This window comes from Podarcis pityusensis (genome assembly GCF_964106645.2).
Source record: "Podarcis pityusensis genome assembly, chromosome: 7".
NCBI lineage: Eukaryota > Metazoa > Chordata > Lepidosauria > Squamata > Lacertidae > Podarcis > Podarcis pityusensis.
The window spans coordinates 78364011-78507812 of NC_138031.1; the positions used below are offsets into that span (position 1 = coordinate 78364011).

Here is a 143802-nt window from a genome sequence, read left to right on the forward strand (position 1 = left end):
AATGACAAACCTAGACAGCATCTTAAAAAGCAGAAACATCACCTTGCCAACAAAGGTCCGTATAGTGAAAGCTATGGTTTTCCCAGTAGTGATGTATGGAAGTGAGAGCTGGACCATAAAGAAGGCTGATTGCTGAAGAATTGATGCTTTTGAATTATGGTGCTGGAGGAGACTCTTGAGAGTCCCATGGACTGCAAGAAGATCAAACCTATCCATTCTTTTGGAAACCAGCCCTGAGTGCTCACTAGAAGGACAGATCCTGAAGCTGAGGCTCCAATACTTTGGCCACCTCATTAGAAGAGAAGACTCCCTAGAAAAGACCCTGATGTTGGGAAAGATTGAGGGGACAAGGAGAAGGGGACGACAGAGGATGAGATGGTTGGACAGTGTTCTCGAAGCTACCAACGTGAGTTTGACCAAACTGAGGGAAGCAGTGGAAGACAGGAGTACCTGGCATGCTCTTGTCCATGGGGCCATGAAGAGTCGGACACGACTAAATGACTAAACAACAAAAACAGCACTATTCACATTGAGAGGGAAGCCTTCATTTGAACAGAAAAGGACTGTGTATGCATGTTACTTTTCAGTGACCACAGCATAGCAGAAAAGGAATAAACTCTCCCTCATGCCCCGGGTTCCCTCTGCAGCTTTTATTTACCTTTTTAAAAACATGCATGTTAATTGAATTCATACAGTTAACATTTCCTCTGGTTTGGCTCAGTGTGGTTTTTAAACCAGAGTACTGAAGCAGGTTCACAGGGTGCTGACAAGTATGATTTGTTTAATCATTTGAAGTTTTTGACCTGCCATATCAGGAGTGCCCAAGTTCTTCAGTTCAGTCTCATGGTCTGAATTTCCTGGTTTCTGTTTATAAAGCTCTGCTGAAGTCTGGCTGAAGCAATTGCTGCAGCTCCTTCTGTTGCATACCATAAAACTAGGAAATGCTCGCCTGGTCTTTGTTAAGTGAGTTCAAACCAACAAGTCAACAACAACAACAAAACACAGCCAAAGCCGTCAGACATAAATCATGCAAAATATGCATTTTGGCCTGTATTTAATATTGATTTACTTATTTCTGATTAGTTTAGCTTTAGTCTTTTTCCTGAGTTCATACATGTTCATACATTCATCAAACAGAGAATGGCATCGTTTCATATTAACTACAGGAGATAAATCTTATTCCTACCACAGTGGTACCTCGGTTACATACGCTTCAGGTTACATACTCTTCAGGTTACAGACTCCGCTAACCCAGAAATAGTAACTCGGGTTAAGAACTTTGCTTCAGGATAAGAACAGAAATCGTGCTCCGGCAGCGCGGTGGCAGCAGGAGGCCCCATTAGCTAAAGTGGTGCTTCAGGTTAAGAACAGTTTCAGGTTAAGAACGGACCTCTGGAACGAATTAAGTATTTAACCCAAAGTACCACTGTACTAACATTTCACAGATTTAAATTGTACCCATACAATTTATTTTTAACTAGGGATGTAAGAAGACCCCAAATTTCATTCCAACTTGCATTAATCACAATCAGCACTGTTTCCATTTTGCTGCTGTTCAGCTTCTGCCGAGTGCATATATTCCTTTCAGTGTAAAGGAAATATCTGTGCAATATAAAAAGTAGTTAATTATATAACATTTGCAGACATAACAACAGCAGCATTAACAACAATATGAACAACCAGCGAGCATACTAGCATGACTGGTTTCTGTTCCTGACCACAAAAGAACACATGAACTGCAGCAATTTACACTTCCCCTTATGTCAGACTTATGTAGCATCCTTCTATGTAACACTCTCTGTTTTCAAAATCATTGCTAGGGCATACCTCCTTCTATGTTATGATTGCTGCGAAGCAAGCCAATCTAACAAGGTTATTGGGGAATATTCACTTGTACAAGCTGGTGGTGTGATGTCAAAAACCCATGGTCTTGCTGGAACAGTTTTTCAACACTTAAAAACATGCTTATGGTGTGTGTCTGCTGCTTTTATTTTTAAGATAAAAGATGAATGGATAAACTGGAAAACATATATACAGCACTTCCAACGTATTTTTCGAAAATGTCAGCAGCACCCTGAAGAATGGTTGTGGGAAGAGAATTGCTGCCCACTGAGCAAGCATTCGGTTCGCTGATTTGCACATTTGTCATACAAATTGTGAAGCTAGATTCACACCATGGGTGAAGAACCCACAATGATGTCTCTTCATATTTCACCTGCCTTCACCCCTGGGATTCATAAATATACATGTGCTTTAGAAATGAGATGCAACCACCCCTCACTTAGAAATTTAGCAACTAGAGAGATCAGTGACAGGGCTGAAATTTCAAGAATTCCAACTCTAGTTCATGTTAACAACACACTGTCTGGCCAGAGTGGTGTATACTCTGGTTATCTCCTGCTTGGACTACTGCAATGCGCTCTACGTGGGACTACCTTTGAAGGTGACCTGAAAACTACAACTAATCCAGAATGCGGCAGCCAGACTGGTGCCTGGGGGCGGCCACCGAGACCATATAACACCGGTCCTGAAAGACCTACATTGGCTCCCAGTATGTTTCCCAGCACAATTCAAAGTGTTGCTGCTGACCTTTAAAGCCCTAAATGGCTTTGGCCCAGTATACTTGAAGGAGCATCTCCACCCCCATCATTCAGGCCGGACACTGAGGTCCAGCTCTGAGGGGCTTCTGGCGGTTCCCTCCCTGTGAGAAGCGAGGTTACAGGGATCCAGGCAGAGGGCCTTCTCGGTAGTGGCGCCTACCCTGTGGAACACCCTCCCAGCAGATGTCAAGGAAATAACCAACTGTCTGACTTTGAGAAGACATCTGAAGGCAGCCCTGTTTAGGAAAGTTTTTAATGTTTGCTGTTTTATCGCTTTATTATTATTATTAATATTCTGTTGGAAGCCAGAAATAATAATAATAATAATAATAATAATAATAATAATAATATAATGGCAGCCCCAAATGACTTGGAAAAGTCCAGCGTGGACAAGAGTTTACCAGGGACATAAAGGTAAAGATAAAGGGACTTCTGACCATTAAGTCCAGTCGTGACTGACTCTGGGGTTGCGGTGCTCATCTCGCTTTATTGGCCAAGGGAGCCGGCGTACAGCTTCCGGGTCATGTGGCCAGCATGACTAAGCCGCTTCTGGTGAACCAGAGCAGTGCACGGAAACACCGTTTACCTTCCCGCCGGAGCTGTACCTATTTATCTACTTGCACTTTGACGTGCTTTCAAACTGCTAGGTTGGCAGGAGCAGGGACCGAGCAATGGGAGCTCACGCCATCACGGGGATTCGAACCGCTGACCTTCTGATCGGCAAGTCCTAGGCTCTGTGGTTTAACTCACAGCGCCACCCGCGTCCCATACCAGGGACATATAGTAGATATAAAAACTAGGAACAACAGTTATATACATAGGTGCCAACTCCTTGGGGCCAAGGCAGTTTTGCCACCCAAAATATTTTCTTTGAAGGTTCTGGGCCTCCTCAATGTTCAGAGGATGTTGCATGACATTGCACATGTGACGTCAAGACATCACACAATGTTGCGTCGGCCTCTAGATCCTCTGGAGAAGCTGGCACCTCTGGTTATATATGTCCTCCCCATTAGCAAAAACACAACACCATGTTAACTATTTAACAAAGGCAACTACAGTGGTACCTCTGGTTACGTACTTAATTCGTTCTGGAGGTCTGTTCTTGACCTGAAACTGTTCTTAACCTGAAGCACCACTTTAGCTAATGGGGCCTCCCACTGCTGCCATGCCGCTGCCGTGCGATTTCTGTTCTCATCCTGAAGCAAAGTTTTTAACCCGAGTGTGGTGATCACACAGGGTCCCCAGACGTTTGACGGTCTATTGATCCCTGTGCCACCACTATGATCACTTCCCCGCTGCCACCAACCCATTTCTCTCGGGTACACACTGAGTCCAGACAGTTGTTAACATTAAAACAAATAAACAAGTTTATTTTATAAGCATGAACAAGTTTATGGTTTCAGTTAATTTTTCTTGTCAGTTTCTTATCCTTAGTTTCTATACCGGCCTATACCTTCCTAATAACTGCTAACTGATTATCCCAACTGTCTATCTGACTCCTCCTAACAGTTTCACTCACTCCCTCACATCAAAACTAGACCAACCCACAGACATCCTCCCTCTTCCTTCTCCAACTCCCAACTGACTTTTCAACAACTCCAACTCTAACTCTAACTCCTCCCCTTGGGTTCCCACTGGCCAATCACTTCACACTCATTTAACCCTTTCCTTATGACCCACCTAGGAAGGCAAATGCCACACCGAGGTACTATTTCTGGGTCAGCGGAGTCTGTAACCCGAGGTACCACTGTATTCTAGTGCAAATGGGATATGTGGGATTCAGTTTTGAGTCCCATTCCAACGAGGCTTTTTTTGGTGTGGCCAATCACTGCAAACATCTGAATGTTCATTCGCATCACAGCATGCAGGAAATTAACAACGTAATGTCTGCTATTTTCTAATTTCTTCCTCCTCACTCTGCAAACGTATTTCCAGGTGCCTCATTCACTTTGCAAGCAGATGCGAAGGCTCATAAACTCAATTACAGCCCAAAGGAACGAGACATTCTGAGAACTTTCTGTTGCTAAGGTAACCCACCCTCCATTGGTCGATGTTTACACTGAGTCTCCGGGTCTCTCGCTTTGGCAGTCATGAAAATACATATGTAAGGAACAGAAGCAGAGAAACCATAAGGTATGGCAAACTTCTACAGCCACTAAGAGCTCCTAAGTTGGGAGCAGTAACTGCAGGACACAAATTCTGTTCATTGAAACTAGGAACCCATCTGCGCTATGCATTTAATGCCCTATGATACCACTTTAGACAGTCATGGCTTCCTCCAAAGTGTCTCCTGGGGACTGTTGTTTGTTACGAGTAGTAGTAGTAGTAGTAGTAGTAGTAATAATAATTTATTATTTATACTCCGCCCATCCGGCTGACTTTCCCCAGCCACTCTGGGCGGCTCCCAACAGAATATTAAAATACAATAGTCTATTAAACATTAAAAACTTCCCTAAACAGGGCTGCCTTCAGAAGGTTTATGTTTTATTTATGTTTTTATACTGCATTTTATGCTGCTTTTATAATTAAGTGTTTTAAATTTGTTGTTAGCCGCCCTGAGTCCTTTGAACCAAGAAGGGCAGGGTATAAATAATTTTTATTTTTATTTTTATTATTATTAGTCTGGTAGTTGTTTATCTCTTTGACATCTGGTGGGAGGGTGTTCCACAGGGTGGTCGCCACTACCGAAAAGGCCCTCTGCCTGGTTCCCTGTAACCTCGCTTCTCACAGGGAGGGAACTGCCAGAAGGCCCTCTGTTTCTGTTAACTGTTTCTGGCTTTACCAAGACTTAAAGCATATCCCCTTTGTGACGTCACACATGACATCAGAATAGCATGTTTGCATTCAACCTAGACTATCTCCAGACCAACAGCAATGGCCAGTAAACTTCTGCAGCCAAGAAACCATCAGCCTGGCTACCCAGTTGTTTCTATCTAGACTATTGGATGTTTATTTTTTGCTCTCATAATCAAAGCCTGAAAAAGAGCTGCATGTAATCTGAAAACCTGCTTCCATTGGTAAAGAAAACTAATTGTCAGGAACTGGGTAGAGGAGGAATGGTGGAGACCTCCTCCCCATCCTGACCCTTCCAGGGAGGAGGAAGAGGAAGACAGTATAGATTTACAACAGGGGTTTGCGGGAGGTAGCAACTCAGAGGCAGATGAGGGGTGAAATTGGGGAATAATGGGAGAGGAGGAGCAGGCAGAGCAGCAGCTGGCTGACACGTTGTCATTAGAAAGCATTCCAGACCCTCCATCTCCCAGAACCCGGCGATCCTTAAAAGTAGGAGAGCAAAGAGCTCAAAGACAGAGGGCACAGAGCAGCACCCGTAGAGGAGGTGATGAGAATGACGAATGAGGAAGTGGGAGAGACAGATGGTGGAGATTCACTCGGGACAACACAATTATCCAAGATGCTGGGTTCTATAGCCTCTCTCTGTAAAGTTTGAAATAAAAAAAGACTGTATGAAACTTTTACTTGTCTTTATACTATTCTGGGCAACCAGCCAGGAGCCACTGACAGCATCCTGACAGCAGAGAGCAATAGCCATTCAAACTACCTACCTTCCAAGTGGGAGAGATGGGGTTGGTGGAGATTCACTCGGGACAATCCCATTATCTGGGTTCTATAGCCTTTCTCTCCAAAGTCTGAAATAATAAAGGCACTGGCAGAGGAAGGTGGGTGTGGGGGGTGCGGTGCACAGTGGGTGTCAGCCGTGAGGGCGGGTGACATTGTCACGCCACCCACCCCCACTCGCTGCGAGGGCGGCGCTCCTGGGCGCTCGCTGCACGGGTGGTGGTCCGCTAGGGATGATGCTGCCACGGGCAGTTAAAGGCGCCCCCCGACGCTTGCCACACAGGCAGCAAACGGGTAGGGAAGTTCTCCGCGAGGGCGGCAAACGGCGCCCCCCATGCTCCCCACGCGGGCGGTGGTCAGCTAAGGACGCTTGCCATGCGGGCAGCTAGTCCTGCCCCCACACCGCTCCAGGTGCCGGGGCAGGTAGCTCCGCCCCTGAATAAAGGACTATAAGAAAATTTGCCTTTATACTTTCCTTGGCAACCAGCCAGGAGCTGTTGACAGCATCCTGACACCTACTGAGTTAACGGCAGAGGTGAATTTTGTTCAAACTGACCTAAAACATAAGGTCTGTTGGGATGAAATGGCTTACCCCTTGTAAGAAGGGGACTCTGTATCAGGCATATTTCAAGAATACGCAAACTCTTCAGCTGTTCTGGTTAAATAGGCTTCTGTTTGCTTCAGCAAACAGCAAATGGCACACAAATTCATGAAATCTCAAAAGCAAAGAAATTGTGTGCAAAAAAACCCAGTCACTAAATTAGTGGGTGAGTGATTTATAAGTACTAGACTTACAAGCACTCTTCTCATAATTAACCCTCTTAGAGGCGACACAGAGAACTCTAATGGCACCATGAGGCGTTCTCCTGTTATTGTTTTGATGCTAAATACACAGCAGATAATTCTGTGTACCTATTGCATCGTAAGTACCAACTTATTCCTATTTGCATCATTTCTGCCTTCAAATACAAACACACCTCTCATAAGCCCAGGTGTGGCCTGCACATGTGAGAGAATTAGGTGGGAATGGTATGGTAGAAGAATGGGTGGGAAGACTCAGTTTTGAAAGCTCCTCTGTGTTAGAGTAAGCTTCTTGAAATTGGGCAGCAAAATGTGGGCTCATCTAAAACCTTTCTCTGTGAACTACTGGGGTGGGGGGTTACCTGCAAGGAGGCTTTTCCCGTGCAGGAACATTAAAGCATAGCACCACTGTCTCTGCAACCTGAAATGGCACAGTCTACGCTGCCACGTCATGCTGCTGCATGTGAAGACTAGGTCATGAGTTTGTCATAACTGCAATCAAAATCTATGTCAGACCAGAAAAAAACAACAACTGTGTCCCCACAACATATTCTGAAGGAGAGTTTCCACCCCCATCGTTCAGCCCAGACACTGAGGTCCAGCTCTGAGGGCCTTCTGGCAGTTCCCTCACTGCAAGAAATGAGGTTAGAGGAACCAGGCAGAAGACCTTCTCAGTGGTGGCGCCTGCCCTGTAGAACGCTCTCCCATCAGATGCCAAGGAAATAAACAACGATCTGAAGGCAGCCCTGTTTAGGGAAGTTTTTAATATTTGATGTTTTATCGTGCTTTTAATATTCTGTTAGGGACCCGGGTGGCGCTGTGGGTAAAAGCCTCAGCGCCTAGGACTTGCCGATCGAAAGGTCGGCGGTTTGAATCCCCGCGGCGGGGTGCGCTCCCGTTGTTCGGTCCCAGCGCCTGCCAACCTAGTAGTTCGAAAGCACCCCCGGGTGCAAGTAGATAAATAGGGACTGCTTACTAGCGGGAAGGTAAACGGCGTTCTGTGTGCTGTGCTGGCTCGCCAGATGCAGCTTGTCACGCTGGCCACGTGACCCGGAAGTGTCCGCGGACAGCGCTGGCTCCCGGCCTCTAGAGTGAGATGAGCGCACAACCCTAGAGTCTGTCAAGACTGGCCCGTACAGGCAGGGGTACTTTTATCTTTACCTAATATTCTGTTGGGAGCCACCCATAGTGGCTGGGTAAACCCAGCCAGATGGACAGGGTATAAATAAATAAATAAAAATACTCTCTTCACTAAAGTTGGGGTTGTTGTTTTTTACTGAAGATATAGATGATGTGATGGAAACTGTCTTGCAAATCACAACCTGCAAACAACAGGTTTTGAAAGAAAAGTTTGAAACGCCGAAGCAAAATTCTGCCTTATTATTATTATTATTATTAAACGTTTTATTTAGGCGTACTTACAAACAAACAAAACAATAAGATACACACACTTAACCACAAAATAAACCGAAAAAGTAAGGACAAAAGGAACATAAAATACCACACCTGTGTGACTTCCTTCCACCAGCTCTCATCATCTTTAAATCATTTAAATTCTTATTTACATTGCATATCATTTATCACTGTAATTACTTCTTTTATGGTACTATTATAATATAACACCAGGTCATCCTTACAAGCTTAGTCTAAACATATCAGCATGTTATCTTTAGAGCAGTGTTTGTTCATGTAATATTCGAACCATAACCATTGTGCCCTTAATTTCTAGTGTGGTTGGTAATTCTGCCTTTTAATTTACCTTGACCAAAAAAAAAATATTCATCAAAAACCCATCTGGTCCGTAGGATTCCAGCTGCTTCTCTTTATGCTACCATATCCTTCTTTGAACAGTATTTAGACCTCTGCACAAGGGATCTCTGATCACAGATTTGCCACATTTTTCATAATCTGCAAGGTGCTACAGACCCATGATGCAATGTAGCTGTGACAGGACAATACGTCTGCAAGCTGAGCAGCACTGAAATCTTTCAATGTGCTCTTTCCTACCCCTAAATAGAGAATAGAAAATATTTTTGAAAGGTTAATGGAATGGAAAAGCATAGTGTAGTTAGTAGGAGAAGGAACGGCAGCAAAGTGACATTTAAATGAGGTTTTAATCTGTGCACCATGGAAGAATTAAAACTTGTATTGTTATGCTTTGCTTTAGATTTCTTTTTGTGCATTTAGTTATTATTTCAGGCAAGCCTCCTACTTCCTTATTGGCCACCCAGCTATAGAGAAATTACGATGAAAAAAACACCATATCCATGGTAGTTTGATTCTCATTTATCTGCAGTTTGCTTTTTATAACATGTCCTTTCTCCAAATGATTGTTTCTTATGCCTGCTGGCCATGAGGTTTATAAGGAAAGTGAACTTTATATTCATTTTGATTCTCCTAGTTTTCACCTTCCCTGTGGACAAAAAAATCCAACCTTAAAATGCCTTGGGGGAAAGAACAATTTCAAATTGTGTTGATATATTATCATCCAACGTTGACTTTTGCCTCAGATAAGGAATGATCAGTGTTGCCAGCTCTGTGACATTTCTCAAATCCATTCACAATTATGGAGCATGCATGCCCCAACACACACACACACACACACACACACACACACACTGCTTCCATATCTAAAACCAGGGTCTCTCCTTCCATTTAATGATTGATAAGCCAATTTTATATGTACTTAGCAAACTGATGGTTACTTGGCTGCAGAAGTTTACTGGCCATTGCTGTTGGCCTGGAGATAGTCTAGGAGGTTGAATACAAACATGCCATTCTGATGTCATGTATGATGTCACAAAGAGGATCTGCTTTAAGTCTTGGTAAAGCCAGAAACAGTTAACAGTCAGACTGCATCTCAGCCCTGTCAAGATGGAACTCCATAATAGGTGATGAATATTTGGGGGATATATTAACTTTTACTATTAGGGGAAAGTTTTAGATTGGTTTGCCAGCTTGTGCCCCATCAAGTTGAGGCCAATAGATATACACTCACAGCCCTGTACCCATCAAATAATCAACTATATGTGTGACTTTGGGACTGATTCATACAACCACATTTCCTTTATCCACTCTATAGCAGCTTTTTCTCTGTATTTGAAAAAATAACGAAGGAAAAGATAAGGAACCAGAAATAATATTTGGAGGAGTATGGTGAGGATCTAAGCTTTACAAGTGAGGGGGCTAGGAAGATAGATTTGTGGTCCAGCATAGGAATGATGGGTGCTTCATATTATTGAATTCCTGTTCCACAAAAAAGAAGTCTTCGAGCTCTTTGCTCTCCTATTTTTATGGCTCGCCGGGTTCTGGGAGATGGAGGGTCTGGAATGCTTTCTAATCTTCCTCTCCCATTATTCCCCAATTTCCCCTCTCATCTGCCTCTGAGCTGTGACCTCCCGCAACCCCCTGTTGTAAATCTATATTGTCTTCTTCTCCCTTCTCCCTGGAAGGGTCAGGATGGGGAGGAGGTCTCCACCATTCCTCCTTCTCTGCCCAGCCCCTGACAGTAGGTGACTTTAAGAATGCTATTATCTCTCTCACACACTCAAATCTACATTATTGGGATAAAAAAAATACTAAAAGGATTTGCTTTGAACACTCTCAAGTTATTCTCATTCTAAATAGTAGAATATTTCAAATATAACAATGCTAACAACTGGGAAAGAATGTTTGAGTTCAGGTGTGCCAACTTGAATAAAATATTGAGGGGGCTAGGTAAGCCCTGCCCCACATACTGTATTTTTTGCTCTATAAGACTCACTTTTTCCCTCCTAAAAGGTAAGGGGAAATGTATGTGCATCTTATGGAGCGATGGCAGGCTGCGCAGCTATCTCAGAAGCCAGAATATTTTTTTTCTTGCTTTCCTCCTCCAAAAACTAGGTGCGTCTTATGGTCTTGTGCGTCTTATAGAGCGAAAAATGTGATGATTGATCACATGATGCTGTGTACACACACCATTTGAATGGCAAAGTTCAACAACTTAGGGGACTCTCCCCCCCAAAAAAAAAATTTATTGGGGAGTCTGAAGACCCCCTCGGCCTCTGGGAGTTGGCTCCTATGTTTGAGTTGGTAACTGTTAGGTTAATTGATGTCTTTAGGTGGATTCCTTCAGAAAGATTAAGGATCTTGACTGCATATTTCTATTTCATATATATATATGTATATTTCTCTGTGTACTAGTTAATAAATCAGAATAATGTATTAGCATTGGTCTCAGCGGCTGCTCCCAGTCACCAGTCTGGCTGCAGCATTCTGGATTAGTTGTAGTTTCTGGGTCACCTTCAAAGGTAGCCCCACATAGAGCGCATTGCAGTAGTCCAAGCGGGAGATAACCAGAGCATGCACCACTCTGGTGAGACAGTTGGTGGGAAGGTAGGGTCTCAGCCTATGTACCAGATGGAGCTGGTAGACAGCTACCCTGGATACAGAATTGACCTGCGCCTCCATGGACAGCAGTTTTACCTGTTCTGTTTCTTACAGCATAAAGTCTCTGAGTCCTTAGTTCCTTTATTTCTTGACATGGGCTTCCACCTTCCTCGCATCCTCTCTTGAAAACGCTCAAGCATTCTGGACAATGACTCCCATATGGTGGCATTTTTAGGAGCCCCTAGGATACCAAAACAGAAGCACCACTCTGGACAGAATGGGACTTGAGTCAGACAGAATCTATAAGACCACCCACACTTTTGACTTTTGTATGATCTTTATCAGAAGCCATCAACTTGAAGAGCAGCATGTGTGTTTGAAGTAAGAAGTGCACAATAATTTCATCTGCAGGCCAAAGCACGGAGTGTTCTTAGGAAGACATTTGAAAATGTAAATGTCAGGAGATGAATAATTAGATGGAACATACTGAAGGCTTTTCCTGTGGATTAATGCTATAGTATTGCAGCTGATCTTGTTTCAAAATATAGCCAGTATTGTAAGTCCATCAAGCTGTAATTAAACAATGAACTAGAGAATACCAGTGTATTATTTAACTATTGTTCACTCTGCTCCATTAAAAAAGTCACTTGCTTAAAATCATGAGTCGTTGCAACATAAAACACAATCCCAGTAAAGAGAGATAAAATAATAGAAAGAATCCCAACCTGATACAGTCAAAAAGGAAAAACAAGAGCTCAAATCTAAATTTACATGGGGCAAATGGTCTGCAATCATGGCTGCCATATTTCCTTACATGATTTAAACTTGCTTTATAAATAGCAATTTTTCAGAAATAAATAACTATAGCTTAGAAAAAACTCCTGGTACAGAAATCCAAACCATGTGGTTTTTGCAGAAAGAGACTGTATTTAACTTTTTAAAAATCTAATTTGTCAGAGCAGCAAATGCATGTAACATTGCCTTATGTAATATTTGTTTGTCTTTGCTAGCTAACACTTGACATATTTTTCCCCAAATTAATTCCTAGGCATAATTCTGGACAGGATAATGGAAATAAGTCTTTCTCTTGGGGATTTATGTAATAGACAGGGCTATAAAAGCAATCTGCAACATCCTCCGCACACTGTCGAGCTCAGACACACAGACATTTCTTAAAAGAATGTTAAAAAATGCATTTTCCCTCCCAATAACGGGAAAGTAGAATTTGAAAGTGTCGAGCACTATGGGCATTCCTTGTAGCACAAAACGCTGAATCATTAAAATACGAATCTATACCATGACTAGGTTTTACGAACCCACACAACTCAACTGTCCCGAATTAAGCAGGACATCAAGTATTCACAAAAACTGCCCCAGTGTGATGGCCTGGGAATCTGATTCAGAGGCTGAACCTAAGGAATCCCAGCCTGCACAGGAGTCCCCGCCTCCAGGGCCTGCTAAGCCAGGGCAGGGGCTTGAACCTGAAGGGCCCACCCCTGTGCCGGATCCTCAGGAGCAAACACCAGCTGAATCCGCTGTGGCTCCAGAGGTGATCAAGGACCCATCACCTTCAGGTGCTCCTCTCCCAGCCCTGTCAGGGGAAGGTGAGGTTGCCTCTGGGTCCAGTAACCCTCCAGCCTCTCCTGAGCTGCAGAGGCTCGCGGCAGAGAGGCGGAGGGAACTAAGTTCCCGCAGAAGGAGTGCTCACCTCCAGGCCAGGAGAGGCGAGTCACCTGTGGACCAGGGCCGCCTTATGCCTCAGAGGAGATAAAGGCCAGCCCGCCCAGTCCCAGGTTGCGGGAACAACATTGTTGGTCACCTGTTCCTGCCGGCACCCTGTCCTGCTTTCTGCCAGAGTTCCTGACCACGCCCGACTCCCTGCCTTGGACCCCGCTTCAGCCTCGGACCGGACATGGACCACGCTGCACGGTAACCCCCCCCCCCCAGGACCAGCACACCTAGCTTCTGTTTGATGTCTGTGATGTCCTGCTTTCACCACCTCGCCTCTGCCTTCTCTAGGACAGCCAGGGTGGCTTCTGCCATAGGCTCTACCGCACACTTCTGGATACAGATATACCACTTTCAGCAGCTGTAGCAAGGCTGAGTAAGCTGTTAGAACAGGCCATGAGAAGGAAGAGTGGGCTGCTAGAAGCCCCAGGACTAGTTGCAGAGAGCCGGCCAAGGTAAGGCCACGGAGATGCAATGAGGTTGAGGGTATGTTCTTTCATATGTGGTGGACCTGTAGTTCAATTAAATATTTTAATTGAACTAGAATACAAAAAAGGAGGTGTGAGGAAGTCGAGGAAATAAGCAAATGAAAGATAAGGATATGAAAATATGTGGTTCTTTTGTATGTTTGTTTGTTCTTTTTGGGGTTTTTCTTTTCCTTTTTAATGCTTTTCTTTTCTTTTTTCTTTTTGTATTGTTGATGTTTTGTATTTCTGTATTTATTTTTGTTTTTGAGGTTTTGTCATTGTTTATTGCTCATATTTTTCTTTTGTTTGGTTTCTGTTTTTTCGCAATGTTTAAACTTTAATAAATATTTCATATGTGGTGGACCTGTAAAAGGGTAAAAGAGTATTGGGAAATAATGTATAATGAAATGAAAAAAATGTTTAAAAGCACTTTCCCAAAAACAACAACAACCCAGGGGATAATTCAGATGGTAATATCCAGGGGTCAAAAAGGGTTATTTATGTATGCCACTACGGTGGCCCGTGTTTTGTCAGACCAAAACTGGAAAACGAGCAAGGTCCCAACCAAAGAAGAATGGCAACTTAAGCTGACAGAATATGCGCAGCTTGCGGTTCTGACGTATAGAATAAGAGGACAATAAGAACATTAGTTTAAAGAAGATTGGAAAATGTTTATTGAATATATGGGGGGAAATCGTGTACACTTGAAAACATTGGCAGCATTCAGATAAATTCAACAGTATAGATAATTTTTGATGGAAGTAATAATGGAATACTGAATGGTTTAGTTTATATAAAATATGTAGGAATTTATGCTATGTAAAGTGAATCATGGAAAGAGAAGAAGGAAAGTCATTGATATTTTAAGGTTGTATAAATGAATATTCTAAATTGTAAAACAGAAAATTTAATAAAAATTTTACATACACACACATGAAAAGAGTCCATGGATTGGGGGGTAGGAAAAAACCCAAGCAGTTCAGTCAGGGCAGGCGAGAGAAAGAGTCCATGGATTGGGTGGGGGTGTTTGATGGCTAAACTACTGTTTTCAGGATTCTTGGGGTAGTAGGGAAATATGCTTTAAATGTGTGGTGTGTACAGTGGTACCTCTGGTTGCGAATGGGATCTGTTCCGGAGCCCCGTTTGCAGCATGAGCAGAACGCAACCCACGTCTGCGCATTTGCACATGTGCGGGTCGCAATTCACAGCTTCTGCACATGTGCATGATATCATTTTGAGCGTCTGCACATGTGCGAGCAGTGAAACCCAGACGTAACCCTTTCCGGGACTTCCGGGTCGCTGCGGGACGCAACCTGAAATGACGTAACCTCAACCGAACGTAACAAGAGGTATGACTGTACTCCATTTCAGTTGCCCTCAGGTTGTCAGGTGACCCCATCTGCTTGCCTACCACTGTTGTTTTGCACATGCAGTTACTGGTAGCTGTTACTGGTAACATTTGCTTCATTGGTTGCGGGTGGCGCTGTGGTCTAAAACACTGAGCCTCTTGGTCTTGCCGATTAGGAAGGCCTGCGGTTCGAATCCCCGTGACGGGGTGAGCTCCCGTTGCTCTGTCCCAGCTCCTGCCAACCTAGCAGTTTGAAAGCACACCAGTGCAAGTAGATAAATAGGTACCACTGCGGCGGGAAGGTAAACGGCATTTCTGTGTGCTCTGGTTTCCATCACGGTGTCCCTTTGCGCCAGAAGTGGTTTAGTCCTGCTGGCCACATGACCCGGAAAGCTGTCTGTGGACAAACGCCAACTCCCTCAGCCTGAAAGCGAGATGAGCGCAGCAACCCCATAGTCGCCTTTGACTGGACTTAACCGTCCAGGGGTCCTTTACCTTTTTACATCCTCACTATCCCAAATAACAGAGATTGGCTTGAAGTGCAGTTACCTTCCATTCACTCCTCCTGCTTTGCAGCTTTGGAAAGAAAGCTGACCTGAAGAACCTGATTTCACTCACTGTTTCATAAACATGGGGTCGTGATGGTAGGGTGTGAGATTGTAGCAAGATTTCATGTTCACCAGGAGGAAGAAATATTCCAAAATGTTGATGATGGAAGTAGAAAGCTATTGTTGTGATAGTCATCAACTATCTTGTATTTTATTCAGATGTTTTATCCTATGCTTCTTCCTTTGTCCTTAAAAAAAAAATCCTAACTGCTATTTTATTTATATGTTGTTGTTTTTTTATCTTGGTCTGTGACTGTAATAAAGTTCATTCATTCAGACACACATAAAAGTGGGCTCTCTAGCTTACCCTTAAATACAATCTCTCTGTTTTTCTCTGCTTGTCCTGGCTCTCAGCATGACCACTTCTACAACCTGCCACCACTTTCTTCAACTTTATTTATTTATTAAAAACAAACAAACATGAAATACAGATGTACGTAAAATGACTAGCTTGTGTTCCTTCTGAAGTTTAATTTGGATGGTTTATTTCCTGACAGAACCCCTATGTACATTTTATAGACGTGGTGGCAATTTATTCCGAGACTGTTTCCAAATAAATGGCAAAAGTTCATCTTGGAATGCCACCAAACCTTGGAGTAAGTTACATAACATGCCTCAGCTGATCATAAAGCATAAGATTTGTTAACTCCGTATACGTACACAATATATTTATCCTGCTAAACTGTCGGTCCTCAACACAGCAAGGCAATAATTATAGCTTTCATTAAATTATGCTAGGAATCGCACAATGAATTACACAGCAGGCTACGGGGTATAAAACATCTTGGTACCGCAGCAATGAACCAGGAACTAGAAGTCTTTTCATCCCGAGATCTGGCTTGCTATTGCTTTCATTTAAGGTCCTGACAATGACAGAGTCCATTAACTATCCAGTTGATTGTCAAGTCAAAGCAATATAATCCATTGGGTTGTTGTTGCTGTTGTTGTTTTTAAAATGTGGTGGTGGTTGCTATATTGTACAGGTTGCAGCCTCCAGATTCACACCGATGTTGCAAAACCTTGGATGCCCTGCGCATGCATGGGAATTTTAGGTTTCTGTACAGTGGTACCTCAGGTTACACACGCTTCAGGTTACAGACGCTTCAGGTTACAGACTCTGCTATCTCAGAAATATTACCTCGGGTTAAGAACTTTGCTTCAGGATGAGAACAGAAATCGTGCTCCAGTGGCGCGGCAGCAGCAGGAGGCCCCATTAGCTAAAGTGGTGCTTCAGGTTAAGAACAGTTTCAGGTTAAGAACAGACCTCCAGAATGAATTAAGTTCTTAACCCGAGGTACCACTGTACATGCGTTGGCCCTAATTGTGTGTGCGTGTGCCATTTCAGTCAGCATGTGATGTGCAGCGTAAATTAATAATGCGGAGTTTTTAAAGAATAAAAGCTTTACTTAGTTAAAATAAACTTCTTCATAAACAACATGGTTCCAAACAGTTCGATTGAGATTACATACTGACTCTGTTTACAGCTGAAACAGACTGACTCTAACTGACATCTTACAGAGAACACAAAGTGAAACTGGCTGCTAAGTCACGTGTCAGAGTGACTCAACAGTTAGCAGTTAGGCCTGAAAAACTTTACTAGGTCCAAATGATTGTGCAGTCCCAGCACTTCCCAGCCTGCTTTGCCGCTTCTGCTCTCATGTGCCTTTGTCACATGACAGCATGGCCAGCCCAACACATTTAGCTGCTTGAGCCAAAGGACAAGATGGCACCAAGCACCCTGATCCTATTGTACAAACAGATGCTGACAAGGCTGGCATTATAAGTCTTAGTTCAAGACTGGAGATGGGATGGAATCCTTCATGACACATGAGGGCAGCAGGCTAGCTTAGGGGGCACAGGTCAGGAGACACGGTCCTTTTCTTCAGTACCTTGCAGCAGCACCAGAGATTGTCAAATGAACAGAGCAGCACATGTGCTCAGAAAATGCGTGCTGAAGCTTATGGCCTAAGCTGGCTGCCTCTCTGACTGCTCCTTCCATCAGGGGCCTTGTGCAATGTGATGTGTTGGGAGGAGCCAACCAGGCAAGACAGCCACACAGTCCAGGCCAACAAGATGCAAAAATAGCTGCTGCTGCGGTATCAGATGTGGAGGAACACGTTTTACCATATGTGGTGAGAATGTAGAGAAGTTAAAGAAAATTGGGAAATGATATACAATGAATTGAAAAAAATTGTGCATTTGTAAAAAAAAAACACAGAGGCATTTTTGTTAGGAATTGTAGGACAAGACCTGCCAAGAAAAACAAAGAATCTATTTATGTATGCTACAACAGCGGCAAGAGTCTTGATAGCACAAGGATGGAAGAATGAGGAAATCCCAACGAAAGAAGGGGGGCAAGAAAAATTGATGAGCTATGCAGAACTGGCTAAATTGGCATCCAAATTGCGGGACAAGGACAACTGTGACTTTAAGGAAGAATGGGAACTTTCTACAAATTATCTAAAAAGACATCGAAATGAACTGGACTCCTTGGCAGGTTTTGAATAAACATGCACAAATTTATTGGTTGATAACATGATAGATAGACAATGCAAGGATATGTATAATTTTATAACATGCAGAGAATAATATGTGCAGTGAAATCAGAGAGAGAAGGTGAGGGAAGTCCCTGGTGCGGGGGAGGGAGGGATGTAAGGGAGGGGGGAAAAAAAGGGGAAAAATAATGTATGTGATTTGATAATTTGCTATGTTGAAATTCCTTAATAAAAATATTTTTTTAAAAGATGTGGAGGAACAAGCAGGGGGCTGTTGCCATGGTCTCTGCCATCTGCTTCCTGAAGCAGCTTTCTCACACTGCCACACTGCTGTCCTTCCTGTTCTCATGGAAAGAGTTGTAGGGGTGTCTGGAAGAGCACAATCTCACTACAAAAACCATTTCCAGTGTGCACTGGAACCTAGGAAAACCAGCTGGACTCTGGCTGTCCAACACTGGCCAACAAAAACAACCCGGTGGGTCTGAATTACTTGCAAAGTAGAAATGATGGAAGTTGTCTAACGCTCTGCACAGCTGAACGACATCTTACCAAAAATGCGAAAACTCATGGACTATGCAGAATTAGACAAATTAACAGGAAGGATTCGAAACCTGCGGGACCAGAGATTCTTAGAAGATTGGAGTAAATATTTGAATTATTTAAAAAGCAATTGTAATGAACAGATTACGCTAGTAGGACTGCAAGAAGTTCTGTAAGGAGGATTATGTGAAATATTGCACGGAAGACTATGAAAAGAACTATTAGTTAATGATAATTACAAGTAATAGAGAAATTAAGAAATGCAGAATACGTGATAAAGAACGGAAAATCTTCAGAGGTTGTTGACGGAAGTCTAAAATATTGTATAAGATAAGAATTTATGTTAAATGATTGTTGGAAATGATATGTTAAAAAATCAATAAAAATGTATATATAAAAAAGTGAAAACTCTTGGATGCATTCGAAACTCTTGGATGCCTTAAGCCTTATATGAGGTCTATATGGGCATCTAAAAAGGTATTGCGCAAGCCAATCATGCAAGGTAAGTATGGTCAGGCACCCAACATCTGAAGGAATATGATATGCCAAGGCGAGTTTGAGGCTTGCTGTAGTTTGTGCCATCATAATGCTTCCTTTTCTAACTCCAAATGAACTTGAAGAATCCCTGAAATGCAATTGTAGCTGTATAAATCATATCGATATCGTTATTGCAGGTTTATGCTGGTGGAGATCAGAGCAGAATTCACCTATAAAATCAGGATATAAACTTGTCCATACAGTAGAGCGGAAACCTCTCTATTAAAAAATAAATAAAATTGGATGCAGGAAAGAGAAGCTGTAGAAGGTTGCTGGGTCAAGGGATTTCGTTTCAGTCTGTCTGTGAGATGGCATTGCCCGTCTTCTGAAACACAATCCATTGTACCTTAGACTTCTGAAAGCTATAGCAATTAGATTGTAGCTGCCTCGATGCAGAGTGACTTGACAAGGAATCATTTGGACACTTGAAAGAATCAGCATTCCAGACAGACCATGACTGCCAACAGACCTTTTCTTACGCAATAAAGCTCCTTCGTGTGTTTTGAGCAATATCATCCGTCCTAAGAAGAGGGGTATACTAGATCAGCTTGGTCTTCAGCAATCATTCACTGCTCTTTCCGCATAAACTCTTAAGCAGAATGACCACTTTTTAAACTTGGGCTGCTAGTCAACTGTTGTTGTTGTTTAGTCGTTTAGTCGTGTCCGACTCTTCGTGACCCCATGGACCAGAGCATGCCAGGCACTCCTGTCTTCCACTGCCTCCCACAGTTTGGTCAGACTCATGTTTGTAGCTTCGAGAACACTGTCCAACCATCTCGTCCTCTGTCGTCCCCTTCTCCTTGTGCCCTCCATCTTTCCCAGCATCAGTGTCTTTTCAAGGGAGTCTTCTCTTCTCATGAGGTGGCCAAAGTACTGGAGCCTCAGAATGGAGAGGTTTGATCTTCTTGCAGTCCATGGGACTCTCAAGAGTCTCCTCCAGCACCATAATTCAAAAGCATCAATTCTTCGGCGATCAGCTAGTCAACTACTGCACTTTTTACCCAGAGGAAACCCATTGAAATTAATGGACCTAACTTCACCATGTCAATTGATGTCACTGGGCCCTTCATAGCTACAGACTTTTTTAAAAATGAAAGTTGACAGTCTAGGGCTTCTGTTGGCTGTGACACCCATTTCTATCCCCTTGGTGGCTCTGCCTATAGTTATGAGCATTGCAGAGCCCCCAAAGAGCATCAGACTTTCTTGGAACACAGTTTGAAAACCACTGCCCTGAATCTCTTTGGGTCATGCTTTATTTTTGTGAAATATTGTGTGAAATGATGTTCTCATTTCTTAATTAGTCATGGCAGATTGCTTTCCCCCGAATTTTGATTGATAATATTGCCAGTTCTAAGGCATTTTTTCCTGGTTGCCTGTTCAGTTTCTGCCAAGTATTAAAAAACCAGCAGCTATTTAACGATCCAGTGTTGATATTCAAGAAGAGGAAGCTTCATTATTAGCCACTGCAAACAGATTTGTGCCAGAGCCGGTATCATTGAAGCTCGCTGTTCTTGTTTTTTTGTTACTTCTTGTTTATGCAGAGTTGCCAATACATATCTTATGAGCAATTTACTGCCGAAACTGGAAATGTTGAGAAGCATAACTTCACTTTTTAAAAAGAATACTTTGAGTGAACCCATATTTACATATATCAATCCAGTCTTTGCAGATTTGTTATCCAGCTAGAGAATTGATTCCTTCAACCGATTAAAGGTGGATTAAAAGATTCCCTCCCCATAATGCCTTTTCACAGCTACATCTTGTTGCATAATGTTGCTCTGCCTATGTGTACCAGGTATTTGGTGTTAAAGTCAAAAGTTTAATGTGCATAAAATGTTTGTTTGCACTGAAGTTGAAACTTGTGTAAAGGTTTACGTTTGAAAAGCAGAGAAGTTTGCATTTAGCAAGAGGTTCTGTTGGGATACTGCCAGGGAGACAAAGGCCATCTCCATGCCCCACGCTGTCTCCGGATGATCCATCGATCTCTGGTAGAAACGCAGTATCAGTCAATTAGCAACACGAAGCCTCGGAAATAGCTTTCCACATTCCAGAGCTCGTGCATGCTCTATCAGCAGAGTTCGCACAACGGAAGATGCACTCAGGAGAGCATATTTACAAGTTTATTCAGCGTTGGTCAGAACACAGAAAAAACATGACTGCCTGCTTCGATGTCTCAGGCACAGAGAGTAAACGAAAGCATATACAAAAGAGAAACTTCCTGTGAACAGGAAATACGCAGACTCTGTGACTCACAAAGCCTGCTCCCTTTTAAGGTAGAATGGAAATATCCTAACAGGTTCCACCTCTGGGATCAATGAGAGAAGTTCCTAGACAGTGTCAAAGGACTGAAAGGACTGAACTGTATAGCCTGTTAGTTGAATCCACTGTGTTACTTTGTATTTAGACTCAGTAACATTTATATGTAACTAGTTTTAAGATTGTATTGCAGTACAGTAGCACCTTGGTTCTCAAATATAATCTGTTCCGGAAGTCCATTCCAAAACCAAAGCGTTCCAAAACCAAGGCGCATTTTCCCACAGAAAGTAATGCAAAATGATTAATCCGTTTTAAAAACAACCCCTAAAACAGCAATTTAACATGAATTTTACTATCAAACGAGACCACTGATCCATAAAATGAAAGCGATAAACAATGTACTGCAGTCACACAATCAATCAATCACTCACTCGGTAGCTGAACTGGGTTCCACACAACCCAAAAAAACAAAACAAAAAAGCCGCAAAAACAAAAATGCAAAATAAATAGCAAAAACAGACAGACCTCAGCGTATCACTCAAAATGGAAGTGTGGCTCTCAAATCAGAAGCGTAACACTCAAAACGGAGCATGTCTGGCTTCCTATAAATGGTTGCAAACCAGAGCACTTACTTCTGGGTTTGCAGTGTTTGGGTTCCAAGTTGTTTGAGTACCAAGGCGTTTGAGAACCAAGGTACCACTGTAAAGTTTAAAAACTCATTATTAGGGTGGAAAGCTCATTAATTTCTGCACAAGGTCCAGATCAGGGATTCCACTGAACAACTCTAACTATAGAAAACCAGCCAAGTGGAGGCAGCTTGTGCTTCTTCAGAAGAAGTCCCATCTCTCAGTTTCAAAAGTATTACCAGGAAAAAAAATGTTTCATCACATATTTTCTTCTATGACTTTGGCTTTCTGCAGTATAACTCCAAAAGGTAAAGGTTGCCTTTCATAATAGCGAAAGTGTCTGGATGATTTGCAAGAGCAAAGCTAGGCTCATAAACTGTAAACTCCAGTACTTTAAAGCGTGCCCTAAAACTAGCAGGTAAAAAAATTAATCAAGAAGATCATACTATTCCTGTCAAGCCAGAGGCAAAAAACAGTAACAACTAAAACGAAAAAATGCGACGGGCCAAAGATGTGGTCTAGCTTGTATTTTACTTCTGCATCAGGTTGGTAGCATTTTAAACACTGTGAAGGGAAGGGAAGAAACACTGTCAAGGCAAATGTTTTTAGGCAGTCACTAGGTAGCCTACAATATTTTTGATGGAGAGGATCCAAACTCCCCTTTTCACAGCCTAGCGCAGTGTTTGTCAAATTTTGTTATAGGGACCCTTGAGTTTCTCAGAAACTGATCAGTGGCTTGGGCATTTTATATTGTATGAATAACTCATCATTTGAGGGGCTTGTCTCTCCTTGTTTATTACCTATAAAACACAGATCTTCAAGGTGAAATGATGGTACAGTCCATAAAGTCATTCTGGGATGGGAATGATTGCCTCATATCTTCTGATCCCTTTTGGACTACTTTGCTTACGTTTCTGTACTTTGCTCATTTTGTTCAAATGTCATGAGGCATTCCAAGACCCCATTAACTTCTGATGTAAAAGAAAAAGAAAAAGAAAGGCTTTGCTGCCAAGTTTGTGTGTGTGTGTGTGTGTGTGTGTGTGTGTGTGTGTGTTTTAAGGCAAGCCAACTTGAGGCTCGTCTATATATATTGTACTGTGTTTCACCGATAACTGGAATCTTTATTCATAGAGGTCTAGCCTGGGATGTAGAGTATTTCTGCATCGTTTTCGCTTCCATGCTAAGTGATAAGTCAAAAGTGCAAAAGTCCGTCTGTGGAATTCTGCTTTCTCTGTACCTGCCAGAGTGCTTGCTCAGCAGGGACAACCTAGTCAGAATGTTTGTGAGACCTCAAGCTTTTTACACCAAACCTCAACTTAAACAAGTTATAGTGCGCCTTGCCAGATGCAAGGTGGTTCTTTAAAATGAAATTCAGAAGCAATAATAAATAAAAAAAACACAAGTGAGTGAGAAGATTAAAGATTTTATTCTAAATAGCAAGCAATATATACATACATACAGTGTTACCTCAGGTTAAGAACTTAATTTGTTCCGGAGGTCCGTTCTTAACCTGAAACTGTTCTTAACCTGAAGCACCACTTTAGCTAATGGGGCCTCCTGCTGCTGCCGCGCTGCCCGAGCACAATTTCTGTTCTCATCCTGAAGCAAAGTTCTTAACCTGAGGTACTATTTCTGGGTTAGTAGAGTCTGTAACCTGAAGCGTCTGTAACCTGAAGTGTCTGTAACCCAAGGTACCATTGTACCAAGCATGCACTTCAATTTGCCACTTGGAAGCCCTCAAGAAATGGTGAAGTGACTCCCCCAGGTAGCCTCAGGTTGCATGGCCCTGCGGTCGGATCAGTCCATGCATGAGCTTACCCAGAACTCTGCCCAAAACCATCCAATTTATAGATAGCTAGATAACTAGCTTGTGTGGCCTGGCTACGTGCAGATTAGTCATTAGCCACCCCCTCCCAATGCCTCACTTTCTCCAAACAATGTCCACCATCAAAGAAGGTCCTCATCACCATCTCTTCCTCCTAATTGATTAGGACATTATAGGCTGTCCTCATGCCATCAAAGAACTTAATAGACAAGAAGAAGGGGAAGGAACTGCGGCAGGAAGAGGGCAACCGAGTCAGATCACTAACTCCTCGAAATACAATTTATCTTCCAGATAGATTGCCCATACATGGTGCAAAGCTATAAACTGGATGATGAAACTATTATATTAGCCAGTGAAAGTTTGAACAAAATCAGCCAGTTCTCCAGTACCTTGTTTTGGGATATTTAAAGCATTCATGTCGTGATGTGCTTACCTTCCCACCTCCAAAACACTCCATTTGGGAGGGTGTTTTGCTAGCTGCTGGAGATCCAGTTAATGGCTCACCTGCCTGTCTGTTGAGTGGGAAGAAGTTCTGCACCAGTGGAAGTCCATATCAGTCATCAGAGCTGGATGGAAAGACATCTTGGCCCAATCTATCCCCACCAGCCTAGCATAGGGCTTTCGGAATTCCTCTGCCCATCATTTCTCAAAATTTAATTTCCCAGTTTGTTATTCTTGGGCTTCTTACTAGGCTGTACCTGTCCTGATTCCTTTCAGCTGTGCATAGTTGAGTCTGTCCTAGCCATTCCATTTCTTTTCTTCCCCTTTTGCCCCTCTTTACCTTTCCATTCGCTGTGAGTTAAACCACAGAGCCTAGGACTTGCTGATCAGAAGGTTGGTGGTTCGAATCCCCGCGATAGGGTGAGCTCCCGTTGCTCAGTCCCTGCTCCTGCCAATCTAGCAGTTCAAAAGCACGTCAAAGTGCAAGTAGATAAATAGGTAAACGGCGTTTCCGTGCGCTGCTCTGGTTTGCCAGAAGTGGCTTAGTCATGCTGACCACATGACCCGGAAGCTGTACGCCAGCTCCCTCGGCCAATAAAGCGAGATGAGCGCCGCAACCCCAGAGTTGGCCACGACTAGACCTAATGTTCAGGGGTCCCTTTACCTTTACTTTTACCTCTCCACTGCCTACGAAACAATCCTTATATTTGCTCGCACTCCAGGCATTGACTGCACTTAGCTGCTGATGCCACACCCCGAAATAATGCAAAAGGGGAGAAACTAGTTGTTCAAGGTGCAACTATTATGGCTTTCTTAATAGCTCAATATGTTTTGGAACTGAGGGTCCTACTTCAGGAGCAAGCTTCAACTTCATTGTGCCAGATAAGCAGCAGCATTTGTGCAAGCTGCTTCAGATATTCTGTAGAATTTTTTAAATCTGGGATTACTCTTGAAGAAGGAACCTCGGTTCTGAAATGATATGAGCCATAATAAACCTTAACAGCTGGCACTTTTGAGAACCAGTTTCTCCTCTTAGCTTTATGTCTTGTTTATGCGTCTCTCCCTTTTTGTAATGCCACATTAGGGATGGATGAATATGTCAACTTCCATTTCTCATATTTCCAGTCATCAGTTCACTTCTGCCTCAATTTGAAATGAAACCCCTTGTGAAAAATCATTGGCACTGTATTGTGCATTTCTGCTAATATACACATTTTTGGCCAGCATTTTTGTGTAATGCAATACGTGGGTTTTTTTGCATGCTATTTTCATGAATACCGTATTTTTTGCTCTATAAGAGTCACTTTTTCCCTCCTAAAAAGTAAGGGGAAATGTGTGTGCGTCTTATGGAGCGAATGCAGGCTGCACATCTATCCCAGAAGCCAGAATAGCAAGAGGGATTGCTGCTTTCACTGCGCAGCGATCCCTCTTGGTGTTCTGGCTTCTGAGATTCAGAATATTTTTTTTCTTGTTTTCCTCCTCCAAAAACTAAAAATGCTGGCAAAAAATGTTTCAGGAACTGCAAATTGGGGAGGTTCACATTGAAAGGTGAACTGAATTTCTCCCGCACTCCCTGCCACACACCAAAGGGGTGTGCCTAATTGTACAACTCTGCAGAGAATTTTTCTGCAGCAAACTCTATGTACAGCAGCTATCTGCATGCTGTTGCAAGGAACTGAAAAGTGACGACATGCCACTTCTGTCACCGTAATGCATACTGCTAGCACATTCAACAGTTACTGTTCCAGACATAGCTGTGTAATGTGCCTCTTATGTTTTTGCAGGCCTTTTGTCCTTTCGGTTTCATCTAATCTTGTATCTCCCCCTCCCCCTCCCCTTCTTACTGTGTCCAAGCATATGCCAAATAGACTGGAAACAACCTTATGTTTCCCTACAGGCTTGGTTCCTTCACCACCTTTATAAAGGTGAAGAACTCCTCAAGTGGTTAAAATATGCTATTTAGACTCCGCATATGCATGGCTCATTATGTCTCTCTTGACGACTTTTGTCAGCAAGCCGTTCCTGTCAATAATTTTCCGCTTCGCTGCGCTGTTCATTAAAATTCCATTATAGGGCATTTGAAGTTTGACAGATCTGGGAGCTGTCATCTAGTCAACTAGACACCACCAGTTTCCTTTCAAATCTGATATTGTCATCTTGATGGTGCTGAGTAATTTCCGTTCTTTTCTTGCTCTATAGCTTGTCCAGGGCAAAGAGCATTGCTCTCTCCTGTAAGCACAGTTGCTATTCAACGGTACCCAATAATGGCACTGAGGGCAGCAATTGGGTGCTGTTCTGAACTGTTCTGCCAATGGGGCTGCAAAGTAGCCAGAAAACTGGGCTCCCAGGTTTCTGGTTTTTCATTTTGAGCTAGCTGCAAGATGAGCAAAGGGCAAATAAATAATCATAATAATCATAATAATAATAATAATATATTTATACCCCGCCCATCTGGCTGGGCCTCCCCAGCCACTCTGGGCGGCCTCCAACTGAATATTAAAATACAATAATCTATTAAATATTAAAAGCTTCCATAAACAGGGCTGCCTTCAGATGTCTTCTAAAAGTCTGGTAGTTGTTTTCCTCATTGACATCTGGTGGGAGGGTGTTCCACAGGGCAGGTGCCACCACCGAGAAGGTCCTCTGCCTGGTTCGCTGTAACTTGGCTTCTCACAGTGAGGGAACCGCCAGAAGGCCCTCGGCACTGGACCTCAGTGTCCGGGCAGAATGATTGGGGTGGAGACGCCCCTTCAGGTATACTGGACCAAGGCCGTTTTTAAATGCTTTTAAAGCTGCACACCTTTGGTAAATAGACAGGACTTATGTTGGGCTCCATTCCTAGACCTTCCCTCATTTACCTCCAAAGCCAGTCCAAACTGTTACTTCCACCCCAGGCTCAGAACGTGTGATCACAAGAACAGGCAACTCTATTTGTCAAGCTTCTGATTAAATGCCTCCAAAATTAATGGTGGAAGTAGCTGGAATCACAGAGAGCTTAGAACCTTAGCTAGCAAGTGGCTTTACTGGAGAGCTGTGATGCTAAAGCATTCTATGATAGCATACTGCCAGGCCTCCAGATCCATGCAGATTGTTAGTGAGGGTTACGCTTAAACCACAGGTAAGCAATCCTGAATCACAACTTTCTGAAACCAAAGCCTGGTGGAATCTACACACATATTAAAAACGCTGTGAAAATGCTTTCAAAAAAAGTTTTGAAAAACACAATGAATTTTGCATAGCTCACTATCGCCATCTAGTGTCACATTTGTGCATTGCCCTTTACAACACAGTTAACACGTTTAATTTTCAGCTGTGTAGCTGAGTCCCCTGTATCATCTTTGTTTATCTCAGGGAGATGGTTATCTTCAAAACTGTATAGATAAAAAAGTGCACTACGGCTGGTAGAACTTACTGTATCGAACAAAACATCACCTGCAGGTCTGGCAATGTAATTCACATCAGAGAGTGCAAATTGCCACTGGATGCCATATTTAGTACTTGCGCAAAACAACAACTTGCCTAAGCACATGTCTGAGGAACCAGGAAACTGCAATCTTGATGGAGCAGGGGCATATGGAACTGGTTTCAAAGCATTTCAGTTCAGATAATCTCAGCATCTCTGTATTATGAATTATTGTAGAAGGGATAACAGCTAATCTCTTTATAGATGTGATACCTTAACCCCACATGGCCTTGACAATACCAGGCATCACTTGGTACTTCAAGTGCAATGTTTCTGAGTATTCCATCTTCCGTATACTATAACTGATACATTGGCTACAAGTACCCTTTGGTTCTTGGCGGCTAACAGATTGAAGTTGAATCCTGACAAGGCAGAAGTACAGTTTTGGGGGGACAGGAGGCGGGCAGGTGTGGAGGATTCACTGGTCCTGAATGGGGTAACTGTGCTCCTGAAGGACCAGGTGCACAGCCTGGGAGTCATATTGGACTCACAGCTGTCCATGGAGGCACAGGTCAAATCTGTGTCCAGGGCAGCTGTTTACCAGCTCCACCTGGTACGCAGGCTGAGACCCTATCTGCCTGCGGACTGCCTCGCCAGAGTGGTGCATGCTCTGGTTATCTCCCGCTTGGACTACTGCAATGCGCTCTACATGGGGCTACCTTTGAAGGTGACCTGGAAACTACAACTAATCCAGAACGCAGTAGCTAGACTGGTGACTGGGAGAGGCCGCAGAGACCACATAACACCGGTCTTGAAAGACCTACATTGGCTCCCAGTACGTTTCCGAGCACAATTCAAAGTGTTTGTGCTGACCTTTAAAGCCCTAAACGGCCTCAGTCCAGTATATCTGAAGAAGCGTCTCCACCCCCATCGTTCTACCCGGACACTGAGGTCCAGCACCAAGGGCCTTCTGGCGGTTCCCTCACTGCGAGAAGCCAAGTTACAGGGAACCAGGCAGAAGAGGGCCTTCTCGGTAGTGGCGCCTTCCCTGTTGAACGCCCTCTCACCAGATGTCAAAGAGAACAACAATTACCAGACTTTTAGAAGACATCTGAAGGCAGCCCTGTTTAGGGAAGCTTTTAATATTTGATGTATTATAGTATTTTAATATTTTTTTGGAAGCCACCCAGAGTGGCTGGGGAAGCCCAGCCAAATGGGCGGAGTATAAATAATAAATTATTATTATTATTATTATTATTATTATTATTCACAGCAGAGCATCTGAAGGAGGCAGAAGCCAAAATATTTTGCTTTAAGACTTTAATATCTCTGCTCTGACAGTCGCTGTAAAAAATATACAATCTTCGTGATTAACTGCATCCTCTGGGGATGCAAACTTGTCTGAAGTGCTGTTCGATGCTTGAAAAAGTGTGTGGGGTGGAGTGGGGGTTTGGCCGTATCTTTTAATTAGCACACAGTGTTGAAATATATTTCACATCATTTTTAATTTGTACGCCATCTTTCCACCTTCCTGCACTCAAGGCAATTTACGGCCTGCATGAATTGCAAAGTAAATGAAAACCAGTCATCCTAGAACAATTCAAAACGGATCTAAAAATAAACAATTAAGGCAGTTCAAGAATCTGTCCACATATCATATTTACCAGAGAAAAACAAAATATCGGCAAATGACAATAGAAGGAAATCCCCCCCCCCATCAATTACAATAGATGATTAAAATGTAAGCAACCAAGACAATATAAGCAAAAATACATGAAATGCAACTAACTATGGGGAAAGATCTATTTTGCAGCTAGGTCATCTTATGTGTGTTGTGTGTTGGAGAAGAGAAATTATGAACTGAGAGCTCTTGTATGGCAACCAAGAAGTGAGGTGGTTCTTGCCATGATGAGATAGCACCACCTAGCAGCCCAAGATTTTACTTTCTTGGGCTCCATGATCACTGCAGATGGTGGCAGCAGCCATGAAATTAAAAGACGCCTGCTTCTTGGGAGAAAAGCAATAACAAACCTAGACAGCATCTTAAAAAGCAGAGACATCACCTTGCCAACAAAGGTCCATATAGTAAAAGCTATGGTTTTCTCAGTAGTGATGTATGGAAGTGAGAGCTAGACCATAAAGAAGGCTAATCGCCGAAGAATTGATGCTTTTGAATTATGGTGCTGGAGGAGACTCTTGAGAGTCCCATGGACTGCAAGAAGATCAAACCTATCCATTCTGAAGGAAATCAGCCCTGAGTGCTCACTGGAAGGACAGATTGTGAAGCTGAGGCTCCAATACTTTGGCCACCTCATGAGAAGAGAAGACTCCCTGGAAAAGACCTTGATGTTGGGAAAGATGGAGGGCACAAGGAGAAGGGGACGACAGAGGACGAGATGGTTGGATAGTGTTCTCGAAGCTACCAGCATGAGTCTGACCAAACTGCGGGAGGTAGTGGAAGACAGAAGTGCCTGGCGTGCTCTGGTCCATGGGGTCATGAAGAGTTGGACACGACTAAACGACTAAACAACAATAACAAGCAGCCCCAGATAAGAACCAGGTCAGAGACAAGAGTCAAGGATTCATGGTGCATGCATTGCTCCTGTAAGGAAGCTAGCATGCCCACCTTGGACTGATAAGGTAATTGGCTCTTGTCCACTGATTGTTGTTAGCTATTCCGCAGGGGCTTCTGCCTTCCCCTCGCTGGTGGTCCTCCTACTACACACAAAGAGGACTCAGCTACATTAGTAGAGAAACAGCAATTTGAATGCACTATAAACATGCAACACCAGATGGCGGCAGAGAGCAGGAAATTTTAAAACACGGTTTTCCATAGTTATTTTTTCTTTCATTAACACGATCTAATTTCTGACTTAATTATAGCACTATTCCTGCATTTAGATCCACCCTGAGATACTGCTATCACCGCTAATTCAACTAAGAAAATGCTTTGGATAACCAGTTGTAGCAGGTCAGTAACTTAAGTGTTGATGAAGTGCGATGATTTCCCATGATGGCAGTCTGTGAACCATGACAAGCAATCCAGAAATGCAACTAATGATACATTTTAGGAAAATGTAATAGAAACTGCCAAGGCTTACATCCAGAAGCTTGCTTTTAAAATGATGCTTTACAATGTAGCAAAACCTTGCTTTTATCTTCTCCAATCCTCTGGCCACTGCTGAGTTTTCCAAAATTGCTGGCATATTGAGTGTAGCACCTTAACAGCATCATCTTTTAAAATTTTAAATAGTTCAGCTGGAATATCATCACTTCCACTGGCCTTGTTATTAGCAATGCTTTCTAAGGCCCATTTGACTTCACTCTCCAGGATGTCTGGCTCAAGGTCAGCAACCACACTACCTTGGGTATACGAGACATCCATTTCTTTCTGGTATAGTTCCTCTGTGTATTCTTGCCACCTCTTCTTGATGTCTTCTGCTTCTGTTAGGTCCTTTCCACTTTTGTCTTTTATTATGGTAATCTTTGTACGAAATGTTCCTTTCATATCTCCAATTTTCTTGAACAGATCTCTGGTTTTCCCCATTCTATTGTTTTCCTCTATTTCTTTGCATTGCTCGTTTAAGAAGGCCTTCTTGTCTCTCCTTGCTATTTTTTGGAAATCTGCATTCAATTTCCTGTATCGTTCACTATCTCCCTCGCATTTTGCTTGCCTTCTCTCCCCCGCTATTTGTAAGGCCTCGTTGGACAGCCACTTTGCTTTCTTGCATTTCCTTTTCATTGGGATGGTTTTAGTTGCTGCCTCTTGTATAATGTTAGGAGCCTCCATCCATAGTTCTTCAGGCACTCTGTCCACCAAATCTAAATCCTTAAACCTGTTCCTCACTTCCACTGTGTATTCATAAGGGATTTGACTTAGATTGTATCTTACCGGCCCAGTGGTTTTTCCTACTTTCTTCAGTTTAAGCTTGAATTTTGCTATAAGAAGTTGGTGATCTGAGCCACAGTCAGCTCCAGGTCTTGTTTTTGCTGACTGTATAGAGCTTCTCCATCTTTGGCTGCAGAGAATATAATCAATCTGATTTCGATGCTGCCCATCTGGTGATGTCCATGTGTAGAGTCGTCTCTTGTGTTGTTGGAAAAGAGTGTTTGTGATGACCAGCTTGTTCTCTTGGCAGAACTCTATTAGCCTTTGCCCTGCTTCGTTTTGAACTCCAAGGCCAAACTTTCCAGTTGTTCCTTTTATCTCTTGACTCCCTACTTTAGCATTCCAATCCCCTATAATGAGAAGAACATCCTTCTTTGGTGTCATTTCTATAAGGTGATGTAAGTCTTCATAGAATTGGTCAATTTCGGTTTCTTCAGCACCAGTGGTTGGTGCATACACTTGGATTACTGTGATGTTAAAAGGTCTGCCTTGGATTCGTATCAAGATCATTCTATCATTTTTGAGATTGCATCCCACTACAGCTTTTGCCACTCTTTTGTTGACTATGAGGGCTACTCCATTTCTTTTACGGGATTCTTGCCCACAGTAGTAGATGTGATGGTCATCCGAACTGAATTTGCCCATTCCTGTCCATTTTAGTTCACTGATGCCCAGGATGTCAATATTTATTCTTGCCATCTCATTTTTGACCACATCCAACTTACCAAGGTTCATGGTTCTTACATTCCAGGTTCCTATGCAATATTTTTCTTTACAGCATTGGACTTTCCTTTCACTTCCAGGCATATCCGCAACTGAGCATCCTTTCGGCTTTGGCCCAGCCGCTTCATCAGCTCTGAATCTACTTGTACTTGTCCTCCGCTCTTCCTCAGTAGCATGTTGGACGCCTTCCGACCTGAGGGGCTCATCTTCCAGCGTTATAACTTTTATATGCCTGTTGTCTTTGTCCATGGAGTTTTCTTGGCAGGGATACTGGAGTGGCTTGCCGGTTCCTGCTCCAGGTGGATCACGTTTGGTCAAAACTCTCCACTATGACCTGTCCATCTTGGGTGGCCCTGCACGGCATAGTTCATAGCTTCTCTGAGTTATTCAAGCCCCTTCGCCACGGCAAGGCAGTGATCCATGAAGGGGATACCATTACATGGATGGACCTTATGCATGAAGAGACTAGAGAATGATCTGATCCACTGGATCTTCTGCTTTGTTTGTTTGTTGAACTTAATGAGTTACTTCTGTTGAAATTTGATACAATGAATAGTATACCTTATTTATCTAAGAACACAGCCGGTTATGTCTCCTGTGGTTATTGAGCTTAGTTCCCTTCATACAATGGGACTTCCCCTTCTTGCCCTATACTTATGTGTTCCCAAAATCTGCTCGAGTAGTAACTAAATTAAATTAGAAATGGCTGTATGGGAGGAGCGGAATCACTTTTGGGTGTGGCCAGCGGGGAAAGGAAGCTAAGGAGTACCTGAGTTGTTTTGGTTTTGTATAGCTTTGTAGCAGCACACTGTTAAGCAAAGCTCATTCCTTCTAATCTAGTCTCTGCGGGTCATTTGAAACCTTGCAAATGCTGCAACTCAAGAGGTTCCCCCAATGCTCTGGATCATATTTTGAGGATGAACTTGGATGGGGCTGGGGGAGGGTGGGAGTTGGGGGACAGTGATCTGACGCTGAACAACAGTGTCAGATACAACTCCTTGTAACAACAGTTTTTTTTTATGGTGCTGGGAGTTTTTGTTGGCTATTTGCAGACTAGTTGCGCTGCAGAGAGCTTGCTGGGGAGACCACACATTACAAGGGAGGCAAAATAACTTTAGCTAGGTTTTAATAACAAAAACAATGCCTCCAGACGTCTCAAGTGTGCCGCCAAATCACCACCAGGCTGCGACTTTGTCTGGTACAGCTACTTGAAAAACGTCAGTGCAGACGCCGACTCTTTTCTAATATGTACTGCTGCAAGACTGTCCCACATTTCTTTGGCGGTTTTCTTATTCCTTATGTATACTACTTGCTGGTCGCTAACAGTCAAATTAATTATCGCCCTGGCTTTTGCATATCCTTTAGACCAAGCATTAGTCACAGGGTCAGGAGGGTCATCAGTTACATAGGTCCACACTTCCCGAGAGGTCAAAAGTGCCTCCACCCGAAATGACCATAAACTGTAGTTCTCATCTGTCAGCTGTGGGAAGGTCAGAGCTTTCTTGGCTTCTGGAACCCGGTCAACCATTCTGGAACTCTTCCAGACCCACAGAAACACACCAACAGGAGAAGGAGTTTTCAAACCTTTCTCAAAGTCCAAAAATGTGCAATCATCCACTTAGCAGCTGGGCCCATAACCAAAGATGTTGGCTATTTGGAGACTAGTTGCGCTGCAGAGAGCTCGCTGGGGAGACCACACATTACAAGGAACGCAACATAACTTTAGCTAGGTTTTAATAACAAAAACAAAAACTCCTTTTACGTTAATTATAATATATCAATAAGCATGACCCATCCACCAGGGTACTGAGAGAGCTAAGTGCTGCTCTTTATATACTATACCCAATTGCTGACACAGCTTAATTAACACAACTTAGCAGCACCTGCTATACTGTTTCACAGCTGTAAAACTAGGTCATGTTATTTGCTCTGGCCCTTAAAGACATACACATCTTGCGGAACAATAATGAACCTTCAAATTTAAAGAGACCATTCAACAGTTTTGTGATCTCATGGACATCCTCTGGCTCACTTGCTGTCAGGAGTCCAGGTCCCCAGCTTGATAACGCAGGAAGCATAGGTAATTAAAAAGGAGGATTTATTGCAAAAACAAACAGATAGCTCTGGACAGCTCTAATGCAGCCACTAGCATTATCACTCAAGATGACCCTTCTGAAGACTGCTTCCTGTGTCTAGAGAATATATTGAACTTCCGCACCTTACATCTTTTGTTTTGCTTCCTGTCTAGAAGCCCTTCCATTCACCGACTCCTAGGACTGACTGGATAATCTCCAGCCCCTTCCGTTTCCGATAAACTATCTGTTTGCCTGTTTGTGCCTATTTGAGTGTCCAGAGAGCTTTGGTTGTGTTCCAGCCTGCTGTTAGCCACTGCCTTCTCAGCTGGCTGGTCAAGGTCAGGAAGAGCCAAAGGTTGCAGCTGCCGACTCTCCCCTGTCTGACTAACTTCAAAGCAGCCTCCCTGTTCTTGGCTGCTTTTTTGCAGTTGGCTGCAAACCTTCGCTCGGAGCTGGCTCATTCCTGACACTTGCTTAATAAAGTGGCTCTTGTGAATGGTCCAAAAATATGCACAGTGTAACCTTAGACCTAGGGGACGCTGATGGCACTGTGGGTTAAACCACAAAGCCTAGGACTTGCCGATCAGAAGGTTGGCGGTTTGAATCCTTGCGACGGGGTGAGCTCCCGTTGCTTGGTCCCTGCTCCTGCCCACCTAGCAGTTCGAAAGCACGTCAAAGTGCAGGTAGATAAATAGGTACCGCTCCGGCGGGAAGGTAAACGGCATTTCCATGCGCTGCTCTGGTTTGCCAGAAGCAACTTAGTCATGCTGGCCACATGACCCGGAAGCTGTACGCCGGCTCCCTCAGCCAATAAAGCGAGATGAGTGCCGCAACCCCAGAGTCGGCCACGGCTGGACCTAATGGTCAGGAGTCCCTTTACTTTAACCTTAGACCTATAAACTCACCTCACCTCCGATTGCAACTTTTCCTCGGTGCATCATCATCATTTTATTATTTATACCCCACCCATCTTGCTGGGTTTCCTCAGCCACTCTAGAAAATTATGCTTGATTTTTCCAGTTCACAGAAGAAAAGCTGAACTCTCACTTGAGCTCCCATTTGAGCGGCGTTCACACACGACTAGAACACTCCCGTACAGAAACTTGTGGAAATTCAATGGTGTGAACTGATTTTCAGAAAGTGGTATCTTCTACGCAGTACTAATGGGCTGTCTAGCCCATTTGAAATTACCTGTGTACATGGAAAATCAGTGATGAATTTGAAATAGTACCCTAGAATTATGATAAGCTTCTTTGTGCTTTTTGTGCAACATTACCTAGATGAATTTAATTTGGGGCAGAAATGTCCTCCTTGTTAGAGACACACTGTAATAATAGCACCAACATAAATGACAGAATGAACTGTGATACCTGAGCGTATCGTTTCGCTTCTAGTTAGTGTGAGATTTTATAAAGCTTCATGTCTTTCCACTTTAAAAAATTAGGCAACGCTTCTCAAAATGACAAACTACATCAGCAATCCTGTTTTCTTCAGTAGGCTATATTTATTTTATTTCAGCACAGTGACAAAGGAACTGTCAAGTGAGAGGAAGCTTCCTTTGGATAGTTTTCCAAACCGCTTCAGGTTTCTTTGTTGAAAGAGGAGTATGCCGAAGAATGGGAGCTGTCATTATTCTGCATTGACAAATTTAGGTAGCTTGCTGTTTTAATCAGGACTGGCATTTGAAAAAGAGTTGCGCCTATTAAAATGGATCAATTCACTTTTATGAATTACTAATGACGGAAACTCATTTTTTATTGTAAACTCCACATTAATGATGCATTTAGAATGAGATCACTGCTTTCTTAAGGAAGTTTTAAACAGGTTTACATTGTGGATGGCAAATACAGGATGAAAGAGTGCAAACAGTACGTGAGGAAATTGATATGGCAAGGCCTGCCTTATTTTATTATTTATGGGACTTATTCATCATGTTATACCAAAGTTTCAAGGTGATTTGACAATGACAGACAGTGCAATAAATTACATATAAAAAAAAATAAAAACAACAACACAAGTGGTCACATAGTAATCAAACTCATTTCTCCCCAATAGCATTATGCATGCATGTCTTTATTATTATTATTATTATTATTTATTACTTTTACATAAAGGTTATACACCATAGAAATAACATTTTCACACGTATTTTTTAAAAAGGGTTCTTTCGAACCTTGAGACCTTCTTCCTTCTGTCCATGGGTTCCAATTCTAAATTTTATTCCTGCATCTTTTACTGTAATTTATCTGTTATATAATCATAGTATCCAAAATCCATATTACATTCCAAGTGTCATTGTATTCCTGCCAATGATTTCAACTGTTTACAGTGACCTCTCAAATATGTTAGAAAGTTATTCCAGTCTTTTTAAAAATACTTGGTCTTCCTGGTTTCTGATCTTTCCCATCAGTCTTGCCATTTCTGCATACAGTGGTACCTCGGGTTAAGTACTTAATTCATTCCGGAGGTCCGTTCTTAACCTGAAACTGTTCTCAACCTGAAGCACCACTTTAGCTAATGGGGCCTCCCGCTGCCGCCGTGCGCCAGAGCACGATTTCTGTTTTCATCCTGAAGCAAAGTTCTTAATCCGAGGTACTATTTCTGGGTTAGTGGAGTCTGTAACCTGAAACGTATGTAACCTGAAGCATATGTAACCCGAGGTACCACGGTATTCCATAAGCTTGGTCTGCCACTCTTCTCTGGTCAGTAATTATGCATGCATGTCTATGACTTCTGTAGATTCTGCTTTAAACCTGACCCCAAGTATTTTACTTTGGATATGAGTTTGTGTGTCAATGCAACACAGGATCCCGATAGCGTAGGTTGGAATCTTCAAGATTCAATGATGGTTGTTTGGCATCAGATCCTTCATCATGCATAAGGAACAGTAAGTAGTTGGCAGCATGTCGTCAAGTATCTTGATGGCCATGAATGGCCACGACAGCCTCACAAAAGCAACCATCGTATACATCATATGCCCAAGTGGCCACAAATTTGGTATTTTCTGCATTTTGTATCTTTACCCATGGGTTTTCTTATTGTTTTCTTCCTGCTGAAACTTTACTGCCTCATGAACTTTTGCTTTTGAGTTGATTCACGTTCCCCCCCACCAAACAATCTTCTCTGTCAATGTGTGCACATACCTTCCCATTATTTGCAGTCTCACATGATGCTGATCCCGGCTGGCATTTTACCTCAGATATTACTATTAATATTTATTAAATTTATACACCTCCCATCATCAAAAGACCCCAGGACAGTTCCCAGAATAAAATACAAGACAAAACATAAGTAAATAATGAAACCAAGACTACAAAACAATACCCCCTTCTCCTTCCCACAGACATATTTAAAAGGCTGTTGGATATTAATCAGCCAAAGGCCTGGTTGAAGAGGAACATTTTGGCCTGGTGCCTAAAAATATATAATGAAGGTGCCAGGCAAAAATCCCCGGGGAGAGCATGCCACAAACAGGGAGCCACTGCAGACAAGGCCCGTTCTCGTGTTTCCACCCTCCAAACCTCACATGGAAGTGATATACAAAGAATGGCCTCAGATGATGAATGTAGAGTTTGGGGAGGTTTATATGGGGAGAGCATTTATATGGGAGAGAGTTTATATGGGGAGGTTTATATGGGGACGCAGGTGGCGCTGTGGGTTAAACCACAGAGCCTAGGACTTGCTGATCAGAAGGTCGGCGGTTCGAATCCCCGCGACAGGGTGAGCTCACATTGCTCGGTCCCTGCTCCTGCCAACCTAACAGTTCGAAAGCACCTCAAAGTGCAAGTAGATAAATAGGTACCGCTCCGGCGGGAAGGTAAACGGCGTTTCCATGCGCTGCTCTGGTTTGCCAGAAGCGGCTTAGTCATGCTGGCCACATGACCCGGAAGCTGTATGCCGGCTCCCTCAGCCAAGAAAGCGAGATGAGCGCCGCAACCCCAGAGTCGGTCACGACTGGACCTAATGGTCAGGGGTCCCTTTACCTTTACCTTATATGGGGAGAGGCAGTCCCCATTATCTCTCATATGGGTGAATTGTTGCCATTCATCTCTATGCAGAAAGGTAAAGGCTTCAAATTTCTTCCCCAAAAGAGTACAGCTCCCATCAACCGTATCGAAATCAGCCAATGGTCAGGGATTATAGGAACTGGACATTCAAGGCTGAAGAACACTGCACTGTGAGACTTTGTTTAGTTAAGGACAAATCCTGCCCTGATACTGAGTAGCCTGGTGCTCCCTGACAAAGAACTTACAGAGAAACACACTGCATCCTTTTGGGGTTACACAAACCCTCCATTTACACATACGCCACTCTTTAATAACGACAGGAATTTTCTTATTACTATAACAGACAAGGTCATCACCCAAGAACGTCTCAATCAATGGCCACAAAACTGTCTTTCCTCCTCTTTATCCATATTAAAAAAAACGGAGGCACAAATAACTCCTGCACTTCCCATGGGGCTGCAATGAACTAGGAGGTGGTTTGCAGAAATTCGTTCGGAAAATCACTGGATGCTGATCAAAACACAGCTGGCTTCTGTGATTCCTTTCTGCAAACTGAAGGCAAATATCCAAGGTGTCACTGTGGCAACTGACACCTTCCAGATGGTGCAGATGCCTGTGGATTGGCAGGGTGCTGTTTAAGCACATTTACGCGCGGAACAGCAAGTGAAGAACAAGCGAGTTTTCTGCCACCATGGGATTTTGCTCCCAGCTTGAGGCTCTGTCTCTTGTTTCAGACAACATGGAGCAGATGTGGAAACTTCTGCTTTCCATGAAAGGCTCAGCCAATTGCAGAAGTTCAAACACCTAAGGCATGGGAAGAACCCTGGGTTGCTAGGTAGAACAAATGGGGAAGAATCTATTATCCCATATAGGTCAAGGTCAAGGTAAAGGACCCGCTGGATGGTTCAGTCAAAGGCAACTATGGGGTTGTGGTGCTCATCTCGCTTTCAAGCCGAGGGAGCTGGCATTTGACCACAGAGAGCTTTCTGGATCATGTGGCCAGCATGACTAAACCACTTCTGGCACAGTGGGACACTGTGATGGAAACCAGAGCGCACAGAAACACTGTTTACCTTTCCACTGCAGGGGTACCTATTTATCTACTTGCACTGGCGTGCTTTTGATCTGCTAGGTTGGCAGGAGCTCGGACAGAGTAACGGGAGTTCTTCCCATCACGGGGATTTGAAACATCAACCTTCCTAACCAGCAAGCCCAAGAGGCTCAGTGGTTTAGAGTACAGCGTCACCCACGTCTCTTTTGTCCCATATGGTTTCCATGGAAACACTGAAGAGCATCAGTTGAAAAACACACATACCACCACCAGCAGCAATAGCTAAGGCCTAAGGACACAGTCCATCATCGTCCCACCAGAGACTTGATCAGTCACCACTGCCTTTTAAAATAATATTATTATATATCAATTTTCACTTATTGCCAGCTGCCTTGAAGGCCTACTGTCAGGGAGCCAAGGCAGGATATAAATATTGTGAATGGATAAATCATAAAGAGGTATTTTATCCAAATTACAGATCTGAACAGTTTTACCTTTTGGAAAACACATTTACTTGTTTGGTAAGAGGGAGCTGTAACGTGAAGGTAAAGGAGCCCTGGATGGTTAAGTCCAGTCAAAGGCAACTATGGGGTAGCGGCGCTCATCTCATTTTCAGGCAGAGGAAGCCGGTGTTTGTCCACAAACAGCTTTCCGGGTCATGTGGCCAACATGACTAAACTGCTTCTGCCACAATGGGAAACCATGCCAGAAGCCAGAGCACACAGAAACACCGTTTACCTTCCTGCCGCAATGGTACCTATTTATCTACCTACACTGGCATGCTTTCAAACTGCTAGGTTGGCAGGAGCTGGGACAGAGCAATGGGAGCTCACCCCATTGCAGGGATTCGAACCGCTGACCTTCTGATCAGCAAGCCCAAGAGGCTCAGTGGTTTAGATCACAGTGCCACCCACATCCTTGCAAGAGGGAGCTGTGATTGATACTTGAAGCATTTCTCATGGTGGTTGTGTTTTTTTTGGCCTCAGTAAAACCAGAGGTGGCGGAAAATGAAAACATTTGTAATTTGCACCCCGGCTAATACACCACCACATTTGTATGAGTTATGATTGAAGGCAGGCACTTGCTTTTGCTACGAAAGTTACATAGACTGATGTATGTAAAACCAGGAGTCTATGTACCGGTAACTTTCATAGGAAAAGCAAGAGCCTGCCTTCAATCGTAACTCCAGAAATGATCCAGGCTTTGATATTATTGGGGATGATGATGGAAGAGAATTGTTTATTTACAAGTATATGCTGAGTTCTGTCTGAGGGGCATCTCAAAGACTAGTTTGAGAGATCTGAAACTTCTGCTAGGGAGGACAAGCCAAAACAGAAGCACATTCCTCTGACTAAAGGGAGACTGCTTATTCATTTCCCAGTATCTGAGGATACATGGACTGAACAGTGAATCTGTGGAGCCCTTAAGACATTGCACAGCAATTCTGTTGAAACTAACAAGAATGAATGAAATCAGCATGAACAGAATATTAAAAACTCATGAAATCTGCCCCATTAACTTCAAACCTCCTCAAGTTTATTCCAAGCACATTAAAGTCTCTCTAATGCAAAGCGGTAATTAGATTAATACATTTTTAGGTATGTGTGTTTCTGCTGGGGGGAAAAAACCCCAAACCTCAAGATTTATCATTCAGGTTTGTACATTCTGGACATCAGCAGGCCAAGTATAGCAATATATCCAGGCTGCTTGCAGATTTTAATGCAATGCTAATAGCTAATGTTACATTGAACCAAATCTGTCGTTCTTTCTTTAGGTGTGATTCACACTTTTATTTCATCCTGAGGATTTGGTAATTTCACTTATTCCTGCTAGGTGCTATCGTGGCAAAGACACGGACCTAGAAAACATATGAGGGTCAGAAAGCCCATCTGCAGACAAGGAAACAAAATACAGGAATACAGAAGATCCAGCAACCAGCAGGGATTTTTGAACCAGTAAGCTACACCATCCAATTGGTCAGTTGAAGCCCTCGAGAGACTATAGAGCGCTAGACCTCAAGCCAAAGGGCAACCTCTTTAAAAAATCTGTTCTTCACTAATGAGGTGAGGTTTGAGGCAGTCTCCAGGCCTCGCACAATATATATAGGGTTCAATTCTGATCTGGGGGGGCTGCTGGAACAAGCTGTCTTTCCAAGAGCTGTCCATAAATTGCCCATGCCTTGCTGCTAATAGTGTTCCTTTGCTAACCATTCATCCCTTTTATAATACAGTATTAATTTATTGGAGGATGGATGGCGGCTAACAGATTGAGGTTGAATCCTGACAAGACAGAAGTACTGTTTTTGGGGGACAGGGGTTGGGTGGGTGTGGGGGACTCCCTGGTCCTGAATGGGGTAACTGTGCCCCTGAAGGACCAGGTGCGCAGCCTGGGAGTCATTTTGGACTCACAGCTGTCTATGGAGGCGCAGGTTAATTCTGTGTCCAGGGCAGCTGTCTACCAGCTCCACCTGGTACGCAAGCTAAGACCCTACCTGCCCGCAGACTGTCTCACCAGAGTGGTGCATGCTCTAGTTATCGCCTGCTTGGACTACTGCAATGCGCTTTACATGGGGCTACCTTTGAAGGTGACCCGGAAACTGCAATTAATCCAGAATGCAGCAGCTAGACTGGTGACTGGGAGTGGCCGCCGGGACCACATAACACTGGTTCTGAGATATCTGCATTGGCTCCCAGTACGTTTCCGAGCACAATTCAAAGTGTTGGTGCTGACCTTTAAAGCCCTAAACAGCCTCGGTCCTGTATACCTGAAGGAGCCTCTCCGCCCCCATCGTTCAGCCCGGACACTGAGATCCAGCGCCGAGGGCCTTCTGGCGGTTCCCTCACTACGAGGTAGTGAGGTTACAGGGAACCAGACAGAAGGTCTTCTCGGTAGTGGTGCCCTCCCTGTGGAATGCCCTCCCAGCAGATGTGAAGGAAATAAGTAACTATCCTATCTTTAAAAGACATCTGAAGGCAGCCCTGTTCAGGGAAGTTTTTAACATTTAACGCTGTATTGTTTTTAATATATGATTGGGAGCCGCCCAGAGTGGCTGGGGAAACTCAGCCAGATGGGAGGGGGATAAATGATAAATTATTATTATTATTATTATTATTATTATTATTATTCCACAATGAACATCTTATTTCCCTCTTAAGGTGTCCTCTTGAAAACAGCAATCCAGACCAGACTTCTTGTTCACTGTGTACTTCCTCAGAAGTTTTCTTTCTGGTCCAGAGGGGGAAAGCATTCTGTTTCACATGGATAAATCCTTATGCCAATGGAGCCAGTGATTTATTGCTCCACTGAATACAGCCCATAGTCTATCCTGGTTTAAGGCAGTGTCTTACGTTCCTGTGTCCTGTGAGATTTTACAGTATTTGCAATTAAATGTGTCTGCAGTTAAACATGAACAGGAGCCAAAGTTCTTAGGTTGATGCTGCAAAGAGAACAATACAGACCCCCCACTCAATTCTTTGAGAAGCAACACATTTGTAATTTTCATCACATTACTTTTAATGAGCCGGGCTAGTTGTGAGCCAGAATCAGATTCGGTTTGTGGCCTACAGACCTGTGGTGACACAAATTATTTCATATACAATAGGCTCTATTATGAAGCTTAGAAAGTTGTTATTAATGAGAGCTGGCTAAGGGCTAGGATAGCTTTAACCATGCTGCCTGTAGCTGGGATCAGCTGATACTGAAACAGCTCCTGGGGGCTAATTCTAGTGAGCAAATGGAAGAGTCTGGAGATGAGCTGATCATATTTCCTTGGCTGATGTCCTGAACACCCAGAAGCCACCAGCATATATAGCAGAACAACTTGCCCTTGATGGTTGGGAGTCAAGCAGCTACTCTCTCCGGTAACCTCAATGCCAAAAGATTGCAGATTATTATTATTATTATTATTATTATTATTATTATATTATTTATACCCCACCCATCTGGCTGGGTTATCTGTAAATAAGCCCACTCTGTGCGGCTTCCAACAAAATTAATGATAATAATAATAAAGCGATAAAACATCAGACATTAAAAACTTCCCTAAACAGGGCTGCCTTTGGATGTCTTCTAAAAGCTAGATAGTTGTTCATTTCCTTGACATCTGATGGGAGGGCATTCCACAGGGTGGGTGCCACTACCGAGAAGGCCCAGTAACCTCATTTCTCTTAGTGAGGGAACAGCCAGAAGGCCCTTGGAGCTGGACCTCAGTGTCCGGGTTGAACGATGGGGGTGGAGATGCTCCTTCAGGTATACTGGGCAGAGGCTGTTTAGGGCTTTGAAGGTCCATGTTTTGTTAGCCGCAAAATGGAAAAGGAGCAAGGAATATTTGGCAATAAGATTGGCAACTTAAGTTGACAGAATATGCACAGCTTGCAGACTTAACATATAGAATAAGAGAACAAGAAGAACATACGTTTAGAGAAGATTGGAAAACGTTTATTGAATATAAGGGAAATAATTGTGTACAGCTGAAAAAGTTGGCAGCATTAAGATAAATTCAACAGTGTAAATAAGTTGTGATGGATGCAATAATGGTATACTGAGTGGTATAGTTTTTGTAAAATATGCAGGGATGTTAGATATGTAAAAGGAACCACGGAAAGAGAAGGGAAATCACTGATATCTTAAGGATATAAAATGAGTATTTTAAACTGTAAAACAGAAAATTAAATTATATATATATATATATATATATATATATATATATATACACATAACAGTCGACATAACAGCTAAGAGAGCTGGGCATGTTTAGCCTGGAGAAGAGGAGGTTAAGGGGTGATATGATAGCCATGTTCAAATATATAAAAGGATGTCACATAGAGGAGGGAGAAAGGTTGTTTTCTGCTGCTCCAGAGAAGCGGACACGGAGCAATGGATCCAAACTACAAGAAAGAAGATTCCACCTAAACATTAGGAAGAACTTCCTGACAGTAAGAGCTGTTTGACAGTGGAATTTGCTGCCAAGGAGTGTGGTGGAGTCTCCTTCTTTGGAGGTCTTTAAGCAGAGGCTTGACAACCATATGTCAGGAGTGCTCTGATGGTGTTTCCTGCTTGGCAGGGGGTTGGACTCGATGGCCCTTGTGGTCTCTTCCAACTCTATGATTCTATGATTCTATGATTCTATGACATATGATTTGTTAGTCTGGATTTATTCAGGTTTACCAGACTAACAAATCAGGTGTGACAGGGTTTGCCTAGCTCTACCCAGAGATCAGAATAAAACTCATTTGGGTCGCTGAGTTGTCACAGAACAAACCTCAACTGAAATTCACGTATGGGCAAGACCTTAGAAGAGGCCCCTAACAGAAAGTTTGACCATTGGTTTGAGAGACACAGTTTGGCATGGCTATGACTTACTAAGTACCTCCCATCTATATATTGGCAGTGAGTGATAAGGATGCTAGAGATGATATGAAGCAATCTGAAATTCTTTCACTATATATGGTTGGGTGTGGGAGGGAAGAGATGCTGAATGGCTACACAAGACTGATATTTCATTGCTTTGTTTTCGTGTAGGGACTGTATATTATTAATGTCACACAGATATTGGATGGGTGCTGCCAAATCTAATTGCATTATTCTTAGTGGGCAAATAAACCAGGAAGGATAGATAGAGCCTGACAGCTTTTTAGAAATCAGTGCTTGCAACTCTCTCTGTTCCAAGTTCCATGAGAATAGATTCTGGATGGTGTGCAAGGCTTGTTTATAGGCCTCGGGAGACGGTGTGGTTATGTATGAAGAGATCATTGCATAATTTCACATATATTGTATAATTTATGCTACGATGAATGCATTCTCTTTAATGTTCCCAAGATGTCTTGGATGATCCAAGGGTTATTTCTGTCCACCATGAAGATGCAAGGAGACTACTATGGCAGCTCCTCCTGTTTAGAGACGCCAAAGTTGTGGAGAACGCAACTGTTTTCTATTCTGCAGTGCAAAAAGAATAAAGAATCCCGCTATCTCTGAGAAAGGGAACTTCTGAATGTTCCTGAATCTTTCATGATAACGCTAGTGTGAAGAGGGATGTTTTTGGTGCGGGAGGTATCTCAACTCCCATTTCTCATGGAAATAAAACTGGAAATAACATCCACTTTTTAAAGGCAGCATGCTACTTTTGTTCAGCGACAATACGTATTCATGGCTGACAGTCTTCTTCTTTGGCGATCACTCGTAGCGAAGTAAGATTGTCTTCCATAAACAGGGTTATAACAGTGAGTCTGTAAGTGACTGTGAAGGCCAATTCTGGATCCACATGGGCTTCCACAGTGGGGACATAGGTTTCCGGGTGGGAGTTGATCATGGTGAGGGTTTGCCAAGGGTGCCTTCCTTTTAGCATGTTTCTCCTGAGTTTGAGAGTCTTCAAAGCCCATGACACCTTTGGTAAAGGCTGTTCTCCAATTGGACTGCTCGCAGCCCAGTGTTTCCCAGTTGTTGGTGTTTATACTACCTTTTTTAAGATTTGCCTTCAGAGAGTCTTTAAACCTCTTTTGTTGACCACCAGCATTACACTTTCCATTTTTAAGCTAGGAAAAGAGTAGTTTCATTGGAAGACGATAATCAGGCATCCGCACAACATGACCAGTCAAACAAAATTGATGTTGAAGAACCATCACTTCGATACTGGTGAGCTTTGCTTCTTCTAGTACACTGGCATTAGTTCGCCTGTCTTCCCAAGTGATGTGTAAAACTTTTCGGAGACACTGTTGATGGAATTTTTCAAGGAGTTGGAGATGGCATTTATAAGTGGTCCATGTTTCACAAGCATACAGTAAGGTTGGTAGTACAATAGCTTTGTAAACAAGCATTTTGGTTTCCCTGAGAATGTCCCGGTCCTCAAACACTCTGCACTTCAATCGGGAGAAAGCTTCACTCGCAGAGCTCAGGAGATGCTGGATTTTGGCATCTATGTCAGCCCTTGTGGAAATATAAGTGCTCAGGTAGGAGAAGTACCATTAGGCAGAGTGAGGTGTCTACCACATGTAAAAGATTTGGGGTCCCACTTCATCCATTTTTACCCTGGGGACACTTTCAAGTTTATTTTCTTCCTGAGGCACCATCATCTTTTGGGTGGGCAATCTAAAGAAGGCAGAGACGGGCGAAACTGTCAATTTTGGGTTCTCTTGGTTTAAACATTTTTCCAACCTTAAATTTGGTTCTCAGCACTTCCACATCAGTTTGTACATTTTCTTATTGAAAAAAAGTCCTCGTGAAAAATTAACCTAATATACACATGTTTGTACAGTGGTACCTTGGGTTACAGATGCTTCAGGTTACAGATGCTTCAGGTTACAGACGCCGCTAACCCAGAAATAATACTCTGGTTAAGAACTTTGCTTCAGGATGAGAACAGAAATCGTGCAGCAGTGGCGCGGCGGCAACGGGAGGCCCCATTAGCTAAAGTGGTACCTCAGGTTAAGAATGGACCTCCAGAACGAATCAAGTTCTTAACCCAAGGTACCACTGTAATGTGATTCTGCCTAATATGCATATCTTTGCACATCATTGCCCTGTGATATAATATACATAGAGGAAAGTCGGGGGGGGGGTTGAAGTCTTTCCTCTGGTCCACTCCTCAGGTCATGTCCCCAAGTTGGCTACAATCACAGTGGAACGCCAGCAGTCAGTATGGCCAGTGGAAGAGGAAGTGGCGTCCTCACTGCACCAAAACCGGATGTGTGCCAGAGCCCACACCAGGCCACAACCACCACCTGCCCAGAGCTGCAAGCAGGAGTGTCAGCTTGGCCCTGACTGTGGGTTCCTGGGGCATGAGTGCCATGCAGTGTGCATGGCCTGGCGCTGAAATTTGTCAATGCCCAGTCCTGTCGTGGGAAATTTTGTGGGTGCTCAGGTGCCCCAGGGAGCCAGCACCAATGGCTGCAAGCTAAGTGGCCATTCTCACCTTGTTTCTTTCTTCTTAAAAGGTAAAGAGACCCCTGACCATTAGGTCGTCATGACCGACTCTGGGGTTGCGGCGCTCATCTCGCTTTATTGGCCTAGGGAGCTGGTGTACATCTTCCGGGTCATGTGGCGAACCAGAGCAGTGCACAGAAACGCCATTTACCTTCCCACCGGAGCGGTACCTATTTATCTACTTGCACTTTGAGGTGCTTTCAAACTGCTAGGTTGGCAGGAGCAGGGACTGAGCAATGGGAGCTCACCCCGTCGCGGGGATTTGAACCGCCGACCTTCTGATCGGCAAGTCCTAGGCTCTGTGGTTTAGTAATACAAAATGCTGAAAACAAAAGAAAGAAAGGTAGCGTGGGAACCAACTTTGCCTTGTAGCACTACAGTGCGGATTAGATGATATCACAGTGGTGTGCTGATGGGGGAGCAATGCTTTTAAAAGGAAAGTTTGCGGTATAATATACGGCAAACAACAAGGCCCCCGTCCGCCGCCAGCAGAACTGTTTGAATACCTCTGCAATTTAACTATACAAAGTTGATAAGGAAACAGCAGCAACACTGAGGGTTTTTTTTTTTTTTTTGCACTTGCATGTTTCATGTTTGTTTGGAATCTTTTTAGAAATCCCCTTGCCTCTCGAAAGAGCAAAGGAAACCACGTGGCACTGGCCCCAGGCTGAGACTCTGAACTGCAAAGCATTCGCGGGGGAAGAGCTCAGCCGCTCCAATCTTTGATCTAACTACACACATCTATTGTAGAATGATAAAAAATCATTTCTGTCCTTAGGCAGGAGAACAATGTAGCCTTAGGAAGAGGCTCTGCCTTTTTCTTTCCCTCTTTCCCTGGGAGATGAAGCCTTGCATCTTTCAAGGTGAAAAAAGATTTCCCGTGCTTATCATGCATTATGAAAGCCACTGATGAAATACCCTTTTAAACTGTATTTGAAATTGGGTGTGGGGTTTGACAACGTAGATTGGATTTTTCTTCCTGATGCTATTTTTGTGCTCTGTAACAGCTGAAGGGTTTAACCAGCGGTTATCAATATCCAATCTATAGGGTCTAAGGGATGTATTATTTTTATGCTTACTCACAAATATTTTCCTACCAAATAAGGCTTCCTAGGACAACTCTTTGGAACATTTAAATTACAGGATTATAGTGGATTTAGTTGTCGTTGGCAAATTCCTTATCCCACACAGTTAAACTATAGAATTCAATTCCACAAGTTGTGATGGGGGAGAAATATGATTTGATGTGCATTTAAAAGGCAAGTCTACCAAATTTCTAACATGATGTAACAACCTAAACGCAGCCATCCTTTGAAAGTAACACAAATCCCAATTTTGCAATGCAGTTCTCCAATGAAACCAAGTTTGCCAAATTGCATACATCCCATAAAAGCGTGCATAAGAATTATATGCTAGTGAAAATAACATACAAATGTGCATATTTTAGATGAAACTGTTTGCAAAAACGTGCACATTAATCCAAATTACATACAGAAATGTGTTTATTAGGAGAAATTTGCACCAAAGTGCTGAAGAATTTTATTTATTCGTTTAGCCAGTTGCTTTAAAAATATGACCTGAATTTAAGATGATATTCAACTCCGAGTAGGCTTGCTAAGATGTATAAGATGAATCAGATAAGTGCTGGAGATGCAAAGAGGTCGAGGGAACGTGTGGTGGACTTGTAAAAGGGTAAAAGAGTATTGGGAAATAATCCATTATGAATTGGAATAAAAAGGTTAAAAGTACTTTTCCAAAAAAAAACCACAGTCCTTTTTGTTGGGGGTAATTCAGACTGAAATTCCCAGGTGTCAAAAAAAGAAAAGAAAAGGTTATTTATGTATGCTACTACTGCGGCCAATGTTTTGTTAGCCCCCAAATGGAAAATGAGTGAGGTCCCAACCCAAGAAGAATGGCAACTTAAGCTGACAGAATATGCACAGCTTGCAGACTTAACATATAGAATAAGAGGAACATACATTTAGAGAAGATTGGAAAATGTTTATTGAATATATGGGGGGAAATTGTGTACAGCTGAAAAAGTTGGCAGCATTAAGATAAATTCAACAGTGTAAACAAGTTTTGATGGATGCAATAATGGAATACTGAATGGTATAGTTTTTGTAAAATATGCAGGGATTTATGATATGCAAAATGAACCATGGAAAGAGAAGAAGGGAAGTTATCGATATCTTAAGGATTGTAAAATGAGTATTTGAAATTGTAAAACAGAAAATTTAATATACATAAGAAATATGTATATATGACCTGAATTTAGTATTGGTAAAATGAGGAACTGAGAGAACTGGCACGGTCAGATCCTTCTACCATACACAAGAGGTAGTGATGGCCATGGACTTGGGTGACTTTCAAAGAAGACTAGAGAAATTATTAGAGGATCTGGAGCGGCTCCATCAGCACAGGCTTGGCTTTGCCTGCCCCCAGGTGCGATAGCTGGAGGTCTCCACCTACCTCAGTCAGTTGTCCAATCCCATCTGGGGGAAGTGTTGCCAAGGAGACCAGGCCAGGTAGGGGAGGGACTACCTGCCCACACAATAGAGGGAGGTTCTTACCTGGGAATCCTCACTTGGCTCCAGAGCTTCTCCCACCCTACCCACCCTCAGTTAAGTCTTATTTTGCAGGTTAACTTTTCTTCACAGGTATGCGGGCGCTGCTATGTCAAGGTCGCTGTTGAAGGGCCAGAAAGGAATTCCCCTGCATTGGCAGGTTTTGCCTTTCCTGTAGCAAAACGTCACAACTTTGGCGGTATGAGGCCTTGGGTAGAATCCTTTAGTCTATCTTCCTCTTTGCAGCGGTGATACTAGGGTTCCCCATTAAAGGGGTTTCTGAGGGGAGGCTTTGACCATACGCCGAGAGGTCATCATTGCTCTCTCCCTGCGATGGCGGCATAACGGGGGCAGCTATCTCTGCTTGAACATATGTTCTCAAGAGCCGGCCCATCCCCCCCACACACTGGATAACCCTGATGTTCCCTAGGTCCCCCGCTGGGGACTGGGGAGGGATAACGCCCAATGCCTGAGCCAAGGTCTACCCACATCTGAAATGTAATAAAGTTGTGGCCAATTTAATCCCATAGCACGTTGTCTTGAGTCGTTATTCCACATGACGGGGTGGGGTGGGGCGCCGCCTGTCCACGCAAATCTATTTACTTCTTATGTACTCAGGTTTTAATAGCTTCACATAAGGGGGAGGGGGAGGACATGGAATCTAGAAAATACTTTCAAAGAAAATTTCTTGGGTCTTTTTATAGTCTCTTATTTTGAGAGAAAAGCCCTGTTATTGTCATTCAGAGGCTGTTCAGGAGGTCTGAAGACCTAATAGTTTTAGGGGTGTAAGATGGGAGTCTTATTCAGGAAGCAATAACAGAAGCAATGTAAAACCTGTTCCAGGACTCCAAACAGCCCTTAAAGCAATCATCATTTCAATGACTTATTGATTTCTGGGATAGTTAAAAGTGCAGGGCACATTCTCAGACTTGAGCAGCAAATCAACATAAAAGATGTCCCGTCTTTTGATTATGAACAAACACTAGATAGCCTAACAAGATAACTAATCTGCACTAAAGGCAATGGACTGAAACAAGTTTGAACATGGAAAAGGAGAGCTTTTTCTGGACATTTTTAGATTATTTCATAGGTTTTCCAAACACCACACAGTTGAAGTCCATGATGTGCCTTACGTACATAAAATGGGTTGTTGTCTGCATGTGTGTTCAAGCAGGATGGGCAGCAAATGCCCAGAGAACCCTGAGGGGAAAAAAATCTGTACCTGTTTGTGGACACTGAACTTCCCATTCAATTGCTTGCTTAGTGCTGGCTAAACGCTTAGGACAGCTTTCACTAACCAGATGTTTTAGTCTGTAACTTCCATCAGCTCCAGCCAGAGTAGCCATTTTCTGTAATGTACTGAATTTCGGGTATGTTGCCCTCAGGGATATAAAAAGTCACCTGGTGTCATTGTGATATCAGATGGCTGACAGGAGGGTGCCAAACCTGGCCAGATCCAGTTACCCACTCCTGTTTAATCAGACACTGCCAGTTCAAACCCCATGATGATTATAATAATAATAATAATAATAATAATAATAATAATAATTTATTTGTACCCCGCCCATCTGGTTGGGTTTCCCCAGCCACTCTGGGCGGCTCCCGCAAAGACAAAAAATACACTAAGATGTCACACATTAAAAACTTCCCTGAACAGGGCTGCCTTAAGATGTCTTCTGAATGTCAGGTAGTTGTTTATCTCTTTGACATCTGATGGGAGGGCGTTCCACAGGGCGGGCGCCACTCCCGAGAAGGCCCTCTGCCTGGTTCCCTGTAGTTTTGCTTCTCACAATGAGGGAACCGCCAGAAGGCCCTCGGCGCTGGACCTCAGTGTCCAGGCTGAATGATGGGGGTGGAGATGCTCCTTCAGATATACTGGGCCGAGGCTGTTTATCACTTTAAAGGTCAACACCAACACTTTGAATTGTGCCCGGAAACGTACTGGGAGCCAATGTAGGTCTTTCAAGACCGGTGTTATGTGGTCTCCGCGGCCGCCCCCCATGAGTGCATATGCGAAATTAAGGGATTTTATATGAATTTATATGTGGCCGATTTGCACATTAACAGCCATGAGCTGCCCTTGGTATTGGTCTTCCTAAACTTTTTGTCATTAAAATAACATTAAAATAAACAATTTTAATGTTTGGATCCCGTTTTTATCAGTAATAAATAAATAAGAGCCAATTTTTTATTGATAACAACAGGATCCAAACATGCATTCAAATTTAATTCCCCCCCCCCCCCCCGGAAGCAAATGAATAAATCATAGGTTTGCTTACTTAAATTTTAAGAAACCAGTGTGCAAAACCTTGATGTGCTCTTCAATCCACTTGTAGTCAGTCAAACTCAGAGGCAAACTTAGACCAGTCTAAGTAATGTTTGCTATCTAGGGAACTGTCTTCAGCTCCCAATAAAGATCCCCTGGGGACTCAGGGATCTTCTGTAGCCTGGGGGCCTTTGTGCTGCCTGTCTCCAAAGGCAATCTCTTTCATCTTCATTCATAACAGTATTCAGTAATTGATCACAGGAAAATTCATAGCAAACATGCTGATTGTTTTATATTCAAAGTCTGCCTGTCAGACTTCTCCAAGATATTCCCCCCTGCCCCCATATTCCCCAAGTCCAGGGGTGAGGAAGCTCAGGCCTGGAGGGGTCAAATACATCCCTCCAGCTCTATCTATTTGGACCCTGGGATTTCCTCAGGCCAAACCCCTCATCAGCTTCCTTGACTGTTTCCCTCACCTGCTTTAATGGGCTCTTGAATGCTGATAATCGTTCTTGTTTGCCTGGGTGAAGGATAGAGATGGTTGCAAAAAAGCAGTCTGTGTAAAAACTAGCCTACTGTACAAAGGGAAAAATAATTCCATTGTCCTGCCCGCTTTTTACCTCTGGACCTGCTTACCATGAGCATGTGGTCCCTGAAAGGTTGCCTGGAATGGAATCTGGCCCTTCATTTGTAAAAGGTTCGCCACTCCTGCCCTACTTAAAATCCTATTTCTAGTTTTGCTGTTCTATGATTCCCTAGTGCACAAAACCCAAGAGCGGGGCTGGGGGTAAATTCTTTTGAATGCCAGTGGGGTTAAATTTCTTAATTTGGCCAACCATTTCAGTGCCATCTCGTGTAAATAGGTCATTTGTTCTTTTTGACTGTTCTCCTTTTGGATCATTCTTGAACACAAGCAGTTAATCTCGAGGTAATATCCTGTACAGGACATTGATAGATTACTATTGCTTCTCAAAATGAGCATCTAAAACTGCGCTTGTGACTTGGACTCATGCTGTAAGTCAGCCAAGATCAGCAGATGTTTCTCATCTTGATATTTCTAGTGTAATGAATCGCTAGCCAGTCGTAACAAAAGTTTGAGCTCCCCAAACATCTTCAGTCTGTAATCCTCAGATAATCATGGGGATCAGATTTGAAGGGAGCTCGCCCAATGGGTGAAGGTTCTGACGCAGTTGAGGTTGGAATGAAAATGGCACTTGAAGCATCAAAGAACGTGGAGCTTGTCGAGAAATTGATAAGTGAGGAAAGGGATCGACTGAAAATCCAGCATTTGGATCAGTGCTGAGGATCAGCTAGTATGTGTTAGTTTGGAATAACGTCTATGACATTTCCCTTGTATTGCCATTTCAACCCTCCCAATGCCCCATAGGCATATTTGCTGCCACTAAGAGTTTGGAATATGCCATTGAAATTCAGATAGTTGTTGTTGTTGTGAGTGTTTGATTTGTGATTTAGTGATTTAGTGACCTTTCTCCCCTCCTGTTCCTAGAATCCCTCTGTAGCTTCATATCCATCCTTTGTAAACAAGCTGCCAAAAGAGCCTGGCTACATGTTACACTTGTTACGATATAGAAGCAATGCGGCCGCGAGCTGGTAGCTTGAAAGCAAAACATAATGGGAATGTTGGGACTGTTCCGTGGGAAACAGAGGGACAGTCAATTCACAGTGCAGAGGGCACCAGAATTAGCTCAGAGTGTAATATGAGCTGTACAGGAAGTACAGGAGGTTTTTGTCTCTCGACTGCTGAAGCTTGAAGAGAGCAGACATGATTTTTGTAACGCTGCAAAGACAGAAATAAAGGAATGTAAATACGTTTCTGTCTATCTCTCTCCCCTGCCCAGGGGGGGCAGGAAAGAGTGGCCAGTTTCTCATGATAAAGGCTTGAATCCTAACATATGGTAGCAGAGAGCCGATGGGTTTGATCCATGAAAGCAACAAGAGAGGTTGATGGATCGTATTTCATCCTCTGCAAGGAGACAAAGAAAGAATGTGGTAGCGGGCGGATGGAAGCTACAAGGAAGGCTGAGCACCGGAGAAGGTGTTTTTGCTGAGCAACGGATTCCCTCAAGGTATGGTGATTTTATGGCTGTGAGAGTGAACGCGAATTGAAGCATTCTTCGGTTCACTGAGTGTCTGCTTTTGGATGAAACCAGCACTGAAAGAGAGCCACATATTTCGCATACCTGAGTCTTGATAAGCCTGGAATGTCCAGTTGCTAGGCAACAAAACGTCAGTAAAGTGGAAAGTTACTGGCCAACACGGAAGTAAGGCTGAGCACTGTGAGAGGCTGGAAAAACACTGAGAAAACAGCGTTTGTTTTGTCTGTATATCTCACTGCTCTTGGAGGGACTTTCAAAACAGCCTGCGTTTAGCTGCCAAGTGTGAGGCAGTAAACAGCCAGTAGACTTTTGGAGTTTACAGGCTCGAGAGTGAGAGCTGAGGCTTGGATTCAAAATGGATACCAAGAAGGGGGGAGGCTTACCTTACCCACCTCCACTGACTAATGACAATTATTCCTCATGGTCTGTAAAGATGAAAGCCCTGCTTCAGAATCAGAGGATTTTTGGGGTGATTGATAACCTCATCCCTGCTGCACCAACGCCAGGTTGGAATTCACAGAATGTGAGAGCCAGGACGGCCATAATTCTGTGTATCTCAGATGGTCAGCTCGTGCATATTCAGGATTTGGAATACGCGCGTGAGATTTGGCAAACGCTGCGTAGAATACATCAAAGAGATGCTGGTTCTTCAGCGTTGCTGCATTTTGAAAAGCTAACCAATCTAAGGCTAGCGCCTGATGGAGATGTACAAGCGCATCTGACAGAGATGAAATTCTTACGCCAGCAGATGGCGGAACGCAATTTCCCTCTACAGGAAGAGATATTCTGCTTCATGATTATTAACAGCCTTAATCGGACTTATAAAACGGTTGCAAGTCAGCTTGGTTCTCTACCTGCCGCAGATCTCACGACGGAGAGAATTTGTGCCGTGATTCTCAATGAGAAAGACAGACTTGCTGCAATAGATTTCAAAGACAGGGGGAGAGAAGCTCGGAGTTCTGACACCCCCGCTGCTATTGCTAGTGAAGAACAGGCTGTTGCTTTGAACATTGTCCGTTGTTTCAATTGTGGACAGACTGGGCATCTTCAGTGGAATTGTAAGAAGCCACGTCAACAGAAAGGAGCTAAGGGAAGCTCTGCAAAGCCTGAGGCATCAGGCAAAAGTCGTACCAAGTCCCAGGTGAAACCTGCAAAGGCATTGCTGTCAACAAAAGCCACATTTTCAATGGAGAACGCTTTTATTTTGGACACTGGAGCGACGCAACACATGACGTCTCGGCGAGATCTGTTTTCAACGTTTAAGAAGCAAAGCTTCACTGTGAAACAATCCAACAGTCAGGAGCTGGAAGCGACCGGGTTTGGAACTGTGTATCTTGAGAGTCTGAACTTGACTATAAACAAGGTGTATTTGGTTCCTGATTTAAAGTTCAATCTGCTGAGTGTTTCGCAGATCACAAAGAAAGGACTGACTTTGTCCTATGATAGAGAAAGCTGCAAAATCTTCAAAGATGGAGAGCTGTATCTTTCTGCCAGAGAGAAAGATGGACTGTATTTGTTGACTTTTGATCAAAGTGATTGCATAAGTTGTAATGCATCTGAGTCTAACATGATTTCTCTCGCAGGTGTGTCGAAAAATGTCCAGAAGACGACGCAAGTAACCAAAGCTTTTCAGCGAATGTATGCTGATGTGATTGGTCCTCTAGCACCGTCTAGAGGCAATGCAAGATATTATCTTGTGTGTGTGGATTATTTCTCTCATTATGTGTGGGTATATATATTGCAGAAACCACAAGAAGCCTTAGAAAGGTTTAAAGAGTTTTGTGACAAGGTTAAGAATGTTCATGATGCTAACATTGATTGTCTTTTCACAGATGAAAAGCCAGTTTTTCTTTTGCTTTTCAGGATTTCCTGGATAAGAATGGGATAAGGCACAAGACTGCTGTTTCTGCAGAAGCATGGAACAGAAGTATCTGTGTGCAAGTGAACAAAGAATTGCAAAATGGCATGAAGGTGCAATTGCTGAGTTCACATTTGCCACATGAGTATTGGGCGGAATCGTTAATGTGTTTTTGTTACAGTTGGGTGAGAAAAGTTTCAAAAGGTTTAGGATGTTCTCCTTTTGAAAAGCTATTCCACAGAAAACCTTCTGTTGCCCATTTTAAGGTTTTTGGGTCTCATGTGAAGACTGAAGCTCCAGGTGGAGTAAAGAATGCTAGAGGCATTTTTGTGGGTTATGAAAAGGGTCTCTACAGAGTAATTTTGTCTGAATCTGGTCAGGTGATTCTCACAAAATTTCTAGAGAGTGCTCCTGAACAGGAGAGAGTAATTGTTCACACATTTCCCACTGAGGACGATTCAGATGATGATGATGATTTTACTGATTACAGTGGTACTGAGAGTGACAGTACTAGCTCAAAGCGCTCAGTTGACACAGTCATTGAGAGGAAATCTCACACAATTGAAAGACCTTCACAGGTGAAGGATGAACCACTGTTTACTATCGGAACTGGTTCTCCAAAGAGTCCTGAGACTGAACCAGTGAGCAGAGAGGATCAGCACCTCATACGCAGGTCTGAGAGAGTTACAAAGGGTGTACCACCCAAGAGGTATTCAAAAGAGTTTGCTAACTCAGCTGTAGCATGTGTTACTATTATTGACAACTCAAGACAAGTTGAAGCTGTGTCTAAGTCAGAGACAAAGACACAACAGAGAGTTGCTAAGCGTAACACTACATTCCCTAGCCAAGGTAATGCAGATGCACTCATTCCTTGGAAGACAGACAACCAGAGAGGTACACTGGGGAAACCAGTGGCGGGTAGTTCCAAGGGTGGAACTGAAACAACAGGGGAGTGTTATATGTATAACAACTGTTTGTTTTCTTCTCTGGATCATGCTTTGCTCACAGCGCACATTGATTCATATGGGGGAGTATGTTACGATATAGAAGCAATGCGGCCGCGAGCTGGTAGCTTGAAAGCAAAACATAATGGGAATGTTGGGACTGTTCCGTGGGAAACAGAGGGACAGTCAATTCACAGTGCAGAGGGCACCGGAATTAGCTCAGAGTGTAATATGAGCTGTACAGGAAGTACAGGAGGTTTTTGTCTCTCGACTGCTGAAGCTTGAAGAGAGCAGACATGATTTTTGTAACGCTGCAAAGACAGAAATAAAGGAATGTAAATACGTTTCTGTCTATCTCTCTCCCCTGCCCAGGGGGGGCAGGAAAGAGTGGCCAGTTTCTCCTGATAAAGGCTTGAATCCTAACAACACTCACCATCCAAAAGGAAAGGGAGTCTTATGGCACCTTAAAGGTCAACAAATGTATTATGACATCAGTTTTCCTAGACCAGACTTTTCATTGTTTTGGCTGCAGCAGACTAACATGGCTACCTTCCTGGAAATTGTCACAATTACAAAAGCGCCCTCACTTCTGTCAGTCAACACTGGCAGAAAGTTTGGTGGTATTCATCTTGGTGTCATGCTGCGAAGGAAGGAACAGCTGCTGGCCTATGGGCTTTTATCTGCTGCTAACATGCATTGTTAATTTCCCCTGTTTCTCAATAGCTGGGGGAAATTAGCAGAGCGAGATAAGAGATAGGCCAGCAGCTTTTCCTTCTCTCTCAGTGTGACATCAAGGCAAACACCTCCAAGCTTTCCTCAAGAGCTGACTGTTCAGGGGGCACCTTCAGAATTCCAAACAGTCAAAGCCTGGAGATGCCAAATGTGATAGATGTCATGTGTAGTTAGGCTCCTCCATTGTTATCAGGGGTTCCACATCATTAGAATTGAGAAGGGGTGAGGGAGAGGGCTGGGATACGCACAAGGGTGAAAAATGAGGCCACGGGACCCCAAGCTGCTGAAAACCAGTGCTTAAATAGTGGAACAGCTGGCAAGGTTCCTTCAACTACACCTTTCCATTAGAATTTAAATTGTTTTGCTCCAGTTCATGAAGCCATCCATTTCCGCCTGCAGAATGTTCTGATCGTTTAGGGAAAGAAAGCAGACTCTAGAAAGGGGATTTGATCAGTTTCCAATTCATTATATGCCAATCTCGATTGATTGGAAGAGTTGTGAATTTCCATTAAAATTGAGACACAAATTAGAAAGTGGCTCAGTATCACTGCAACTTCTGGATCTTGTGTGGTGTGGCCAAGTGGGCACATAATGTAGTGGGAGGTGGGATTTATCTTCTCTTATCGCTGTCCAAATGTGTAAATACAATGACCAATGACTGGTAGGGTTGTCAGGTAGCCACCTAGACTTCCCTATCTTCCCTTGGATGTTAATAGCACAGCAAGAAAATTTCTATAAGCATCACTGGCAGCCTTCTGGTTCATTCCTTTTCTGGTCCATCTCCATTGCTCTTCTCTTGCACCTAAAACAGGCTGGGAAGGAAGGTGAGTAGATTGATTGGGGGAAGCATTAGGAGATATGTGTGCAGCCGATCTCAATCTTCTCCTCCATTGTTAAGGTCAGAGGTAAACCTTCACTTCCCAGGTCCCTTGGACGAAAGTGTTTGGACACAGTCCTTTAATCAATGGGAGGAACCTATCATCCTGATGTTTGCCTGTCCATCCAGCTGTGGCACATTTCATAAAGGATCAGGAAATTTTCCACTGTCTAGCGGGTATTTCACTTTTACTGGGGGGAAAATAGTATTTTTTTAATATATATATATATATATATTGCCCTGGATACACACAGACAGATTGCATTCGGCTTGTTTGGCTCTGACCTTTGTACACTGCAGCTGTTCTACCCGGGTTAGTTGAACTGTAAACAAGGGAGAGCATGGATGGTTCTCCAAATTACAGAATAATGAAAAGGTCAGAATCTCTTTTACAGACTGCCTTGCATTTCTCCAGCCAGAAGGTATTAAAAAGCCACAATGCTATGCCTCGTTTGGGTGTCTTAAGGGTTCTAATGAGAGCAGAAAATGGCTCTGCATGAATCTATGCTTCTGACAGAGACTGTAATGAGAAGAGCAAATGGTGATAAATGTAACCATTCATGGACCTTCCATAGCGGTTTTGCCGTGTGGCATTTTTTTTGCTTGTCATGCAAGGAGGAAAGCACCTCTATGAAAAAGGGTTGCCTGCAAATACACCATTCTTTTAGTTATCGCTGATTAACTAGTTCATACCAAATGATGTTTTCAGTTCACAGCAACATGCTTTTTAAGATGGACTCTGCGAGGAATTGTTAGAGAGGCCAGTAATTAGTTTTATGAGTCAATGTTGCAGGAATCCTGACTTCTGTGCTTAAGATCACTAATGGGATTTCATGCACACATAGATGTACAGTGGTACCTCGGGTTACGTACTTAATTCGTTCCGGAGGTCCATTCTTAACCTGAAACTATTCTTAACCTGAAGCACCACTTTAGCTAATGGGGCCTCCTGCTGCTGCTGCGCCGCCGAAGCATGATTTCTGTTCTCATCCTGAAGCAAAGTTCTTAACCCAAGGTACTATTTCTGGGTTAGCGGAGTCTGTAACCTGAAACGTATGTAACCTGAAGCGTATGTAACTCGAGGTACCACTGTATTGAGAAGGACGGGGAAATCACGTCACTTTTGCCACCTCTTTTCATGCTCAGGATGGTTGAGAAATGGCTTCTTGGGTTAAAATATCTTGATTATAAGTCCCTTGTATGCTCAAATATGAATTGCATCTGCATGAGACCAGAGGTTCTGTACACTCTCACATTATTTAAGATTAGGCACTTGGGTGCAGCTCCTAGAGATCTGCATAGGAGAACATCCTGGTAGGTTGTGACTGGTGGGGTCTGGTAAGAATGGTCTCCTTCCCATTCCAGTAGTCTTAATAGCATCCCAGATCTGCCAACAGAGGGGGCCACCTATGTTTAGAGCTTCCAGAAGCACCACTGAAGATAGGTTCAGTTACCAGCCATGAGGATCTGTTTTTGTCTCTTGGAAACAAGGAAGATCGAGAATGGTAAATTCAAATCAGCCGATCATGTTTATTAAGTTCAAAACAGCTCACGAAACATTGTGGTCTAAGATATAAAAAAAAATTATTGTACCTGAAGCATTTTTATTAGGGACTGTAGGGAAAGATCTGCCAAAAAAGCTGAAAAACATCTTCATGTATGAGACAACGGCCGCAAGAGTTTTAATAGCACAAGGATGGAAGACTGAAGAAACCCCAATCAAAGAATCATGGCAAGAAAAATTGATGGACTATGCAGAACCGGCAAAACAGACATACAAGCTATGGGACAAGGATAACTGTGACTTTAAAGATGAATGGGAACCCTTTACAAAGTATTTGAAGACACAACAAAGCGAACTGGACTCCTTGGTTGGTTTTGAATAAACATTCACAAACTTTTTATTGATAATAATCAGCTAAATAGTTTCAGGATTTATACAACTGTGTAACATGCAGAAAACAGCATTTTTAGAGAAATCAAAGACTGGAACTGAGGGAAGTCGGGGGGAGGGTGGATGGGTTCTGTGGGGGGAGGGAGGGGAGGGAGGGAAAATGGGGGGGGAATAAGGATGATATGTTTCTGGACAATATGTTTTGTTTTAATTTTGAATAAAAGTTATTTAAAAATAAATAAATATAAAATAATAATTATTGTAGCTTTTTCAAATATAGAAAATGTACTATTGCATTGCTCTTCCTCCATCTGTACCAACACAATTGTTTTAAAATGGCGGTGGCAATCCATTCTACTCGAAGCTCTTTTGCATCGAGACAGAAGGCCCTTATTTTGTTTTCCTCATGGGAAGTTTGTTTTTCAGTGAAATATTCTGAAATGAGGTTTTAATATCAAAGCATTGGGAAAACAGTTGAAGAAGATACTCCAATGATGAGATGAACTGCAGAGTCTACCACTCCTTCCTGCCTTCCTTCCTTCCTTCCTTCCCTTCATGTGAAATAGAGCAATTTCAGGTGTGCACAAGGATGTGAACAGTGCCATAGAGTTTTTCTTTGAATACATTTTTATAAAATCCATTATATACTGGAAGAAAGATTCTAGTGCAAATCCTGACAACAGGTTGACAACAACCCCACTTGTTAATTTTTTTAAAAATAACAATTTTTATTAAATTTTCAATTTTACAACTTCAAATAACATTTTATAAACTTTAAAATATCCAGTGACTTTCCTTCTTCTCTTTCCATGGTTCATTTTACATATCATAAAGGTAAAGGGACCCCTGACCGTTAGGTCCAGTCGCGGACGACTCTGGGGTTGCGGCGCTCATCTCGCTTTACTGGCCGAGGAAGCCGGCGTTTGTCCGCAGACAGCTTCCGGGTCATGTGGCCAGCATGACAAAGCTGCTTCTGACTAACCAGAGCAGTGCACAGGAAATGCCATTAACCTTCCCGCCGGAGTGGTACCTATTTATCTACTTGCACTTGACGTGCTGTCAAACTGCTAGGTTGGCAGGAGCAGGGACCGAGCAACAGGAGCTCACCCTGTCGTGGGGATTTGAACTGCCAACCTTCTGATCGGCAAGTCCTATACTCTGTGGTTTAGATCACAGCACCACCTGCGTCTCACTTACATATCATACATCTCTGCATATTTTACTATAACCATTCAAATCAGTTTTCCACTTTTACATCCACCAAAAATTATTTGTTGTTATTGTCTTTGTCCAGACAACAAATTATTTACTCTGTTGAATTTATCTTAATGCTCCTGGCATTTTCAGCTGTATACAGTTACTTTCCATATGTTCAATAAAAGTTTTCCAGTCTTCTTTAAATGTATGTTTTTCTTGCTCTCTTATTCTATATGTTAAATGTGCAAGTTGTCCATATTCTGTCAACTTAAGTTTCCAATCCTCTTTAGTTGGGACCTCGCTCACTTTCCATTTTGGGGCTAACAAAACATGGGTCACAGCTGTTGCATACATAAATAACTTTTTCTGACAACTGGGAATTTCAGTCTGGGTTATCCCCAGCAAAAAGGACACTCTCTCTCTCTCTCTCTCTCTCTCTCTCTCTCTCTCTCTCTCTCTGTGTGTGTTTTGGGGGGGGGTAGTTTTGAACATTTTTTCCAATTCATTATAAATCGTTTCCCAGCACACTTTTACCTCTCTACATGTCCACCCCATGTGGAAGAACGTTCCCTCCACTTCCTTACACTTCCAACACATATCTGATTCTGTTTCATAAATCTTAGCCACCTACTCAGAGTTAAATACCATCTATGAATCATTTTCAAACCACTTGTTACATATTTTACTCTGCTAGATGTTCCTTAACCAATAGCCAGTCTTTGAGCCTTCTGCCTCATTTTTGGAGAGAACTAGCTTTTCAATCCTACATTTGCCTGCTCAACATAAAACCCATGGGGCTTACTCCAAGGTGGATAGGTAAAGGTAAAGGGACCCCTGACCATTAGGTCCAGTTGTGGCCGACTCTGGGGTTGCGGCGCTCATCTCGCTTTATTGGCCGAGGGAGTCGGCGTACAGCTTCTGGGTCATGTGGCCAGCATGAGTAAGCCGCTTCTGGCGAACCAGAGCAGTGCACAGAAACGCCGTTTACCTTCCCACCAGAGCGGTACCTATTTATCTACTTACACTTTGAGGTGCTTTCGAACTGCTAGGTTGGCAGGAGCAGGGACCAAGCAACGGGAGCTCACCCTGTCATGGGGATTTGAACCGCCGACCTTCTGATCGGCAAGTCCTATGCTCTGTGGTTTAACCCACAGCGCCACAGAAGTCTAAAACTGTCAACACAATGCACTGAAAGTGAAACAAGACCAACCAACTCTTTTTGCTCTGGTTGTCTTGAACTTCCTACCCAACTACACCAGGGGAACACCACCAAATTCCTTATTGCCTACAACAGATAGTCTCCATCTTAGAACACAAAATCTTCCTCATAAATATCACTTATTTATTATTTACCAAGGCAGGATGCTTTGCCATGGGGAAGTAATTTCCTCCACCATCCCAATGGCCTCCAAAACATGTGCTTTGTCTCATTTTATAGTTCAGTCAATAATATATGACCATATACTGTTCTACTGCTGCAGTTAAGGTGGGGCAAAGCTGAAAAGCATATGTTTAAGATGAGTCTTTGACTATTCAATTGAGCACTGTCGAGATGAGGTCACAGTGTCCTCACAATGAGGCTATAGTGACCTCACAATAAGCCTAGCCTCAATGACACATATAGTGAAAGTGTTTATATGAACTATAACTCATACAGAGTTTTACAGATCTCAATATCTACAGCTAAGATACTGGCGGATCTCAACACTGACAATTAAGAGAAGAACAATTCTGTTTACCTTGGCTAAGTGAGTTATATGATGGCGGCAATGGGATGGTTGCTGTTTAATAGCAATTGGACTCCATTAGATCTTATTTCCTTCGGGGAAATTGCCTGCATATAATTTGTTTATTAAAAAACATTTCAAGGCTCCCTTTATGAGTAAAACTTACTCAAGACTGCTTATGTAAAAATAACAGATAAAATACAGCCCCAATGGTAAGAGAATACGATACAAAACCTCTCCTAAAACTCGCATTAAGAAAACCAACAGTAAGAGAATATCACTCTTGGATAAAAAAAAAAAAATTCCCCATGGCTACCAATCCAAAAGACCTCAATAGCAGGATAGAGTCACTCATGGATATGTCAGTGAAAATAAGTAGGTCTTCAGTACTGTTCTGAAGAGTTGTAGTAGCACTACACTTTAGTTACATGATTCAAATGAAGACAATCCTTTAAACTCCTATTGAATTTAATTGGTTTTAGACACTGAGCTGTTCCCTCTCAGTGTGGATATGTCTTGGTATTACTGACTGTTACTATGACGCTCGTCAGACTAATTTAAGTCCATGGACAATAGCCATTGATTTCACTGGATCTATTCTCCCCATCCCCCAACTTTTATAGGTTTTATTTATTTTTTCCAAGAAAAATAAGACAAAAACAAAAACAAAACTCCAGGCTCCTAGGGAAGTCCATTTTTTTTAATTTTTTTTTAGTATCAACTACAAACAGACCATGGATCTTTATTAAATTTTTCCATTTTAACAATTCAATCAAATCCCATTAAATATTCCAAATTATAAAAATACATATCGTATAGTCCAAATATTCCGCCAAATTATAATTTTTTATTGGGGCTTCCCATGCTTCAAGTTCGGTGTGGCTCTGATCATCTTATATCTCTACTGCCTTGAGTTTCCAATAGTTCCTTTAATTCTTCCTGTTGTTACCTTTCCTTCGTTCATGGCCTCTGAGTTGTTTCCACAGGCGAGTTGAAGTAAGCAATGATATGCTTCTGTGTGAAATTTGTCTGCTTGACTCTCCGCCTATTGTTTGCTATATATCCTCACACACTGTTGTTTATGCCGAATTAATCCAAAAGTCCTTTGCAGCTGGCAGATGCCATCTTCTCTCAGTTCTGAAAAAATCAAATCAAATCAAATCTAGGCATTTGCTCATTAATTTTCCCAGACCGGCTGCATCGAACATTAGCCTTTCCAGAGGAGATTTGCCAAATCAGACTTGAAGTGCATATATAATAACAAATTAAGAGCTCACCTCCCCCTATGACTATTTATCTCTGCAGCTCGGCCTTATTCTATAATGGCGGATCCCAATTAAAGAATGCGTCACATCACCCTTCTCAGAATCCGTCCAAAGATTTTTGAAGTCTCTCCAGCGGCTAGCGAGATCCTGCTTCTTTCTAATATCAATATTTTGAGAGTCTTTTATCGTCTTCCAAGCGTTTCAAGAAACAGAAGCTTTAGTTATACAGTTTTGTTATTTTCACACAGTTTATATTTTCCCATCTCGCTTGCTATAAGTAATGTAAACGGTTCTTCGGGGGGGGGGGGGTTCCAAACAGACCATGGATCAATCAGTACCCCCTCCCTGCCTTCCTTGCAACAATCTGAACAAATGCCTTTTGGGGTGGGGGTGAGAAGGCAAAAGATGCTTTGGCAGATGGTACCAGCACAGGAATGTGTGTGTAGAACTCATCCATCTAAGAAAGTGGGGTGGAAGGTCGACATGTGTCTAAAAAATGGGAGATTGGGACACTGTGCATCTAAGAAATCCAACATTTGAACCTAAAGGCAAATCACTGGATCTATTCTGAGCAGCGCTTGGTTGGCTATCACCCTAATTCTGTTGAAATTTGTAATAGGAATAAATTCCTGTGCTGCGACTTGTGGATATCCTCATTTGTACATCTTGCAAGTATTAATCAGACTAGCTAGAATAGGGATGGGGAACCCAACAACCCCCCTCCCCCCCAGTTTGTTGGATGCCATGTTTCATTGGCCTAGCCAACATGGTCAGGAGTGAGAAATTATGGGAGCTCTAGTCCAAAGACCACCTGTTCCCCCACCTCAGTCTAGAAGACCCTGATAAAAGTATGTGCATATGCCTCTTTAATATTAGTCTTTGCATTTTTGTTTTTGCTCGTAGGCCATGTAGAAGGTTGCTGGAGCTCCAGCCCATGAGGTGGGCCCTTCCTCTCTAATCTTAGATGTGTTGGGGTTGGTTGTACTCACTTTATAGCTGCAGGGGGAGAACTTGGCACATGCCCAGGAACAAGACAGACCTCTGGTACTGAAAAGGTGTTGTAGCACTGGGTCTGGGGATAAATTAAGCCATGAATGGTGTTTTTATAAACAAAAAACAAAAAAAAACCCCAAAGAAAATGCTGAACTCAACTTGTAATTTTGAAAGAGAGCAAATTCTGCATTACCAGATGATATAACAGGAAACATATTTACTAGGCAGGTCTTTCCAGACCTGTGAGGACACCAGATGAAAAACTTGATTGGTTTGAGCAAGGGCATAGGCACATATTTAGGATTACAATTTTTCATTTTTTCATTTTTATTTCGATGTATCAGGCTTCCTTTCATCAAGCAACTATAGCAAGCAGTGCCACTAATGGGATTCCAGGAAACTGAATGCAAGTTAATGTAAAATTACTCAGTTTGCTTGTTTACAACTGGATTTATTGTCATGCCCACGGCTAATTTTTGTTACATTAAATGAGAAAGATACCATGGCATTGATGGAAATTCTAACGATAGTCACTACCTCGGCTGGGAAGCCTCAAGTTGTTAGTAAGCCCATCAGGATTTATAAACTGAAATACAATGTTTTCTTTTAAAAACGCATGCACACAATAGGCTATATGCCTCACTTTTACAAGTAGTGACTTTAATTAATGCATTTAAATAATGCATTTGGAATAATGTATTGGAACTATCTGTATACTGAACAGCTGCCATGATGCATTCCCTGAAGAAGTGGGAAATTAAGTATTGTGGGCACATGTGTATGTAGCTGAAATGTCACACACACACACACACACACATACATTGGCTTGATATATTGAAAAATGACTAAGAATTTGCTGTTTTTTTCATGACACCTGAATAGCCACCTCAGTCTGCCCGATAGTAGGGCCAGGACTGTCACCTTACAGGCCCACTGCTGCAAATATATGCACACACACACACACACACCCCCCACTGGTGGCACTGTGGTCTAAACCACTGAGCCTCCTGTGCTTGCCGATCGGAAGGTCGGCAGTTCGAATCTGTGCAACGGGGTGAGCTCCCGTTGCTCTGTCCCAGATCCTGACAACCTAGCAGTTCAAAAGCACACCAGCGCAAGCAGATAAATAGGTACTGCTGCGGCGGGAAGGTAAACGGCGTTTCCATGAGCTCTGGTTTCCGTCACAGTGTTCCATTGCGCCAGAAGCGGTTTAGTCATGCTGGCCACATGACCTGGAAAGCTGTCTGTGGACAAACGCCGGCTCCCTCGGCCTGAAGCGAGATGAGCGCTGAAACCCCATAGTCACTTTTGACTGGACTTAACCGTCCAGGGGTCTTTAAACAATTTTTACACACACACACACACACACACACACACACAATTTCATAATTTACTCCTTCCCTTTGTTCTGGTTTTTTCCCCCTCAAGTGGGTTTTTCCTGTCTTTTATTCCAGCGATGAGCTCTTTAGGACCTGGGATCATGCCTCTTTTAAATTAAATGTCTCTGGCCTCCCCTGAGCTGTTCGGAAAAGGCTTTCAAGAAGACTGCACCCACGGTAAGTGGCATGCAAAGTGGATCTGTCTCTTGGTGCCTTTTTAAGATACAAAAAAACAAGACGCCATTAGACATCAAACTTCCCACTTAACAGAGAAGTCTCCTGACAACTCTGTTTCAGATACCTGATGAATTAAAAGCTATGTCTTTAAAAGCTGCACAAATTCTTGGTATCCTTGAGCGGTTCAGCAAGGTTGGTGCACCAGAGACTGAAATAGATGATTACAGCCTTGAGGCCTTGCCACAAATTGAATAGAAAGTATTGCATTTTATTGTAATCTCTCTCTAGTCTTTCTTGGATTTGAAGCCCGTTGACCTTTCTTCTGCACATCTTTTTTATTTTATTTTTAAGAATACTGAAATAATATAATTCACAATTGCTGAGCTGATAGAGCCTGGGCTGGCTTTGATGGGCATCAGGGTGAAGCTGCCTCCCTCGGGAGGGGGGCACTGTGAATTAGGCATATATGAAGGTAGGAGAGAGAGGTTTGGAAGAGTCTTACTCTTTTGTTGCAGAGTTAGCACAATGACAATCCCTCTGAGCACATTTGCTTTGCAAATCACTGAAGATTTTACTCACAGTTTCAGAAGTTACCGCAAATAAGTCTTCATCCGTAGGCAGAAAAATAAAGAGGGAAAGTGTTCCAAAAGAAAGAACTTGGTTTCCTTACAAAAGAATCATGCAATCTTAAAATGCAGGCAGCAAAAATATATTTTAAGAGAGATTTTTCATTCATGCAATTTTCCTTGCAGCTGGCAACTCCAGCTACTTTGAGGAAGGGCCGAGAGAGGGAGGGAAGGAGGAAGTAAAGGCTAGTCTAAGCCACCCATGGCAACTTGAGCTCAGGGCTCAGGTTAACCCTTCCATGCACACAAGTGTGAGTCAGTAACTGTATGCTGCAACAGGAATTTGTATCTGAATGCTACAGCAAACATGTTGGACCTAGCAGGATGTGTGTAGCTTTTGGCATCAGCTTCAGGTGGAAAAATGGTTGGGGCGGGCACTGGAAGGAGAATGAGAAATGCTGGATTTTTCTTTTAATGGCTAGCCCTATTGATGTGGTCAGAGAATGGTGGCCAGATAATAGTTGTATGGGGTGAACCAGTTCTAGGTGAGACCAGCAGGAAAAGGAAGCTATGGAGTATTTGACTAGTTTCCGTTTTGTATATAGCTTTGGAGCAGCACACTACTAAGTAAAGTTTATTACTTTTAATTCAGTCTCTGTGGACCATTTGTAATCTTGCAAATACTACATGGTGTGAAAAGACAAAATGAAAACAAGGCAGTGAAAAATGGGCCAGCTGAAGCCTCTAATAAAGCTGCTATTTGAAGAAAATGCTGCAGAGAACTGGAGAATCTGGAAGCAAGGGTTTGAATTTTGCAGCATTGTAAGTAGAGCAGATAGGGATGCAGGTGGCACTGTGGGTTAAACCACAGAGCCTAGGACTTGCTGGTCAGAAGGTCAGCAGTTCGAATCCCCACAACTGGGTGAGCTCCCATTGCTCGGTCCCTGCTCCTGCCAACCTAGCAGTTCAAAAGCATGTCAAAGTGCAAATAGATAAATAGGTACCGCTATGGCGGGAAGGTAAACAGCGTTTCTGTGCGCTGTTCTGGTTCACCAGAAGTGGCTTAGTCATGCTGGCCACATGACCCAGAAGCTGTACCCCGGCTCCCTTGGCCAGTAAATAATAATAATAATTTTTATTTATACCCCACCCTCTCCAGCCAAGGCCGGGCTCAGGGCGGCTAACAAGCAATAATAAAAACAAGTTGAATGAATACAACTTAAAAACAAGATTAAAATACAACATTAAAATATTGAAACATTAAATTATTTAAATGCAGCCTCATCACAGGAGGAGAAAGGAAAAAGAAAGAGGGGGAGGGAAAAGTGAGTAAAAGCGAGATGAGCGCCGCAACCCCAGAGTTGGTCACGACTGGACCTAATGGTCAGGGTTCCCTTTACCTTAAGTAGAGCAGATAGGAAAAGAGAGAGACTCTAGTCATTTCTGCATGTGGCAGATGAAGAAGCAAGAGATGTATGTAATGATTTCCAGTTTGGTGATGAAGAAAATAAGTAAAAAAATCCAGTTTTTATTAATACACTTGAAGTATGTTAGAAGAGTTACTTATGAAAGGTACAAATGCTTCATCGGTATTCAGATCAGATCAGCCAAGCAGTCAGTTCCCAAGACCAATGTATGAATTCATTAAACCAGGGACTGTACTCACCTCTCACTGAACTGGCAAACCTGTGTCAGGGCAGTATCACTACAGAATGCAAATACTACTCTCCAAGAAAAAGATTTCCTTGCACCTAGAAAGCTAGCATGTTGGAGACAGAATTGGGCTCAGTTCAAAAACTGCTGTTGTTATCTTGTTCCCAAGCTGCCTCGGTTGACTCAAGGACTGCCTGCTCTTATTGAGGGATGCTGTGTCAGAAAAAAGAGTCATTCTGGCTAAGCAAAGAGGAAAAATTAGTGAAGTGTAAAAAGCTAAACAGCATCTTAAAAAGCAGAGACATCACCTTGCCAACAAAGGTCCGCATAGTTAAAGCTATGGTTTTCCCAGTAGTGATGTATGGATGTATGGTATGGACCATAAAGAAGGCTAATAGCCGAAGAATTGATGCTTTTGAATTATGGTGCTGGAGGAGACTCTTGAGAGTCCCATGGACTGCAAGAAGATCAAACCTATCCATTCTTAAGGAAATCAGCCCTGAGTGTTCACTGGAAGGACAGATCCTGAAGCTGAGACTCCAATACTTTGGCCACGTCATGAGAAGAGAAGACTCCCTGGAAAAGACCCTGATGTTGGGAAAGAATGAGGGCACAAGGAGAAGGGGACGACAGAGGACGAGATGTTTGGACAGTGTTCTCGAAGCTACCAACATGAGTCTGACCAAACTGCGGGAGGCAGTGGAAGACAGGAGTGCCTGGCGTGCTCTGGTCCATGGGGTCACGAAGAGTCGGACATGACTAAACGACTAAACAACAACAACAAAAAGCTAAGTACCCCAGGCTAATCCATCTCTGAGCACCTTGTCTGAGACAGCAATAGGGAACTCTTTTCACCACAGAGTAACAGATGGAGTTTGTGGTTAGGGAGGTGGCAAAAGTCAAAGCTTCAAAGGTGAGGGTCAGCAGGAAAAAAATAGTCCTGCTAACCACAAATAGAAGACGGCAGGATATCAGAAAGGGCTTAGAGGCAACAGGAAGGGGTGGTGGAAACCCCCTCCCACAAATGCCTAGTTTCGGTTGCTTATCAAAGGTCATGATTAGCGTTGGCAACTGCGCAAAGGTGCTATAAGCTGGGAGGAAACAAGGCATCAATGTGAAATTATAAAGGCTTATGTGCAACCTATAGGGAAGCAGGTGGCGCTGTGGGTTAAACCACAGAGCCTAGGACTTGCCGATCAGAAGGTCGGCGGTTCGAATCCCTGCAACGAAGTCAGCTCCCGTTGCTCAGTCCCTTCTCCTGCCAACCTAGCAGTTCAAAAGCACATCAGAGTGCAAGTAGATAAATAGGTACCGCTCCAGCGGGAAGGTAAACGGCGTTTCCATGTGCTGCTCTGGTTCGCCATAAGTGGCTTAGTCATGCTGGCCACATGACCCGGAAGCTGTACCCCGGCTCCCTCGGCCAATAAAGCGAGATGAGCACCGCAACCCCAGAGTCGGTCACAACTGGACCTAATGGTCAGGGGTCCCTTTACCTTTATGTGTGACCTGTACAGGCAATCCTCATTTTGTGTGGGGGTTCCATTCATATTGGCAAAGCGCATGTATGCCCATTCTGCCCTGCCTCTGCCCTGCCCCTATTCATGATGCCTTGCTAATGTTTTGGGGCCATTGCTGAGTTTGGCTTCGTGCCTAAATCGGTTGTTGCCTGCAATGGGGTCTCTTTTCTGCACTACAAGGTGGACGAGGCACCATTCTTGTACAAGAAAAAAATCCTTTTTTGATTTGCTACCTGTCGCCTGGTCATTGGTTTTTTGCTAGACATCGAAGCTCAAACTGGCAAACTTCCACAACACTTCTAAGGTTAGAACTGGGCCTTTTCCATAGGCCTCTCCCCAGTTCCGTGCACCTTGCCGTCCCCCTCTCTTAATTTTTTTTTTTTAATTAAGTTTTACATAACAATTCTAAATTCAGACAGATTGGAATTTTTACAGTGGTACCTCGGGTTAAGTACTTAATTCGTTCCGGAGGCCCGTTCTTAACCTGAAACTGTTCTTAACCTGAAGCACCACTTTAGCTAATGGGGCCTCCCGCTGCTGCTGCGCCGCTGGAGCACGATTTCTGTTCTCATCCTGAAGCAAAGTTCTTAACCTGAAGCACTAATTCTGGGTTAGTGGAGTCTGTAACCTGAAGCGTCTGTAACCTGAAGCGTATGTAACCCGAGGTACCACTGTATTATTATTATGATTTTCTTTATTTACAACATAGTCCATAAGAAATCATACATGCAAACAAATCCACCACCAATTTTATTTTATTTTAAAATTCAGACAGATTATTCACCTCTTCATTTAGGATTCTCTGAATCCCTTGATTTCCCTCCACGCTTTCATGGTTACCATTATCAATCTTTTTCCCTATCTGCTTATCTTATTTTCTCTAATTTGTTAAAAGAATAATATTTCATTTTTCCATAGTTTTTCGTACATTACAAACATTACTCAAAGTTTTTAGTTCATTACAGCGTTCTCTTAAGTACGTGGTAATTTTTTCCCATTCCTTCTTAAAATCCTTCTCTTCCTGGTTTCTGATTTTCCCAGTCAGTTTCGCCATTTTGGCATCGCCCATCATTTTCACCAGCCATTCCTCTCTGGTTGGAACTTAGTCTTTTTTCCATCTCTGGGCCAGTGGTATCCCCACTGCTGTCATTGCGTACATGAATAGTCGTTTCTGCTCCCTCTGAATCTCTGTACCTAAAATGCCTAACAAAAAAAGCCTCTGTTTCGCCCCAAATGTTATTCTAAACATTTTTTTCAACTTATTGTAAATCATTTCCCAGCATGCTTTAGTTATCTTGCATGTCCACCACATATGGTAGAATGTGCCTTCTTTCTCCTTACATTTCCTGCAAACATTGGAAGCAGTTCTATACATTTTTGCTAGTTTTACAGGTGTTCAATACCACTGACATATCATTTTCATATACCGTATTTTTTGCACCATAACACTCACTTTTTTCCTCCTAGAAAGTAAGGGGAAATGTCTGTGCGTGTTATGGAGGGAATGCCTACGGGTGGCATGCCTACGGATTTTCCTCCTCTAAAAACTACGTGCGTGTTATGGTCGGGTGCGTGTTATAGAGCGAAAAATACGGTAGTTTTCCTTCAATGTACAGCACGCTGTAAATTTTAAGTCCATAATTTCCCCCAAGATGAAAATTGAATATTGTGCCCAATGTCTTGTATCCAGTTTATCATTACTGATTTAACTTCTTCGTCCTTAGTATGCCACTCTAGAAACAATTTATACATTTTAGAAAGTAACTTCACATTATTTTCCAATAATCCCTTTTCAAACCATGAAATTTCTATGCTAAATCCATTTTTTCTTATCTATTTTAAACAAACCATTTACCTTGCACCTTATGTGTTCTAGCAACCAGGAGTTTTATCCAGGCCTTTAAAATTCTGAATATTATGGTTTTATTTTGAAGCTGCTTTAAAGTAGATTCGGTTTTATGCTCCTACTAAAAAGCTTTTGCATGTTCTCATTTTATTATTAATTTTTAAAATGTTTATTTTTTATTGTTAAAATTATAAAAGCCATCTTGAAATAATGTTATGGATAAGGTGGGATACAAATATGTTAAATATCACTAAAGTACTTTGGATCCTTTTCTAATTATTGTTTTGTTTTATTTTAAAATGAAGGGTGTTGTAGGATGTATGGGGTTGTGGAACTTGGCTGTGCTTTGATCCAAAATCTGGGCACCAGTTGGTACCTATTAAATAATGGATATTATTCCACTCATTACACTTTATTCATAGAGAAACAATCCAAACCATTTCACAGGAAAGAATTTTTAGGCTAGTCATACTGCCAGCTATGAACAACAGTCCAATTTACTCGGCTCCTTCTTTACTGCTTATAAGAAACAGTAGAAATGTTCATTGTGCGTATTCAAATTAGTTTTTAGCTTTGCCAAATCCAAATTATAATGTAAATGATTGACCTATTCAAATATTCATAGTTGTCTATTTGCACATCATTATCATTAGTTGCTGTCTTCCCTGATTAAATCTTAGCCTGAGCTTTGTACGTGAATATGAATCCGTTTCATGTGTATTGTATCAGTTTCTTTCACTCCAGATGATGTCTTCGTTAGACTGGATGCAAAGCTGTGTCCTTATTCAAAATGGTAGCTTCTCTCGTGACTGTGGTTTCGTTGCATCTGCAAAATTCAAAGTAGGAGAAGGATTTGAATTAGGAACTACGAATCAGGAATAAGCCACAAGCTTATGGTGAACAAGCGCTATGCTGCTTTTTTTTTTTTTTGGCGACTGACTTGCAGGGGTTAAATAAAACAGCTTCTCTAAGGTAGTATTGTATAAGGGGAGGCTGGGGGCCATAACTCTGTTGGCAGATAATTGGATACAACTCTGTGTCTAAGATGGTGACTAAAATACAATCGGGTGATATAGTATCACTATAATCTAATTAATTCAATTGCACCCAATTGCACTGCATAATTCTATATATATAGATAAAGGTAGGAATTGCTGAAGAGAGAGGTTTGGAAGAGTCTCTTTTGTAGCAGAGTTGACACAATGGCAATCACTCTGAATGCATTAAAACTTGGTTACATTTAAATATTCCCTCATCCACCTTTATACAAACGTTCCCAACAAAAATACCTAGGCTAGAATAAATCAAAGTCACTTTGCTTTGCAAATCAGTGAAGATTTTACTCACAGTTAACATGCACAATATGACATTTTTCACTGCCATTCATTTAGCATATTTGTTACCCATAGTCTTGGAACAGAGAACCTCAGTCCCAAGGACCTAATGTAGTTTCTCTGTCTCGCTCCTCAGACTCTTCCCCAACCCGAATCCCACACTGACCTTGCTCTGCACCTTCCTCGATGGCTCTTGCGTGGCTGGGATGTGTTTTTGTACTGTGATCATGTCTCTTGCTTGCTTGGATGTTATTTGTTGGTATCTGTCTGTCTTGAGAGACAATGGAGTGCGCATCCAGGGCTGAAGTCAAACTAGCAGCACTGAAGTGACCTGGATGGAGAGAGCTGCATTCATGTGGGGAGTGGAGTGCAGTGAGTGAAGCTAGGATGCAGCCTACTGTACAAGGGTGAGAGTCCCATCTACAGCATCGCACCTGTTCACACCTAACTGCTCTAGAGATTGGCAAATCTCACAATTGGGTTTCCCTCTGTTTCAATTTATTTTAATATTTATGTTCTCTACTGTTTCTGATGGTCTTCCTGACAGTCTGCATTTCAGTGCAAATTTCTCTTAACATACACCATTGTTTATGCAATTCCCCCAATATAGACATTCTGCAATGCAATTTGCCCTAATGCAATGCATTTCTTTATGGTACTTTCCCTAATATCTACATTTATTAATAATTTGATTTACATCCTATGCCCTTTTAAAATGTGTGTGTGTGTGTGTGTGTTTGGGAGGCTATTCGGTTGTTGTTTTTATTTTTATTAGGTATTTTTGGGGTTTATATCTTGATTTTTATTCTGTAAACCGCCCTGTGACCCCTGTGCTTAGGGCAGTATATAAATAATAATAATAATAATAATAATAATAATAATAATAATAATAATAATTTGTGCACACACTCTATCTAACTCTATGCATATTTGTACACTTTCTTGGCTGCAGAAATGCATTGCAAAATTCAGAGCAGTGTCTGATGATAGATTGGGCAAGAGATGTTGTACATAACATAATGTCTGAAGACTGGGAAAGGTTGTGGAGGAAAGGGGTCAAGTTCACTGCATGTATGGTGTTAAAGGAAAATGTTATGAAAATGATGTATAGATAGTACTTAACCCCTGTAAAACTAGCAAAGATCTACCACAAGAGTGCTAACCTATGTTGGAAATGTAAAGAAAAAGAAGGTACCTTTTACCATATGTGGTGGACGTGTCCCAAGATGAAAGACTTCTGGGAAAAGATTTATAATGAATTGGAAAAAAAATGTTGAAATATACATTTTCTAAGAAACCAGAAGCCTTTCTACTTGGAATAATAGGTTTGGAATTGCCCAAGAAAGATGTTAGATTGTTTCTGTATGCCACAACTGCAGCTAGAATTTTGTTGGCCCAAAATTGGAAACTACAAGAAGTACCAACAGTGGAGGAATGGTAGATGAAGATGATGGACTTTTGGGAGCTAGGCGACCTTAAAGGAAGAGTCCGCGACCAGAAGGAGGAGGAGTACCAAGAGGAATGGAAGAAATTCAAAGATTACTTAGCTAAATATGTCAAGATAACTTAAATAGAATCACTTGCGAGTATCAGATAGGCCTAGGATTTAAATATGTGATGTTGTAGAATACTATGTTAAAATTTAAAATGAAAAGAAAGAAAGATGCAAAGTAAATTTTATATGAAAATAGTTTTGGAAAACTGCTACAATGATTTATATGGAAACTCAGCTAGGGGGATTCAAAGGAGTCACTCAATAATGTTAACAAATGTGGAACTATTATAGTAAGGATAAATGTCTGTCTGTCTGTTTGGTTGGTTTTGATGTTTTTTGTTTGTTATAAATTTGGAAAACCAATTTTTTTTTATTTTTTTTTGGGGGGGGAGATAATAATTCAGAGCAGTGTGAATTTTGAAGGGAAACCATTTTTTGTTTTGTTCTGGAAAGTGTGGAGCAAGTACCTGACAGATTAGCGCTTAAGAGTCAAACCATCTTAAAGATACAGTAACATATATCAGCATGGGATGGGTGCACAGAGGGGGCTGCAGAACAGGAGAGAGAAGGAGGCATGGAAATGTGGGTGGTGGTCTGTGTGCAAGGGCCAGTTTAAAAAAGGTGGAAGGGGGAGGCAGGGTGAAGGTGACAATGGTGTTTGTGAACATAGGGGGCTGCACAATAGGAAAGAGGGCAAGGCATGTAAAATGGGGTGATCTGTGTGCAAGGGAGAGTTGAGAAAAGTAAGGAGGTAGATGGAACAGAAAAGGGGTGCAAAGGAATATATGCTGCCACTGCTGTTTGGATGTTATTAGCCCAGAAATGGAAAGAAGGCAAAAGTCCCTACTAGAGAAGAGTAGCTGATTAAGTTGATGGACTGTGTCGAATTGGAAAAAATGACCGGAAGAATCAGAAACCAAGAAGACAAAATTTTTAATAAGGAATGGGGAAAATATATAATTTACCTATAAAATCATTGTAAACATTTATTAGTAGGAATAACGCTTGTATCCTAATGTTGAATTTGGGGTATAATGGAGATTTAAAAGATTTGAATTTATTTATTTTTACAATAATTTTTATTCATCTTCAATTACAATAATTCAATGGTAGCCTCATTATAACAATGCCAAATTACAATACAATTACTAATCTCAGTCATTCAGATGCCAAATGATATAGTTTAGGTGGTCTCCCATGTGTTAGAATTGATGGTTTGATGCTTTACTTTGTTTCTGCGTTCCAATATCTTATCCTTCTCAATTGCATTCCATTCTAAATAACCATCCCTTATATAAAAATTGCAATATTAACGACATCCATTGATCTTGACACATTAAATGATTTATAAACCCATAGATGAAGCATTCAAATTATATCCTTATTCCTTCTCTGTGTGACAACTATTCTGTCCGTGGTGTTCCTTTCTGTCCTTGTAAAATATTATATCTATCCTTTCCCAACTGATGCTTCCATCATGCCTCGGGCAGAGCTAATATCCCATTGTTGTTTCAAAAGTTCTCCATTGCACTGTCATGTGGTTCATTATTTTAAGATTTTGATTAATAGAGAAGATGCAGGAGGAAAACGTTAATATAAGGACCCACAAAGCACAACCAAACTTTTGTGTTTGATCCCTGTTTGTGTAAATATTTATTTAAGCATTCCCATTATTTCCGTACCATAGTTTTAGATTTATGCCTTATTGGCAAGAATGGCAAGCAAAATTTATGGAGTATGCTGAAATGGCAAAACGTACCGGGAAACTCAGAGACAAGGACAATAGAGACTTTAAAAAAGACTGGGAACCATTTATGATGTATTTACAGAAATATTGTAAAGAAGTGGACTCACTAGCAGGGTTTGAGTAAACACAATTAAGAAAACAAGGGTCAAAGTCAAGGAGCAATAACTGGGAGAATAACAAAGTGTAAGATGTAATTTGAAAAGATAGAGTATAAAAATGATATGAATATAAGAATATTTAGTTAAAAGGTTTCAAAATTAAAGTAAAATGAAATAAGCAGGAGAAGAGGAGGTTGAGGGAAGTCAGAGGAGGGAGATATAGATTTGCATATTTTTCTTGTGTGGCGATGATGATTGTGTTGAATGTAAAATTGTAAAATTTAATAAAATCTATTAAAAAAAGGAAAAAAAAGATGGTTAATATGGGGTGAATGGCAAGGGGGGTTGTGAGTGGAGCAAGCAGATGTGCAGCCCCTAGTCAACAAATGCTTTTCACTGGGTTTATGTGATGCTTATTTATCCGGGTTTCAGAAAAGAGCCACAGAACTGGAAATCAACTTTGCTTCTGCTAAAAGGCTGCGCTGCAATTCAGCCATATCTGCCGCAAATCTCTGGCTGCAGCATAATCCGTATCTTTGCCTGTTGATCCTTCAGAATAAGATAATAAGAATGGGAAGCCACTGAGACAGATCAGAGACTGTATGATTAATAGGAAACAAAACCTAGGAGCTTCTTTCATTTACAGTCCTGGAAACACATCCTTGTTTTAAACAAGCAAGCCCACGGTCTAATTGGATTGATGACTTCTGGCATTTGCATATATGTGTGTACATGCTGCAGGAGCTGTCGTAGTTTTGCTAATTGCAGACAGAAAAAGGAGAGCCCTAAGTTAGGAAGAGGAGGGAAGACCAATTAGTCCTCCAAAATTATTGGCTTCAAAGGAATTAAGAGAAGAAAGCCATTCCAAAGCAATCTAATAGGCTTGCCTAGTTTTTGCTTTGGCTCTTATATTCCAAGTTACTCCTACACATTAAAGTATTTATCACGGCACTAGAATGCTGCATTAGGAAGGATGAAGAACATCATAACACGAAATCCCTTGTTCAGAGCTAAATTAAGTTTAAAAACGGGAATGAGGAGCTGGCTTTCCTTCATCAAACCTGAAGGCAAAGATCTCTTCAGCAACAGAATCTAAAGCTGTAAGTTTAGTCCTGAGAAACAAGGTATCTGAAACATGATCCAATGTTATATAAGATCATATTGTACTAACTACACCATATTAGCAGAACTTGAGTGATACTTGTAAACACAACAAATACCGTTTGTGGAGTAGACGGGAACAATATTAAAGAATATAAAACTGTGCGAAAAAAACAGTGACAGTATAAACAGTACAATGAGAATGATTGGAAGACTTGTTTTGTCAGAAGTCTTTTTTATTTAAGTGTTTAAGTATTAATTTGGAAGATTAATTTTTTTTTTATGCACGTAAATCTGCTTTTTCTTCTTTCTTCTTTCTGTATTTTCTTCTTTTCTTTTTTCTTAATTGTTTTTTCTTTAATTTTCTTTTTGTAGTATGAGATTGTAAATTCTTTGTATATGTGTGTAATTTAAATTAATAAGGATTATTTAAAAGAAAGAAAGATGATCCAATGAGGTAGAGAGGATGAATTCCTTTTCAGATTTTCCTGTTCTTGCTGGGGTTATACTCCTTCTGAAGGAGCAGGTACGTAGCTTGTGGGTTCTTCTGGGTCCATTGCCATCACCTGAAGCTCAGGGGCCACAACGGCGCAGAGTGTTCATCTAGACTTACTTTTTGTGCCACGTTTCTAAGCACAGGTCTGGGCTTCTAAGCTCCATGTCTGAGCAGTTCTTTTTCCCCATCCTGGCGCTTTCCCCGGGAAAACGCGCAAACGGCAACCAGAGCTTCAAAATGCGGGTGCGCACCTGGAAAGTGCAGAACAAAAGGTAGTCTAGATGAGCCCTGATGTAAGGGACCAGCGTAGGAAACTCAGAAAATATGGGACCCAGCAGTCCTTCCCAAAGAGTAGAAAGTACCAAAACTATGACTACATTTTGCCAACACAGCTACAAATTAACAAAATTAACACTTAAATTTCATTGCTAAGCCATCTTTAAAATACTGTGCAATTCAATAAAACAACTAACGTAATTTCTATTTACTTATTCTATCACCTCTTTAGTTCCTGCTCAGCCACTTGATTCTGTTGATTGTTTACAATGATCATTAGCCTGTATCTATAAATGTGCAGCACTTTGAACATCTCTTAGGAAGCAGGGACTCCTTATTCTTTGCCATTATACATTTTTAAAAGTGCTATATAAATGCTAAGTACTATTGGTTGAATGAACTGAGGCCTTGAGTTTAACTTGCCTGCTTGGCATTCTCTTTATAACATCATGATAAGCAGTAGATAAGGAGAGAGATCTTTACAATCTGTCTGGATTTGGTTGATGTAAAAAATATCTTTGTCAGGCTCTGCTCTTCAATGACCCTGCATAGTATTGCAAATCAGAGCTGTGGAACATGAACAGATTTGTTGGAATGAGTTTCTTTAACAAAGGCACATGGTTACATAAATGGCAAAATAAGCCCTGCAGGAACGCATAACGAAACTTTAGTTTTCTTTCCTGTGGATGCTTGCTAACGTTCTTGGAAGCAGCCACAGATGCAAAAGCATTTGGAAGAGAGAAAATGAAAGGACGAGAAGGAGCTTTCATAAAGGAAATGTTTGAAATGGTTGCTTAAAATTTCCAGGGGAGAGCGAGACTTTGTAGGCATCATATTCAGGTTGGTTCATGCATGCTGGGAATTGGGCAGGGGTGAGGAATCTGTACCCCTGTGGGTTTTGTTGGGCTCTACCTTCCATCAGGTCTGCAATAATTCATGCTGTTGTCTTTTAATAATAATAATTTATTTATTTATTTATCTGTTTATTTATTATACCCCACTCATCTGTCTGGGTTTCCCCAGCCACTCTGGGCGGCTTCCAACACAATATTAAAATACAGTAATGCATCAAACATTAAAAGCTTCCCTAAACAGGGCTGCCTTCAGATGTCGTCTAAAAGTCTGGTGGTTGTTGTTCTCTTTGACATCTGGTGGGAGGGCGTTCCACAGGGCGGGTGCCACTACCGAGAAGGCCCTCTGCCTGGTTCCCTGTAACCTCGCTTCTCGCAGGGAGGGAACTGCCAGAAGGCCCTCAGCACTGGACCTCAGTGTCCAGGTAGAATGATGGGGGTGGAGATGCTCCTTCAGATATACTGGACAGAGGCCATTTAGGGCTTTAAAGATCAGCACCAACACTTTGAACTGTGCTCTGAAATGTACTGGGAGCCAATGTAGATCTTTCAAGACCGGTGTTATGTGGTTTCGGCAGCCACTCCCAGTCACCAGTCTAGCTGCCGCATTCTGGATTAATTGCAGTTTCCAGGTTACCTTCAAAGGTAGCCTCACATAGGGCGCATTGCAATAGTCCAAGTGTGTGATAACCAGAGCATGCACCACTCTGGCAAGACAGTCCATGGGCAGATAGGGTCTTTGCTCCAGCTGGCTGCTGGAAAACTTAAAACAGCAAATCAGTTCCTCCCTTTCTGTATTTTACACTTGAAAACTTTGTTATCTGAATCCTGAAAGTCACACCATTGTTCACTTTGAAAGCTTTTTTTATAATTTCTGTTACTTTGACCCATCCTCATTGTGAGATACACCTAACTGTAATTGAAGCAAGACCACCTCCATCTTTGTTATAACTGAAGCAAGATTAATGTCATCTTCTATGGAATGTTGGGATTAAGTTCACTGCATGTAGGGCTTTGAAAGAAAATATAATGAAAATGATGTACAGATGGTACTTAACCCCAACTAAATGAGCTAAAATGTATAGAATGAAAAATAGAAAATGTTGGAAATGTAATCAAAAAGAAGGAGATTTTTACTATATGTGGTGGACCTGTGATAAAGTTAAAGCATTTTGGGAGAATATATATCATGAGTTAAAGAAAATGTTACAATATACTTTCCCTAAGGAACCCGAAGCATTCATGTTGGGAATGGTAGGAGATGAAATACCTAGATCTGATCAGAAACTATTTATGTATGCCATTACGACAGAAGGACTTTAATTGCCCCAAAATGGAAACAGCAAGAAATACCGACAATACAACATTGGCAGACGAAGATGATGGACTCTGTGGAACTGGCAAAGCTGATGGGGAAAATCCGACACCAGAATGTGACCAAGTGTTCCAGAGAGATTGGAGTAAATTTATTTATTATATAGAAAATCAGTGTATACAGTTAAAAACGCTAGCAGGATTGAGATAAAGCTCGCAATGTTTACAAGAAGAATTTTTCTACCTGTATTTTAAAAATTTGAATAATTTAGAAAAATGTAGAATTGTGATGATATAGATGTGTGGATTTAAGATAAGTCTTAGAAAACCAGAAGATGGGTGGAGGGAAGTGGATAGCTCAGCAGAGCTAATAAATATCTTATAAGATATTGTATTATTGTTAAAAATTTGGAAATCTCTCTCTCTCTCTCTCTCTCTCTCTCTCTCTCTCTCTCTCTCTGTGCCATCTTGTTGCAGGCTGATGTCATAATCGTATATTCTCATCATGCTGAAATGCAAGCTTCAGAAAGGGGAAAGGGAAAGTGGAAACACAAAAGGGAAAGTTGCAAGGGCATGACCTTTAGAACGAGGATATAAAAAGGATGGGGGGGGGAGGGAGAGATGAAATAGACAATGCCACCATTTCATCCTTGATGTAAAAATTGTATCAGAACATTCAAGGAATGTGAAAGCTGGTGGATGAGCAGAATTCAATATGCACATCAGTGGATGTCGTGCAGACTGGGTCAGTTGGTATTAGGATTTGCAAATACCAAATTCCTAAAGTGCCTCTAACTTTCAACGCGCTTGGCACTCTTAGGATACCTGCTGACCCCCTCCTCAAATTTCTTTGACTATCAGAGCTTTGGCTGGTTGTGACAATGAGTTGGGCATTTTTAGCTACAGCTCCACATTCTCACCACAGCGCTATCGAGGGAGGAAGGCGTCTTTAAAGTTATTTAAGCTCACTTTGCTTCAACAATTTCACTTTCAAAACTAGCATTCTAATGCGCACCTTCAGCTAAATGTCCCATTTGTCCTGTTCCTCACTCTGCAGTCCTGCATGAAGGCTCCGAACAGCTTCCTCTTTCAAAAGGGATTTCTGTCGGCTGGATGAGCTTTTATCATCTTTAAGGGCAATTTCTTGCACAGTATCTACCTGTCACCAGCAGTGTATGTTTAATGCTTACTGTTCCAAAATTGCTTTTGATTTCTACAGGTTTTTTTAAATGATTTTGAACAACCTGAGGGAACCAACCTTTGGATCCAGAACCAAATGAAAAATAATTTTTAAACTTATGTATTCACAATATCTATACAGTCATACCTCGGGTTACAGATGTTTTGGGTTGCGTGATTTCGGGTTGTGCACCGCCCTGAACCTGGAAGTACCAGAACAGGTTACTTCCAGGTTCCGGCGCTTGTGCATGTGCAGAAGTGCTAAATCGTGCTTTGCGCATGCGCAGAAGCACCAAATCACAACCCGCGCGTGCGCAGATGCGGCGCTGTGGGTTGCGAATGCTGCAGGTTGTGAACGTGCTTCCCGCACGGATCACATTCGCAACCTGAGCGTCCACTGTATAAGGACAAGAATTCCCCCACTTTCTGCTATCAAGGTTGTGTCATCTGCATATATGAGGTTGTTGATATTTCTTCTGGCAATCTTAATTCTGGCTTGGGATTCATCCAGTTCAGCCTTTTGCATGATGAATTCTGGGAGTTCTCGGTCCACTTACTGCTTAAGCCTGCCTTGTAAAATATTAAGCATAAATTTGCTAGTGTGTGAAATGAGCGCAATTGTGCGGTAGTTGGAGCATTCTTTGGCACTGCCCTTCTTTGGGATTGGGATGTAGACTGATCTTCTCCAATCCTCTGGCCACTGCTGAGTTTTCCAAACTTGCTGGCATATTGAGTGTAGCACCTTAACAGCATCATCTTTTAAAATTTTAAATAGTTCAGCTGGAATATCATCACTGCCACTGGCCTTGTTATTAGCAGTGCCCATTTGACTTCAGGATGTCTGACTCAAGTTCAGCAACCACACTACCTGGGGTGTACGAGACATCTATATCTTTCTGGTATAATTCCTCTGTGTATTCTTACCACCTCTTCTTGATGTCTTCTGCTTCTGTTAGGTCCTTTCCACTTTTGTCCTTTATTATGGTAATCTTTGTACGAAATGTTCCTTTCATATTTCCAATTTTCTTGAACAGATCTCTGGTTTTTCCCATTCTGTTGTTTCCCTCTATTTCTTTGCATTGCTTGTTTAAGAAGGCCCTCTTGTCTCTCCTTGCTATTTTTTGGAAATCTGCTTTCAATTTCCTGTATCTTTCACTTTCTCCCTCAAATTTTGCTTGCCTTCATGGATCACTGCCTTGTCATGGCAAAGGGGCCTGAATAACTCAGAGAAGCTATGAGCTATGCCATGCAGGGCCACCCAAGATGGACAGGTCACAGTGGAGAGTTTTGACTAAACGTGATCCACCTGCATCAGGAACTGGCAAGCCACTCCAGTATCCCTGCCAAGAAAACTCCATGGACAAAGTTACATTTACATGCATTGAATATTTATGGTCTTTTGGCAGCATGCTTCTTTTCAGCCAGAGGGCAGTAGAATATAGATTATGCTGTGTCTCCCTTACATAGGAAATGGGATGTTTAGTTGATGGTGCATGTTAAAATGCTAATTTTTAAATTGAAATCATTGAAGCAAAGTGAACCTTAAATAACTTTAAAGAGGTGTTTCCCTCCCTAACATGATTTAATGTGTGATCAGTAATAGCAACATTAACCAAAGATGCATCAGAATCCTTCAGGAGACTTACACTTTATTAAATTGCATCCCCATTCAGCACATTTTTTGAGCCTTTGTTGCTACAAACACTTCAGGGGTAGATGGGATACTGCTGATTAAGATTTGCTCTGCAAAGTGCAGGGAGAAATGAGCTGTGTGGATTGACTGTCAGGCTACGAGAGTGAAGACCCTTAGTTTATTGCCAACAAAACAAAAAACATCCATGTGAGTTCTACCTTTTCATCCACAATAATAAACTAAAGTGGATCTCCTGAAGGTCCAGTTGCTGGAAATCACAAGCGAAGAGAGGGTTGTTACTCCCAGGTCCTGCTTGCAGGCTTCTCATAGCCATTGGGAAGCCACCTATCAGAATGGAAATCTAGACAAGATGGACCGTTGGCCTGATGCAACAGACTCTTCTTATGTGGAAATGCTCTTTGACTAGGTAGCTGTGTCTACTTTGTTGTTGTTTAGTCGTTTAGTCGTGTCCAACTCTTCGTGGCCCCATGGACCAGAGCATGCCAGGCACTCCTGTCTTCCACTGCCTCCTGCAGTTTGGTCAAACTCATGCTGGTAGCTTCGAGAACACTGTCCAACCATCTCATCCTCTGTCGTCCCCTTCTCCTTGTGCCCTCCATCTTTTCCAACATCAGGGTCTTTTCCAGGGAGTCTTCTCTTCTCATGAGGTGGCCAAAGTATTGGAGTCTCAGCTTCAGGATCTGTCCTTCTAGTGAACACTCGGGGCTGATTTCCTTCAGAATGGATAGGTTTGATCTTCTTGCAGTCCATGGGACTCTCAAGAGTCTCCTCCAGCACCATAATTCAAAAGCATCAATTCTTCGGCGATCAGCCTTCTTTATGGTCCAGCTCTCACTTCCATACATCACTACTGGGAAAACCATAGCTTTCACTATACGGACCTTTGTTGGCAAGGTGATGTTTCTGCTTTTTAAGATGTTGTCTAGGTTTGTCACTGCTTTTCTCCCAAGAAGCAGGTGTCTTTTAATTTTGTGGCTGCTGTCACCATCTGCAGTGATCATGGAGCCCAAGAAAGTAAAATCTTTCACTGCTTCCATTTCTTCCCCTTCTCTTTGCCAGGAGGTGGTGGGCCCAGTGGCCATGATCTTCGTTTTTTTAATGTTGAGCTTCAGACCATATTTTGCGCTCTCCTCTTTCACCCTCATTAAAAGGTTCTTTAAGTCCTCCTCACTTTCTGCCATCAAGGTTGTGTCATCTGCTGTGTCTACTAGCCTAAAGCTATTCCTTACTTTCAAAAATTGAATCTTTGCAGAGCTTTCTAAATTTCTCCATCAGGCGCTAGAAGAAAATGGCTTTCAGAGTGGGCACATTCTATCTGGCCTGAGCTTGTAAACAATAATTATAATTTTTTTCTGTGCGTAGGTGTTCCTAAATACCTTAACTCTTAATATCTGTGGCTGGCCCACCTTAGCAATACGTTTGATGACTTGCTCTTTGGGAGCCCTCTATCAGTGTTTGCCTGTGGCTGCAAATTTCGTTAATAAGTTATTGACAGTTTGTTTTGCCTTCTGGATCATGCTCTGCCTCTGTTGTAAATAATGTAGCATTAGGAATCAAGCTTCCCAATTCCAACTAGGCAAGAAGAGATATGCCGACCCCCAAAGCTTTAATGTGAAAAACAGGAAATCGATTCGTTGACATTTTCAATCTTCTGCATCTGCACAATCTATTAATAATGTTGCATTTGCAAAAGAGGATTCCTAACCTCCTCCCTCCCATTTTTATATAACACCATGCAGCAGCAGCACACAGTGGCTTGAGAGAGCATATGAGCGTATTTTTGAAGAACTAACCATGCATCAAAATCCAACTTGAAGCCTTATGTTTTCCATGCTCTTCTTCTAGTAGAAAGAGGGTCTTGGCAAACTTGGACTCGCAGCTGTCCATGGAGGCGCAGGTTAATTCTGTGTCCAGGGCGGCTGTCTACCAGCTCCATCTGGTACGCAGGCTGAGACCCTACCTGCCTGCAGACTTCCTTGCCAGAGTGGTGCATGCTCTAGTTATCTCCCGCTTGGACTACTGCAATGCGTTCTATGTGGGGCTACCTTTGAAGGTGACCCGGAAACTGCAATTAATCCAGAATGCGGCAGCTAGACTGGTGACTGGGAGTGGCTGCCGGGACCACATAACACTGGTCCTGAGAGATCTGCATTGGCTCCCAGTACATTTCCAAGCACAATTCAAAGTGTTGGTGCTGACCTTTAAAGCCCTAAACGGCCTCGGTCCTGTATACCTGAAGGAGCGTCTCCACCCCCATCATTCAGCCTGGACACTGAGATCCAGCGCCAAGGGCCTTCTGGAGGTCCCCTCATTGCGAGAAGTGAGGTTACAGGGAACCAGACAGAAGGTCTTCTCGGTAGTGGCGCCTGCCCTTCAGATGTGAAGGAAATAAGCAGCTATCTTCTTTTTAAAAGACATCTGAAGGCAGCCCTGTTTAGGGAAGTTTTTAATATTGAATGCTGTATTGTTTTTAACACTTGATTGGAAGCCGCCCAGAGTGGCTGGGGAAACTCAGCCAGATGGGCAGAGTATAAATAATAAATTATTATTATTATTATTATTATTATTATTATTATTATTAGGTCCTTAATCCTGTTTTTCTGCCTGTTGTAGTAATTGTAATTTCCCAGTGGGAAAACTGCTTTTGGCCCACCTGGGCATGGTGGAGCCCCTTCTCAGGAGGTTAGGATTGCACTACAAAATCCTTATTACTTTACGTCAATTAAACTATTATAACTTACATTTTGATACTTTTGAAAGCATCAGTATTGCCTTATATGTTACCATTCCTTTCTCCAGCTGACTTAAAATCAGTTTTCAGTCTTTGTAATTGGAACTAACTTGTTTTTTGTTTCGTTTTGTAAAATTCTCCATAAGACTTGCTCAAATTTGTTTCCCTGTCTTTGCCCATCAGTCCTGGGAATCTGCTATATCCAGCCAACACTAGAACAGATACAGACTTATTCACAATAATATCTTGCAACAAGTCTATAAAGCTCCACATCTCATCGTTTGTCTGCAATGCCTAATGAGCTGAACATAATAAGTTCACTCCATAATTGGAGCTCCATGTCAGTGTAGCCAATTATGAATCTCAATCCTTGTTCCTTTGAACTTCTTACCTGAAATTTGTTTTTTCTTTACTTTTAATTCAAGCCACTATGATCATAGCCTTTCAGAGAATCCTAGAGAATTCATTTATTTGTGGCATTCAGTGACTATTGCCTGACTTAATTTGCTTTGTGCCTTGAAATATATTACTGGTTAACATATATTTAATATCAACATCCCCATTCTCATACTGAGCATTGAATGGCTAACTTTCCTATTGGTTTCCATATCTGAGAGACCAGGGACACTTTCAGATTGAATTGCACTCCAAAATAGCAACAGTCACATTTTCTGGCAAATTCAGATTGTGAAATTAAGTTCATTTGGAGCCCTTGCACACAACCCTCCCCACCAACCAACCCCCCCCCCCAACTTTTATGATAATGAATGTGATTGAAAACTGTGCTGGAAAGTGAGGAATAACATTTTCTGAATGTAACACCATCTAACCTCTCTGCAAACCAACCAAAATGAATGTTACGTAAATAGTCGATATCCCCATGAACTTTGTGCAAACAAATCGAGGTAAATGCTCAAGAATGGAGACTGTCTGGAAGCAACCTGGTGTCATGAGCCCCAGTGAAGAGTGGGTCAGTAACAAAACACCCAGTGTCAGTGAAGTTAACCCTTTATTCAAAGAAACCAACACAGTGCAGCCTAGTGTAGTAAACACACAGCAACTCTTCCCAGTAGGTCTTGCCCAAATGAGGCAAGACTGAAGGTCCCTGCCTTTCCATGGCTCTCTAAGGCTCCTTCCCCAGCAGCTTAAGGCTCTGTCGTCTTGTCTCTCTTTGCTCCACCCTCTTCATTTCTATGCATATTCTGGGAGATTGGGGGCGGGGGACTGGTCATAGCAGGAAGGGGAGACTCCCTGGATTTCTCAGCAGTCTGCCTTGTCTCTGTCTCCTGGCCCCCTCCTCTCCTGCCTCTGATTCAGGACTGCTCTCTGCCCCAGCTTCTTCCTCTTCACTAAACCCTGTTGCCTCTTCAGCTTCCGACACCTCCTCTCCCCAGTCTGCCTTCTCTTCTCCTTCTGACCACTCATCGCCATCCCACCACCAATCCCTTGGCTGTGAGCCTTCTTTTCCTTGGGTTCCCTTGGGGGTTCCCCAGCCAGAGCCTTCCACCACTCCTCTGCATTCTGACAGTATATGACACCTGGGTTGAGATTTGTAGAGCCCAGTGAATGAGAAAATATCACTTTAAAGTCTTAGTTTGGTTTCAAGGCCATTCCTAGCTTGGTTCCTTTTAAATCATTCATTAATTATGTGAAACTTGTTTTGTTTTTTAAGTTTGTGTTTTAAGAGAGCTTACGTGATACCTTAAGACAAAGCACCAAAACATAAAGATTATTCAAATGAAGAAAATACAAACTAGGCTAGTAACCATTTAATTAATTTGGCCATGTTTATTTCTGCATGCATAACATTGTTTAATATTGTTGCTTATGACTACCGTCATTACATTTTGTGCCTTTATATTATTATAATATTGTTATGGGCTAGTTTTGAGAAAAAATGCACCCTTAAGTTTAGAATTCTGTGAAGGCTAAATGAAAGGAGCATTTAAATTGTGAATGTGTGTGTGTTTTCCTGTAAAACAACCTTGCCCTTGGTATTTCAGTGATTTTCAGGGAGAAGGATTCACTCTGCAGGTTTGGGCTCTAACCAATTGCACACCTATCTCCTGAGTGTTACACCATTGCGTTTCCCAAATGAGAGCTTGGAAGCATAAACATGCCTTTTTATGACTGAGCAGAAGCAAGTCCTCTCTCGTTCCACCTAAGGCTACATAGCTACTATTGAAATTATGCTTGTTGATTTCTCACACAAAGCAGTTCAATTGAAATATGTAAAATCAATTAACCTAAATTGGTTCGAAATATCCTATTCACATTCAGTGGAAACCAGTGCATGCTTTTGCATTCTCCTAGTAGCATGGGTCCAGTTGAATATAATTAGAAAGATTACTAAAGCACAGTGTCATGAATTCAAGTGGTAGAGGAGAATGTTTTATCACAGCAAAACATTTTTATGGGTTCATAGGTACAAGGGGTGGGCGATAAAGGCTGGAGCAAATAGGAAAATGATGAGACTGAAAAATCAGGACAGAGCCCAGCCTTGAATTCAGGGAACCTGAGAACAGTAATCAGAGAGTTATTTTATGGGTAATATAGGAATAAAATTAGCTAGGAGGATCTCAGAGGTTTATTGTGTAAGTTTCAGTGAAGCAGATGTTTGTTTGTTTGTTTGTTAAACATATCTCACCCTTTCAGTTTGATAAAATTTTTCATAAAAGCTTACATACCACAAATATAAAATTACACGCTGGTTAACTTAACATTTATTCTGGGTAAACCAATTCTCAGAATTTCATGAAGCTTATAGAGCAGGCTTCAGGACGCGGGTGGCGCTGTGGGTTAAACCACATAGCCTAGGACTTGTAGATCAGAGGGTCGGCTGTTTGAATCCCCGCGACGGGGTGAGCTCCTGTTGCTCGGTCCCTGCTCCTGCCAACCTAGCAGTTCGAAAGCACATCAAAGTGCAAGTAGATAAATAGGTACCACTCCATTGGGAAGGTAAACAGCGTTTCCGTGCGCTGCTCTGGTTCACCAGAAGCAGCTTAGTCATGCTGGCCACATGACCTGGAAGCTGTACGCCGGCTCCCTCAGCCAATAAAGCGAGATGAGCGCCGCAACTCCAGAGTCGGCCATGACTGGACCTAATGGTCAGGGGTCCCTTTACCTTTATAGAGCAGGAGTGGTGAATCTTTGGCTCTCCAGATGTTGCTGAACTATACAGTACTCAGCTTCATCAGCTTCAATAATCCTGGCCAGTAGCTATGGGTGGTGGAAGTTGTAGTTCCACAACATTTGGAGGGCCAAAGTTCCTCACACCTGATACAGAAGAACAAGTTCTGCAGCAGAAGAATCAGCATGGCTTCCATGAAGGTAAGTTCTGCCTTACTAAGCTTGCAATGTTCTTGGGGAACATATCAAATATATGCAGAAGAGAAGCAATGGAGGAAGATATTGTCTGCCAGAGCAACAACTTATTTATTGATCAATTGTCTCATTTGGGTTTTGCTTCCTGAATTTCAAATAAACCATGCTAAGGTCAGTCGAGAGGGATGCCCAACTATTTGGTTCATAGTGTTTTTGCTTTGATTCCCTCTGGGCAGGAGTAAATAAAAGTTGTGTTACTTTGTACTGCCCACCGGGAAAACCGTATGGAAAGAAATGAATTGGTTGCTAGTCAGGCAGCAAAGTCATTTTACTGAAGTCTTGTTCCTGAAGTCAAATACGCCTTAGTTTAATTTTGATGGGATTTAATTTTAGAGCCATGTTTAACAATTCTATTTTATGTACTGTGTCTGATGTCTTTCTAGTCCTTGTTTCTCCTGTTCTGATTAATTTGTGTGACTGTGTGGGTGCTGTGCAGCATCTATTGGCATCCTCCGCATAGCTTATTTTCCATTCTCAGTAACTACCAAGTGGCTTCTTAAAGTAATGCAAGATCTCGTTCTCAATTCCCAAAGGAACCTCTAATGCTATGGGAATAGAGGGAGGTAATGCAGGGGATGTTTACAATCCCTCAAGACATGTGTGGAAGGGAATTAAATGGTAGAATGCTTTGGAAAATTTACAGTAGTGAGGAGTTGTTGAAATTTGTGAGCACAGCAACAGAAGGAAGCCAACCAATCCTGTTGGCATGCCTTGTATACCCAGGCTACTGGGACACGGGTGGCTCTGTGGTCTAAACCACTGAGCCTCTTGGGCTTGCTGATCAGAAGGTCAGTGGTTTGAATCCCTGAGATGGGGTGAGCTCCTGTTGCTCTGTCCCAGCTCCTGCCAACCAAGCAGTTCGAAATCACACCAGTGCAAGTAGAAAAATAGGTAAATGGCGGGAAGGTAAATGGAGTTTCCATGCGCTCTGGTTTCCATCACAGTGTCCCGCTGCACCAGAAGCAGTTTAGTCATGCTGGCCACATGACCTGGAAAGCTGTCTGCAGACAAACGCCAGCTCCCTCGGCCTGAAAGCGAAACGAGTGCCACAACCCCATAGTCGCCTTTGACGGGACTTAACCATCCAAGGGCCAGTGGTGCAATGGATAATGCGTCTGACTACGGATCAGAAGATTCTAGGTTTGACTCCTGGCTGGCTCGGAAAGGGCGTAATTTTAAGGGATGCAGGTGGCGCTGTGGGTTAAACCACAGAGCGTAGGACTTGCCGATCAGAAGGTTGGCGGTTCGAATCCCTGCGACGGGGTGAGCTCCTGTTGCTCAGTCCCTGCTCCTGCCAACCTAGCAGTTCGAAAGCACATCAAAGTGCAAGTAGATAAATAGGTACTGCTCCAGTAGGAAGGTAAACGGTGTATCCGTGCGCTGCTCTGGTTCGCCAAAAGCGGCTTAGTCATGCTGGCCACATGACCCGGAAGCTGTATGCCGGCTCCCTCGGCCAATAAAGCGAGATGAGCGCCGCAACCCCAGAGTTGGCCACGACTGGACCTAATGGTCAGGGGTCCCTTTACCTTTAACCTGTTACCATAAAGCACCAATGCTGCAGCAAGCAAAGGCTCTAGCAGCTCAGCCAGCTGCTTGTGGCTGGAAAGCCAGACAGGATGTTTGTGACTGTTGCCATGGGAACAAAGGGGCAGTCCATTCTGTACTGAGCACCGGATGTTAGCTCAGTGTGTGTGTGTCATATGACCCGTACTGGATGTACTTGGGAGGAGTTTCTTCTTGCTGTTGTTGAGTGCAGACATGATTCTCTGTACTGATGTAAGAGGCAGAAATAAATGATGTAAATAGTTTTCTGTCTGCTTCTTTCCCCTCCCTGGGGACACCAAAGGGGAGAGAGGAAGAACGGTGTGTTCCTCTCATACATCTGAGAAGAATCGCCGGACCTCGCCTGCTTATCAGCAGAGGTTGGGAGACGCGGGGAGGTCGACAGGAATATCTGCCGGTGCCTACGCTGTGGCACATTCCTCTGACCCAGGCAGAATTCCAACAGTGGCAGCCTTCGGATGGTTGCGATTCATCGGACATCTGCATGAGAGGCTGGTGGATTGTCCTCCTCTGCTCCAAGGAGGAAGAAAAGCCAGAGGCTCCACAGACAGCTGGTGGAAAGAAGAGGTGTTTTCCAGAGCAACAGAGCTCAAGGTATGCTGCATTTCGGGCTAAAAGTGTGAACGCAGGAAGATTAATTCCCTGGTTCACGGAGCTGCGTTTCAAAGAAAACAAAAGCTCCGGAGGAAGAGGCCTGCAGCTTGAAGGCTGAAGCCTGCATTCCACAAATTTTTTGTGGTAGATAAGAAGTCCCATTGAAATGCATTGTTGCTAGGTAACGGAAAGTTGGAAAGTTACTGGCAAAGGGGCTGGACTCTGAGTGTGAGCCTGGGAAAGCGAAACAAAATCAGAGAATGTTTCGGCTACAAGGTTTACGAGCCCTTGGAAGGGACTTTTCAATAGCAGCCTGAGTTTAGCTGCCAGGTGCAAAGAGCGTAAACAATTTGCAGTTTGCTGCGTGAGAAAGGAAAAAACAGCTGTTGGATTTTGCAGCTTGTTTGACATTGTGAGCTAGAGGCTTGGCTTCAAGATGGATGCCAAGAAAGGGGGAGGTTTGCCTTGCCCACCTCCCTTAGCCAATGACAATTATTCATCTTGGTCTGTAAAGATGAAGGCCCTGCTGCAGAATCAGAGGCTTTTTGATGTGATTGAAAACCCCATCCCTGCAGCACCAACCAGAGGTTGGGAGTCACAGAATGTAAGGGCCAGGACTGCTATAATTCTGTGTGTCTCAGATGATCAGTTGGTGCATGTTCAGCATTTAGAAAATGCGAAAGAGGTATGGGACACGCTGCGTACAACGCATCAGAGAGATGCTGGTTCTTCAGCGTTGCTGTATTTTGAGAAATTGACCAATCTGAGACTTGCGCCTGATGGAGATGTTCAAGCGCACTTGACAGAAATGAAGTTTCTGCGTCAACAGATGGTGGAACGCAATTTCCGTCTTCAGGAGGAAGTGTTTTGCTTCATAATGATAAACAGCCTTAGCCGCACCTACAAGGTTGTTGCCAGTCAGCTTGGTTCCCTACCGGCCGCGCAGCTGACCGCGGAGAGAGTTTGTGCTGTGGTCCTGAATGAACACGACAGACTTGCTGCACTGGAAGAAAAGGACAGGGGGAGGGAAGAACAGAGTTCTAATTCCCCCACTGCTGATGCTACTGGAGAGCATGGTGTAGCATTGAGTGCTGTCCGATGCTACAATTGTGGACAGACTGGGCATCTACAGCGAAACTGTAAGAAGCCGCGCCAGTCAAGAGGAGCAAAGAGCAGCTCTACGAAGCCTCAGGCGTCAGGCAAAAGCCGCACCAAGTGCCAGGTGAAACCTGCAAAGGCTATGATGGCGAAAGGAACCACGCCAGATGTTGGGAACTCGTTCATAATCGACACGGGCGCAACGGTTCACATGTGCCCGCACAGAGGACTATTTTCGACGTTGAAGAAGCAAAGCTTCACTGTAAAACAGGCCAACGGTCAGGAGTTGGAAGCGACTGGAATTGGGACTGTGTATCTTGAAAGTCTGAACTTGACTATAAGCGATGTTTACCTGGTTCCAGAACTGAGATTTAATCTGCTGAGCGTGTCGCAGATTACAAAGAAAGGACTGAAACTGTCCTATGATGCTAAAAGCTGCAAGATCTACAAAGATGGAGAACTGTTTCTTACTGCAAAAGAGAAAGATGGACTGTATTTGTTGACTTTTGATCAAAGTGATTACATGAAATGTAATTCTTCTGTTTCTAACGAAATCTCTCTTGCAGGCGTGACCAGTGTGAGCACCAGGAAGGTGACTAAGACCAAGAAGGTCGACAGAGCATTTCAGCGGGTGTATGCTGATGTGATTGGTCCTCTAGAACCATCTAGAGGCGGTGCACGATTTTACCTTGTGTGTGTGGATTGTTTCACTAATTATTCTTGGGTTTATATAATGGAGAAACCGCAAGAAACTTTAGAAAAGTTTCAGGAATTTTGTGACAAGGTTAAAAGTATGCATGATGCTAACATTGATTGTCTTTTCACAGATGACAAACAAGTTTTTCTGTTACAGAAGTTTCAGAAGTTCCTGGATGGAAAAGGGATAGACCACAAAGTGGCAGTTTCGCAAGAAGCGTGGAACAGGGGGGTCTGTGTGAGGGTGAACAAAGAATTGCAAAAGGGGATGAATGCGCAATTGCTGAGTTCACATTTGCCACATGTATATTGGGCCGAATCGCTAGCGTCCTATCTTCATGTGTGGCTGAGAAAAGTCTCAACAGAGTTGGGATGTTCTCCTTTTGAGAAGCTGTTCAATAGAAAACCTTCTGTTGCCTATTTTAAGGTTTTCGGGTCTCAAGTGAGAACAGAAGCTCCAGGTGGAGTAAAGAATGCCAGAGGCATTTTTGTGGGTTATGAAAAGGGTCTCTACAGAGTAATTTTGTCTGAATCTGGTCAGGTGATTCTCACAAAGTTCTTAGAGAGTGCTCCAAAGCAAGAGCGGGTTGTAGAACAGACATTTCCCACAGGAAACGATTCTGATGATGATGATGATGATGAGTTTGAACTTATTGAGTTCAGTAGTACTGATGATGACAGCGATAGCTCAGACAGCTCAGTTGTCACAGTCATTGAGAGGAAATCTCACACAATGGATAGACCTTCACAGGTGGAGGATGAACCATTGATTAAGCTTAATACTGGTTCTCCAGAGAGTTCAGAGGCTGAACCAGAAAGCAGAGAAGAGCAGCAACTTTTACGTAGGTCTGAGAGAGCAACGAAGGGTGTACCACCCAAGAGGTATTCAAAGGAGTTTGCTAACCTTGCATATGTTGCTGTTGTAAACGACCAAGGACAGATTGAAGATGTGTCTGAGTCAGAGACAAAGGCACAACAGAGAGTTGTTAACCGAGGTAATGCGAAGTCACACAACCAGAGAGGTACATTGGTTAAACCAGTGGCGGGTAGTTCCAAGGGTGGAACTGAAACAACAGGGGAATGTTATAAATATAACAACTGTTTGTTTTCTTCTCTGGATGACGCTTTGCTCGCGGCACACATTGATACTTTAGGGGGAGTATGTTACCATAAAGCACCAATGCTGCAGCAAGCAAAGGCTCTAGCAGCTCAGCCAGCTGCTTGTGGCTGGAAAGCCAGACAGGATGTTTGTGACTGTTGCCATGGGAACAAAGGGGCAGTCCATTCTGTACTGAGCACCGGATGTTAGCTCAGTGTGTGTGTGTCATATGACCCGTACTGGATGTACTTGGGAGGAGTTTCTTCTTGCTGTTGTTGAGTGCAGACATGATTCTCTGTACTGATGTAAGAGGCAGAAATAAATGATGTAAATAGTTTTCTGTCTGCTTCTTTCCCCTCCCTGGGGACACCAAAGGGGAGAGAGGAAGAACGGTGTGTTCCTCTCATACATCTGAGAAGAATCGCCGGACCTCGCCTGCTTATCAGCAGAGGTTGGGAGACGCGGGGAGGTCGACAGGAATATCTGCCGGTGCCTACGCTGTGGCACATTCCTCTGACCCAGGCAGAATTCCAACAGTGGCAGCCTTCGGATGGTTGCGATTCATCGGACATCTGCATGAGAGGCTGGTGGATTGTCCTCCTCTGCTCCAAGGAGGAAGAAAAGCCAGAGGCTCCACAGACAGCTGGTGGAAAGAAGAGGTGTTTTCCAGAGCAACAGAGCTCAAGGTATGCTGCATTTCGGGCTAAAAGTGTGAACGCAGGAAGATTAATTCCCTGGTTCACGGAGCTGCGTTTCAAAGAAAACAAAAGCTCCGGAGGAAGAGGCCTGCAGCTTGAAGGCTGAAGCCTGCATTCCACAAATTTTTTGTGGTAGATAAGAAGTCCCATTGAAATGCATTGTTGCTAGGTAACGGAAAGTTGGAAAGTTACTGGCAAAGGGGCTGGACTCTGAGTGTGAGCCTGGGAAAGCGAAACAAAATCAGAGAATGTTTCGGCTACAAGGTTTACGAGCCCTTGGAAGGGACTTTTCAATAGCAGCCTGAGTTTAGCTGCCAGGTGCAAAGAGCGTAAACAATTTGCAGTTTGCTGCGTGAGAAAGGAAAAAACAGCTGTTGGATTTTGCAGCTTGTTTGACATTGTGAGCTAGAGGCTTGGCTTCAAGATGGATGCCAAGAAAGGGGGAGGTTTGCCTTGCCCACCTCCCTTAGCCAATGACAATTATTCATCTTGGTCTGTAAAGATGAAGGCCCTGCTGCAGAATCAGAGGCTTTTTGATGTGATTGAAAACCCCATCCCTGCAGCACCAACCAGAGGTTGGGAGTCACAGAATGTAAGGGCCAGGACTGCTATAATTCTGTGTGTCTCAGATGATCAGTTGGTGCATGTTCAGCATTTAGAAAATGCGAAAGAGGTATGGGACACGCTGCGTACAACGCATCAGAGAGATGCTGGTTCTTCAGCGTTGCTGTATTTTGAGAAATTGACCAATCTGAGACTTGCGCCTGATGGAGATGTTCAAGCGCACTTGACAGAAATGAAGTTTCTGCGTCAACAGATGGTGGAACGCAATTTCCGTCTTCAGGAGGAAGTGTTTTGCTTCATAATGATAAACAGCCTTAGCCGCACCTACAAGGTTGTTGCCAGTCAGCTTGGTTCCCTACCGGCCGCGCAGCTGACCGCGGAGAGAGTTTGTGCTGTGGTCCTGAATGAACACGACAGACTTGCTGCACTGGAAGAAAAGGACAGGGGGAGGGAAGAACAGAGTTCTAATTCCCCCACTGCTGATGCTACTGGAGAGCATGGTGTAGCATTGAGTGCTGTCCGATGCTACAATTGTGGACAGACTGGGCATCTACAGCGAAACTGTAAGAAGCCGCGCCAGTCAAGAGGAGCAAAGAGCAGCTCTACGAAGCCTCAGGCGTCAGGCAAAAGCCGCACCAAGTGCCAGGTGAAACCTGCAAAGGCTATGATGGCGAAAGGAACCACGCCAGATGTTGGGAACTCGTTCATAATCGACACGGGCGCAACGGTTCACATGTGCCCGCACAGAGGACTATTTTCGACGTTGAAGAAGCAAAGCTTCACTGTAAAACAGGCCAACGGTCAGGAGTTGGAAGCGACTGGAATTGGGACTGTGTATCTTGAAAGTCTGAACTTGACTATAAGCGATGTTTACCTGGTTCCAGAACTGAGATTTAATCTGCTGAGCGTGTCGCAGATTACAAAGAAAGGACTGAAACTGTCCTATGATGCTAAAAGCTGCAAGATCTACAAAGATGGAGAACTGTTTCTTACTGCAAAAGAGAAAGATGGACTGTATTTGTTGACTTTTGATCAAAGTGATTACATGAAATGTAATTCTTCTGTTTCTAACGAAATCTCTCTTGCAGGCGTGACCAGTGTGAGCACCAGGAAGGTGACTAAGACCAAGAAGGTCGACAGAGCATTTCAGCGGGTGTATGCTGATGTGATTGGTCCTCTAGAACCATCTAGAGGCGGTGCACGATTTTACCTTGTGTGTGTGGATTGTTTCACTAATTATTCTTGGGTTTATATAATGGAGAAACCGCAAGAAACTTTAGAAAAGTTTCAGGAATTTTGTGACAAGGTTAAAAGTATGCATGATGCTAACATTGATTGTCTTTTCACAGATGACAAACAAGTTTTTCTGTTACAGAAGTTTCAGAAGTTCCTGGATGGAAAAGGGATAGACCACAAAGTGGCAGTTTCGCAAGAAGCGTGGAACAGGGGGGTCTGTGTGAGGGTGAACAAAGAATTGCAAAAGGGGATGAATGCGCAATTGCTGAGTTCACATTTGCCACATGTATATTGGGCCGAATCGCTAGCGTCCTATCTTCATGTGTGGCTGAGAAAAGTCTCAACAGAGTTGGGATGTTCTCCTTTTGAGAAGCTGTTCAATAGAAAACCTTCTGTTGCCTATTTTAAGGTTTTCGGGTCTCAAGTGAGAACAGAAGCTCCAGGTGGAGTAAAGAATGCCAGAGGCATTTTTGTGGGTTATGAAAAGGGTCTCTACAGAGTAATTTTGTCTGAATCTGGTCAGGTGATTCTCACAAAGTTCTTAGAGAGTGCTCCAAAGCAAGAGCGGGTTGTAGAACAGACATTTCCCACAGGAAACGATTCTGATGATGATGATGATGATGAGTTTGAACTTATTGAGTTCAGTAGTACTGATGATGACAGCGATAGCTCAGACAGCTCAGTTGTCACAGTCATTGAGAGGAAATCTCACACAATGGATAGACCTTCACAGGTGGAGGATGAACCATTGATTAAGCTTAATACTGGTTCTCCAGAGAGTTCAGAGGCTGAACCAGAAAGCAGAGAAGAGCAGCAACTTTTACGTAGGTCTGAGAGAGCAACGAAGGGTGTACCACCCAAGAGGTATTCAAAGGAGTTTGCTAACCTTGCATATGTTGCTGTTGTAAACGACCAAGGACAGATTGAAGATGTGTCTGAGTCAGAGACAAAGGCACAACAGAGAGTTGTTAACCGAGGTAATGCGAAGTCACACAACCAGAGAGGTACATTGGTTAAACCAGTGGCGGGTAGTTCCAAGGGTGGAACTGAAACAACAGGGGAATGTTATAAATATAACAACTGTTTGTTTTCTTCTCTGGATGACGCTTTGCTCGCGGCACACATTGATACTTTAGGGGGAGTATGTTACCATAAAGCACCAATGCTGCAGCAAGCAAAGGCTCTAGCAGCTCAGCCAGCTGCTTGTGGCTGGAAAGCCAGACAGGATGTTTGTGACTGTTGCCATGGGAACAAAGGGGCAGTCCATTCTGTACTGAGCACCGGATGTTAGCTCAGTGTGTGTGTGTCATATGACCCGTACTGGATGTACTTGGGAGGAGTTTCTTCTTGCTGTTGTTGAGTGCAGACATGATTCTCTGTACTGATGTAAGAGGCAGAAATAAATGATGTAAATAGTTTTCTGTCTGCTTCTTTCCCCTCCCTGGGGACACCAAAGGGGAGAGAGGAAGAACGGTGTGTTCCTCTCATACATCTGAGAAGAATCGCCGGACCTCGCCTGCTTATCAGCAGAGGTTGGGAGACGCGGGGAGGTCGACAGGAATATCTGCCGGTGCCTACGCTGTGGCACATTCCTCTGACCCAGGCAGAATTCCAACATCCAGGGGTCCGTTACCTTTTTATGTTTTGCCCAGGTTACCCATCATGTCCAAAAGACAGGATGCTTCCTAAAGGATTATTGAAGGCTGATATAAATCTTAACACCTTTAGATAAAGACAGCCTCAAAAGTGCTTCCTCAAATGTGTGTACACCAGGTGAAACCATACACACACATACACATGCAACTAAGAGTCTTGTAGCTCCTTAACAAAAACAATGTAGCACAAAATTTGTGGACTCGAATCCACTTCTTCAGATGCAAGAAGTGGAGATCTTCACTTGGCAGATATAGACGATACAAGGGGGGAGCACAAAGAGGAAGGGAGGTGAATGGCAATGCAATGCAAAAAAGTAGAGTCATTGACAATTAAATGTAATGTTTGAGATGACCGTAACCACAGAAATTGCTGGTAATACCATCACCGCAGTTTTACTATGTTTATTAGCAGGTGTTGTGGAGCAGGAAACCAATGGGTGGCCTTCCACAAAGTTTTTCTCAGAGAATAGACATATTAATGAATTTTGCTAATTTAGGCCCATTAAATAGTCTTAATCTGAGTAAAGCTTAGTTGAAGACCATCTGTAGTTCCTATTCAAGCCTAATCAGCTATATTCAAGCTTCTGGAATAGTTCTAGCTCCGCAATTTCATGCTATGTTTGCCTTTTGGTATTCCTTTGCTGGAGAATGACAACCTTTTGGTCAGCAGTAGAGTGTCCTGGAAGATGAACAGAGCAGTTTCTGAATGTTGCAGTTTCTGATATGAAGAAAAGCTTGGATTTGATATCCCGCCTTTCACTCCCTTTAAGGAGTCTCAAAGCGGCTAACATTCTCCTTTCCCTTCCTCCCCCACAACAAACACTCTGTGAGGTGAGTGAGGCTGAGAGACTTTAGAGAAGTGTGACTGGCCCAAGGTCACCCAGCAGCTGCATGTGGAGAAGCGGAGACGCGAACCTGGTTCCCCAGATTACGAGACTACCGCTCTTAACCACTACACCACACTGGCTCATATGGTATTTGCTAAGCTTTATGTAGAATTATCACAGACTACACAAATGGGGATAACGTTTCAAGTACCTGATGAAGTGGGCTTTTGCCCGTGAAAGCTTATGCTGTAGTCTTTAAGGTGCTGCAAAACACTCTGTTGGTTTTGCTACAACAGATGGACATGCTACCACTCTGCAGGTTGTACCCCAAATTTCACCTGTGGGCTGCAATATCAGTTATCCCTGAGGCCTTTCTATGTGTTCAGAAAAAGCATGTGGTACAGCTCTTCTAGGACTGTACCACTTCAGAATATAAATATCTGGGGGGGGGGCAATGTCAGGGCCCCCGTATTCTCCCTCAGAAGTTGGCTCCTCTGACTCCGATCCTGTTTCATCCAGAACTGCAGTTCCTATGAATTGCTATTGTGAGCTCCTGGGGAGTGAGAGTCATAAGATTATGCATGAAGGTTCTATTACCCGACTGCTCAAAAAACAGCGAAAACCTGTTTTCCAAAAACCGAAGTTGTGTTGTCTCACATCCTTTTGCAGCCTGTTGTGTGATTTGATTTGTTCACACCACCTATTCCAGCATTGCAATGTGAGTAAACATATTTGAGGGACTCGAGACATTTCAACAAAAATGCTGTGGATTTATAATGGAAACCTGAGGCAGGATGAATGGGGTGTAAAATGCTACAAAATGAACCCATCTTCATGTCAATGTCAGGCTAACCATTGGATAATATAGCACAAAATTTCCCCTTGCATAGATCTGAAATTGGGCATTTGAAGTATAAACTCCTTTTCAGTGCTCTGTTCAAGTCCTATCTTCTCCAGCAGTTGTGCCTAATTTAGCAATATCGTTTCCATTTGTCTTTTAGATAGAAGACTTGAGGGCGGATTACTTGGAGTTCATGTAAGAGCTATCTCAGCTTGTTTCTGCATGTGCAGCTATTAACACTGATGCTACCTGCACGATTCTAGATCTGCTACTGAAGGTAGCCGCCTCACTCTGTCAAGGATAGGGCCGGCTCTGCAAGTGTGCTCTCAGGAAAGCCTCTCCACCTCCTTTCCACAACATGCAATATGGGGATAATTCATAATAATATACCTTACAGGATTGTTGTAAAGCTGATGCACATAATATACATAAGTGCTTTGCAAACTCTGAAAGTCTAATAATAGCACATCTAGAATTCCTCTATGTCAGATGAGTATGATGGCAAAAATCTGCAATGACAAGCAGCTCAGAGTTTCAAACACCAACCTTGTATACAAGGAAAAAGAAACTTTTATAATATTGAGGGGGAGGCCGGGCAACAACAAAGCCACTTGGATCACATCTTGTTGTTGGGATTGTCAGACAGGTCGCCGCTGAAACATGTTCTTAGCTTGAAAGATAGGTTTCATTAACCGAATTGACTGGGAATGTTTTGTTTCAGCAGGCAGAGAGTAGTAAGAGATTTCATTATGCTGTTTTGCTCTGTCAGCCCCAAATGGAATGTTTCAATATGCCCAAAATGAGCTATTTCATTTCAGCTTGTCAAAGTGAACTCTCTCTCTCTTTCTCTCTCTGGAAATATTTTACCTTCTTATTAAAATATGCTGTTGAGTTTTGTTTTGTTTTTCAACCGAGTTGTTGGAAAAGGTCCACAGAACTTCAGAAGAGATTGGTTTCTCTGGTTGTGATGTAAGTTGTGCTTTAAAAATAAAAATCAGAGAAATCTTAATGACCAACATAGTTCAGTCAGGGCAACAGAGACATTAGTGGTCCTCTAAGCAAGAGTAGGGATGCGGGTGGCGCTGTGGGTTAAACCACAGAGCCTAGGACTTGCCGATCAGAAGGTCGGCGGTTCAAATCTCCACAACGGGGTGAGCTCCCGTTGCTCAGTTCCTGCTCCTGCCAACCTAGCAGTTCGAAAGCATATCAAAGTGCAAGTAGATAAATAGGTACCGCTCCAGCAGGAAGGTAAACTGCGTTTCTGTGTGCTGCTCTGGTTCACCAGAAGCGGCTTAGTCATGCTGGCCACATGACCCGGAAGCTGTACGCCGGCTCCCTCGGCCAATAAAGCAAGATCAGCGCCGCAACCCCAGAGTCGGCCACGACTGGACCTAATGGTCAGGGGTCCCTTTACCTTTAAGCAAGAGTAATGTCTAAAGCTAGAATGGGCAATCTTCAACTACCACCATCCCTGGCTGTTGTCAATGCTGGCAGGGGTTGATGAGAATTGGAATCTAGCAAGATCTGCACAGTCACAGATTCCCTAGCCCAGGTCTAAACAATGAAATACTTGAGCATATATCACTGAAGAACTGCCTCTCATCACATGATTCTGCCTTCCCACCCAGGTCCACCTAAACATTAGGAAGAACTTCCTGACAGTAAGAGCTGTTCGACAGTGGAATTTGCTGCCAAGGAGTGTGGTGGAGTCTCCTTCTTTGGAGGTCTTTAAGCAGAGGCTTGACAACCATATGTCAGGAGTGCTCTGATGGTGTTTCCTGCTTGGCAGGGGGTTGGACTCGATGGCCCTTGTGGTCTCTTCCAACTCTATGATTCTATGATTCTAGGTCTTCAATGGAGGCCCTGATCCACATCCCACCATCAACTGGGAGTCTTCTCCATTATGATTTTGGAGCTCTGCTCAAGGAGGACAGAACAGGCCACGTATGATGCTTTTTCAGTGCTGTGTGATAAGTTTTATTCAGCCATGATTTGGATTTCTTCTGTTGTACTTAAAGCTGTTGTTTTGTTGATTTCGTGCCATTTTATTATGAACTGGTTTTTATCTTCCGTTTCGGGGGGGGGGGGGGGATGAATTGTCGCAAGCCTTGGAGATCCCATTATTGAGAAGGAAAGCGCAGGGTGATATGTCAGCAAATAAACAAAACACACAAAATAATGAAGCCAGGATTAGTCAGTATCAGATAATTCCAGCAGCAATTGCTTTTTGTTCCCTGCTATAGCTCAGTCCACTTTAAAATTGTGTTTCCATAGGTCTGCCTTTGGTAGGAGCCGAGGAAGCAATTTAAAGTTGAAGCATATTCTGTGCTGCCCTTGAGTAGGAATTAATATCATTTCTGTGGATCCCAATTTCTTCCTGGCTTGCTAACTGCCATTTTTCACAGCTTAATGCTTCCCTCGTAGTTGGCCAATTTCCTGGAAGGCCTTGGAAAAAATTCCATAATGTGGAGACTTCAGCATGTCTGAAGTGGTTGTTACCTATGCCAGCGTACCATTCAAACATTTCATATTATTTCAGCATTCTCCCCCCCCCCCCAATCAAAACCCCAACGTCGCCTACAGAGGCATGTATCTGTCTTGTAAGATATGTCAGGCACTCTTGCTATTCTTCTGCTGCCTACTGGGTAATGTTGGCTGCAGCTCTGACAACTGTGACAAACAAGAAATGAAAAATACATTAGCATCATGTGTGAGAGAGATATACTTCAGCTAACGTTGCTGATGAAGTATGGCAGAGCTGTTCAAAAGGCTCATAATATTTCTCTGCTGTTTTTCCTTCTAAAACGGAAAGCTTCACAGGGCTCATCCACATGCCCACTTGCCCCATGTCTAGAAAGCACGGGGTCCAAGCGGTTTTCTGCTTCTCCCACTGCCTCCCCCAGGAAAAGCCACTCTTTAGTGCTGAATCAGAGCAAATGTCAATCCTTTCGCCCCCTCAGCCATTTAGGTGACATTTCAAGCAAAACTCTCATCCATTTCAGTTGCCTATACTAAACCAACTTTCTGCTAGTTTCCTGATAGGAGGGTGTTCCTTACCAATTTGATTATCTCTATTTATAGGGGGGAGTTTCTCCACCTCTTCCCTTTGTTTAACTCTGAGTTGGTTAGACATTATTTCCATAATTTGATCCATGATTGTGTTGGGTTTCGCTGGAGGCCGAAGGTGAATAAGGGTGTCTCATAAGTAAGTCATTCTGCTGATTATTTCTTCCTGTGACTGGTAGTAGTAGCTGTTGTTTAGTCATTTAGTCATATCCGACTCTTCGTGACCCCATGGACCAGAGCACACCAGGCACTCCTGTCTTCCACCGCCTCCTGCAGTTTGGTCAAACTCATGTTAGTAGCTTCGAGAACACTGTCCAACCGTCTCGTCCTCTGTCGTCCCCTTCTCCTTGTGCCCTCCATCTTTCCCAACATCAGGGTCTTTTCCAGGGAGTCTTCTCTTCTCATGAGATGGCCAAAGTATTGAAGCCTCAGCTTCAGGATCTGTCCTTCTAGTGAACACTCGGGGCTGATTTCCTTAAGAATGGATAGGTTTGATAAAAGAGTTTAAAAGGATCTTTTCATTGAAGGCAAGGGAATTGTCAAACTCATTTTTTGAATGTTGTACTTCTTGGTTTAGACTGGGCTGTTTTCCTTCGTCACACTGGTCATAACTATGCGGATTCTCCAAGATGATCAGATTTCCGTCTGTGCTATCTTTTTGCTGATGTTTCATTTTTCTACTTACCAGGGCCATAAGTGTTTTGTTTTCAAAATATCTGTTTACCTCTATGCCGACTTCCAAAAGCTTGAGCCCCCCCTATATACTCTATTAGTAATGTTCCAAGTTCTAAAAGTTACCACTGAACGAGCATAGTAGTAATCATAGAAAAGGTACTCTATGTTTGATATATCCTCTATACTGAGAGATGATGGAATTATTGCTTCTACTAGCTGTAAAAAAATGTATCTTATGTTGGGTCTGAGTAATCATACCTCTAGGCTTAGGAAAATTTGAGAAGACCAATTTTCGGAGATTTAGAACCAAAATCCATTTTGGAGTTGATGTTAAATTAATCTCATATTTGTCAAGAAGCGGTTGCTTAAGTGTATATTATTGTCCTCTGTTAAGGATGTGTTAGTTTCCTTCAACTCAGATATTTGGAAGTGAACTTGACACGATCTTTTTGCATAAGCTCAAGAATCCTATGGGGAGCAGTACAGGCGAATAAAAGCAGAAATATCCAGTAACATAACCCCAAGATTCTTAAATGAAAATAAAAATGAGTACGAACAGGCATCCTAGAGTCTCCTGTTTATGCTAAAATAAAACCTTGTACCTTGAACTGCATACTGGCAGTGCCTGAAATTTAGTGCAAAGCAGAATGCTCTGTAATCCTAAAGCCATGCTAAATGGCCATGGCTTTTTAAGAGTCTTCAGACACAAACCAACGTAGAATCTACAGCAGTCAATCTGAAGTGTGAGAGGCTTTGAGTGGCTCGGAGGCTGTTTGTGTAATGGACGTTGACAGAACGCTGGCCAGATGCTCATATGAAAAAAAAGAAAGAAGCCACAGTATTGAAGATGCCCTCCTAAGATTTAACATCCAAATGTCTCTGGAGCTTTCCTATTTGATCAAGCAAAACAAGAGTCGGTTGAATACTGCATATTGAAAATATCTGATGGCTAAGTATAATGCTGGCAGCTTGTTTCCGTTTGTGGCTGCGTGGAGGGTAGTTTCATGTCTTATGATGATGGCTGCCGCAGAGCTAGCAAGACTGCAACACCAGCTAGAGAGAGGAAGGAATACTTAGCCATCCCCTTGTGCCTTCAAGAGTTAAGAGTTCTGAGGGCTCAGGGGAGCTGATAGCAACTGCCTTGGAACAGATGAAATAATGGCACCACACGATCAAGATTTAACAATAAACTAGTTGCTTCTCTTTAGCTTTGCCTAAACTTGGGGTTGGGAACCTCAGACATGGGGGGCAAATGTGGACTCCAGGTCTGTGTCTGTCCCTTGGGCTTGCTTGCCTGGATAGAGGACAGAGAGTGCTGTGAGAGATGGTTGGCATCCCTTTGTCTCAAGAGACAATGAAGGAGATGGAGTCAAACTATTGGAAGGTTACAGTGCTTGCTGTAGAGACTGATATGGGGGATGTTGGGTTGAAATCACGACAGACGAGTGGTAGGTGTCAAAGGAGAGGCGTCTGCCGGGGCAAGCCCCGGGAACTCTCTTTTATTGAATATTACAAACATTGCCACGTGTGCTTGTGGCTGATTGGTTGATACAAACACAAAGCATCTTGTTGCTGATTGGTTAACATAGGTACAAGGCGGGAATAACATATGACATCAATCACTGATAGATCAAAGGCTGAGAAATGGAGCTGGAACTAGACAGGCATGAAACCTCCTAATTAAATTATAACTAAAGATTGATATTGAGAGAACATAACATGAAGGAATACAACAATCACGTTCTGTAAATGTGGTCAGCAATGCATTAAGAACAGGTCAGGATACACTGTTTCATGAACTCAATGGGAACTGTTCAGAACATTCTCAGACTCTTGTGCAGAAGCAGAAGCGAGACTTCCCAGAATGCAAGAGAGAAGAAGCAATAGTGCTAAAAGCAAGACTTTCCCACAATGCCACATTATGTGCAGTAAGAGAAACTGCAGAAAGAAAACTTCCCTTCAGGGGGAGACATGTTTTGTTGCAGCTAGGGCAGATGATGGAATCCAGCTGTGCTGATGCAAGTGTACCATGGCATTTCTTCTTTGTGTACTCCTCCCAGTGGCCCTTCTTCCTCTGGTCACTGCTGTGGATACACAACCTGACTGTCTCTCTCCAGGCACTGTAGTCGTCTGCAAGGGATTCCCACATGGTGGGGTTGATGTTGCCAGTCTTCATGTCTCGTATGCAGACATCTTTGTAAATCAGAGTTGGACTGCCAACAGGCCTGGTGCCTGAACCCAGTTCCCCACAGAGCACATCCTTGGGGATCTTGCCATCCTGTATTCACCCCACTGACTAATAGTAGGGCTGGATCTGGAACTAGGGGGCCTGGAAACTGCAATTTGTTAAGAACACTCAGAATTGTAGCTCTCTGAAGGATAAACTACAGTTCTCGGGATTCTATAGGGAAGCCATGTTCCTGTAAATGTATGGTATGGATGTGACCTTACTAGCAAGCATAATGTATAGCTGAAGGAGTGTCTCCACCCCTATCGTTCAGCCTGGACATTAAGATCTAGCACCAAATGCCTTCAGGTGGTTCCCTCAGTGCGAGAAGAGAAGCTACAGGGAACCAGGCAGAGGCCCTTCTCGGTAGTAGCATCCACCCTGTGGAAAGTCCTCCCATCAGATGTCAAGGAGTTGAGCAACTATATAACTTTTAGAATACACCGGAAGGCAGCCCTTTTTTATACCTTAATTCAGGCACGTCCAAAGTCCGTTTCAGGGGCCTAATCCGGCCCAGTGGTCCATATAATCCAGCTCCTGTGGCAGTTCATTTCCTCGGACAAAATCCTAAAAAAACCTCCACAACTTTGTCAGCCCTTTGGTCGGCCCTCACGGCCCTTCACTTCATCAAATCTGGCCCTCTTTGAAAAGTTTGGACACCACTGCTTAATTCATGGATTTTATGACTATAGTATCAGTATACCAGGCTCAGTTTATTTTGGAGAGTTCCTAAAAGTAAGGGGTTGAGGGTTGTGAAACAGGAAAATTCGATTTATTTTCAGCATTCCACAGAGCAGCTGTCACTCGGTTAGTTTCAGCGCCCCTTTTTGATGGTGCCGCAAATGAGGAGGTGATGAAGCTGCTGAAGGGAGAATTTCAAGCGTGCAATTCCCTCTCCCCCTACACATCTGACTAGAGCCAACTTTAAAGTTGTTCAAAAACATCCCTCTGAGTAGAAGGGGGAAACACTGGCTTTTTGAATGTTGCATATATATATCCAAAGGAATAAAGAGGGACTTCCTACTGCTGCTGGCATCTAGCACAAGGCAGTCTGGAAATCGAATGAAAGCGCCTGTTGACAGAAGGCTGTGTGAGCAATGCAACTAAAAGAAAAAGAAAAGAAAAAAAGGAAGCAAACCCATAACCGAAAGAGCGACTGTTTTCCTGTTCATTAGCGTTTGAAAAGGGCAGTTTGAACCTAATAGGGAACATGAAACAATTCTGATAGACTTGCTATTATCATTGCTGTTAGACATTCACTGAGCACCAGGTGAATATGCAGTACCCATAAATAATGTTGACAGCAAAGGCTATGGATAGGCTGGATGGTGTTTTATGGATTGGGGAGGGCGTGAGCATTTTCTTCTGCCCTTCTTTACTCTATGAGTTTCTGGCTCTTCCCCCATCCTCCACCCGTGATGCCTGTTCTATTGTAGCCTTATCGGAGTTCACCAATTGGGTCTGTGTTGCTCCCGGACAGGAGGAAGGAAGTCAAATAACACTGAGGGTTGGTTCAGAGAAAGAGTTCTTTATTTCTGCTCTCCAGAACAGCAGAAAGGCACCTGCGTGGTGTGTCCACAGCAAGTCCAAAGAAATGAGAAGTTTCATGCAGTATATATATCCTCCAGGCACCCTCTCCCTCCTTCCCCAGGAATCCAACCACGTCAGCCTATGTACGCAGGTTGACATCACATATGTTCTTGCTTTGGTATTCTTAACCATAAAAGGGAATTCCTTCCTGTACTTCTGACCATAAAAGAATCTCCCTCTTCCTACTCTTATCTTGGAGGAAGAGGTCATCATTTCTGAGAACACGCTTCTGGCATTGTTCCCAGACTTGGGTCTGTGCGTTTTTGTGGTCAGAACATAAGATAAGGCACAAACGTGTTTTCTCTGTTCTGCTGGTACAGTCAGAGTCATCCTTGACGTCACAAACTGATAAAGGAGAGGGCTGTGTTCTTGTTATGCATTTGCTCAACGGCTCAAGTTTATGCATTTTAGCTAAGGAAAAATAGGGATTTTGGTGCAGTTTAAAACTGCCTGCACAGTCAGTTTTGGGTGTTGGGAAACCCATTCCTTCACTATCTGTGATACAATGGCTGTGTACTGTTCTATCTGTGATACAATGGGCATGTAGAAATGAGCAAGCCTCATGCTCTCCACTTTCCACAGGGGCTTCCGCTTCTGATTGACCACAGTTTGCCTTGTCATCCAGACCAGGAATTGCGATTCATCCTAACTTCAGTAACTGTGGTTTGAAGATGACTTGTTTGATGTTGCCCCTCTGTATGCCTTTGCAAGTCAGCTGCCTTGGTCTGGTGGTGTTGTGGCTCTAGGATGCTGAAGGGATGATACTGCACTGGCTTTGGGCTTAAAAGCCTTGGCTACACAAGCTTCCCACCCAGTCACCTTCAGTGACAGCACTCATCCAGACTTCTCCTTGTCCCACCACTTTCCCCTGGGAAAACTCGCTCTTGACCATGGAATAGGGTTTTCATCAGGTGGCTGTTTGCTCCGATTCAGCACTAAAGAATGGGTTTCCCCTGGGAATGTGGCAGAACAAGCAGAAAACCACTCAGATCCATGCTTTCTAAGCACTGGACAAGTGTGGACAAGCCCTTAATGTTTCACTAGGCTCTTTTGGTCACCAGTAAACAAGGCCAGAAAGGAATTTTACTCCAATTGGCTCCAATCCCTTGGAGGCTGGCATCAATTTTGTTAGGTGTTCTCAAGCCTTTGTCACAAATCTGTGCACAAATGGTATTGGGCAGGATCAAACCAGTAAGAGGGAGCATAAGGGACCTGGGGGAAGATAGTGGATCAAGGCATGTCCCTAGCTTCTGTGGTGCCCAACCTTGCTTAAACCATTCTCCTGGTTGCCCAGTGGTATTCCGGATACTTTGCTTGTCTCAAGTCAGGTTCCAGCACTGGTCAACTCCCAAGGGTGCATTGGGGGCTTCCCAAACAATTGGTCAGAATGCCATTCCAGCAGCAAAGGCAGATTGTAATGACAACCCTATCTTTGTCCCATTGCCAGGCCAACTTGTGGGCTATTTCCACCCAACAACGGTGCCAGGGCTGTCTTAAGCATATGCGGCACCAGGGGTGCAAAGCTCTGCCCGGCGGCATCCCCCCCAGGTTGCCCAGAGTTATCAACCTTTTTTGGGGGGGAACCCAAAGTTGTTGACCTCTTTTAAGGAAAGGTTCCCCAGAGTTGTCGACCAAGGTCCTACACCAATCCCAGGCAAGCAGGAGGGTGGAGCAGGCTGGCCACCTCAGCACCTCATTAACTCGCTCACCCCTGAACTCACAGCACAGAGCCACCTGCAACAGAAGAGCCTGCTGTGGCGCTCCGACCGATGGGCGGGTTCTTCCCCGGACTCCAACTCTCGGGCTCCGGACTCTCAGCCTGGTGCCCCTGAGAGCCCGGCGCCTGGGTGCTCTGCACCCCTGGTGCCTATGGTTAAGACGGTCCTGAATGGTGCCTAGTGTGTATCATTCCTACTATACCCACAGGCCACACAAACATAACCATAAGTGAGATTAGCCAAAGTCTGTTGTTCTAGATCAGGCATGTCCAACCAGTCGATCACAATCGACTGGTCGATCACGGGGTGTCTGTAGTTGACTCCAAAAAAGCTCAACAACACTTTGCTGAAGCCTCCCCCAAAACACTCTGGTCAATCCAATGGGTAGATCACTGCCAGTTTATTTATAGTGGGAGTAGATTGCAGTCTCTCGGAAGTTGGACGTCCCTGTTCTAGATGACATGACAAACCATGGGAAGCCATGGGAAGTGGAATGCCCTCCTTTTTGAGGTCCACCTAGTACCATCATTAACCTCCATTTGGTGCCACGTTAAAGCTTATCTCTTTTCTCAGGTTTTTAATGGATTATTATTATTATTTCTGTTGCCTAGTGCTCGTATTTTTTGCTGCTGTTTTATTAGGTTTGTTTTATAGGTTATTGTATGGCTTTTATAGTAACACATTATTCTTTTTTCTGATTTTATGTCATGCTTTCTGATTTTAAAATTTTGCTAAGTCCCTTGGAGATTCCTGATGTGTCAAGTGCCTATAAACTGAATAAATAATAATAATAATCTATGGCTGTTCCCCTCCATCAAACCAGCTCTGTTTCTTTGCTGTGTTCTTGAATGTGACAAAAAGATAATATATTGGGAATTGGCTATTTTATATGCATTTTTTCCCCAACACTTCAGATTATAAATTTCCCTTTAGGGTCAACATTTCAAATTAACAATGGTAAAGAAACGTGCAGTAATAATATCTTAAATCAAGTCACAGAGCATCTCATAAGTATTTTCATACTTGAAATCTTTCTTTCTTGTAAATTAATAAACATACAAACTCGGCCTTGACTGATCTGGGGCAACCAAATTGAAAGGCAGGATGAGAGCAATCCATAGGATAGTCATCTTCAAATATCTAAAGGGGAAGATGGAGCGAGGTTGTTTTCTCCTGTTCTGGAGGGAAGGACCCGAACCAGTGGTTTCAAGTTACAAGAAAGGGGATTTCAACTAAACATCTGGAAGAACGTTCTGATGGTGGGAGCTGTTTGAAAGTGGAACAGACTCCCTTGGAAGATGGACTCTCCTTCCTTGGAGGTTTTCAGGCAGAGGATGGATGGCCACCTATCTGTTAGAATTCCTGCTCCGTGATTGCAGTCGTGGGCTTGTTGTCTTTCACATGATGGTGTATGTTTTGACTCCACAGAGTGGGAAGTGACGGAGACAGGATGTTTGTGTTACTGTGTTCCGTGAAGTGGGACTATTGTCCTTTTTTCTCTTTGCTGTCTGATGCTAGAGAGAGAGGGAGCCATGCCGCAGTGCACCGTGTGTGTTTATATGTAAATAAAGTAGATTAGCCAAAATGCTGAGTTCTGTTACGCAAGCTGCGAAGACTCTGCGGATCCCTAAGTGTGCTGGTGTCTGTTGGCATCAATCGCTGTGATGTTAAGGCAGAAGAAAGCTTTTGAAGCTCCCGAATGGAAGACCAGGAGGGAGGGAACATGGCAGTTGGGCATGTTTCTCTGCCAGGGTCCCACTCGAGTGTAAGAAGAGCTCTTGACACTATCATGGGTGCTTTAGTTGAGATTCCTGCCTTGCAGGGAGCTGTATTAGATGACCTTCCAACTACAGTGTACCTCGGGTTAAGAACTTAATTCGTTCCGGAGGTCCGTTCTTAACCCGAAACTGTTCTTAACCTGAGGTGCGCTTTCGCTAATGGGACCTCCCGCTGCTGCTGTACCACCGCCGTGCAATTTCCATTCTCATCCTGGGACAAAGTTTGTAACCCGAAGTACTGCTTCCGGATTAGTGGAGTTCATAACCTGAAGTGTTTGTAACCTGAGGTACCACTGTATATGATTCTATATCAGCTGTTCTAAATAAGGCTAACAAGTTTGATGCTTTTCTCCTTATTTTGTATCTTTAATTCTTTGGAAAAAACTTTCTCATTTGCCAACTCTCTCTTTCTCTCAATGAAAAGCATTAAAATTCACAGTGATCAGGTTTTTTCTTCAACCCTTCCACCTCTAATCATTCCCCTCTATTTTCTCCATCTAGAGCTCCCCCAGCTTTCTCTTTCCACCTGTCACGGACATTACCGTAGCCTTCCTTTCCCACCGTGACTTTACCGCCGCAGATGACAGACTGGGATGTAATTTGCATGAACTGCTTTCAAAAGTGCCTTGTAAACATGACAGTATGCCCAAGCACTGTCACAGGAAGCTTATTAATATCATTCCCCATTAACTTGACAAACTGGCAGAGAAATGTGCACATGTGAGAGAGGGTACAAGGGCAGTGTGGCAGGCCCATGTGCCTCGCACACTCCATCAACAAGAGAAAGATGCTGCAGCAAACAGAGTTGCTAGACAGAAGTGAGCAGAACCTGGAATAATTGCTCTGGGGAAGTTTCTGTGACAGAGGAGGACTTTTCTTTGATCTGCGTATTTCATAGAAGATGGAGCAAGATTCCCTGGCACAGAATATATTACTTGAATACAGAATATATCCAGACAGATTGTGAAAGCAATTTTGAAGAAGGGTCTTCCATGACCAGAGGGTGGAAATGGTGTGAAGGGGTGGAATCTTCAGGGAGGAACGTCATCTTTGCAAATTACTAGTTCATTGCTGTTCTTATTTTAATATATATTTTGTGGGTTTTATGATGTAATTTTGTGTTGCAGACCACCCTGAAATCTATGGATGAAGAGCAGTAAACACAATCAATAAATATTAAATATAAATATAAATACATAAATACAAAATTACTTGAGCTACATTGCCCAGAGCTCTAAAGGCCTTCTGGTTGTTCCCTCACTGCAAGAAGTGAGGTTACAGAGAACCAGGCAGAGGGCCTTCTCGATACACTGGTACCTTGATTCTCAAACCTAATCCATTCCGGAAGTCCATTCCAAACCAAAGCTTTCCAAAATCAAGGCACGCTTTCCCATGGAAAGTAATGCAAAATGGATTAATCCATTCTAGATTTTTAAAAACAACCCCTAAAACAGAAATTTAATATGAATTTTACTATCTAATGAGACCACTGATCGAAAAAATGAAAACAATAATCAATGCACTGTACTATAAAATAAATAAGGCAGTATTGTAGATGATAAAAATTAAAATTACTTTTTTTCTTACCTGCACCAATGATATTCATTGTGTGGATAGAGGGGACTTTTATCCATTTCCGCAGTCACATAATCAGTCAATCAGTAGCTAAACTGGGTTCCACACAGTCACAAAAACAAATTAACCAAAAAAGCCACAAAAATGCAAAATAAATAGCAAAAACAAAAGTGTCAAACTTAATCCATTCCAGAAGTCTGTTTGACTTCCAAAATGTTAAAAAACCAAGGCATAGCTTCTGATTGGTGCAGGTGCCCTGGAAACAACAGCCGACAGCCACATAGGACTTTCGGCTTCTGAAAAATGTTTGAAAACCAGAACACTTACTTCCAGGTTTTCGGTGTTTAAGAACCAAGGCATATGAGAACCAAGGCGTTTGAGAATCAAGGTACCACTGTTGTGGGGCCTGCCCTGTGGAATGCCCTCCCATCAGATGTCAAGGAAATAAACAACTACCTGACTTTTAGAAGACATCTGAAGGCAGCCCTGTTTAGGAAAGTTTTTAATGTTTGATATTTTATTGTGTTTTTAATATTCTGTTGGGAGCTGCCCAGAGTGGCCGGGGAAAGCCAGCCAAATGGGCGGGGTATTAATAATAATAATAATAATAATAATAATAATAGCCTTCCAGAACCTTCTGCCCTCCAGATGTGGCCATGCTGTCTGGGCTTGATGTGAGTTGGAGTTAAAAACATTTTAGGGAAGGTTGGTCTACAACATTAGATATCCTCTGGCTTTTGCATATCCTGAATGTTAACCTTCCTCGCTTTCCTATTTTTCCAGAGAACATTCTGGAATCCTACACCCATTTTGGGCAGGAGAGCAGTAGGATGTCAAAAACTAACAGTTAACAAGACAGTTGTTAGTTTTGCTAGGTAGGCAAGTTGCCCTCTTTGAATTTGGAACTTTCTGACCCTTCTCAAGCTACCTCATTATTTAGTATAAACAAAGGCAAGATAAATTCTGAGTATGACTTTGATCAGTTCCTGAGAGCCTTCATCTGACTAAAACAAGGAAACAAACCTTTTTAACTTTTCTACCTTTCGACTTTCTCCCCATAAGCCTCTTTTAGTACTTTTAATTTTCACTTGAAAGCCACCTGGGAACTATCCAGGTTTATGAAATTACAGGAGAAACTTCACCTCAACAATTAGCGAAGCCATCTTTCTTTTTCATGCCTCTATTAACCCAGATCCATTGCAGTCCCACCCATTACTTCTAATTCCCTAAAAGCTGTCCAGCCCCATAGCGTCTAGGAAGCTCAACCTCTAGGGATGTCTTTATTTTTCATTCTGCTTTGTAATCTGCCCCTAATCTTATCTATGGGCTTGATTACCTGTTACTTCTTAAATTATCCTTCCAGTTCTCAGGCAGGCAATCCAGAAGACATGTCTTGAGTTCAGTATCAACTCAGGAGCTCCTGAAATTAAGGTCTCTGAAGCATCCTTTATATATCTCCATCTCCATGGAGACTAGACTTTCATTATGACATAAGAGACAGAGGAGAAACTCAAACACCGTTGGCTTGAAAACTCCTTGGCGGCTGCAGGATAAAATATTGAGGTGAACAGAAGGGCCTTGCTAGGCTGGAGAAAGAGAGAGAAAATAGGAATGGAATGAACTTTAAAAACAAGACAGTAACTTATCTGACATTAGAATGAGGTGAGGTCTTGTCCTTATTTATCTAGGTTCAGTGATATTTTAAAGTTCTTCAACTCAAGTCTTCTTGGTGAAAGAATGTATAAACTTTCAGAATTCTTCTTTAGTTAGCACAGAAAGGAAGCTCATTCTAAAATGTTTTAAATCTGCTATTTCTAATCTAAGTAACCATCACCTGGATTTTTATGCACACTTCACCATCACCTGAATATTTTACAGAGGTATTTAACAGTTTTCTTTAAGCAAGGAGTATTGGTAGGCTGTCAGCCCTGGTAATTTCCCTGCATGCAGGCTTACCCAAAAAAGTTACTACAAGGATAGTTTACTTCCACACGGCAGTGGCAATAACCCACCCCCACCCTAACCCTCATAGAAAAATATGCTGGTGTGAAAAATCATCATGTGATCCAAGCAGCCATTGGCTACCAATGTGATGTGAAAGGCAGCCAGAGAGGAAGCTTGCTGGTAGCAGCCACACAGCCAAGTTAAGCCTTCAAGGTTTCCCCCCAGTGGAAATAAAGACAAATAAATAATGGGCTAAATATGGCCACAACTTTATTGGTTACGGGAGATGAGTGGTATTGGCTTAGGCATTGGTCCTAACCAACTATCCAGCTTCAGCCTGTTCGCTTGAAGTCCAGGAAGGGTTAACCACCAGTAGGGGGAGTCCTGCTGATGCACATCAACTAGGAACTCCCCCGGGGTCACCACTCGGGGGCGTGCCTTAGGCCCTCACCTCCATAGGCTTCAGACAGGGCCACGCCCCCCGGAATCCTTTATCGGACAACCCTTCAATATGTGGGGGAGGTGATGGTGCTTCCTCCCCCCTTCCATCTACATAACAATACCAATGCCTAATCGCCACCCCCCCCCAGGCCAGCCGATTGGCTGGGCAGGGGGTGACGTAATCAGGGATTCCCTCAATCGCGCGGAGGCTGAGAGCCAGCCACCGCACGCATGGTGGGAGGGTGAAGCCCGCAACCCCACCTCCTTTCTACATCAGAAGTGGCTTTCTCATCTGGGTGTAGGCAAATCTGTTCATTTCAGATTCCCCCAGTTTCTCGTTTTTCCAATCTTCAGTTCTCCACATTGGGTCTGAAACGTGCCTTAGGAAAGTTTAGTGACCAATGTAACACTGAACTGTTAACAATTAACTTTGCCAAAACCAAAATTGTACATTTTAACCGCTCCTTCAGGAAGGATAATTGGAGCGTAAAGGGAAACGCCATTGAACAGACTAAGACCTTCCAATACTTAGGCATTACTTTCTCTTATAATGCCAAATTCTCAACACACTTGACCACATCAGCTATATCAGCAGAAAGAAGTGCAAATGCTATCCTTAGATTATTCAGAAGGAAAGGAGCTGGCTCCCTCCCGATGGCCCTAACAGTCTTTCAGGCAAAATCTTTAGCCCAACTTCTATATGGCTCTCAAATTAGCCCCTCTGCCAACCTTAAGACCCTTGAAACAGTACAATCTAAATTCTTAAGATCATTATTTGCTACCCCTAAGTGTACACCTAATGCAGTCTTAAGGCAAGAGGCAGGACTGCCCAGAGTGGAATTAAAAGTCTGGGAACAAGCAATATCCCTCTGGCTGAAAATCCATTACAATCCTAAGGGTCTATTACCTTGCTTCCTGGCCGCAGTTCCCTATCCTCCTTGGCTTATGCAAATAACTAACAAGATCAAACAAATTGGCCTAAACCCTGAAAATCTTTTTATTGGAACTCTGAACAAGGCAAAAGCTACTATCACTCGGAGACTTTATGATATCGAATTACAACAAGAAGGCGCCCTACTCCCAGAGACGTATAGATGTCTAAAAGCTTGGCCTAATTTTGCAGCTGCCCCTTACTTAACTAACATCACTAACAAAGCCTATAGATGGGCTTTATCTAGAGCCCGCTTTGAGACAATGCCCTCAGCAGTGCTGTACGGCAAATTCACGCGGGTTCCAATGCATGCGCGTCTCTGCCCTTGTATGTCTAATAAGGTAGAATCTGTCACACACATTCTTCTTGTTATGTAGTGTAGTTTCACCCTGGGCCAACAGGGGGATACTGTATATAGTTTTCACTCAGGTCTGTAGATAGTTTTCACTCAGGTCCGCGGCAGTTATTTTAGGTGGGAACTCTGGGCTGTTGTGGTTACAATGTTGACAGCCGGCTGCCTATAAATACAGGCCGGCTGAGCTGTTCGCAGTTAGTTCTATTCCAGCTTACCATAATAAAGAGCTACTTGAAGAAATCGCTGTGCCGGCTGCTATGTCAACCCACGACTCAACACTGGCGACGAAGGTGGGATGGATGGACATCAGAGCACAGCCAGATGCGGCCAGCCTCTGAACTGAGCTGAATCACTGAGCTGAATCACAGAGCGAAATCACAGAGCGAAATCACTGAGCGAAATCACTGGGCAGAACCAATTCAGAGCTGACTGTTCTGGCTAGAGCACTGTGTTCCATCCATCGCCCTTCACGCCGGCATCGGAATCATGGCTTCACTTGTGCCTCTACTGCCGTTTGCGCCAGCCTCTGAATCATGGGACTCCTACCTCGCTCGGTTCGACTGCTACCTCCAAGCCAACGAGCTGACAGCAGTATCAAAGGATCGGAAGCGGGGCCTATTCCTCAGCCTCTGTGGGCCTGAGGTGTTTGAGACGGCCCGAGCGTTGGTTGCGCCTGAAGCAGTCCAGGCAACACCATGGGACACGATCCAAGAGAAGCTCCGCAACCACTACGCACCAAAGCCGTCCAAGATTGCTGCCCGCCATGCGTTCTACCACCGGAACCAGGCAGAGGGGGAGTCATTCAACAACTACACCACCGCCCTGCGACAGGCTGCAATGCACTGTGAGTTCCGAGACTTAGACGATGCCCTGATGGATCGAATCGTCTGCGGGGTCCGGGACATCCATCTGCAACGGCGCCTCCTAGCCAAGCCAGACCTCACGCTACAGAAAACCATTGAGGAGGCTGTGGCCTCAGAAGCTGCTGAACGCTCCGCCCAGGAGATCCGCAAGTCCAGCAGCCCGCGTCTTGCTAGGGAGCCAGTTCCGGTGCATCATGAAAAGGCCAGCAGTGAGGAGGCATCCTCCAGTGAAGACGATGACGTGCACCAGACAAAGCGGGAGCGCAGGAAGTTCCAACAGAAGTCCAAGGGCCAACCGGAATGTGCTGGCTGCGGAGGCAACCATTCCCGTGCCAAGTGTCGATTCAGAGACGCCATCTGTAGGAAGTGTTCCAGAAGGGGCCACATCGCTAAGGTCTGCCGATCGGCTCCGTCTGACACCCCGCCTTCATCGATTCGCAAGTCCAAGTCTTCACTCCAGTCTGCCAAAGAAAGTTGTTTCGCTCTCACCAACTGCCGCTGCCCGCCTGGAACCACGATTGGCCAAACCGACTCGCCTACGCGACGCAAGCTGAACGTCACGGTGCTCATTGAAGGAGCTCCATGTGACATGGAGATCGACACCGGGTCTGCCCTGTCCATCGTGTCATGGAGCACCATCAAAAGACTGGTACCCAGAGTGTCCAAAAGGCAACTCGACTCTCACCGCGTACACCTGAGAGACTACCAGGGAAACGACATTCCCGTGGTAGGCGTTGGCCGGTTCCGGATCGCCTTCAAGGATTTTTCGGGCCTGCTCCGGTTGGTGGTGGTCGAAGGTCAGCGGCCAAGCCTCCTAGGGCTAGACTGGTTTGATGCCCTCGGCCTGGAAGTCACCGGCATCAACTGCATCTCTAACGCAGAGACTGAGGGTCTGGTCAAAGACTTTGCCGAGGTTTTTGACGGCACCTTGGGCCAATATACAGGTACGCCCATCTCCTTTAGCCTTGATCCACAAGTCGCCCCCATCAAGCTAAAGCCATGCCGGGTTCCCTTTGCTCTCAAGGCTAAGGTGGATGAACAACTGGACAAACTGATCGCCCAAGGAGTTTTGGAGCCGGTTGACCACGCAAAGTGGGAAACCCCCATCGTCACGCCTGTCAAGCCAGATGGGTCGGTGAGAATCTGCGCTGACTACAAGTGCACGATCAACAAGGCACTTCAGCAGCACGCTTATCCGGTTCCTGTTGTCCAACACCTGCTGCATTCCCTGGGTGAGGGTAAGGTCTTCGCTAAGCTGGACCTTGCCCAAGCCTATCAACAACTGCCAGTCGATGATGCCACTGCTGAAGCCCAGACGATCGTCACCCACCGGGGGGCTTTCCGTTGCCGCCGGTTGCAGTTCGGGGTGAGTGTGGCTCCTGGCATCTTCCAAAGCCTTATGGAGCGTCTCCTGCAAGGGCTTCCGGGCGTGGTACCATATTTTGATGACGTCTTGGTGTCTGCAGACTCACACCAGCAGCTGTTCGAGCGCCTCCGTGCCGTGCTGACCAGGTTCCAGGAGGCCGGGCTCAAGGTAAAGAGGGACAAGTGCCAGATCGCCGTTCCACAGGTAGAGTTCCTGGGCTATCTTATCGATGCCTCCGGTCTTCATCCAACCACATCCAAGATCCGCGCTATCCAGCAGGCCCCCACCCCAAAGAACAAAACGGAGTTGCAGGCATTCCTGGGGCTGCTGAACTTTTATAACATGTTCCTGCCCCACAAAGCCACAGTGGCTGAGCCTCTTCACCGACTCCTTAGCACTAAGACGCCTTGGGCCTGGGGTCATCGGGAGACGGCGGCCTTCAACGCGGTCAAGGCTCTCCTTTCTTCAGACAGTGTGCTGGTACAGTACAGTGAATCCAGGCCGCTGGTCCTTGCCTGCGACGCCTCACCTTTTGGCATCGGTGCTGTCCTTAGTCACCGTTTTCCAGATGGAAGAGAAGCACCGCTCGCCTACTTTTCCAGGACACTATCTCCGACGGAACGGAATTACAGCCAGCTCGACAAGGAGGCATTGGCACTTGTGGCTGGAGTGAAGAGGTTCCATGAATACCTCTATGGCAGGACTTTTGACCTCATCACTGACCACAAGCCACTCCTGGGCCTCCTCGCCGGTGATCGTCCAACTCCACCGGTCCTCTCACCACGCATGCTGCGATGGACTGTTTTCCTGGCTGCCTACCACTACCGGCTCATCCATCGCCCGGGGAAATCGATGGGCCATGCCGACGCCCTCAGCCGTTGCCCTCTTCCAGCATTTGTGGAAGACCCGGCTCCAGCTTCATCGCTCCTTCTGATTGAGGATCTTCCGGCAGCGCCTGTATCGGCTGCCACTGTGGCCTCCGCATCTGCCCAGGATCGCACCATCAGCCGGGTGCTCAACTGGGTGTGGAGGGGGTGGCCACAAGGGCCTTTTGCATCGGAGTTCCAGCCCTTCGCAACCAGACAACATGAACTCTCAGCTCATCGTGGCTGCCTGCTGTGGGGAGACCGCGTCGTGATTCCCCAGGGACTCCGTCAGCGCGTCCTGGAGGCTCTGCACGTTGGCCACCCGGGAATTGTCAAAATGAAGGCGTTGGCTCGGTGTTACGTCTGGTGGCCTAATATGGACGATGCCATCACTGCCTGGGTGTCCGCCTGTCAAGCGTGCCAGGAGTCGAGGCCTGCACCACCGGCAGCTAAGGGACACACCTGGGAGACGCCAAAGACACCCTGGTCGAGGGTGCACATCGATCTGGCTGGCCCCTTTCACGGCCGGACCTTTATGGTAGTGGTGGACGCCTATTCCAAATGGCTGGAGGTCGCCCTGATGCCCTCCACCACTACCGAAGCTGTCATCCGGGTGCTGCGAGGCCTGTTTGCAACGCATGGGTGTCCTGATGTCCTTGTCTCTGACAACGGACCGCAGTTCACGTCAGGCACGTTTGAGCGGTATCTTTTGGGACTGGGCATCCGCCATGCCCTAACGGCACCTTTTCATCCATCCAGCAACGGGCAAGCGGAAAGAATGGTGCGCTCGACAAAAGAGGCACTGGCGCACCTGGACCGGGGAGACTGGCATGAGCGGGTCGCCGAATACTTGTTCGTGCAACACATCACCCCTCATGCGGCCACAGGGAGGAGTCCTGCTGAACTGCTTATGGGCCGCCGCCTCAGGTCACCGCTCGACCGGCTACACCCAGACTTTGCCGTGGCTGAACCCCCAGGCTGTGCCAACGCACCACGGTCATTTGTCCCAGGAAACCAGGTCTTTGCCCGGAACTATGTGGGGGACATCCCTTGGGTGCCAGCCACAGTAGTGGGAGTCACTGGACCTCGCTCGTACCAGGTGGCACTCGAAGACGGACGCTTGTGGCGACGGCACATAGACCAGCTTAGGCGCAGGGTTGGGGACTTGGACACTACCGAGGTGCCCCCAACTGCGCTTGCGGCTCCAGAAGAGACACGTACAGATGGCGAGGCCCCACCTACACCTCCCTCACAAACTGCCAGCGTGGAGCCGAACCAAGCCGTTTCAGAACAGACTCAGACCACTCCACTTGCGGAGGCTCCACCCACAGCAGCGGATCCAGGGGAGTTGGTTCCAACGCCACCTAGGGTCGCACCACAGCCTCAGCGAGAACTGTGTGGCCCTCCGGACTTGGCTACCAGTCCCCGGCGGTCTGGCAGAGTTTCCAAGCGCCCAACTTATTTAAAGGACTATGTTGTTGGACAGGTATCACTGTTGGTCTAAGTATGGGAAATGTAACCGATATGCTTTTGTGCTTAATTGAACCATTACGCGTAGTGCTGTATATAAGGAAACCATTACGATTGTAACTAACGCCTTATCTCGGTGGGGAGGGGTGTTATGTAGTGTAGTTTCACCCTGGGCCAACAGGGGGATACTGTATATAGTTTTCACTCAGGTCTGTAGATAGTTTTCACTCAGGTCCGCGGCAGTTATTTTAGGCGGGAACTCTGGGCTGTTGTGGTTACAATGTTGACAGCCGGCTGCCTATAAATACAGGCCGGCTGAGCTGTTCGCAGTTAGTTCTATTCCAGCTTACCATAATAAAGAGCTACTTGAAGAAATCGCTGTGCCGGCTGCTATGTCAACCCACGACTCAACACTTCTATCTTGCGAATTCTATAGTGAAGAACGAGTTCAACTTATTTTACCGCTTCTATCAAAATTTATACCCCTTCAATATTATTTGGAATCCTCCCCTGAAATTCTTCGAAAATACCTCCTGGAAGATTCCTCAAGCTCAATATCATATGAGGTGGCTAAATTTTGCACTTTAGTAATTAAGAAGCGTAAATCTCTTCTGTTGAATGGCACACTGCGAAGTTCCCTTGTGTAACCTTTTTTCTTTTCTGAAGTTGTTGCTGATTTCTTGTTGTCTGATCTTGTGGTGTTTAGTGTCACTGGCTTTGGCCGCAATAAACTTGAACTTGAGTTCTCCACATTTCCACATCAGTTAACAATTTTAGTGCACCTTTCTTGTAACAGGCACACTTTGTATACATTTTTGCCCAATATTCATTTTTTTGCAAAGCTATTTCCCCCTAAAATAATGCAATTTTGTACGCTCTTTTCACAAATGTCTGGATTTTTATGCACACTTCACCTTAGTTTATGCAATTTTGTATGCACTACTTAGCTGGAGAACTGCGTATCAAAATTTGGAGATGTGAATTTCAAAGGATGAGTGAGTTTTGGTTCACATATTGCTTTTGAAAGTGTGATTTTGGTAGATTTGCCTTTAAATAAGAACTGAATTGAATTGATCCACCATTCCTACCTGGTAGTAAGCTCCATTGAACTCAATGGGATTTACTTCTGCATACACTTGGATAGGATTCTACTGTTAATGTACAGCTCAGGCCTGATTATTGGTGCCATCATACACTGCATGGGTCACATTCAACAAACCAAATGCTTTAGCAGAAACCAGTGTGAAGATTCCCACTGTCTGCCCTCTGTGACTCCTCCAAATTCACTCTGGTGGGTCGGAGAACCCCCAGAACAGGGTGTACTGTAAGAGGGAGATCATTCCATCTGGCAAGCAGCAATGCTTGTGGTAACACAACAATAACAGCAAAAAAGTTGAATTCCATTCCAGGAGACTGAAGGGAGGTACTGAACATTGAATACCCCTTGTTCTGTCAGACAACTTTAGGTTTCTGTACTTTGCATGCCATTGCTGATGGCAGAGGCATCAAGTCCCACATGGTATTGGGGGGCATGTTGAATATGCATGATGTCACACTTGCAACACACACGAGTGCCATCACATGCATTGGAAAGAGGCTGCAAGGCCCGATGAGGCCCTCCGCCACAGCAGGGAGGCCTGATGGGGCCCTCCACCACTGTGGGAAGGTCCTGTGGTGAGGCCCAATGGGACCCAGTCCTTCAGGTTTTGGGGCACTCAGCTACAACCCCGCATACTTGGGAACGAGGGCTGAACTGTCCTCAGTTTCATAGAGTTGGCACATGTGGCTGATAGGATATTTTCTCCCCTCAGAAGAAGAGTTGGCACATGCGGCTGATGGGATATTTCTCCCCTCAGCAACAAGCATGCCGGCACAAATTAATTGAGATGGCAATGCAGAAATTTCAGGGCCCCAGCTCAGAGCAGAAATTACAAGATGGCCACAAATGTAGTAGCAATAAGATTTTTTAAAAAGAGAGAGAGAGAGAGAGAGAGAGAGAGGAGAGTGCAGGAGAGGGGGGAAAGAAAAAGACGTGCAAGAAGTGGAAAAGCAAGTAAACAGGCAGGTTGCTGGCAAAGAGCACAAGACTATAAATGAGATCAGGTTGAGCTGTTCTCAGAAGCTCCCCAAAGTAAAGGGGACATTGAACCTGACAGCTTTTCATGCTTGAGACTAATTTCTCTACTTTGAAACACCATGCTTCTGCATTGCTAAGTGCTTCCTCTTTGATAAAATACATTTTTTTGAAAACTTTGGGAGCACACTTTCTGCTTCCTTCTGGAATCACGATGAAAGGGGCAGCTCACGTCCAAGTGAGCTTCACATTGATCATTTGTAAGTTTTTTTTTGTTTGTGTGTGTGCATTTATCTTATATAAACAGGAATAACTTTAATTCCTTTGGGTCCCATGCAGTTTTCCTCAAGTTCTCATGGCATTTAGAATGGCCTGAGGAGAAGCTCGGATAAACATGAATGGGAAATTGAAAAGACAAGTACCTAACTTGACCCATTCTCCCCATTCTAGTCTTCAGCCTTAAGTACAGGCGCACTCTTGAGGAATAAAAACAAACTAGATGGAGAAAGTAGAACTGCCTTGCATGCAGCCATTTAAAGGTCCGGCCTGCTCACCCATCTCTAGTAGCTTCTTCACTTGGCATGGTTGGAAGAACTAACCTTCAGCCATAAACCATTATGCAAACACACTGTTTCCTTTGGGCCTGCCCAGCAAGAGCTGCAAAATAAGTTAGGGAATTACTTGAAGGACAGACAACTTTTGTATCAGTAATCTTTATTTGATTCCCTCACCCCAAATGTAGCAAAGCTAAAACTTTGAAGAGAATAGATTTATACATTGGTTCCAGCTGACCCACAGAAGCCTAGGATTGTCCTTTTGTTGTGCATAGCTGTCAAGCGTCCCTTATTTGGCGGGACAGTCCCTTATCCCAGTGCTGTGTCCCGCTGCTGTCCCTTATTGATGATGTCCCTTAAATTTCCTGGGTTTCAAAGGAAGCAGCTCCTCTCCCGCCCTCCCTGCTGGCCAGGGAGGAGGGAGGCTCCAACTGTGTTGCTTGGCTGCGTTGCTCACCCAATAAGGAGTCTAAGAACGACTGGGGGGTGGAGCTTGCATGCCTTGTGCTGATCAAATCAGCTGCGTTGCCTGGGGACTCGCCTTTGCTCAGCGCTTCCCAGCGGAGAGGTGACGGTGGTTTTCCTTGAGGCTTCATTTGGCTGCTGGTTGGGCTTTCTGCCTTTGGCTTGGAGGGGCTCAGAAGTTGAACATACCTGTGCTTGGAAAATCCCTTATTTTGGCTGCTGATCCCTTATTTTCAAATCTGTAAGTTGACAGCTATGTTGCTGTGGTAAAGGTGTTGTGAAAAACTGCCTTCATCTTTTAGCCCAGGTAAGAGCATGGAGCAGTTTTCTCTTTCTTTTTTTTTAAGGAGGCAGAAATAATGTAGGAGAACTAAACAATCACTTGTACGGTTGTTGAATGTAAGATGGAACAGAAGCTGGATTGAAGCTGGATACTTCTTCAACCATGGAAAGTCACCGGTATTATTGATCAAAACATTCTAAAAAAAAAAGGTTTCTGTGAGAGCAACCCTAACTGAGGCCGAGGAGGCATTGAGTGGTAAATTATCTGCTTCATTTGCAGTCCTGCCAGTCATAGCAGATGGGAAGGGCAACTGAAATGGGCCAGTTTTCTACCACGAGTCCTGCTCCACCTCCATCTTGTCTGGTTTGGGGCTTTACAATGAGTACCCCTGGTGAGGACATTGCCAGTGATGGTGTTCATCCTGCTGCACTTCTGGCGGGTGCTGTGGGGGGTCTCCATGGCAGTGGAACCCCTCCCCCATTAAACAAGGCCAGTGGAAAGGCACTTCCATGGTACCCTAACCCCCTTTAGCAGTGCATATCATGGGGCAGGATTCCTCCGCATTTAAATTTATTCAAGGCATTTCTTCCTTAGATGTTGAATCCAGCTTCAATATTTGGAAGAGTGCAAGCCTTCCAAGTCTTTAGGATTATCTGTTTAGCCACAGGGGCTGTATATTTAATCCAGAACATCTGTGACTAGTATAAGATCCAGATGACTGGTACGTATCCAATTATTAAGTGAACAAATGACAACTCAAAATTTGTAGAGTTGGGCTGACTCATCGTATGACTGCTGCTAGAACTTATGGGTAGCTTTGCATTCTTAATACGCATGGGTCATTGTTGGGCGTCCCAGTTCCCTTCTTGATAACACAGCAAACAAAGTTAATTAAAAAGGAAGATTTATTGCAGAAACAGAGTTCGCCGGACGTCTCCAACAAGCCGCTAGTCTCATCAATCATTATGACTCTTCTGAAGACCTCTTCCTCCGATACCAGAAGCAACTGAACTTTCGCTTCTGAATTCTCTTGTTTTGCTTCCTGTCTTGGAGCCCTCCCATTTGTCAATACTGTGGACGGGGGGGGGGGGGCTCAGCTCCCGCCTCTTCTCCATCCTCTGAGAGACTGTCTCTTAGGTCTTTCCCACCTGATGAACTGCTTACTTCTCTGCTTGTGGCATTTTGCAATTCTCGAGAGTGTTGGCAGGGTTCAGTCATCCCCTTATCAACCCACATTCCTAGGGGTAGAGGACCCGGCACTAGCCGAAGCTCATCTTGCCTGGCAGTTAACCGTCTCTGTTCCTCACTGTTTCCTTCACTGGAAGCTGGCTGCAAACCTTCCCTGGGGGCTGGCTCATTCATGACAGTCATGGTAGTGAAGGAATGGGTTTCTGTGCAGTCAGTTTGAAACAGGACCCAACCCCCCCCCCTTTTCTTTTTTCTCCAAGGGAGCATTTCTAAAATGCATTAACTTGAGCTGTTGAGCAAAATGCATAACAAGAACACAGCTGTATAAACAAAGCTCTCTCCTTTATCAGTCACGGCAATGGATGACCTTGGATGTTCCAGTGGAGTAGGGATGACATGTCTGGGTTATCTTACCACACTCTGATGCACAGACCTAGTCCGGGAACAGCGCCAGAGTGTGTTCTTGGAGTTGGTGACCTCTTGCTCCAAGATAAGAGTATAGGAACAGGAATACCCTTTTATGGTTAAGAGTACCGGAGCAGGAACATCTGTTATGTCAACCTGAGTGTACAAGCTGACATGCCTGGATTCCTGGGGAAGGGGGGAAGAGGGTGCCTGGAGGATATATACACTGCATGAAATCTGTCATTCTTTGGACTTGCTGTGGACTGACCACGCAAGTGCCTTTCTGCTGCTCCGGAGAGCAGAAATAAAGAACTCTTTCTCTGAACCAACCCTCGGTGTCATTTGACTTCCTTCCTCCCGTCTGGGAGCAACGCAGAGCCCACCAATCAGTAAAGTCTAATAAGGCTACAGTAGCATCTACTTCTCCAGCATAAAATAACTAGTATTATTATTTTATTCTCAGTAATCCTTTTTAATATATAAGTCTTGAGTGCTGAAATGTGAATATTGAATCGAGTATCTGTATCCTTTGAGCTTGGCTGGTTTGGTGTTGAACGACACTGTTGTTTTCCATGGCACGCAGAGTTCTGCTCAGGCCATAAGCCTATTGGTAGAGGGGGCAACATTTAAGGATACCCTTCTCCCTTTGTCTTTCCCAGTACCACCCCTAACACTGTTATCTCCAGATCATGGTGCTTGAGACTGCACAAGGAGGGGGGGTCAACAAAAATCACTTACCCTCAAGACAGCAGGATCCCAATCATCAGTCTCAATTTAATTTTTTTTATAAAAAAATATTTTTCTATTTTTCAAAAACTTGCAAACATACAAATCACAAACACACAAACCCCATACAATTCCAATACACATATATGTTTGACTCCCTCCCCCCTCGTGATTTCTTTTTAATTTAATTTTTTTAAACTGCATTTTGCACATTAATCTGTTTTAAAGTTATTCTTTTGTTTCTCTGCATAATATGTTTAACTGCTTGTTTTACATTAACCCTGCTAATGAACTTATTTGCATACAAGAATTTTTCAAATACAGTGGTACCTCAGGTTACAAACGCTATGGGTTACAAACACTTTGGGTTACAAACTCCGCTAACCCGGAAGTAGTACCTCGGGTTAAAAACTTTGCCCCAAGATAAGGAACGGAAATAGTGGTGGCAGTGGGAGGCCCCATTAGCAAAAGAATGCCTCAGGTTAAGAACGGTTTCGGGTTAAGAACTGACCTCCGGAATGAATTAAGTTTGTAACCCGAGGTACCACTGTATTCCACAAATTTCCCCCAATCTTTAATAATAATAATAATAATAATAATAATAATAAATTCTTGGTTTTTATTATATCTGTTAATCTTGCCATTTCAGCACAATCCATTAATTTAACCAGCCACTCTGCCTTGGTTGGTACTGTGTCTTCTTTCCATCTCTGGGCAAAAACCATTTTAGCTGCAGTTTTAAGCATACATAAACAAAACAAAACAAATGGCCCCTTTTGGTATCTCTGTATCTACTGTCCCTGGAAGAAACACTTCTGGGGTTTTTTACTAAGCGTTATCTTAAACATTTTCTTCAGTTCATTGTAAATCATTTCCCAGAAAGAATTTACTCTCTCACAAGACCACCACATCTGTCTCAAATTACTGTAGGTCCACGCTTTGCACATAAATGTTATGTAATCTTTAAACCTCCACATGTGTCCATGTACTTGATGATACCAGGTGCTTGTCCATAATTGATGTATTTCCTCTGGGTGGTATTTAGTTATTAAAAGTGATATACACCACATTATGAGGAATGTCTCGCACAGAGGTGCTTGCAATCTCCAGTAAAACCCAGTGTTTAAAAAATATAAAATATTAAAAGACTAAATACTGTTCCGCTACACACACAAAATAGCAGAAAGTAATACAGATCACAAACTAATGTTAAAACGTCAAAACCAGAGGACATAGAATCATAGAATTGTGATAGGATATGAGGGTTTGGGGAACAAGTATCACAACTGTAGAGAGGCCTTTTGGAATCTAATGTAAAAGTGCTGTCTAAAATGTATAAAATATTATTGGAATGGGAGACAAAGGATGAGTGAATAAAGTCCTCAATGCTACATTGGGCAATAGATATCGGTCATAATATAGACATGGAAGCATGGGAACAATTGTGGAATCTGGATGTAAAATTTACAGCATGTTATGGTCAGCATCTTAAAAAGTAGAGACATCACCTTGCCAACAAAGGTCCATATAGTAAAAGCTATGGTTTTCCCAGTAGTGATGTATGGAAGTGAGAACTGGACCATAAAGAAGGCTGATCGCCGAAGATTTGATGCTTTTGAATTATGGTGCTGGAGGAGACTCTTGAGAGTCCCATGGACTGCAAGAAGATCAAACCTATCCATTCTGAAGGAAATCAGCCCTGAGTGCTCACTGGAAGGACAGATCCTGAAGCTGAGGCGCCAATACTTTGGCCACCTCATGAGAAGAGAAGACTCCCTGGAAAAGACTCTGATGTTGGGAAAGATGGAGGGCACAAGGAGAAGGGGATGACAGAGGACGAGATGGTTGGATGGTGTTCTCGAAGCTACCAGCATGAGTTTGACCAAACTGCAGAAGGCAGTGGAAGACAGGAATGCCTGGCATGCTCTGGTCCATGGGGTCACGAAGAGTCGGACACGACTAAATGACTAAACAACAACATGGTCTAAGAGAAATTATAGGAAAATGATATATCAATGGTATCTAACACCGAGTAAATTGGCAAAAATGTATAAATCTAAATCAAATAAGTGTTGGAAATGTAAAGAGAAAGAAGCTTCTTTTTATCGTATGTGGTGGTCTTGTAGTAAGGTTAAGGCTTACTCGGAAATATATAATGAATTGAAAAGGATGTTTAAGATAACATTTGTATACCCCCCCAAAAAAAACCCAAGGAAGCTTTCCTTTTGGAATTATAGGGACAGAACGACCTAAATTGTATAGAAATTTATTTATGTATGCTACTACAGCGGCAAGAATGTTACTTGCCCCCAAATGAAAAGAAGCAGAAGTCCCAGCAAAGGAAGAATGGATACAAAAACTTATGGAAATGTCAAAACTTACCAGAAGAATAAGAAATCAAGACAACAAACTTTTAATAAAAGAATGGAATTGGTTTATTGAATATTTACAGACAAGTTGTAAACAGATATGAACATTGGCAGGATTATTGTAATAACCTGCAGTTTCATAAGTGTATATATTTAAAGTAGATGAATAAATGGACAAATTAAGTTAATTTGGATATGCAGAAGATATTAAAAATAAATTTAAGGAACGGCAGAAAGAGGGGGAAGGAAGTCATGTTTTGAAATGTCAAGATGATTGTAAAATTGGTGAAATGTATAAATCTGAAAAGAATAAATAAAATAAAAATAAAAATAGAAGCAAAGAATTGTAAGGGACCCCAAGGAACATCTAGTGCAACCCCCTGCTACGTATAATCTATCTGCAGCTATCACATACAGGGATTGAACCCACAACATTGGCATTATCAGCACCAGGCTCTAACCAATTGAGCTATCCAGTGATCATGTTGCAAAACTGCCCTTCAGAGGCACGTAGCAAGCTACCACTGGTCCATCTGGTTCAATATTGTCTGTGGTGATTGGCAGCAGCAGTCCAGGAATTCAGGCAGGGATCTCTTCCAGCCCTACCAGCAAATGCTGGGGATTGAACCCAGGACCTTATGAATGCAAAGCAGATGTTCTACCACTAAGCTATGACCCTTCCCGATAAGCATGAGTTTCTGCCAAGGAAAAGGTCACCCCTTCCCTCTCTTTTTCTGTAAGGGTTGCAAGCAGCCTGCCATCAAGCCTTTCTGACTAGAGGCAATGCTAGAGGCATGTTTCGGTTTTTTCCCCTAAAGCAATTTCCCTTCCTGCCTTTTAACCACATATTAAAATATTTGAAAAAATTATTATTATTATTTCTTCACAAGACATATGAGAAAGATATCTTGGACTGAAAGAATCATCACTGGATTCAATAAATTTCTCTGGAGGTTGGCACCAGCTGATTCACTGATAATATGTTACAATAACCAGATGCTGTAACATATACTCAAGTCACCATGCAGTTTTCAGAAATTGGTTTTATCCCCCCCTTTTTTTAAAAAAAAGAGAGAGATGTTTGCATCTCGAGGCCCCAAGACCCACCCCCAAAATAAATACACACAGACACTTATATTAGTTTAAGATTTTGGGCAAAATTTTTGGCCACAACTTTATTGAAATACAATCACGTGAGCGGTATCGGCTTAGGCATTGACTCCCCACTATAACTGGCTCCATCTCTCAGGATGATCGTCAAATGGGGTAAACCAAACAAGGGAGCTAGGTCGATGAGGACCAACCTAAGCTCACCCTGGGGTTCCTGTGGTCCTGGCATGGCCCTAGCCCTTCAAGCAGACTTTGGACGAGATCCAGGACCCCCAGATTCCTTTAACGGAATACCCAGTTCCTGGAGGGGCAGGTGATGGCAGCACCTCCCCTCCCCACACTCCAACTGAGCCAATGCCTAACCGCCACCTTACAAGTTGTGACGATTTGCTAAGGGGTAGGTGAAAACCAAATGGCTAAAGCCAATCTGCCAAATGGAAAAATTCCTACCCAGCCCCTGTTCCAAAACAGGTGACCCAAACCAAAGCAAGGCCAAGCGACTCTACCTAAACTAGGGAGGGTGGGCGGGTGTTCAACAGCGCAAAGCAAGTGCCCCTCCTTGCAGCACACTGCCATTTTTAAAGCCCCTCGGTTAACGCCACCCACTGGCTATTGGCTAAAATTTCCTGGTGTGATCCCAGGGGAATGGCCAGGACTTCTTGCTCCTCCCCCCCCATTTTAACCCTATCAGGTGAGTTGTTGGGTCCCGCGCGCAACCAGGCCCCACTGTTATAAGGATCCCATTTTTGGGACAACTGTCAAAAGTAAGGCTGTTTGTCTGGAAAGAAAGTTACATGGTCAAGATGTAAAATGTATTGAAAAATGAGGCATGGAGCCTTTCTCCTAGCTATTTACAACCTGTGTTGAATTTTGCAATCCATCACTTGTCACTTTATTATTCCTTTTAGTAGTAAGCACCAGCTACTCTAACAAATCATTTTCAGATTTACATTACATAATGGATTAATAACACAAACTCCCCGATCTTATCTGTTTCTTACCTGCTGCCACAGCTCTGGCGATGGCTGGGACTTTGTAATTCATCCCAGCATTAAAATTTTGTTTTCCAAACGCACTTAAGGAATGTCAGCACCACTGGGATTGTTCGGAAAGGTTATTCATGATAGCTTACGATGCTGACCTTTACTTAAGACTGAAGTAAACAAGTTGGATCACAGGTATGGGTTCCTCGTAAGCCCAGGCACGCGGTTCCTCTGCTCAGGTGCTCTGTAACATCAGTTTACCCCAAAGACGCATCCTGGAAATATAAGTGCAAATTAATTAGCTACTGCCTTGACACTAGCATATGGCACAACAGCCTCACACTCCCCTTGAACTGGTTCGTAAGTGACATTGCCATCTGCATGGGGCCATGTCCAGCTAACAATCTGTCTGCTCCTTTTGTGTTGGAAAAGCCTCCGTAATTAAAATGAAAACTGTTGCTGTCTTCAAAGTCTTTGAAAACCCCAGGAAGCAGTCCTTTGCCTGGACGAGCAGGTTTTTGTGTGTGAATTAATTGTCTTCATGAATAGCAAGTAAGAGCTGGGTCCTTACCAAAATAAATACAGGCACATTGTCTAGGCTGCTTCTTTTTATGGTTTTGGTTGGGTTTCGAATGTTACTCAGCCTCATGGTGCACTATGAAGATTGCTCTCTGCTCATGAAGTAGCCTTCAGGTTTCAGTAAAAGATAAATAGTATTTGGTTATGGTGACTATGGTTTCTATTGCTTTTCTAACACTACATTTTAGAAATCAAAAGGCTAAATACCGTATTTTTCGCTCTATAAGACGCACCAGACCACAAGACGCACCTAGTTTTTGGAGGAGAAAAACAAGAAAAAAAATATATTCTGAATCTCAGAAGCCAGAACAGCAAGAGGGATCGCTGCACAGTGAAAGCAGCAATCCCTCTTGCTGTTCTGGCTTCTGGGATAGCTGCGCAACCTGCATTCGTTCCATAAGACGCACACACATTTCCCCTTACTTTTTAGGAGGGAAAAAGTGAGTCTTCTAGAGCAAAAAATACGGTAACACCAAGGGAACTGAACAGCTTGCAGATTTGTAGAAGTATCTTTTGAAAGGTGTTGATCTCTCTTTATCACAGAAACAACCTCATTTAATGAAAAAAAAGTGGGGTTTTTTGGGAAATTGGACTTCTGACTCCTGGTTCAAAAGTTCATTGGAGTGGAGACCATTTTGCTTATGTCACTCTAGAAAACTGATCCACAGTAGCACTAAACAAATCATGATTAATAAGATATACATTTTAAAAATCCAGCTCCCAATGCATCATCAAACTCTACTGACGTTTTGTGACATTGCCGTGTGACCAAGATGTAGATCCCAGAGAACAGATCTCTAAGCAGATAGGTGTTGCTGTAATTCTCAATGGCTCCCATGACATTCTGTGGGTGCAAACTTGTGCACTTTTACATAGCTGTAGACTTTGCTGAATTCAATGAAATATTCTGAATAAACAGATAAAGAACAGAGCAGAAAGCAGATCATTTCTTATACTTACAGCTGCCCATTCACTATTATAGTAACACATAAATACAATTGCTATGAAATTAGCAATATGTTAACAATGGCTTTTAAGTTAAGAAGCATATTCAAGTTAAATTGAGGGTACACTAGATTTTTACTGGTTAGCTACTTTGGGGGTGAAAATCACACCAGAAAGTTCATATGTGTTCAAAAGGGAAGCACTTATTTTTAGGATCCATCTTTCAGCAGCAGCATTTAATAATTCCCTTAGCTGCAAAGCTTTGTGTTTCATATCTAACCTCATATTGACACAACTTGCTCTCTTTGGAACAGAGCTTTTATAATAGACTAGCTTTCAGAATCCCTTGCTCCCCAAACAAAAACTGACACAAATAGCCTTATCGCCTTGGGCTGTGGTCTTTCAGGCTTCACAAGATAATCCAGATCAGACTGTCAGAATGTGGTGGGGGATGCTCTGTTTGTCCCCATGGAACAGATTTCTACAATAACTCCTTTGCATAAGTGGATAATCCTAGTGGCTCTAAGAAAGGATCTAAGTGTTGAGGGACCAGGTCCAGGACACGAGCAGTAATACTACCAGGATACTAGATTGTTGTCAGCTCCAGTTACATGGGTTGAAAAACGCAATCCAAATGGGTAACCAATTTTGATGTTGTATCTTTCACATTTATGCTTCCATGGGAATGATTCCAAACCCACCTCCGAAGATTTTGGATGTGACAAGGATGCGGAATGAACAAGAAGCTCAACTACTCTATACTTTTGCTTCTTCCACAACAATGTTATCATCCAAAAATGTTACTTTGACATCTCCCCTGCCTGGAAAATGCATGAACCGAGTGGGGAAGAAACAAGGATTGTATTTCAGATGAGATGGTTGCAGAGGAACAAGGTATACAAGGGGGTTTCATTTTCACAGAAGCCACAAGATCTTTGTGTCACTTGTCAACCTTTCCAGTTGTCCAAGTGTTGTTGCAAATTACCATTTCTGTGTCTCTTCACCATTTTTTCCTTGGTGACCAAGATTGTGAATTTTGATAACAACTCTTGAATGAGAGAGCCAGTGTTTGATTTTCAAAATTGCAGGATTAAATGTTTGCCTATCCACCTTATAACCTTGAACACTGAGCTTTGGAATGTTATATCTTGAGGAATTAGGTTACTATTGTTTAAAAGATGTGCTGTCTTATTTTTAAATAACAGGATGTGTGATATGAAACAATCTGCAGTTCTTGCCCCTGGGTTTCACTGACAGTTATTGGTTTCTAGTCTTTGCCAGATCAGTTTTGTCATTATTATCCCTTGAAATGTTGCCAGAGTTAGAACCTTCATAATCATATATAAATGTTTTCTCATTACCTTAATTTATGCAGACTGCAGTCCTATATCCACTTATGTGGGAGTAAGCCTCATAAGATTGTGCTGTAAGAAATTACATGGAGGGTGTACATCAGGGATGGGAAAAACTATTACCCTCCAGATGTATGTCATCACCCCCTGACCATTGGTCCTACTGGCTAGGGCTGGATTTCACTAAATTTTCAACACCTTGGGTGATCCCCCTCGTTTTTGCTACACTTCTGTTGTCTTAGGTCTCTATGGACTCTATGGATGCGCATAGCTGAAAAAAGTTATTCCTCCTGGTCAGTCATGGGGAAAGATGATTTATTTAAAATAGTCTTACCTCATCTTTCCTCTGAAAAGTGCTCAAGGCACCTTACCAAAATCAACATCGGTACAGTATTGGTACAGGAAAGAAAAGGGACGCAGGTGGCGCTGTGGGTTAAACCACAGAGCCTAGGTCTTGCTGATTAGAAGGTCGGCGGTTCAAATCCCTGCGACGGGGTGAGCTCCCGTTGCTTGGTCCCTGCTCCTGCCAACCTAGCAGTTCGAAAGCACCTCAAAGTGCAAGTAGATAAATAGGTACCGCTCTGGCGGGAAGGTAAACGGCGTTTCCGTGCGCTGCTCTGGTTTGCCAGAAGCGGCTTAGTCATGCTGACCACATGACCCAGAAGCTGTATGCCGGCTCCCTCGGCCGATAAAGCAAGATGAGCGCCGCAACCCCAGAGTCAGCCATGACTGGACCTAATGGTCAGGAGTCCCTTTACCTTTACAGGAGAGAAAACTGACTGCTGGTGTGTGTCTTTTTGGAATTATGAACGCTCCAAGATAGTCTAGCACAGAGGCAGGGATTCTGGATGTTGTGAACAGGTCACTGGTCATTGGTTATGCTCCCTAATTCATAATAAAGTAACAAATAGAAGCTTTTAATCTTGCCATATTTTAAATCAAACACTGGCCATGGGTCTGATGGGCGTTGTGTCCTTGGAGGGACACAAGTTCTTGACCTGTGGTCTAGATCAGGGGTGCACAAAGTGGGGGGCGGAGGGGGTGGGCCACCCCAGGTACCACTCGAGGGATGACAAGATGGCCCCTGCCTCCCCCCAGCTGTAGAGGGGCCGAGGGTGCCGCTCTCGCATGGCGTCCATACGGGCTGCCTCTCGCATGGTGACCGTGCAGGCTGCCACACTTGCGCACTCCGTATGGGATGCCGTACGGTCACCATGCAAGCAGCAGCCTATACAACTGCCGCACATGAATGGCATCCCATACAGAGTGCACATGTGCGGCATCTTGTACGGACTGTGCACGCGCGGGATGCCACACATGCGCACTCCGTGTGGGCTTCCTCCACCACTGGTCTAGATTAATTAAGGCCACTGAAACACTACTTGAATGAAACCTTCATTGAAGTCTGTAAAACAAGCTTCCAGCAAAATCTGATTAGGTGTGCCATCGATCCAAAATCCAAGAGACTTTCAACGGTCACATTAAAACAAATCGTCCATCTCTGCTTTCACAATAGAGCAATCTCCTCTCTCCAACCCTCACATACTGTTTTGTGGGTTCTCCTGACCCCCCAGAACTAATCTGGGGGTGCATGGAGAGGCGAGAAAGCCCTGTTGCTTTAGCAGGAGCTCTTGTGCAGAGTCTCCATAGTAGAATTACGTAGCTGAACCCTATGACTGTACAAAGTGGGTAAACCAGTACTGAAATGCAAAATTCCCATTCATAACACAACCTAAGAAAGCAGCATACTTTGACATTTATGGCTTTGCTTTAAACAAAGGAAACATCAGCCTGCTTTCTCAAAGCAGCAAGATAATTTTCTAAACAATGGCAAAAAATGGAGAACATGGATATTGTTGAGAATGCAGCAGATGGTGCTGGAGAAAGATTTTTGCAAATATTTGGCAGGAATTGGAAGAGAAATTGCATTTTAAATAATGCATCAATTCCTTTTACCCTACCTGATAATGTGCTGCTGTGAACTACTGACGACTCTTCTAGAACTTCACCATCCCCAAGCCTTGGTCCCACTGTTTTTAAGTTAGTTGCTCTTTCCATGATAGTGGACCACCGTGAAGGATTAATGGACCATACTTCAGTAGCTTTCCTGTTACAGCAGCGAGGATTTCAGAATCTAAGAATGTTCTTCAAATTCTGTAGAACGAACATACAATAGCTTTTCTGTTATATCTCAAGGAGTTCTGTCGCTTGTTCAAGGCACTGGTTGACTTCTGTAAAACTAAATGGCTGTCATGACAAACTGGATCACAGAATAGATGGGAAAGGCTCCCTTTGGTCTGAAAATTCCTATCTTTCCAGAAATAAGGACTGTTCTAGGTGTGAACTGGCTGTCAGTTTGCTTTTCTTAGTGCAGAAAGTATTGGTCTGATGTGTAGAGAACTTTCCTATTCTAATTAATTCAAGAGGGTTCTGGAAGCATCTCTGTGTGAAAGAAACAAGCATAAGGTTCATGATGTTTGGGTTATTCCTTCAGAGAAGCTGAGTACAGTTGGCTTAAACTGGTTCTGTTATCTCTTTCAATCAAGGTCATGCCGACTATGAAAAGAGGCCAGAAGGAGCCTGAATTTCACTTTCTCTTTCTATCTCTTTTTCTTCTGGTGTGGTGTTCTGTACATAATATGCTTAGTGTTAAGGTTGAGTCTTATTATAAGTCATTGTAAGTTTAAGTTGTCTGCTGCCACTAGATTTCTTATGGACAGTGCCAATCCTGAATGTGATGGATTTGTGACCATTATGCTCATCTGTCTTCAGTAGCAGCAAAGCTCTGCTGGATGAAATATAATTGCCTCTGGTCTATTTTGGGGAGATCCTGCAATGTGTTTAAGTTTTTATTCTGCTAACTATATGTCAGAGTTCTGCTCTGGATTAATATTGAGTAGAATTTAATGGCACTGGCTACACTTGAACCTACAGTTCTTTGATATAAAAAGGGGCATGAAAGATCAGCTGTTGCTGTCAAGCCCAGGCTGACTTGTAGGTACCCCAGGAAGAGTAGTGGTTCGTGATAATTAATTACAAGGATCAAACCTGATTCTACAGGCAGTAATCTCTCCCAATCTGGGTGTGTGGTTGCTATGAGATAGGCAAAGACCTCCTGCTCCTAAATATGGTGACTGAGTAAACTATATGAAGGTCCATGTGCTAACTCACCCACTGGGAGGGCCCCCAACAGACTGGGTGGGTGGAAAATCCCAAGATGGTCAGCAAAGAGGACGGCCTGCACCTAGCCACCCAGGGTTGGATGGGCACAGTTCCCCTTTCCCTGCACCTGCCCTCAATTGGCCTTGTGGACCACCCCAGCTGGAAGGTCCGGAAGGGCTGGAGGTGAGTGGCACCCGGTTGCCATCCTTTACCCCAGCAGTGCAGGAAGATGGTAGTCTCCTAGGACCAGCCACATTCATGCTTGAGGCAAATGCTGTCCCCCAAGCCCAAGGGGAGCAGATGTTTTTCAAGGCAGGGTACTATGATGGTGACCAGGAGATGGTGGGGAGGAAAGGAATGGGTTGCTCATATTTGCTTCTGGGTTGTATTGGTAATACCATACCTTTACCATAGCTTCTGAGTCTTGCCCACAATGAACTGAACTATGTCAGCACGGAACACTTTTTGTGGTATCATTCCCTCTATTTCCACAGTTCAGGCTGTGCGTGTCATGAGTCATGTGGCCAAAATGGCACCGCTCACACACAAGAGAGAGGTATCGGAAGACTTGGGGAACGCCACAGTTTGCAGAAGCACCAACAAATCTTCAGAGTGTGCGTGGAAACACGGCAGTCATGGAATGCTGAATGTCTGTTGGAAAGGGGGAAGAGAAATGGAGAAGGACTGAATTGAGTGGGTCGAATTCTGAACTGTAGCATACCCCACTGCCATCTTTTGTTGCAGTTTATATATATATGTACATAGAATTTCAATTCAGATAACAGCCATTTATGATCTCTGAGCTCTGAAGGCTGAGGGACGTTAATAACACCAGTGGCATAAAAACTGAAGGAAGATGATCCAGATACAGAACTGATTTTTTAATTCCTTCTTTACTTCCTTATTACTACTGCAGAACAACACTTTCTGAACATATCTGTCCTCTAGCTTGCACCATTTCCCCCAGGCAGCCTGGACTACCTTATTTATTAGCAATCCATTTTGTGAATTCTTAGAAGATACATACATTCTGCATGCACTTATGGGCTTTGATTTACTGCCTGCAATAATTGGGCTGCTTTCCGCTGACATTTATTACAGCATAATAGTGTTAGTCGTCAAACCCTGGCTTTTATTTTTCTTCTAAATCAAATCTTATTAATATGTTCAATTAGCTGAGTTGATCACATTCCCTTCCAAATGGCACCTCGCAATGTTAGCACTTTCAAACGGGAAAAGTGGTCACCATTGTCGCCAGCTGCACTTTGTTCAAAAAACAGGTTAATCGCAAATGAAGCAGCAGCAAATAGCTTCCAGCGAAAATGCAAATGCAGGTCTTGTTCACATAGCAGGGTTGTAAAGGTATTGATTTAGAAGCTACGGCTGACTTGGTGCTACCATTTTGTCCACCTGTATTTTAATTGGCTGGAGTGCTACCCTCCTGATTTAACTTGAGTGGATCCCTTTCCAGACCAATCTGTCAGATGATTCCCAATACAGTGGTACCTCAGGTTACATACGCTTCAGGTTACAGATACTTCAGGTTACAGACTCCGCTAACCCAGAAATAGTACCTCGGGTTAAGAACTTTGCTTCAGGATGAGAATAGAAATTGTGCTCCGGCAGCATGGCGGCAGCAGGAGGCCCCATTAGCTAAAGTGGTGCTTCAGGTTAAGAACAGTTTCAGATTAAGAACAGACCTCCAGAATGAATTAAGTACTTAACCTGAGGTACCACTGTATAGAAATCCCAGGAGAGCACGTTTAGGGTTGCCATATTTAAAAAAGTAAAAAACAGGACACCCCAAAATTGTTGAGCTTTTTTGTATGAAAACGCCAAGAAAACACAATTTTTTGATCGAATTGCCTAAGATGTGCCCTGTTGCCAGACAAAGAACTTGAACCCCCAGCTCCAGTTCTACCAAAGACTTTAGTGCTCAAATCATATTGGTACATAAGGCAAACTAAAGCTTCCAAGGTTCAGCAGGTGCAACAAGAGGTGAGAATGCATGACAAAGATGTTCATCCAACAAGCCTCCTGCACCCTCCTTGTGAAGTGGGAACATCTGTTTGTACAGCAAGCACCCCAAGTCGTAGGACTGGTCAACTGAACAAGCATTGCTTTGAGTAGGCTGGCTGATAAATGCTTGTCTGCACTGTAGTTGCCAGCATCATGCGCTTGGAAATGGGGGTGGAGTCAGAGCCATCCTGGCATCAGATTTACTTTCAGCCATCTTCCCCAAAGGGGGAGGTTCCTTGCTGTCAGGAGGCGGCCCCATGACTGGAAGAGGTGAGCTAGGGGTGTTCGGTGGTTTAGGGGTGGGATATTCGTCTGTCAGCCTACTAAAACTGAAAGTCTTTTTTATCCCTTTCTGTCCAAGAGGACCCAATGGCCGACCCAAAGCATTGGGTCGGCCAGTCCAGAATCAGAGAATATTTCACTGCCAGGTAGATGAGACAGTCACACTCAGAAATAGCTGAGTGCTGCCCATTCTAGTCTCAAGAGGACCTGGCACCACCTCAGTGTAAGACCAAGAGAGTTTGCTGCTTAAAGAAGTGCACACTTCTGCTGCGGCCAACAATTTTAAAAGGTGTTGCCTTACCATTCAGACGCCAGTTCCTACCTTCATCTATACCCCTTCCTTTCCTTAACCTGTTGTACAGCAGGGGCCTGCAGTGCTCTAGCTGTTTGACTACCTCTCTCTTCAGGGCCGGTCCACTCATGAGGCAAGGTGAGACAACTGCCTCAGGTGGCACGATCCACAAGGGCAGCAAATCCCAATGTAGATTTTTATCTCTCCCCCACACCCTACTCTTGATGATGAAGAAGAAGAAGAGGAGGAGGAGGAGTTTGGATTTGATATCCCACTTTATCATTACCCGAAGGAGTCCCAAAGTGGCTAACATTCTCCTTTCCCTTCCTCCCCCACAACAAACACTCTGTGAGGTGAGTGGGGCTGAGAAACTTCAGAGAAGTGTGACTAGCCCAAGGTCACCCAGCAGCTGCATGTGGAGGAGCGGAGACGCGAACCCAGTTCCCCAGATTACGAGTCTATCGCTCTTAACCACTACACCACACTGGCTCTCTGTAGGTTTTCACTCACCCCTTCTTCCCAAGTGGGGAAGGAGATGCCATTTTGTAGCTTGCCTCAGGTGCCAAAATGACTTGCACTAGCCTGGTCCCTCCTCAGCCAAAGAAATCAAAACAAAAGGTTTTTCAAGGTCCTGGTAGCCTATCATACAGGTGAAACTCAGAAAATTAGAATATTGTGGGAAAGTTCATTTATTTCAGTAATTCAACTTAAAAGGTAAAACTAATATATAAGATAGACTCATGACATGCCAAGTGAGATATGTCAAGCCTTTATTTGTTATAATTGTGATGATCATGGTGTACAGCTGATGAAAACCCCAAATTAACAATCTCAGAAAATTAGAATATTAAATGAAATCAGCAAAACAAAGATTGCAAATAGACCAATATTGGACCTCTGAGAAGTAGAAGCATGCTTATGTACTCAGTACTTGGTTTGGGCCCCTTTTGCATCAATTACTGACTCAGTGTGGCGTGGCATGAATGCTATCAGCCTGTGGCACTGCTGAGGTGCTATGGAAGACCAGGATGCTTCAATAGCAGCCTTCAGCTCTTCTGCATTGCTCGGTCTCATGTCTCTCATCTGTCTCTTGGCAATGCCCCATGGATTCTCTATGGGGTTCAGGTCAGGCGAGTTTGCTGGACAATCAAGCACAGTAATCCCATGGGCATTGAACCAGGTTTTAGTACTTTTGGCAGTATGGGCAGGTGCCAAAGTCCTGCTGGAAAATGAAGTCAGCATCCCCATAAAGCTTGTCTGCGGAAGGAAGCATGAAGTGCTCCAAAATCTCCTGGTAGACGGCTGTGTTGACCCTGGATTTAATGAAGCACAGTGGACCAACACCAGCTGATGACGCTCTCCCTTGCCCTCCCCCCCCCCCCGTTCCTCCTCCAGTGGATGGGTCATACATTGTGCAAGTCGTATGTTGTGCAGGGCTGATTTATTCCTTAGATAAGGAAGGAATAAACGGGAAAACATTGTGCCTCTTTCCTGTTCAGCTCTTCACGTAGAGCAGGCATGGCCAAACTTGGCCCTCCAGCTGTTTTGGGACTACAACTCCCACCATCCCTAGCTAACAGGACCAGTGGTCAGGGATGATGGGAATTGTAGTCCCAAAACAGCTGGAGGGCCAAGTTTGGCCATGCCTGATGTAGAGTCTTCTGTAGCACACCCTGCTATGACCAGCCTGGGAGTATTCTACTAATGGGGCTTCCTATCTTACAAGTCTGAAAGCCATGCAAAATACAGGGGAGAGGATATGAATCATAGGAAGGCCAAGTTCAAACAGATGAAAACTGAAATGGATGAAAGGCTTTCCTTGCCAAGCTCACATTCTCTCTTAATGCAACAAAGCGCTGCTAATGACCATGTGAATATTTGTTACATCAAGCCCTCTCTCTTTTTGGGGAAAATATCTTTGAATGAGATCTTTTCATATTTTAATTTTGACTGTCCATTTAACTTCATTGGCATGTATTTAGTCACAACTGGTAACTGTACACCATCTTAGAAAACAAGTGGAAACTGTGTGTGATTAAAACACCCTGTTTTCAAGTGCATTTATGAAGGTTTTCCTTCTCTCTTTAGGGAAGTGGCTTGTGTAATCCAGAAGACTGGGTAGAATTCAAGGTTGGCAAGTTTACTTACTGCTGTCCTGAGTTTAGGGTGGATAAAGATTCCATAAAGGTGTTTTTTTTGTCACCGTGGTGGTATTTTTTTGGAGTATCTTGTATGCCTTTTGACTTAACGGTTGCACATTCTTCAAAAACAGAATACAATCACAGACCACCTAGTCCCCTACATAAGGGGAAAGCTTCCACTCGGCTTAGATTTTTCTCCCTATTAAGAAGACATTGTCTGATTCAGTGAAATAATAAAATTAAGCATGCAAGAGATCCAACTTAAGTGATTTTTGGAGGCAAATGAACCTGAGCATAAAACAATTTTCTTTTTATCCTCATGAGCACTATTTCCATGCTAGATTAGGTTGCTGTGTGTTTCCACAGTCTCATGAATACATTTAAAGCACTGGAATTGAGTCAATTCAAATAGCTACCCATGCCTTTGATTATAATCCATATTAGATCCCAACCATTAAAAATCAGAATCTCTCGTACACAGCTTTCTCATTTAAACAGCTCCTTTTAACCCCCGAGATAATGCTCCCGCTTTATATGTGGGCTGATATCAACGTTTGCTTTAGTTGTGAATGTGTGTTTGATAGAATGCTTTAATGCTGCTTCAATTTAACAAGATACACT

General features: G+C 43.4%; 4 long non-coding RNA genes across 7 annotated transcripts; 3 read left to right on the top strand and 1 right to left on the bottom strand.

Annotated features, from left to right (window-relative positions):
• The first annotated feature begins 4333 nt into the window (after positions 1-4333).
• LOC308482101 lies at positions 4334-45461 on the top strand. 4 transcript variants are annotated; one of them, XR_013989007.1, is made up of 4 exons: positions 4334-4733; positions 30503-30590; positions 41198-41427; positions 45182-45461. It is a non-coding gene; the product is annotated as an uncharacterized lncRNA (long non-coding RNA). The 4 variants fall into 4 exon arrangements; XR_013989008.1 differs by having other exon boundaries at positions 30521-30590; XR_013989009.1 differs by lacking the exon at positions 30503-30590.
• On the top strand, positions 9789-11941 carry LOC308482078. Its single transcript, XR_013988964.1, has 2 exons — positions 9789-9868; positions 11460-11941. It is a non-coding gene; the product is annotated as an uncharacterized lncRNA (long non-coding RNA).
• A 17911-nt stretch (positions 45462-63372) lies between the features above and the next one.
• Positions 63373-81762, top strand: LOC308482116. Its single transcript, XR_013989049.1, has 3 exons — positions 63373-63481; positions 67173-67274; positions 81567-81762. It is a non-coding gene; the product is annotated as an uncharacterized lncRNA (long non-coding RNA).
• On the bottom strand, positions 73526-115426 carry LOC308482140. Its single transcript, XR_013989078.1, has 5 exons — positions 115353-115426; positions 114029-114111; positions 79245-79378; positions 74357-74521; positions 73526-73682 (listed from the first exon to the last, which is right to left on the bottom strand). It is a non-coding gene; the product is annotated as an uncharacterized lncRNA (long non-coding RNA).
• Positions 115427-143802: the final 28376 nt, after the last annotated feature.